At 39.1% G+C, this 144,179-nt stretch overlaps 2 protein-coding genes across 5 annotated transcripts; both read right to left on the reverse strand.

The window, feature by feature from the left end:
• Nucleotides 1-4,005: 4,005 nt before the first annotated feature.
• Nucleotides 4,006-80,429, reverse strand: arhgap46b (Rho GTPase activating protein 46b). Of its 3 annotated transcripts, none has more exons than XM_053482377.1 (10): nucleotides 80,270-80,429; nucleotides 44,229-44,648; nucleotides 24,478-25,543; nucleotides 20,286-20,922; nucleotides 19,631-19,729; nucleotides 11,348-11,421; nucleotides 10,283-10,482; nucleotides 7,666-7,757; nucleotides 7,382-7,551; nucleotides 4,006-6,431 (listed from the first exon to the last, which is right to left on the reverse strand). In XM_053482377.1, exons 1-10 carry the CDS (start codon nucleotides 80,281-80,283, stop codon nucleotides 6,237-6,239), a joined length of 2,967 nt encoding a protein of 988 aa, XP_053338352.1. In that variant the 5' UTR covers nucleotides 80,284-80,429; the 3' UTR covers nucleotides 4,006-6,236. The 3 variants fall into 3 exon arrangements, with proteins under 3 accessions (XP_053338352.1, XP_053338351.1, XP_053338353.1); XM_053482376.1 differs by having other exon boundaries at nucleotides 19,625-19,729; XM_053482378.1 differs by lacking the exons at nucleotides 44,229-44,648; nucleotides 80,270-80,429 and adding an exon at nucleotides 29,652-30,312 and having other exon boundaries at nucleotides 19,625-19,729.
• Nucleotides 80,430-87,271: 6,842 nt separating this feature from the next.
• Nucleotides 87,272-132,313, reverse strand: sulf2b (sulfatase 2b). Of its 2 annotated transcripts, XM_053482346.1 has the most exons (21): nucleotides 132,114-132,313; nucleotides 127,753-127,995; nucleotides 122,512-122,751; nucleotides 118,785-118,936; nucleotides 117,240-117,409; nucleotides 108,785-108,935; nucleotides 107,956-108,131; nucleotides 107,134-107,262; nucleotides 105,310-105,366; nucleotides 104,742-104,874; nucleotides 100,324-100,552; nucleotides 94,966-95,197; nucleotides 94,013-94,109; nucleotides 93,814-93,908; nucleotides 93,197-93,259; nucleotides 92,280-92,449; nucleotides 92,044-92,186; nucleotides 90,354-90,477; nucleotides 89,619-89,652; nucleotides 88,009-88,062; nucleotides 87,272-87,448 (listed from the first exon to the last, which is right to left on the reverse strand). In XM_053482346.1, exons 2-21 carry the CDS (start codon nucleotides 127,913-127,915, stop codon nucleotides 87,418-87,420), a joined length of 2,643 nt encoding a protein of 880 aa, XP_053338321.1. In that variant the 5' UTR covers nucleotides 127,916-127,995; nucleotides 132,114-132,313; the 3' UTR covers nucleotides 87,272-87,417. The 2 variants fall into 2 exon arrangements, with proteins under 2 accessions (XP_053338321.1, XP_053338322.1); XM_053482347.1 differs by lacking the exon at nucleotides 88,009-88,062.
• Between the last annotated feature and the right edge of the window lie 11,866 nt (nucleotides 132,314-144,179).

Raw genomic sequence — 144,179 nt, forward strand, 5'->3', positions numbered from 1 at the left:
TTAATAGCTCGTTTAGAGAACCTTTTCATGATATGCTAATTTTTTGAGATAGGAATTTTGGGTTTTCATGAGCTGTATGCCAAAATCATCAATATTAAAATAATTAAAAGGCTTGAACTACTTCAGTTGTGTGTAATAAATCTAAAATATATGAAAGTCTAATGTTTATCAGTACATTACAGAAAATAATGAACTTTATCACAATATGCTAATTTTTTGAGAAGGACCTGTACATTATAATGAGTGCAATCCCAAACAACCAAAAACATTGCTACCATATTTTTACAGTAGAATTCTGGCAACCACAGCTGCCGTTTTTTTACCGTAAAATGTACATTTAATTTCTTACAGTGTATGTCAGATGCACACATTACAGAAAAAGTTCTGAAAAAATAATATAAGTAGCATAAAAGTATGCTGTTCCACTGACTCTCTGCACTTGCATCACAATGCTATTTATCGAGCCTAGCTCTGCCAGCAAACTAACTACAGACTATTTAACATTAACCTTACACACCTGTGCAACTGCATTCTAGACTGGTCCACCAACAGACCACAAACAGTAAGGACACACACACCTCTTTCACCATATGACTAAACACTGGAGCACCACAGGGCTGCATGCTGACCACTTTTACACACTTTTACAACTGCCAATGCCTCTTCAAGTTCAACCTCATCATAATTTGATCTCTGTTTATGATCCCTGCAGCAGCAATGATGAAAAGGCTGCGGCAAGAGGCGTCAGTTCCTCAGGAACTTCACATCAGCTCAGCAATAAAAAAACAAGTTAAACCAAAGCTCAATTTCCAAAGAATGCTAAAAAAAAAAGCACAGTTTCTTTAACAACTTTTTATGACAGTTTTCAACACTGGAAGAAATTTGGTTCATGGTTCGAAAAACAGTTGTAATTACTGTAAACTCTCTTCTTGGATATTTAGTATTCACAAGTAATAAAAGTAACTGTATCCTTCAATATTCATGACTACAAATAGTTACCCATTCTTTTTGTCTGCATTTCTTTATAAACTAATAGTAAATTATAAACTCACTCTCACTCATCATCCATACCGCTTTATCCTGTATTCAGGGTCGCGGGTATCTGGAGCCTATCCCAGGAGGCTTAGGGCACGAGGCAGGGTATACCCTGAACAGGGTGCCAATCCATCGCAGGGCACACACACTCACACTCTCATTACGGGCAATTTGGGAATGTCATTTAACCTTACCTACATGTCTTTGGAATGTGGGAGGAAACTGGAGTACCCGGAGGAAACCCACCAAGCGCTGGGAGAACATGCAAACTCCATGCACACAGAGACGGGGATCGAGCCAGGCTGGGAATCGAACCCAGCCCTACACTTTTCCATTAATTATTAAATAAGGTTAGTAACTGAATAAAACGCTGGGACAAGTGAATAAATAAGGGCTAAAATTTTGGATAATCTGCCAAAAAAACAGAACAAAACTATTGTAGCTTAATCTCAAAACTGTATAACAACAGAATGTCTAAAGACTGCGGGAATGAGATCTGTCTCTTTTTTTCTTAAATCATTTAAGGGAAGAAATATCTGGAAATTAGTATCACCCAGTGCTTTAACTCTTAAAGTTCCCTGACAGTGTTCGGGCTCGGACACAGCTTCCCAGTTTAAAAGTAGATTAAAGTAGTTTCTTCAGCCTGGCACACACATAATACACCTCATAACCTCAAACTCGATGTGTATTTGGAAGTACGTCCAAATACACATCATCATCTAGTGCCGTTAATATCATGAACAGCAGCTACTCTTATTCCTTTCCACCTGGCACTGGTTTCACATTCTCTAATTAATCTCAAAATTCTTTATCATTTTATATTTATACTTTATTGTATAGAATTTATTTCATTTCAATGTCTCCTTAGTCTATTTTTATTTTGTACATACAGACTTTGTACAGTCTGGGGTTTGTTGCATTGCATTTCACTGCTGTTGTACTTCTCCAACCATGTATGTGACAAATAAAATTCTTGACTCTGAATCTGAAACCTGCTCCCTTTTCTACCCTTTCCGAGGCATCTGGAGATCCAGTAGACAGAGGCTAAATCTGTGAGACATCCAGACAGACCAGCTCCAGATGGATTCTGCTTTGTGATGATTTGGGTATATCAAAGCAGCGATGCCAACCCCATGTGGATTTTAAGGACGACAACAACCTACTAATTAATATATACACTAACATTTTACCTACGCTGTATCTGCATCACACTGGACGCTGTACATAACTGGAGAAAGGACATTGTTCATATAGCACCTCCCGGAGTTAAGAATAATTTACAATCACTCTCTCCAGTGTCACCCAAATGAGGCTGGGTTCCTTCATAGGTCTGGTTCCTCTTAAGGTTTCTTTCTCATACCATCTAAGGGAGATCTTCCTTGCCACAGTCGCCTCAGGCTTGCTCAATATGGATGATTTCTTTTATCTCTATGCACTTGTTTGTTGATGTTTTTTTGTGTCTTATGTTCTATAAAGCATGAACTTTGAGACAATGTTGATTGTTAAAACCATTATACGAATAAAATTGAATTGCATCGAAATGAATTCTGATCTCTGAGCAACTACAGGTCAGTCTCCCCCCATATATCATGTGGTAAATCCCCAGAGAATGCTTTTTTTTATTATTTTTTTTTTAGATAATCTCGTTTAGAAAAAGCAGGCAATAGCATATTCTATGACTTGTCCAGTGCTTTTAATAAAGGTTTGTAAAAAAAATATGCAGAACGTATGTAGATTAAAGAAATAAACTACCATAATTTCCTGGACCACTGACTACCTGATTTTCCCAAAGTACCCAGTGATAGACTCTAGCTGACTGCGACTCTGAATACAGTTTCAACAAGTATAAATGGTGAGTGTTTATGTTATGGCATGGTTAAAGTTCATTTAAAAAATCAGATGTTAATAACTATATGTATAAATATTTCATTAAGCTGTGTAAGTTTCAACTACAGAATTTTAATATCATACAAAGAGCAGCAATGGACTGAGTGTGGGTGTACAGTAGTGTACTTTATTGTGACCTGGGAGGCTTGTGCAGTGCAGTAGTTGACCAGCAGGGGGAGAGCTTGTTCACTTTTTCTTTTTGTATGCCTTTGGTAAAATTAAATCCTTTTTACTATTGTAGATTTGAACAGGTAATGTGGTCTTGTTAGAACTTTTCTCCATCCTCAGTAAAGCTGTGGTGATGATCAGATGTGGTGAACACTATTGATGATAGTGTTTTGCATGTTTTATATGATGCGTAATTGTGAAATCCTTTTTAACCCCTATATTGGTTATTGATGTGGGAAAATAAGACTAGAATTAAGGTTTAAAATGCAAAAAATGTACATAAATATGCAATGAAGGAAATGAGAAACTGTGATTAAGGTTGAGCTTAATGTTGCAATTAGCTAGAAATACCGCAGAGAGCGGTAGTCATTAGATCGCTAACTATTAGCATTGTTTGCCTGGCTGCCATTAACTGCAAAAACATGTTTATTATCTCATTCCTACCTTTTGCTTATGATTAGAGCCATTTATCTGAATTTAGTCCCGGCTTTTAGAGCAGTAGTCATCTGAATGCACGGCTGATTACAGTCTAATGGTGCTGGCTCACAGTGAAATTATTTAATGTCTGGAGTAGATGTGATTGAGATATCAGCGGGAAGATGTGGTACTTAATCTTTAACCCATCTAACTACCCTAGAATTGTACTAATTTGAGCCGCAGAGCAGGACGGATCGACACAATATGGGGAAAACACCAGACAGATGTAAATCAGTTACGCGGTCCTGTCTGGATCCTTCTGCGCTGTGCTGAAGATGGCTTGGTGGTTTGTAAGCAATAACACAGTACACCATGTTCAATTCTACAACATTTGCGTTTCAATGCAATATACATGTTTTCTGAAAAAAAAAGACAGAAAAAAAACTTTATAGATGAGAAAGGGATGTATTTCTACTGAGAAACAAAAAAAATCACAACTTGATTCAAATTTATAAATTTTATTCTTTCTTTCGAAACGATGGAAATTAAATGTTTGCCATCCATCTTTTTTTTCTAGCTGTCCCCATCAGAGGCCATGGAGAAAAATATATTTACAATGCGAGTCGGAGGTCATTAGTCCCTGCAAGGATCAGAGAGAGCCGTAAAGGCAGAGGACATGCGGGTAAGTGCAATACAGGAGCATAGTGGAGGTCAACAACACACACACATGCGAGTAATGTGGCTGTTTTCTGCTACAGTTCTGTTCACTATTCAACATAATCGTCAAAAATATTAGATTAAAAAAAACATGACAAATGACAGATCTCTGAATGGACGAGAGATGTAAGTATAGCTTCATGGATGTAGTAATGTTTGTTTGAAAAGGGAGAAGTTTGGTAAAAACATAATCGGAGACGTACAGTCATATTTACAGAAGAAGAGAGAGAAGTCAGTGGCGTGGGCATGCTGATTAGTCATGTGGGAAAATTCTTGGATCTGATGTCTAAACAAACAATGATATGGGACTACAAGAGGCATCAGCAGGATTACTGTGTTCTCCACCGGATCAGGTCTCGTGTTTTTGCGTGGATTGAAACAAACGACGAAAAGAAACAAACTAGAAAAAATGACTCCGGCTGTGTAAAGTGAGCTATCTGACAGTGTGGAGCAGCAGGACCCAGACAGATAGTTGCGGAAATGTCAGCATGGAGTTTTAACAAGCAGCTAATCGTGCCTGACTGTTTTCGTCTGATAGAACCGTCTTATTTTGGGGTGCACGTTTTAACAAAAACAGAAGTCAGGGTGTGCTGTGTGCAAAAACACATGCGGTCAAAAACCCTGAAGTCTCGCTCCAAAATCAGAAGCCAAAACGCTCCCATGCTGATGCTAAACCCTAAAGTCTGACCACAAGAGCTAAATATACTACAGCCTGGGTCCTGGCTACGTCCTTAACCGCACATCTGAGATATGAAATCGGCCCCGTCTTATGGAAAAATAACACAGTAAAAATTATGTCCGTGAAGCTTTGCAGTCATCCGTGTCGTCCGCGGATGGAGTCATGTTTTAGTCTTCAAGACGTGGGTTTGAGAACTGATGAAAGCTCATGCATGAGTGACAAAACGTTTTCAACACGAGCCCAGTCGCCTCCAATCACCACTACCAGACAACCCAACTCCCCGGAGTCAGGACTGTAAATGGTTGCCGAAGTTGCCGGAGCGAAAAACTGTATATCGTCTAAGCGTGCGATCTCGACTGCTCGGATGCGGTGAATAGACCCGCGTGCCTTTCTGCTGACACACGCCACGGAGAAAAAATAGAATGCGCTACATCAAACACATCGTTTCTTTGAAGGAGATGAGATAAAGGAGAGTTGGTTTCGAAGCACCTTCCATGCCTTGAGCTTTTGATTACACAAGGATGACCTTTCAGAAAGCCATCACACACACACACACACACACACACACACACACACAGTTGACTACAGGCACCAGGTTCAAAGTCAGCAGGCCGGGACGAAGCCAACAGATTTGTCTTCCAGACACACGTCAACATAAGCAGTTTACTCACACACACACTCACACACACACACACACACACACACACAGATCTTTTTTAGTTTGCAGACCATCTAAGACCAAAAGAGAGCCTCATACACTCCTTAGCACAAAGATTAGTATCTATTAAATATCCGACACACTCAAACCATATTAAATTAGAGAACTCCACTGGACAAAAAAGATAGCAGTTGTCCAAAAATAATGTCCGAACCCAACTTGTTGAAAAGAAAGAGTTATTAGTAATAACACAAAGAGTCACAGATCCCTGCACTTTTGGTTTCACATGTTAACAGTCTGATTGCTGCAGATATGCTGGAGTTTACTTCCGAATCCATTCATTCTTTCTGCTACAAGGCATCGGAGCATTTCCTCAAAATGTCTCGGGGGTCGATTCAGACAGAAACACCTCCAACGAATGCTGCTATTCAGTGAATCAGTGAGTCACTTGCTGGTGATTCATATCTGGAGCGTTTATCGAAGACGTTTAATAAGCGGACGAGATTCTCCATCACTTTCCTCAAGACACCAGAACGTCTTTTTTTATTCTTTTCTCAGAGTTATAAAGCACTGACATGTTAACACGCAACAATGCCGCAGGTCAAACCCTGTAAAGAAAGCGACACCCATGGACACGCGGATTTGCAGGGAGGCACGCTGATATAGGTGTAAAATTCACACAAGGTCCTTGATGAAGCTGGTGTCCAGATGCACGATGAGGATGCGGAGAAAGGACATTTCCTTGCGCGTGTTCTCGAATATGATGCGGGGGTCGTCCGACTGGCAGCGCAGGCAATTGGGCGCCATCACCATGGCCAGGTTGTTCACATCCATCTTGGTCTTACTTACATTCACTGGCTGTGCAAAAACCTGAGGGAAATATGGGAAAAACTTTTCAGAGATTTTTTTTTTCATTTAAGTCACTTGTGTAACTATTTTTACGTTAATAATCTGAAGATAAGGACTAACATAATACCTGACTCACTAAGAGATCTGATCAGTCTTTATTACAGCAACATTAGGAAAAGCCTCTATTATTGTTTATTGTTAGTTGCTTTTGTTGAAAAAGTGGACTGAAACCCTGTGAGATCTGAAGTGGCTGTGCACACCATTTAGAAAGAAATATGTGTAACTTTTTTTATTACCTGGAACTTTACAGCAATAATGCAGTGCGCTCGAGTAAAGACTACATTACATTACATTATTTTGTGTGAAAGTCTAATAAATAAGTCCACAGGGGATGAAGTGGCAAAGCACCAACTACGTTAATAGCTGGTTTGCACTTTTGCCCGTCCAGCTGAGAAAATGATCTACGATGCCACTACAATGCTGAAGGATAGGATTATCTGCCCTTAACGAGTTTTAATACGGCAGCGATCTACCGACAAATACAATCGGTAGTTTCACATTTTATAAATTATTCATTAAAAAATGAGCACTGTATCTTTTTTGTTTGTTTCTAGTCATGTTAAATGCTAGAGAATGTCTGCGATGTCTGTTAGCTCCTTTCATTTTAGTTCTTGCATTAGAGCAGCTTAATTAAGCAGCTTAAATCACTCCCTTAATAGACCCTTAAAGTAATGAGACAAAAAAATGTAGCTTTTCTTGTCACAGTGAAAGTGTTAAAAAAAAAAAAATCCTTTGTCCGGACAAATTGTGTTGGAAAATCCCTTTCCATGACGTTATAACTTTACAGCTATTGCAAAGCACTGACACTGGAGACTCCTCCAAAAGTGTACGCTGTCTCCTCAGAGAACAACGTATCATATTGATGAATAAGTGTGAATAAGTACATGTCTGAGAGTGTGTGTGTGGGATACCTGTAAGAAATGGATGAAGTAGCACAGAACCAGTCTGTTAAGCTCTGGTAAAGCCTGGACTACACTGATGGCCGCATCAGCGTCCTCATAGTGACTGATACACTGCGTATAGAAACTCTGTGGAATCACCGGCTCCTCCAACTCCCTGTACCAGAGCTTCAACAGTGATGCTGAGGGAGTGAGACAGAGATAGTTAATAACCACAGCCTTGTCCATCAGTCCCATGTAAATATTTGAAACAGGTTACATTAGATCACAGGAAACTTTAATGATGTTGCGATTACCGGGGACATTAGGGTCAGAGAGGTTTTCTGGAATTTTCCACTGGTCCACCTGTAATTTGAGGGCATTCACTTCATCTATATCTCCTGGGACTCTGCAACATTAACACACACAGCACCACTCATTACATTTAAAGCTCAGCTAGTGTGCAGCATTCACTTAGGTTATTTTTGGATATTTAGATCAGAGCAGGTCTCATAATGCACGCGCGCACACACACACACACACACTTTTTTAAGGACCTCCAAGACATCTTTAAAGTTTAAGACATGTAACCTTTAATCAAAGAAAACGGAGTGAGGTCATGTCTGTGACCCTGTTCTAGTAGTGGAGGAGAACACTACAGATGAAAAGGAATGGTATTTTATTTGGTTATTATATTTATTTGCCAAAATGACTGGTCTTTTATATGAAATTAATTTAATCTACTACTTAATAAGGTAAACTGAACTTTAGTGCAGCTGGTACACACAGGTAAATGCCCAATGTGTCTATTAGTTGTACAGTTGGATATACAGTATTGTGTGTCACAGTTCATTTCTTTGTATTACATTGAATTAAACAATATAGATTCAATTAAAGAAATTAACAAATACAACACATTTTTTACAGCGACAGGCTGCAAAGTGCTTAAAGGTACGATTTAAAAATTGGTTGTTTATGTAATAACCTCAGCAGCAACCTCATTTCCCCTCTCGTCTGTTCCATTCAGCATCACTAGTAGACTAATCCTGATCATCTGTCATCATCTACACCTCACATGGTTCATATCTTAAGTGAAATGCTTTTTTTATGCTTGAATGATTCATAGGTCACTATGTGGCTTAAAAAACACTAACATTCCTCTGAAACTGAATGAAAGCAAAAAACTTGCCAAAAATAAAAGCAAAAAAATTATAATAATAATAAAATCCTTTAGTACGCCTGGAGAACTATTACTCAAAACTACATTTAAAATACAAGTCTGGCTCTCTAAAAGCAAAACATGAAGCAATGAGGGGTGGTTTGCACAGTTATTTAGTCCATGCACTTTTCATATCATGGAACATTTTTCATTTAACAAAAGATCTCTGAGTACAAACAACGAAAGCTATATTTAGATGAATCTGAAGACAAACCCACATGAACATGCTTCAATTCCATTTCATAAAAGAAAAATCCTTGAATGTGCGTTTGTGCGTGTGTCCTGTGCACAGGAACAAGTGATGCATTAATAAAACACCCAGGCCCTGAAGCAAATAACCCTTTAAACCTGGGCATTAAAAATAGAAGACACCAGACAAACAAATGGTGAGAGACAGATTTCCTGACAGGACGCGCACAGGTGACGAGCATCATAAAAACGGTCATTAAAAAAGGGAAAGAGAGCGATGGAAAGAATGTGTTTGTCGTTTTTAGCTCCACATGTACACTGTAGCATGAGGTGGAACATATCCACAGTGCTGCACTTATTATTGGCATATGAAAGGAAAAACTGATCCCACACTACCACTCGCAGTGTGATAAACAGAGCATTAATATAATTCATGCGCTCATATATCTGTCACGACCCTGGATAAATCTGCCGTTACATCTGTTTAGCAGTTTGGTGTATCGAAGCGCTCTCTTTCCGAACACACATCAGCTGGCCTTCAATGAAAGGCTGTTCCGTGTTAGTGATTAATCCCTTTCATTTTGTTTGCCTTTTGGCCAAATGTCTAACAAATGGGGGTCAGTTTGGATAAACAGCTCCTGTAGGGACCACCCAATGACCAGGGATTTCTCAGAGCTTCGAAGCATCTGTGAAGATGACACTTAACAGAAAGCTAGTTTTCAAGGCTTGAGGAGGACACACACACACACACACACACTTGTTTGGCTGCTATAATTATCTAGATTTTTGAAAAGGAGGAATGATGAACTCTTATCCTCCCTCAAGGTTCAGTAGTGTTTTTGGAACCTTTTATTGTCATCATCGGTAACACAAAAGCAACTCTATATATCCCGTCACATGTTCGGCTCAGCCCTTCTGCAGAAAATAAACACTGCTATGTATGTATGCAACCTAGCAGCTTATTTAGCTGCAAGAAATAGTTGCAATCAAGGTCCGTAATTATGCATAATCAAAAATGCTTTTGGATAGAAAGGCCACACCTTAACTCCATGCATTTCTGTTTGCATTCCACTCCTCATAACAAAAATGATCCATCTCTGTCTCTTCAAACAGTCTTACACCATCATTAGTTAAAGGTGTGCTCTGCACTGAGAAAGGATTTGACTTTTTGACTTTAAGGAATGCCTAAATCAGAAAAGCACTGAGAGAATACCAGGGTGGGTCTCTATGATGCCACAGGCAGGGAGAATAATAGCATTCTTCTGTAAGAGAAAAGGACGGTATCACTTTCTTTTCCCTGTATTGTAACTACAATCACGTCTGTGAGCTCCAACGTCAGATACTGCTTTAATCCAAGCGTCCTCTGCTGCGGCAAGTATTAGAGAAAAAAGTGTGCTTCTCTGGCTTTGTGCGTCATGGAGGAAAAATGTGGTTGGTAATTGTTGTTTGATATGAACATGCCAGTTTATGTCTTCAGCATGTTCATGTCCCTATTAGCTTTCTTTCTATATATACACATCTCGTACCTGAAGATTCCCTCGGTCTGGGCTCCACCGAGTGCCAGAACGCACTGAGATAGCTGCACCTGCACCCAGGGCAGCCTCCTGTGAGGGAACAGCTGGCTCTGCCTCTCCATAATCTCCTCCAGAGCGCTCCCGAACAGCGAGGGCGTCACTATGGCGTTCCTCCCGTGATCAATCTCATCCAGGGTAGGTTTCCTTAGACCCTTTGGAGTGACAAGGAACAAGAGTGAGTCTCACACATTTTGAAAACCTGTTGAACGTCTTATACAAACTGGTCACATGAAGTTGACAGGAACACACTTTGCTTGTGTTTTTTTTTTTATCCTTGAATTAGTTTAATTTTTTTCTAAAAACGTTCTTGACTTTTTACATGTCGACATCATTTTACTTTCAAAGAGAAATATTTGCCAATGATGGAGCAGTGGAAAGGCCTTTGATGTGCTCGAGCAGCCGTTTACTAGCACCACAACTTCACACTAACATCCAGCGACCAGCTGTGTGGTGCGCTGCTAAATTTAACACCTTAGTGAGAGGCGGTGGAGACAGTGGTGGGACGGCTGATTACAGGGTGGAGACTGGGGAAAGGACAGCGAAGGAGGTGTGACCCAACTACTGCATCTCTCTCTGCTTTGTTTCTCTGTGTGTGTATTTGTGTGTGTGTGTGTGTGTTTGTGTGAGCAAGATGTAAAGCTCTGGGGTTACTGTAACCCTCTTTCCCCAGTCTGCGTGGCTCTCATGAAGCTTTCTTAAGGCTGATTGCTAACACATGTAGGCACTTAGACACTGTTACACTATGTTACACTTCAGCAGGCTCGGGGCCAGCCTGAACATATTACAGCTTCTTTTCTCTCAGCAGCACCATAAACCTGTGGTTGTTCTCTCCGGAAAACCCTGTTTAAACCACTGACCTTTCAGATAGCTCATCAAGCCCATTCTGTTTACCCCAAGTGTGTGGATAGCTTTCAATCATCAACTGCTCGGTTTGCCCGCAGGCCCTTCCAGCTTCATTATTGTTAAGGCAGAAGGATAAACTGAAATGAGATAAACAAATAGGCACGCCATTCCTACCTTTTTACCCCCGGTCACCGCAACTTTCTGCAGCTTGCGGTAGCAGTATTTGGCGTAAGTGCTGATTGGCAGACCTGTGGAGGACACAAATAACAGATAAATAATCAACAACAGAGTTGAATAAATACAGCATTATGCACGAAGCTAAGAATAGTTTAGATCGTGTTGAACTTTCCACAGGGTCAATGGGGAGTTCCTGTAAAAACGGAATGTATTGCAGTCCCTTGCTAATAAGATTTTTTTTGTTGGAATATGAGTTGTGTCAAGCTAAACTTGCCTGTGTATATTTTAGTTACACTAGCGCATGCTCAGGGTTTAGATGAAAAACAGCTTGAGTGTTACTTAGGACGTTTCACTCCAAATTTGTCGAAGCTAAGAAAAATATACTGTACATGGCGTAAACCAAAAAAGCAGATGTCAATACAAATACACGCAAGTTCAAACACGCAAAGTCAAACAGATGCAAATTCTTCGGTCATTACTGCAGTACTACTTGGGAATCGAGGGCAAGTGTGACGCCAGCGACTTTATGAACACATTGCAGTGAAGTGATGGTGTTTGGAAGTAAAATAACTCTCATGGCCACAACTGTAACATTTCGGGCAGGTTAGAAGATGATGATGATATAAAATACAGTAACTATATTTCACAAAATGTATTATGAACCCTGTTCTCACATACTCGGAGAACTGAACACAGCTTGTGGCATTCCTTAGGAAAAAGATCAAGTGCTAAATGCACACTGACTAAGACCACGGGACGGCAGATAAGAGTTCAAGCCGCTTTAATATGGTGTGTTTCCTCACATCCTGTGGGATGTTATTGCCTAGTGGACTAGAATCGAGAAATCTGAAGCATGGCACGATCTCTGGACCACAGAAACAAAAATAACGGAAAGAAAAGGGGAAAAGAAAAGGAGAAGCAGATAAAGAAAAAGAAGAAGATAACCCGAAACAGAGGATGAGGTTTTCTAAAGCTGACGGAGAAAGGGGATGGGATGACCTCATCTAAACAACCACATTTTACAAACAAATAATTCTCCTTGAAGTTAACAACTGTGTAAACTTTACATGAAGACTTGAAGCTTATAGAAACAGCTACCAAGAGGTACAAGAGCATTTTTTTTGCATGTGATAAACAGAATAAGAGCCTGTTAGAAACGATCTACAATGAAAACATCAGCAGTATCAGTGTCTACTGTCAAGAGATTAATAAGAAGGATAGATTATATAAAAGTTTTCTAGAAACAGAATGGGCAGAGAAAAGTTTTTTCCCATTGCCGGTAAGATGTCTGAGCATGGCTGACTTCACACCTCTGGCAAAGCACCTCGTCTGGCTGAGCTGAAGAAACAAATGGTCAGCTTTTTATAGTCTACAACACACACACACACCTACAGTGCACCCTGGATGATTCAAAGCCACTTAAGATATGTTACAGCCTGCAAAGGCAAGTTTGTAACCTGAGCCAGTTTAAACCCCCTTAGCAAGGTTAGAAGCCAAAATGGTGGAGGAAAAGAAAAAGAAAAAGAAAAAGCATGGTAATTTTCTAGCTGATGTTTTACATCGGAGAGTCTTCAGTTATCAGGACAGTGAAAACACGAGCAGCACACGGGTCAGACATTTCACAAGCACCTGCTTTTTTCTGATCCATCTCACACCCACTGACGTTTCTCTTTCCCACTTTCGTTTCCTCTCATCTTTTTAAATCTACTTCCTCTTTCTATTTCTTTTTAATTTGCCCATTTATAACCATCCTCTTGTTTACATAATTTAAAAAAATAAAATAAAACTTCCTTTATTCATCCCTGATTAAGTACTGGTCATGTTTTCCCACCAACACGTCTCCTTCTCTGCCTCCTTCCTTCTCTTTCTCTCTATTTTTATTGTCTTGTTTTGTTTCTCTTGATCCTCCTTTGCTTGTGTGAGTCGCCTGGGGAAAAAACAAAGAACAGCCGACTGACACCGGTACTTCAGGCCAGACCAAGTGGGAGGAGATGAGTGAGGAGATGAAGAGGGAGAAAAAAGAAAGGAGATATAGCAATGGGCTGCTTTGCATACCAATACTCAATGCTGTAATGGCTTTTCTTTAATCCTATAGAAGTGAAGAATCTCAGCTTTTCAATGAAGTGCTTAACATATTAAGGAAAGCATCCTTTTTTTTTCTCAGAACCCCCGTGACCCTGCCCCGTCCACCCGCTGCCACACAACAGCCCTCCGCGCTGGCACAGTGAGAGGCCCCTGCATGAACCCTCTCTCAATGATTCAAAACCCCTTGAAATCTGCTCCACTTTCACAGGACTTCAGTTCTGGCACACAGCTCACGACGAGAAACAATTCAGCCCTGCGGGTTTCCTGAAGCCCGCGCTGCCCGCTAGTACTTTTTGGCAACAAAAGACTTTCCCTTAGTAAAGGTCTTTATCTTTCCATCTTTCTATCCTGTCAAGCCAGTTATTAAAAAGATGAGTTGATACATTGAAGACAGATGTGTGCATGTGTGTACAGACCATGCGGAAAATATTTTTTACGCTCTTTCACTTCTTTATCATTTCATTATCTTAGAGACTTGACAACTCAATCCTGGTTTGGTCTACAGACAGGTTTTTGCTTTTCTTTCTTTTAAATGTCCAATAGTTATAAAATCAGCTGCTCCGCATTCAAAGAAGTTAAAATCCTCGTTATGTGCAAATCTCTCATCACATCATAATACACAAATGACATGTTACCGTGCCTCAAAAACAAACAAAAAAAAAAAGCCTTAATTACCTAATCCTTGAGTGTGATGGTGTGCTTAGCAACTTCATGTCAACAGTAAACTCTGAACAGGCTGAAGTATTTACTATTATATTACTATTTACTAGATATACAGTCATGTGAAAAAATTAGGACACCCTTTGAAAGCATGTGGTTTTTTGTAACATTTTTAATAAATGGTTATTTCATCTCCGTTTCAACAATACAGATAGATTAAAGTAATCCAACTAAACAAAGAAAACTGAAGAAAAGTCTTTTCAAGATCTTCTGTAAATGTCATTCTACAAAAATGCCTATTCTAACTGAGGAAAAAGATAGGACACCCTTGCCCCTAATAGCGAGTGTTACCTCCTTTGGCTGAAATAACTGCAGTGAGACGGTTCTTGTAGCCATCTACCAGTCTTCGACATCGGTCTGAGGAAATTTTACCCCACTCCTCAATGCAGAACTTTTTCAGCTGTGAGATGTTTGAGGGGTTTCTTGCGCGTACAGCCCTTTTCAAGTCACCCCACAGCATCTCAATGGGATTCAAATCTGGACTTTGACTTGGCCATTCCAGGACTCTCCATTTCTTCTTTTTCAGCCAATCTTTGGTTGATTTACTAGTATGTTTTGGGTCATTGTCATGTTGCATGGTCCAGTTCCGCTTCAGCTTTAATTTTCTAACTGATGGTCTCACATGTTCTTCAAGCACCTTCTGATACACAGTAGAATTCATCGTGGATTCTATGATGGTGAGCTGACCAGGTCCTGCTGCAGCAAAGCAGCCCCAAACCATGACACTTCCACCTTCATGCTTCACAGTTGGTATGAGGTTCTTTTCTTGGAATGCTGTGTTTGGTTTACGCCAAACATGTCCTCTGCTGTTGTGTCCAAATAATTCAATTTTGGACTCATCTGTCCAAAGAACATTATTCCAGAAGTCCTGGTCTTTGTCAACTTTATCTCTGGCAAATGTCAGTCTGGCCTCGATGTTTCTCTTGGAAAGCAAAGGTTTCCTCCTTGCACACCTCCCATGCAAGTTAAACTTGTACAGTCTCTTTCTGATTGTAGAGGCATGTACTTCTACATCAACAGTAGTCAGAGCCTGCTGTAGTTCTCGAGATGACACTTTAGGGTTTTTGGAGACCTCTTTTAGCATCTTGCGGTCTGCTCTTGGGGTGAACTTGCTGGGGCGACCAGTCCTGGGCATGTTGGCAGTTGTTTTGAAAGCCCTCCACTTGTAGACTATCTTCCGGACAGTGGAATGGCTGATTTCAAAATCTTTTGAGATCTTTTTAAATCCCTTCCCAGACTCATAGGCTGCTACAATCTTTTTTCTGAAGTCCTCTGACAGCTCTTTTGTTCTCACCATGGTGCTCACTCTCACTTCAACAGTCAGGAGCACACCAAACTAAATGTCTGAGGTTTAAATAGGGCAAGCCTCATTCAACATGCAGAGTAACGATCTACTAATTATGTGCACCTGGTGTGATATACCTGTGTGAGATCTGAGCCAATTTAAGAGGGAATACATGTGAGGGTGTCCTATCTTTTTCCTCAGTTAGAATAGGCATTTTTGTAGAATGACATTTACAGAAGATCTTGAAAAGACTTTTCTTCAGTTTAGTTGGATTACTTTAATCTCTCTGTATTGTTGAAACGGAGATGAAATAACCATTTATTAAAAATGTTACAAAAAACCACATGCTTTCAAAGGGTGTCCTAATTTTTTCACATGACTGTACTATTACTAATATAATGTTATATAAAATTTTCGCTTTTAATCTTTTTAACTTTGGTGGCATTTTAGACTTAAAATCGATCAGCCACCAGAGGGCGTGGCGTGTACTATCTCAGGTAAAGGGGTTAATTGTGTCTTATAGCTTTAAATTAAGAACCTTAAAGTCGCATGGAACGTCAGGAACTGGAATCTAAAAAAAAGCTCTGCTGAGGTTTAAGGGTTGTATAGTCTTGTAAAGTCTATATACCGAAACAGAATATATTTGTTTCGATATAGACTGATAAGATAACAAGATTGTGTCAAGGACTAAAGACACCACATTTTTTCCTTTAGGGCAAAATCGGCCTAAACATACATACAAAACATACATACGATTTACATACAAGTTATCTAGACTATGAACTTAAAAAACACATGTGCACAAGAATGAGCTTTGAGCAATAATTAATCATATGTAGAATGAATTATTCAATGGTCATTATGTATTATCTTCACATTCATGCATATTTGATCATTAATCCATGCTCAAACACTTCTAGTCTGACCGGGTAGCAACAAATCACCCGGCTCGTGTTAAGCCGTTTTCCAAATCCTGCAACTTTGACCAATAAACAAAACTAATCCGAGGGGAAAGGCAGACACTTTACAATTGAGACAATGTACTCGGAGAATGTCGCAGGGCTTAAAGAGACCAGAGAGGAGGTCTGAGTTAGCCAGAGCTCCTGTCACACACCACTATGACTAATCTAACCTTTGTGCTTTAAGAGAAGAGCGTTTAAAGGAGCAGATTGTAATTTTCAGAGGGTGAAAATGCCTGTGAGGCGAATCCCAATTACAATAACACACTGGTAAGCCTATGCCTTCTCCTTAGCTCACCCACTTCCTCTATTGTGTCTGCTGCGCTAATGAATTGACCTTTTGTGGAAAACCGTTGTATACAGGCTGGGGACTGAGTTAATTTATAATCGGGAAAACTAAAAACCCTAAATCCCGAAAAAACGAATATCACCATGCTTAAAAATCCACCATCCAATCATCCTCTTAGCTAATAAGCATAAGATAAGGCAATCTCATTAAAAAAAATACATATATATATATATATATATATATATATATATATATAGTATATAATTTTAATCAGCTATGAGTCTGTGCATTGATTTATAAGCTGTGGTTTACGACTCAACTCTGACGCATCCCTGGACGCAGCTGCATGCGGCTCTGTGGTTGTTCTTTACCTCGCGAAAGCCTCTGAATATAATGTTGTACGAGCAGGGTCGGGATGACTTACACACGCACACTCATCCTGACTCAGCTAATTATACTCAGCTGAGCTGCAGGCGAGTGTGTAGAAGTGGTGAGTAACATCTGCACGCCACCGAACTAAAGATTCTCTCACGTTTCTCGTCATGGGAAAGAAAGAAAGAAAGAGAGTGTGTGTGATCATTGCATCTTGAGACGTTCCTACTGTGAGATGATTTGTTTCTCTCTGTGCGGCCAAGTTATTATCTGCTTAACGGGAAGCTTTATTAGCGTCACAGTCTTTGAAACTGGGAAATGACATAGAAGAAGAAAAAAACTGGATGAAAGTGGGCTCAGGTGGAAAAACAAAGAGGGTACGGTCTGATTAAAATACCCTCTACCTTCTTTTATCTGTTTCCTACTCAGTTTTTATTGCGTATCTTGTTAAAGGTCTTCACTCAAACCAGCGGGGTCTTCCTTTTCTCTCTCTCTCTTTTCTTTGCTCTCCTTCTTAATCTCTCACTTTCTCTAAGCACTTTGGAGGAGGACCAAAAGAGCGTGGGACTTGGAGATTATCTCGCTGCACTGAGCTCTAATCGTGCGCGCAAATGTGTGTGTGTGTGTGTATAGATATTTAAACAAACTGACAGACAGCCAGGAAACATGGAAGGAAGCTTTTTTTTCTTCTCTAATGTGTGTGAACTGGCTCATCATTATTATCATCTGCAACCGGTCAAAACATCACTCTGCTGAAATCCTCATATGTATCTCTGGATCTTAAAAACTGGCAAATAGTTCCAACTTTTTTATTTCCTCATACACAGAACATGCTTTTATTTAATTTAGAATCGGAACGTCTATGACTTTTAAATTAGCTGCGTTTAACTAACAACCACTTATTGAGGAGTTTTCCATGGGTATCGGCACGGCCTCTGGCCAAAGTGAAAAGATTCCACGGTACTTTGATTTCTACTTTGATGAGTCACGCATGCGACAGGAGTTTGTTTAGTGCACGCTTATACAGGCGTGCTGGAAATGGTGAGCAGCAAAACATGAGCAAAATATGAGATCTAAAGGTCATCAAAGTAAAGGTCAAATTCCTTTTAAATGTTTTCAATTTCATTTTTGCAATCCTTTTTTTTTACATAATTATCACAGTCCCAGATTAAATAAATCAGGAACTGTGTCATTTTCGTCCATGAGAATAGCAGAACATTTTCGTTCTTACAGTTTCCACAAACTGGAAAAACAGATGTCAGTTGCCTGATTTCTGGGAAACAGCCAAAAAAAGTTGCTTTTGACCCAAATTGCAAACTTTTCTTTCTCTACTTTAAGAACGTATAAACATACTAAGCCAGAATAGTGTAGAAATGTGATTATTTCTTGCCTGCAAAGATGATGCGGGATAACAAGCGGAGTCAAGTTTGCTTCTTGCTGGTGAAGTGTGAGTTTCTCATTCAGTACATTGTACAAATTTCATCAAATTGTTTCTTGGACATAAGTCTGATGAATTCAGTTGGTAATCAGATCAAGGCACTGTGCCATCATACATGGTAAGCAGACACAGCAGTACATACATACTGTAAGCAGCTAATAGAAGTGATACCTCTTCTCCCACAGGAAAAAGTTCTTTATAGTTGAGCAGAAATGTTGAGATTCTTTAAGTACATTAGGTTTCAAATGTAGCAGAAGGCATAATGTCCATGAGAGTAATGATAATGTCAAATAAAAAAGGTAATTGGCTCTTTAGCTTTTCAGTTTAAGAAGCAAGCAGATTTAAAAAGTAAAACCTTCTGCTTGAGATATATGCAAAAAGAAATCAGGTCTTTCAGGTCACAAAAACCTAGTATTTATAACTACAAAATTCATAAAACGAATGGACATTTGCCCTCAAGCACAGTGCGGTGATAAGATATTTGAACATTTGAACATTCAGCGAGTGAAATGCCTGATTCTTGAAAATCAACAGATAACTTATCGCCAACTTGTAGAAAAAAAAGCATCTGTCTGTGGAAACTGTACACACAGTCATTCACGAACACCACTTGCACAGTACAGGAACTCGGCCGGGAGTTATTGCCTTCATCCCCGCACAGTCCTGACCTCACTCCAAGGCATTTCTACATATGTTTAGGGACATATTAAAGGATTTCCTGGGAGGCCAGTGTTTCAGATGTGAAGCATGCAGTCTAATCATGGCTCTGGTGTACTGAAAAAACTTTCTTCCTTGATAGTATTTAAGCACCAGTAAGACACTGGGATAAGTGCATTAGCATCAATAAAGGGAGTTTTTACTCCAATAACTGTTCTGTTATTTCACACGACTTGACTTGATTATAGGCAGAAAGTTAAAAGGAGGGAAATGTGAAAGATACACAGTCCCAGGTCTTGTATACAAATATTTGATCCTTTCATTTAATAGGTTACACCGCTATGCATTTGCTAAACTACACCTTGTACCGTAAACAGCACAGCAATCCACCTATAAAAGTGAATCATCTCTGCGCGTGTTTGTCGATGGTTGTGTGTGTGTGCTTGTGTGTGTGCCATGCTTCACTAACATGTACCCTGTTCTTCCTCTTCTTCATTGTTCTGCTTCCTCTTCTTCCTGGACTTCGAGTTCTTCTTGTTTTTTATGTCCTGTTGTTCCACAATCCTTTGCAATACTGATAACAAAAAGGAAAGAAAAAAAAACTTTTATGTTCATACATTTATCTGCAAAATATCCACACACCCTTTAACGTTCACTGTGAAAAACGCATCATGCTTTGTTCCTTTGAACTATGACCTCAAGTATTCCTGGTGTTTTATTTTTCTCCCGTTCCCCAGCATTGCATCCTGTTTGAACAGGCACCAGGCCATCTTAATTTTAGTACAGAATTCAACATTGACTCTCGATGCGTACGAGGCAGTGCCCTAAGCCAGACAAGCGCACCTGAAACGTCAACATTTGCTGCTGGTTTTACAAAATGGCAGTAAAACACTGGAAGCTGAAATATACAAATGCATCAGCTACATACTGCGTGTATGCGGGAAACAAAAAAACAAATGCATTAGCTACCTGTTGTGTGCACTTCAAAAGCAAATAGAGCTAATGACTTTATACAGTGTGTACATGTTAATGATTGCTCGCACTTCTCGAAAGGGTTTAAAACCCACATCCACATTTTCCTTCACACTGAGTTTATGTTTATAATAAATACTTTACTCTTCAATACTTACTCTTCTTGTCATTACTGGGCTCCAGGTATCTCTGAATGTAGCCCTCAAGATAGCGTCTGAACTTGGGTGATGGAGAGAAGAAGGCCAGGCTGATGGCCATGAGCTCCCAGCCAGCGCAGAGGCTGCTGAGGTTCAGGTTGTCCGTGGTCTGGCGGATCAGCTGGACATACAGCTCGTCCCTCAGGCCTTGCATGCTCCAGCACTTGGTCACTACATGAAGGGCGACATGGCGACGGTCTAGGCGTGTCACTTGACGATCACCCATGTAAGTTTGGACCAACTTGAACATTTCACAAGCTTCTTTTTTGATGGCACGGTCGCTCGTGATCAGCATGGGCTTCCTGATGGAGGCATTGCTCCATGACAGCATGTTGGCGATAGAGATGCGTCGGCGCAGCAGGCCTCGCGTGTGCTGGTTCAGGTTTTTGGTGGCCCATGCTTCTATATCTGTGTCAACTGGGGGTTTGCACAGGGTAGAGTATGGGTACTGGTAGGTGGAACTAGGGGCAGGGGCATGCGCCTGGAGCGCAGGCAGCGAGGAGACGGAAGTGGCGCCGTGACGTGGCCCGTCATCGTCGTGGTCTTTTCCGCTTTTGGAGCGGAACTCAGGCTGGCTCTTGGATTCCAGTGTTCCTGCCTAAGTGATGGAAGAACAAGAAGTCATTCTGAATGTCAGGGACACATGAGTTCTCAAAGATATTTAACAAACCAAACCAGCTGCGTCAACTAAACATCTGTGGCAGGAAATATAGATGATTGATATGTTGACTTCTCTTGCTGCTATTTGAACAAAATCTGCAGCTTTTCTTTGAACAATTTGGTTACTGAGGTTAAGGTAACGGCAAATACGGATGTCAGTGACAGGTCCTTGCAAGGATAGCAAGACAAATGTGTGTGTGTTTGCTGTGTGTGTGGCATGTGATACGCTTACTCATTTCTCCGTAACCAGAACAGGATCGAATGCCTGGAAACATCTGCACAAACTGCACTTGCTTCCCAAAATAGGGAACCCAAATTCGTTCTGATGGAAATTCGTTTAGAAGATGAAACTCTTTCAGCCTTCCTTTTCTTCTCAACCACTCTGTCTGCTCTCAGTCCCTCCAATCCCTCTGTTCGGTACTCACCTCATTACACGACGCCAATCATAATCTATTTACTACATACGGTTCTTGATATCATGTTCTTTGCTTTACAAATCAGAGCATATCTCTTTAAAACATATGTTATTAAGCCGAGTGTAAAAGAGTGGCTAAAAGAAGAAGGTACCGAATGTGACATCACTGAACCACCAGCCCACCCTTTCATCAGAGAGGCACACTGAGGTCTCATAAGGATCATTGCGGCTAAAGAATTACCATCAGATGACCACAGGCTTCATAGCCACATGTGACAGCGATCATAGCCACATGATAAATTATGCATATTATTATTAAAAATAATTGCTTAGATGAATTTGCCATGTAGTGCCATCTGTCAACTTCCCTTTTGAGGTGGGATTTTCCAAACTTCGCATATGTGATTTATGCTGCCTAGTTAAATGGTTAAGGTTTCATAAGACCGAGAGAAAGAGAGAGAGAAAGAGAGCGAGAGAGAGAGCGAGAGAGGGAGGGAGAGAGAGAGAGAGAGAGAGAGAGAGAGAGAGAGAGCATGCACTATGGTTGATTTAATGGTAAATGAAGCATGTGGAATTGTGGAGCAGTGAGCCATAAGAGCAGATCGCTAACACAGAGATTAAGTTCGAGATCCAGTCGTTCTGCCCACATTACAGTCACGTCTTTCCTGACCGCTCCACCCTCTGTCTTGACTGCTTTACCTCATTTTCTTCATCCGTGCTTAAAGATTTATATTACCACAGAAAAGTCAAGGTTGGTATCCTAGCCTGATTTGTGACCTTCTTCTAAATTACGCTAACAATACCAGCTTTTTTTCTTTTCCACGCTGTCCTGTTCAATCAGTCATGGGTCACTTTTCTGCTCGGACCCTTCAGCCTGTTGGCTAAAATCCCTCCAGGCATCTGTTTCACTCCCTACGACTCCAGACACCAAATGATGATTCCTTTTTGACACAGCCTGTGTGCACACAAATTGCTTATCATGTGTAGGGTTGTGGGGGTTGGGGGAGGAGACAATCTCAGGATGCTTAAGGCAAAGGTACACCTGAACTGGATTTCAGCCCATTGCAGGACGCACTCACACACCCACTCATACACTACGGGCAATTAAAAAAAAAAAACAACACACACACACTAACCAATCAACTTACATGTATGTCTTATAGACTGTAGGAGGAAATCCACCAAGCACGGGGAGAACATGCAAACTTCGTAACACACGGGCTGAGGCAGGTTAACTGTTCCAGTTATGAGGTCACTCGGAAAGCAATCTTTAAAAATACAAATTCATCTAACATATCTTGACACACACACACAAACCCCTATTGTCTGCAAAAACAAAGCACTGCAGTAGGTGAAGGTGGCGCTCACGTTTTTTCCCTACCGTTCCACAGGGATGTTCTACACGTTTCACATTTGCAATAAAAATACTTTTGGAAGCAGACCAAGGCACCTACTATGACAGAGGTAACAGAGAAAGACAAAGACACAGAGGAAGTTTATTTAGTCTGAGGTTAATCTGTGTTAATTATTTCTTTATATAACAGCAGCTCTAATAATAGTGCTGGCTGCACAACTTATGTTAACACGCTTATTGTAAGACGCTGTTGTTTCTATAGCAACGACTAAAAAAGTGTGCAGTTGTTGATATGTTGTTGAGTGCTTTACGAAACAGTCTACAGTTTGTAACAATTAATCACTACTCTTTAGGACTGATACAGGTAACAAGAGGAAGTAGCTTAACATCAAACACATCTACAAATGGATAAAATGTGCAACGTCTCATTCTTTATTAAACACAAATACATTAATAATTGAGATAGTCCTGTGGTACAAGATGAAACAAAATGCGTAAGATGTTGTGTTATTTAAAAAGTATCACCTCATTTCGTACGTATTTTATTATAATAAAAGGAATCTGCTTTCATTCTCATCTCTCTCTCTCTCTCTCTCCACCTGACTGAGTGATAAAATGTCCCAGGCTGACTCTATCCTTACCCCTCTCTTTATTACTCATCATCATCATCATCATTCATTTATACTCTCTGATTTCCGAAATAATTGACAACAACAGCTAAATAAAAAAATTGAACTGAAATAAGCACTTGCACTAAAAGCAATCCATGAAATTTTAACACACCTAGTTTGTCATGCGAATAAGGAAATCATATAATTAATAATAAAAATGACTCTTAATTACTACTAATACTCACTTACATTTCAGTAGCCAAAACGTCTTTATGTGTGTTTTTGTTTTTTTTATAAATGCTGTAATTTTTATCTAAAAATTATCTAAAAAAACAAACAAAAAAAAACAGTAACCAGCCCAAAGTCCCCTACAAACTGTTAGATATTCCTATCCTTGTGGACACACACACACACACACACACACGCACACACACACACGCTTGTTCTGGAATGGAACACTGGAACACTTGCTCCCTCTGAGACAGGAAGCTCTTAGTGCCTCACTACTGTATTGTTTCCACGGCGAGCGGATGTAGACCGATGTTTTGCTTTTCAATTCCAACAAAGCAACTGAGAAATGCTGTGACTACGGCCCAAACTGAGACAAAAGAAAAGGCAGGATAGACAGAAGGAGTGAAAGTAAGAGCATTAAAGGAATACTACTGAATGTATCTGGGAATCTCTATTCATCATAACTAGAGTGATTGTCAAGAACAAGACTTGTTTTTGCATGAAAAAATATAGCTTTTTTGAACCTTCCAGTAGCACACCTTAACTACCATGGTACCTCAGCATATAGACGCCCTGCCTTGCAAATTTTCATCTTAAGAACTTAAATTCTGCACTAGTAGAAAACGTAGTAGAAAACATGGATGCCAAGAATATTAGCAAGGAGTGCAGCAAGAAGAAAACCGAGCTAATGTTTATGAATTTTTTCGCCTAAAGAATTGGATCACTTTAGCATAACACTGTGATCTGTTACTAAGTGCAAGAGAAATTATTTCATCCCACTCTGATCTGTTATAGGGGATTGTGGAAACCATGTAAACTTACACACAATAAATAAACCAGAGTATAGGTTTCAGTATGAACTGAAACTCGTCAATATTCTACCTGTGAGGGTGATGCAGGCGGCTCTGGAGAAGACAGACTAGTATGAGATGCTTCACTCTTCTCCAACGAATCCACCTTCTCGTACGTCCTCTTCTGCCCTCCTGCTAACCCCTCCTGTGACATCATTGCCGCATCTCCGTGTCTGCTGTACAGTGAACGCTCGCTGCCCATCACGTCCTCCCCTGAGCCTGAATTTGGACCAGGCAGTGTTGTGCTCTTCAGCGAACCTTCGGAGCTCATTAACGCCACTTTCATCTCAGCCATGAGCTTGTCATTGAGATCACTGCCACTCCCCGCCCCGTGCCCTGGCACTACCCTTCTGCGGGTTCTCCTGCGCAGACTCGGCGAGGGCCCTGTCGAGTAGCCCGAGTCCTGGTAGGTGACAGCGGAGGGGGGTGGATACTCCTGAGATGCCAGGCTGCTCTGACGGCTGTGCCACGGCTGCTTTTTCTCCACTGAAGCCTCCTCTTTTGGGCTTTCTCCCGCCTGGAGGTCCACGTTCACCATGTGCTTGATGCATTCACGCCCAGCTGCACTGTACTCGCCTGCCGAGGGATGGCGCTTGTGCTTCACTTGCGGGAACGGGAGAAGTTTAGTGGGTGGAGCCAATCGAGGCATGCTGTGTGTAGGTCTATATGGGTCGTGGGTCGGGTAGTCAGCCCCTTCCACCTCCATGTCGGCTGGTGGTTCATCGTAAATCGGTGGATCCGAAGCTGGAGGCTCATCGTAGATTGGCACAGGGGGTGTGGCGGCATACTGAGGGGAAGATGGGCGGACCACCTTCGCAGATGAAGGGACGCCAGAGCTGGGCATCACCATGCTGAAGTTGCCACTGTCGGACTTCTTGAGGAGATGAAAGGACTGCTTGGGGTCCATCTTGCCAAAGGAGGCAGTTCTGTTGGGGAGTGTGGGGTTAGGGGAGGGGGTGCTGCTGGTGGACTGAGTGATATTAAAAACAGGGCGAGGACTAGCAGGGGTGATGTGCTGGTTCCTGCCGGTGCTGTTCACTTTGACCAACATTGCAGCCTTGGAGCCGGGAGCAGGCTGCCATCTTGGATTTGGCTCTCTAAAACACATGGAAAGACAGAAAACATAAAAACTAAGTACCACAGTTCAAAACCTGCAACAGTAAATCAGAAAGTATGACGTATTTTACACTGTAAGGTTATAATTGCTGCATGCACTTACAAGCGTATTCACAATTTCCTACTGAAGCACGCACTTAGTACTGTTTGACTTTAAGCTTCTACACCTATATACAGGACTGATTTATAATCATTCCAGTGTCATCCAGTTTCACCCAAAGGAGGAGAAGTTCCCTTTTGAGTCTGGTTCCCTTCAAGGTTACATGCTTTTGTTCCTGGTTTGCTTTTTGGGGATCCAAATCTACACATGGGTTTCTGTAAAGCTGTTTTATTACAATGGCTAGTGGTGAAAAATTACAGCGAAGTGAAATAACAACTGTATACTGATTTAGGTTTATTTGACAAAATGGACTACAGGAAAACTTCAGGACACACCTTTTAATTCAATGGTTACACTTACTCACTCTCACTCATCGTCTATACTGCTTTATCCTGTATACATGGTCACGGGGGGTCTGCATCCTATCCCAGGAGACTTGGGGCATGAGGTGGGGTACACCCTGGACAGGGTGCCAATCCATCGCAGAGCACACACATTTATTAACACACTATGGGCATTTTGGGAACACCAATTCGCCTAATCTGCATGTCTTTGGACTGTGGGAGGAAACAGGAATACCCGGAGGAAACCCACCAAGCATGGGGAGAACATGCAAACTCCATGCACACAGAGACGGGAATCGTCCTGGAGGTGCAAGGCGACAGCGCTAACCACTACACCACCGTGCCACAATAGTCAACAGTTATTTAAGATACGACGGTCAGCTGTTCTGAGATAGTTCTTAAAAGAACAGTACTGTTCGAGGGAGTGGATTTCCTAGTAAACATTAAGCACCATGATGCAACTGGCTCTCTTAAGACCATCGCAGGAAAGCAAGACCAAAACTTACCTCTGCTGCAGAGGAGAAGTTTATTTAGTGTTACTAGCGTTAAAAATCACCAATCAATAGAACCTCAGATTAGAGGCGTTATGAAGGCTTTACAGAGCATACGTGGCAGACAAATGTCAATATCAAATAATATTATTGCACGTTTTGTATGCCTTCAGCATTGTTTTACAATGTAGAAAGAAATAAAAATAGCACTATCAACTTTCTCATATTTTTAGATGCACAAAGCTCAGATCTTTCTACAGTTTCCTTATAAGTCATAACCACGCTTGGGCATGAGGGCATTAAACTATGTGACCCTTCATTCAAGATAAAAAATAAATAAATCGGCGTCCTGCAGTTGTGCTGTATCGTATCACGAAATATCTCTTATGCTTATTAAATAAATGTGCCTTAATCCCAACTTGTCCGTATCTAACACAGAGGAATGCTTGGCTGAAATGCCCGTTCTGGCACTGGGTCTACAAACACATTCCTCTCTCTCTCACTCTCTATTCACATCTATCACACCGCTTTTAGGACACACCAGTATGGCCTCTAACACATGGAAAAATGAAGCGAAGGGAGACAAAAATATAAATAAACATGTCAGGGTGTGATGATTCCCTGGTATGATGTCTACTCTGATAAGAAAATGTGTGTGAATTTGGCTGTCAAACGTTTGTTTTTAAAAGGTGGATTTACTTTGATAAAATTACATTGGAATAATGTTGACTGAGTGCAATTTAAACTTTTGTTTGCTGTGGTGGGAGTGTTACGTGCTTCCCGCTGAGCGACTAGGAGATCTGCTGCTAATGATAATAAATAACAATGAGCGCCACAAACACCATAGTACAGTAGAGTAATTTGGGAGCTCAGCTAAGAAATCTAGACAGAGAGGTGACATTACAACACTAGGAGATGAGACACAGGGCTACACAAGATACACGTGCTGTGTGCTGTAAGCTGTTGCGTCTGTCCCAAACTCCGATCAAAATTCCAAACCCTGTTAGACACTCCAAAAACCTTGGACGTGGTCAAACATTAGGTAAATGAATCTAAATCAGCATAAATGCTCCAAATAAAGGTAAAAATTTTGTCGTTTTGAGATTGTATTTGCAACGTTGCTTTTGCATCATTCATTTAACACTATCTCAATGTCATTGTAACAATGTTGCGATGATAAAAGAGTTCAGAATTATAAACATAATGACGGGAATTTAAGACATCAAGGAATTAGAAGATATTATTAGTGTCATTAGATGACTTTGAAAAAATCAACTGCAAACCATATTCAAGCCATATCACCAAGAGGTAGTGCTGTTGTAATGAATATCAGCACACACCAAACAGAGCCCTTGATACATATGGCGTTATGTTTACAATCCTGAGCCACCTGATTAGAGAAGAAACAGCCAATCAGAAGTAGTGTGTGTTGGCTAGTTTTGTAAAGCTGGAAAAACATGTAGAGCGCGTGGGGGAGACACAGCACGCGCAAAACTGAGTTGTTGAGCGCTAGATGTCAGGAGCTAATTAGCTTTGTAGCAGTGATTAAAAAAACAAGGAAACGATTTAGAATGACTTAGAAGCAATTATTAATTAAAGGGAGTGCTGTTGTGATGAATATCAGCACACACCAGGTAGTGCTCTTGATCAGAGGTTAAAGAGAATAACATTAGCTATAACATAACATTAGATATAACATAAGAATAACATGATCTTCTATGCCTGGTTTTTTAAATGTCTGTCTGGTCAGACGGTTGCTCTCTCCTCAGTACGACGGACCGTACAGACCTACTTTCATCCATGCTGTGACCGACAGTTAGTGTAATTCAAGGTTATTTAATCACCAGGGACTCGAAGTGATACCTATAGTTAACCGTCCCGAGTGCTGTTACCGTCCATTATCTTCACTCGTGGAAAGCCACTCGTCCAATCAGATTACTTAGTCAGAACTACCTGCTGTTCAATATGAGATGAAACAGTTTTTACACACAAACACATGAAAGCACTCTGACGACTCAAGCCTGTGCACACAGTGACGTCTGGGTTCTGTTCTCTTAGCGTCTGAAGTGAGGACGGAGACTGCTTTAGGAAATCCACAGCTGAAAACACGATACACGACAAGCAAACACGCGACGTCGCAAGAACAGACTGGGGTGTGCTCTCTCCCGCTCGCATGTTATCCTCTTGTTACAGTCTTCTATAGGCTACACAATGTGTCTCAATCATACTTCACCTCTCACTCTCTAACACACACACACACACACACACACACACACACACACACTTTATATAAGAGAAAGTTGTTCCAGTGTACGATGAGATTAAAGGGGAAAAACATGCTCTCTTATAGTACGGTTCCCTAAACAAAACACTGCATTATACCACAACACACACATATACACACACATAAAACATGAAAACATCACACACACATACATGTGTGGAAAATACACTGGTACAAGTCTTACATTTAACTCAACCACACACACGTTTGTGTATGTATGAGCACGTGTTTTGCATGTGTCCCATGCCTTCATAGTCATGTGCATTTTTGATGTGGAATTGTGTGTGTGTGTGTGTGTGTGTGTGTGTGTGTGTGTGCAACATGATGTCATATAGAGCTGTGTTTTAGTATATTGAGTTTTGGTTCAGTGTGTATTTTCTGCATGTGTGTGTGGTGTGTTCATGTTTTATATGTGCGTGCATGTGTGTGTGAGCATGTGTGTGTGTGTCTGAGCATGTAATAATCTCATCTACTTCAGTTCTAACGGTTTCCTTACACACACACGCACTTCTATAAACACGAGTCGATCACACACCCACCTACACACTTCACTCTGAACAGCTCTCCTCTCACACACACACACACTCACACACACACAGCATTTATTCACTTCAACCCTAAACAACAACAACAAAGCAACAGGTGAGAGAACATAATGTAGAACACACACACACACACACACACACACACACACACACACACACAACTGCACAAAGAAGCTGACTAAACTAGCTCATAACTTTTTACTGTTTGGAAAGGCGTTATCACACACACACACACACACACACACAGAAATGTTCTCAGAGTTGGTTGTGTGGAAGTACGTATCTGTACACACACACACACACACACACACACACACACACTTACCCACAGAAGCGAGCGCTACAGGGGTGCTCTGAGTCGGTGTAAAAGCCCTGTTGAACCTCGCTGTGTGTGACGGGATCGGTGGAAAGAATAACAAGAAAAAAGAAAAAAACCCGAAGTGGTCCTCGTCCGGCTATTTTGGACTGACAGAGCTCCTACTGTTGAAAGCGTGCAGTGTTAATTCCACTCTTTAATCACACACACACACACACACACACACACACACACACACATACACACTCACACAGAAGGAGGGAGGACATGGCAAGAGGAAGAGAAGGAGGGGAGACCAGGCTCCGGTTTAGGCCCTCCTCTGTTTTTTTTTGTTTTTTTTTACGGTAGGGCAAATGCAAATCTTAAATCTGCCCCCACCACCCCCCAAACACACAAACACACTCACATACATACATACATGCAAACTTGACCGTGGGTGCTACCCCCTCCTGTCTCTGTTCCATGTATGAGAAACATCTTCAGTCCTCAAGACGCTTTCGTCCAACCCGGCGCTCTTTTCCTCTTCATCACGAGCAGTTATCTCTCATCCTCTTTTCTTTTCACTTCAAGAAATACAACTTGCTTCATCACTTGGCCTCGGCTTTCATTCCTTTACACCTCTCCCTCTCAAACTCTCTTGAGTGTCTCTCCGTTTCTTGGACACAATGCCTAGTTTGTCCTAACAGCTTGTGAAGTCTCTCTCTCTCTCTCTCCAAATTGTGTTGGTCAGTCCCACCCTTTGTGCCTGCCGGCTCACGGCTCCGAAAGTCAGCAATCTTTTCATAGTGTGAAGTAAATACAGAGTATACAATCTGTAAACAAAAACTGGAAGAGGAGAAAACTCCGAAACATTCCCTTTCTCCCTCTCGCCAAAAATATCAAGGATGTCTTTTAATATGTAAGAGATTAAAAGTGGATACTGATGTCTCTCTCTCTCACACACACACACACACACACACACATTTAAACTGTTCCTTACTCCTACAGTATTTCTTTCCTCTTCTTTCCCACACTTTGTATTCGTCCCTCTCTCAGACTTTCCCGCCGCAGCCATGCATGTGCCTGTGAGACGTTGGCTAATTTGCACAAAGCTACTGTTGATTCCCAGGTGATAAGAATCGCACCTTAAAACACCCACCCACACTCCCCCAAACCCAATACACACAACACACAACACAAAGGAAACATGCACGGGATAAAAAAAAAGGGAAATAAATAAAGAATCTGCCTGAAAACAAGCTCCAGTGAGCATATGCTTCTCTGCCGGCAGTGTGTGCCGAGCATGTTGTTCGCATGGCTGGGGATCAGTGGGATTCTGGGGAAAATATGGCCTGATCGTGCTGCCCTGTGGGATCGCCTGCTGGAAAGTTCAAAGGGTGCTTTTCCCTGGCGTAAACAGGAAATAGCAGCAGCGCAGTCACACTGGAGAGACTCAGTCATCAGAGGGTTTATGACTGATGAGGAGTTATTGCTGAGAAAACAATACTAGCGCTAATACACGCGCACATACACACCCCCGCAGCTCCGATTGGTCGAATTTAGGGCCAGCGAGAGCATTATTGCGTTTACTGTCTCGCAGACACGCTTGTAAAGTTCCTAAGCCATATAAATTACGCAAAGCTGCACGATAATATAGAAGCTCACCTGAAGTAAATATACAGTATATTTAAACAATTTAACGGATCAATTGAATTTTAAAGGACGGAAGTAAATTCAAATTCAAATTTTATTAGTCATATACACAGTCATAAACAGTACGAAGGTGCAGTAAAATGCTTGAACGTCAGCCCGTGACCTTAAAATAAACAGGTTACAATAAAAAAATAAATTATGGAATAAAATACGAAATAGAATTTCGAGAAATTTAGCTATAGAAAGACTAAAAAATATATATATATATAAAAATATAAAATATAGTGAAACTTATAGTAAAAAAAATCTATTTCTATTTTCTATTTCTAAGCTTTGGTGATACGAATGTACATATTTGTCATGCCAATAAAGCACCTTTGAATCTTGAATCTTGAACTAGAGAAAAGACGAGGTAAATTAATTAGCGCAGACGTGTCACCAGAGGAGACGAGGCGTTTCTCAGCGTCTGGGTTTTATGGAGACGCTTAAGGAGATTAAGGGCATTTAACCATTAGTGAGAATTTAGTGACATTAGTGAGGAATCTGAATTTGATTCATTATTTGTGCTTCGTTCTCCGGAAGACTTGCCTATTTGATGTCATCCGTCGGCACCAACAGCGCGGAATTTTAATGGCAGTTCTAGCAATTGTGTGGAAAATAGCTATAACGAATCATCTGGCTTTCTTCCTTTTTTCTCAACAAATACGGCCGACGAACTGCTTGCCATCTTCCAGAGCAAAATCCCAAACATAAGTGATTTCTCCTAAAATAACATCTAGTGTTTGAAATTAATGAGTGGCCGCATAAATAGGACGTGTTTTACCCCAGATATGTGAGCGAAAACATACTGGTGTGCACATGTGTGCCGTTTCACTGGACAGGCGCGTCTACGTTCGAGTCAGATAAAAGTTACTTATGTTATGAATGTAAACCCTCATGAAATGCAAACCAGATTTGCCCCCCCAAAAAATGGAACTGAACAATACGGCATGTAATGTGAACGTAGCCAAACTAAAAAATATTAGAATGACAGCATATAGTAAGCGCCACAGTTTTTTATTGCTTATGCCTTTGGATGCCTGGATGGAAAGAGTCATATTCCACACTGCAGGGTGAGGCACACGGCAGCTGCAACAGGCTGGGATACAGGAGGAAAGAAAGAGAGAGAGAGAGAGAGGATCGCATAGGCCAGGAATTTTCACGCTTTAGGTTTGGGCAAAGAATATGAGGATTCCGAGATTCTGTGACAAGTGACCAAAGAAGCCTGATTTAACTCAGACACGCTGACTTTACTGCACATGAAGTCACTTAGCGTATAGCGCTGAAATGCAGCGGTCACTAGGATGATGGTGCAACTGTATTGTGAGCTGAAAACAAAACTGGCAAATAAGAGAGAGTCATGGCTAGTGCCATTAGGTAATGTGAAGCTATAGAACACTCACATTAAAAGTGATTGTATGCCTCATGGGTGGCACGGTGGTGTAGTAGTTAGCACTATCGCCTTGTACCTCCAGGGTCTGGGTTTGATTCCTGTCTCTGTGTGCATGGAGTTTGCATGTTCTCCCTGTGCTTGGTGGGTTTCCTTACACAGTCCAAAGACATGCAGATTAGGCTAACTGGTGTTCCCAAATTGCCCGTAGTGTGTGAGTGGGTGTGTGTGCCTTGCGATGGATTGGCACCCTATCCACTCATGGACCCTAAGCCTCCATAGGCTCCAGACCCCCGTGACCCTGAATACAGGATAAAGCGGTATAGAAGATGAGTGAGTAAGTGTATGCCCTATCCTTTCCAGACTCCTTATTTGGATTATGGACACTGCCATCTTCTGGTTATTTATTTGTTTTCAACACACACACACACACACAGGGAATGTACATGTACTTTGGCCGTCAGCTGTGGTCATTGGAATGTGTTCACAGAAGACGAAAGGCGATATTTCTTCAACGTGGGCTTAGTGAATCAGGTTCCTTAACATAAACCCAGTAGGGGTATGTGTGTGACATTCTGTACGTGTGTGTGTGTGTGTGCGAGTGGGCAAGCAGGAGTCACATGCTTCTTTGTTCTTATCTTCCCGTCTTCCTCTCTCATTGTCTTTCATTATCCTTTTTAGACCTGTAGATAACAGCACACGTAGCTCGACTGTATGGAGGGAGAAGTCTAATTAGTGTTTAAGTCAGACGCAGACTGGGTTGTAAGGAGCGTCCACTCATTTCTTTCCAGTCGACCACATCAACACTCCCAAAACCAAGAGAGTTTTGAAATGCTTTGCCAGGGCCAAAATATCAGCATTAAGATGTAAAAAGACGATAGAGACATATTCCAGTAGACCTGCAGTTATAACTGTAGTCAATATTAATTCTACAAAGCACTGACCCAAGGGCTAATGAAAAATATTTAACATTTTTTATATCTTCCATTTATTATTATTACCATGAGTTTAGTGACAGATCCTAATTAAATCTATTTTAGTTCCAGTAACGTTATCAAATGTGGAAAAGTTCAAGGTGAGGTGAACACTTACGAAATGCACTGTAGTGTGTGTGTCAATATTGCTTCTTTTCCTCTATTCCCAGGGTCAAACCGTTTAACCTTTGTCCCTTAAGCTGACCTTATTGACCTGATGTTGAAACATGAGCCGTAAATGTGCAGCACCGCATATGGCTGATTTCCCAGGACCTTATTCAGCCTGGACCACTTAGCTTCTCTTCAATCTGTCACGTTCACTCTATACAGGCGCATCTGCCAGGATCTAGGACACGCCGCCCTTAATGTGCTAATAAACAGAATTCTTAATCAGGCTGATTAACTGCGGTATTACGTTACACAGTTCTGCACGCCACTTAAAATGAGCAAAAGTTGAAAAAGTTGGAAAAAAACAAAGTTTTCACATTGCTCTAGTGTATGACCAAATCACACACGCCCAAACATGTGCACATACTGTAGCGTTCATGTCATCATCCTGAGTCGGTGTGTATTTAAAAATACAGTCACTCATGTGTTTATAAAGAAGAATTAAAAGATGCAAACTTTCTGAAAAAAATACAACAGAGATATTTAAATGCGATAATCGTTTAACTAAGCTGTAAAAATGGAGAAGCTTAAATAAATTTGAGGGCGTGGCAGTTACGGTGAATGTCACATGCTTGGCTTAAATTCTATATCACTTGGATTGTTTGTTTAAACCGACAGACTAAAGGCATTTTTCACTTCACCTGCTACAGGTTACACCTGGTTGGATTTCGTGCATGCTGTACATCATGGTGCTCTCACCACCTTAGATCATGAACTTCTCTAATAGGCACTTAGATCTACCTGAAATGAAACCTTGATTGACGAATACACTTGAAGGGAAATGAGTCACTTGTACTTATGTACAGACATGTGTTAGTGCAAGGAGAGGGGTGTTGCGTGTTCGCGTGTAGCACCAGTCAGATTGTTAACTATATAATGAATTGTGCATGGGTAGTCAAAATCAGAGACACTATGAGTTTTTTAGTGACACGCTCATTCACGACTAAGAGAAATTTATCGCAGGCTCTCGGCAAACCAGCGTTTTCTTTATGGATGGAAAAATACCCAGAGAGAGAACCCAACTGGACATGCAAACTGACTCAGAATCAGGATGGATCTAGAGCCCACGTTCTCAGTACTGATCCAGGATTACCTCCTGTCCATCCAGTGTTTACCTTGTTCTATCACACCAACTTCAATTCATAAAAAAAAACAACAATGGCAAATCTCTGCATCACATTCATATCCACTACAGTTATATAAGCAACGAGAAAAAAGAGACGAGAGCGATGGTGAGACTCGACCACATGCACCGTCTGTATCGCATCTCCTCTTCCACAATGCAAAAAGTCTAATATTTCCCTTTGACATTCCCACTCAGGTTTTCTTATATACAAATCTAAATCTCATAAACCTACTTCTCTGCATCTGAAAGAGGTTACAGTGGACAGCAGATGGGTCCGCGCCAGCAAGGCCTGGGCAATGCAGGAAAATATGGCAGGAATTCACGCTTTCATAAACACAGCTGCCTATATCAGAATCTAGAGACGTTTAGTGCGGATCCTTTTTTTTTTTTCTTCAAAAAACACAGAGCCTACTACGGCGAATCATGATGAAATGAGCGTATCCTACTATTTAGGCTATGTGTTTTCTCATCAGCGCATTTGGCTCAAACTTTATTAGCATGACTGTTTTACAATAATGCTGCATGCAATACCATTATACCACAACACCAGCAGCAATTACGCAGCATGGCTTCGACAACGGCGCCAATGTGTTCCTCTGTGGAAGATTAATTACACTCTCCTGCCTCGTGTAAACTGGAAGAAGCCTGGGATTTTCTCATTTCATTAAAAATCTTCTTTTTGTCTTGAAATCTTTTACAGTCCAGTTAAATGAAATATAGCTCTAATGAGCCAAGTTATAAAGTGTAATATAATACACCATAATGTGTTTGCAGGGTCACTCAATCTTTTGACATGAATGACAATGATCGAAATCATATGTTATCGGCTTCACATGTACCACATCTCAACCCGTATGATCACCTAATGAGGTAGTATGATCACCTAACACTCAGTAGTAACACATTACTAAGCCTTTTCTTTTTCTTAAGTAAACTGAACTGAAATGAGTTTATAGTAGAAATGGGGGAAAATTGATTCCATTTTATTTTTTTAATTGTATTATTTTGTGTGGACTCAGCAAAAAAAAAAAAAAAAACCAGCAAAAAAACATTTTACTCTTATAATAATAGAGATGCACCACGAGATCGGCCTGTGAACAAGACTGACTGGTCTTCAGTTTTATTGTACCATAATACTGCTGATTCCCATCCCTAGTTTATAGTATCCAACAACACAGACACACTATTTGGGTAAATCTCTAACATTAAGCAAATTAATACAGTAAACTCATAATCATTAAAGGTCCCATATTTTACTATTTCTTTAACTCGTTAAAACGGGTCTTAAATCTCCACTCAACTGAACAACCTTTTAAAAAATGCCTTTTCTTTTACCTTTAACTTGTTACTTTAAAAATGTATTTCACTCCTCTTTCAAATTTGCCATTTCAGTATCTATGTAAATGAGGTAATGCTGAGCCACACCCTCAGAGAACAGCGAGGCTAAGCAACTGCTACAAGGGGGGGTTTGGGGACTTATCTGAACCTTCTGGCTAGACTGCTAATAAAACCTGTGTTTTTCCGGAAGGAAAAAGGGTTTTGATCTAATTCCATATTTTGCACATGCTGATGATTAGATCAGTTTTGCAGCCCTGGTGTATATTAATACCGAGGCATAACTTTTGTAGCTATATATAAATCTGTGAGCTCAAGAATGCAACTGATGCATCATATTCGGAGTTCCTGTGCATTACCAATACTTTCTTATGATATGTTTGATTTATTGCATATACACAATCTTGCACAACCAGTACCTAAATTGCATACGATGTGTCGCATACGATCTGAATCGTTCTTCATTTAAAGCACATGCAGCCGTCACTTGACTTTAAACAGTGCAGTTAAGCAGAGAATAAATCTGTGCAAGTGGCCGATAAAGTACAGCAAAGTCTCAAAGGGGCTTCAGAGAATGAAACAGCACAGCTCAAACAATGGCGCAGATTCATGAGAGAGGGAAAGTGTCTGGTGCCAAACTGACTGCTCATTGTGCCTTTTGGCAAAAGAGTATGTGACGGACACACATGCACACACACACACACACACACACACACACACACAGTCGGCTTCCAGCCAGTTTTAGAATCAGTATGTTAAAGAAAAGGGGTAAAGGGTGACCAGACTGTCACAAGACAGAAGGCCAATTAATGGACATACGGACACACACACACACACACACACACACACACACACACACACACAATACTACACAAGTTAAGTCTCCACATCTACAAACAAATGCACACACACATACACACACACACACAGAAACCCTTTTAGAAATGAAAGGGCCTGCACTGGGGAAAATTAGATACTCAGCATCTACATCTGCTATAACTGTGTCAAATCAGGCACTCGGTCCTAACATGGAGAAACCTCCATATAAGTACAAAATTATTAAAATGTAAAAGGTATTTGACATGCTGATCACGCTAATGTTAACAAACAAAACAAACAAAAGTTTGGTTAACAATTACATTTTATTTAAGTTAATTTTAAGGCACAAAATATACAAACCTTCTTATCTTCTACAATGCCCTCCCAATCTGTTACAAACCCCTCCTACAAGCCCCTCCCAATCTGTTACAAACCCCTCCTACAAGCCCCTCCCAATCTGTTACAAACCCCTCCTACAAGCCCCTCCCAATCTGTTACAAACCCCTCCTACAAGCCCCTCCCAATCTGTTTCAAGACCCTTTTAATGTTTTAAGCCCCTCCCAATCTGCTACAAAGCCCTTTCAATCTGTTACAAACCTCTCCCAGTCTGGTACAAGCCCCTCCCAGTCTGTTAAAAGCCCCTCCCAATGTTACAAGCCCCTCCCAATGTTTCAAAGTCCTCCCAATGTGTTTCAAACCTTCCCAAACTGTTCCAACACCCTCCAAGTTACAGGCTTGGTACTTGTAAGGTACTATATGTCCCTGTCTGCTACAAGCTCCTCTTGTATTAGCTGGCATTAGCTGATTCGCATTTGCTATATGCCTCTCCCTACCTGCTACAAGTCTGTCCCCATCCTCTACTAGCTTCTCCTCACCCACTACGTGTCTTTCTATAACGTTTGTAATTCTTAGTGTAAACCCATTGTCGTTATGCACGCGGTCTTTAAAAAAATAAAGAAACAAAGATGTGATTGGCTGATGACACACACACTCGGTTACGACATGTTAGTTTATCACCACACACAAGGCCTAGCGAGAGGATTTGTCTCTGACTGTAGAGTAAAAACCCATCGGTCGTCATGCTGGAGGTCTGGACCTGCTCCAGCACCAAGAGTAAGGTTGCTGAGCGTCGTCACTAAGCAACATCAGACCCTCAGCTGAGTATTCAGTGACATCGAAGAGACCAAAAGTGACAAACTAATGGACTTTGTTCTAATAAATGAAGCCTGCATTAAAGAATTCCAGCACATTACACAATGAAAGACATTCATTAATTAAATTAAACAACACTATGAAAACACTGCTTCTAAAAACTAATACTGACCAAAACTTTACTGCACATACACACACCCACAATCTCAGCAGGTACTAGTTAAAGGATATTCATAGATGGAAATCTTTAAATTCTTCATAGCACACAAGCCGTGCCCAAAACTGTCACACCCTGCTTCATTCCACAAACAACATGCTCTGGACACTCTTTTACTAACCCAGCCCCTCACACACACACACACACACACACACACACACACACACACACACACACACACACACACCTCACTCATGCGTGACTATGAGAGAAAGAGAGAGAACGATGGAGAAAGGCTAAACGATGCACCCCATAACCTCAGTGAAACAGTACGTGGAGTACACTTTGTGTTTGTACACACAACATCCAACAAAAATGACATAGTTGGCAAACAAGCCTGGTACATGCTTCATCCGCCACTAACGTCCGAGCGACAGAGAATACGTTACGCTATGTTTATGTGTGGTGTGTATTGTGTTAACAACTGAGAGTGTGTGACCATTTAAGGCTGATTCCATTAGCCAGGACAGAAGCGCTCCCGCTGTCCTCTCAGTCCAATACAGTACTTTTGATTGTCTCCTCAATCCCTAAAATGGTTCTCGTTACTACCAGTAGTAGAGTTTGAAAGGCAGCTGGTTTCTCAATCGCTCGGCATGTTTGGAAAGCAAGCAAGATGACCGGCGTGCCGTTATTACTCTTATTATTCCTTACATGTGGAAAAACGTGTAAAATATTTACATGTTTAAAACAAACAAAAAAAAAATTTTAATATAATTATAATAACTAGAGAGGTACATTTTCTGAAAAAAATGTGAGTGATGCTTGTCATGGCAAAACTCGGGGTCCCCCATATCTCTATGACAATGGGATCCAAATGTGTTAAATTTTATAGTTCTACGAAATTCTTTCTCTGCTCTAGAATGTTAAAGTTGGTCTCCATGTCAAGTCTATGGGATTTCTTTTGAGGTGGTTATCCGCCCTCTGTTGGGGCAAATTACTGCACACCCCTTATAGCACCCCATTCCCGAATAAGCCGCACCTCATCTGACATCTCATTCAACAACAAACTGCACGGGACTAGTTACGCGCCAAACTTTTGTACGGAAGAAGAAGAATTAACAGAAAAAAAAGAATAATAATCCTGAGAGATAACAATAGTAGTGCTTCGCAAGCAACACTAATAATAATATTGTATAATAAATAATAAATGTTCCCTCCAAAGCCATGTCCCCAAAATTCTGCATGTATGTGTGCTGTCTAGGCAAAAGCACTAGCGTGTGTGAGACGTGGTGCTTTCTGACTTCACAAGTAACCTGGATGCATCTTGACCCAAAGGATTTGATGTTGAGGAGGTCATACTGGTGCAAATTCCAAGTTGAGAGAGTTACAGTGTTATGCAAAAGTTGTGAGCCACCTCTCATGTCTTTCATTCAATTTAATGGTCTTCTTTCAATTATTTTTCAAATTGAGTTAAATTATGTAGATTAAATGAAGAAATAGGGACAATATTTTACTTTAACAGGTTGCAACGTGTCTACTGTAAAGATATAATAAAAAAATCGGTTGTTAATGTAACAACCTCAGCAGCAACCTCACATTGTGTGACTGAACTAAAAACATTCCTCTGAAATAGGTGCAAAAAAAAAAAAGTCCTTCACGATGCCTGGAGACTTACTCCTCAAGACTACATTAAAAATACAAAGAAAGCCTGACTCTTTGGAAGCAAAATATGAAGAAATTATGGCGGTCTCAAGACTTTTCCACAGTACTGCACAGTCCCTGCTTTTTGCCCGGGTGGAGATCGGGAATTATGAGTTTCGGCAGCATTATTTCTGGTTATTTGTTTACAGTAGCAGTTAATGTTGTGAAACATCTGCAAGACAAATTAGTTCCTGTTAATATCAGTTACACTATAAGTGTAAAAACCTGTCTTGTTTCTTTCTGTTGACAAAAAAGGCATCTTGTCATTTCACTAAGAACCGAGAAAGTGTAACATCCTCAGAGATTCCTCTATAAATACTAAGTGAGCAACTCCTTTAGTTTCCTCAAATCTGTTTATTAGACTTTAATTAAAGAGAGTGTCAAGTGAGCTGTTACTATATAAACGATAACGCGGTTAGAAAAAAATCATCAACACATTTGGTCCAATGGAGAATTCTCCTATATCTCCTATCTCACATGACCTGTTATACAGTATATTCGTCCTACAGTATATAATAGGTCATGTGAGAAACTTTCTAAAGGTAATTTTTTTGAATCCTTTGGGGTATGTATGGACGTGCTGGTGTAGTTTATTCAGAGGTGCTGACAGACAGAGGAACAGAATATAAACCTCCTTCTGTTCTCTCACTCCATCTCTCCATCCTGAGGTGTTTCTCATTCCTTCAGACCAGTCTTTCTCTCTTACAGCTTGTCTTTCATTTTACTTTACATGCACACACACACTACAAAAACACACCCCAGGTCTTACTCACACTTCTACTGGCCATATATAGACAGAGATACTGACTAAGTGTAAATGTCAGTGTGTGTGAGTGTATAGGATAAGTATTTTCATTGTTTCTGTTATGCGCTCCCAGCCTAAACCCGCTCTTACACACTCCTGACAACAGGTGGGAGTCACCAACAAACTGAAATAAATTTAACCTGAAACCGGAAGACATTTATTTTTCTATCTATGAACTTCCTAATTCCTGTGGAGATTTCCTTAGCCGGGTCTGAATCAATGTAGAAATGAGGCTTGAACGCAACAGATTTCACTGCACCTATGAACGCGTATGTGTGTGAGCAAGGGCACGGCTGCATGACATGGAATATGTTATGTGAAAGAGCCAATCAGAATTCACTTTGTTCGATTGGTTGGGAGGGCTGTGTGTGAAGGCAAATGATTTTCTTTTGTAACTTTTATCGTAGCGAATTCTCACCTACCTCTCTCTTAGGACACTCTCCCATCAAGAAGGCTACTGTCAACCACGCAAGTCTATCAAGTACTTCCTCTGACACGCGTGAAGCTACTTGCACAACGTTAAGAATGACCTAACACACTCGTATCTTTCATGATCTCTTCATGATGTATTATAGATATGCCACTCAGGAGCATGCTTTGTTATCTTAATTGTAAAATGAAAGATGTAAGAGCTATATGTCATAACTTTTTTTTGTAGCATGGTATATCGAATTCCAATATATTCATTTTCATTTCACATGTAAGAAAGTTCTTCACTGATTGTAGCTCTGCTTTTAACACAATCCTGCCTAGCAAACTGCACGGGGTCTCAACTTCTCATTGCTCAACACCGTATTGGACTTTTTGAAGAAAATGTACACAGACAGTCCGGTTTGGCGAACTCTTTGTCCGTATGCACTGGTACCCCACAAGGTCATGTGCTTAATCCACTTCTCTCCACCCTTTTTACACACGGCTGCTTTCTCTCACATTCCTCAAATTCCATCTTCAAACATGCTGATGACATGACAGTGCGTTTCCTCATCTCTAACAGTCATGAGTCAGAACACAGGGGTGAGATGCAGGAGCTGGTGCATGATGCAACAATAAATAAAAACGGCCTCAAGTAAACAAGGGAGATGGTCGTGAACTTTTAAAAATCCTACAAACCAATCTACGAAAATGGTGACGCAGCGGAGAGGGTCACCTACTTGAAGTTTCTGGAACTGATGGTCACTGAGGAACTGTGCTAGGGCATCAACCAAGTTTTTTTAAGTTACCCTAGAAGCTTCTGGTAAATTTCTCATCGAGAGTCCTCATACACTGCTTGCCATTGTGGTTTAATAGCTGCATGAAGCCAGAACAGCACACCCTCCAGAAGGTGATGTAGGAAAGCTCATCAGAGGCCAGCTACGTGACATCTGCACAATCTTCGCCTCCTGCTGCCTTATCTGTTTCTCGATTCATGACCAGCTCAATCCCCTGTCCTCAGGCCGGACATACAGGCCAATAAAAGCACAGACTACATGCATAAAAACATTTTTTCTTTCTTTTAAGCAGTCAGACTGGTCAACAAAACATTAGATATCATTTCAAGTATGTGTGTAACATAGAGAGCATATTTGTATGTGGGAATTAGTGGGTGTGTGCGTGTATGTGCATGCAATGCCTACTCTGACTTTTCTAAACCTCTCTCTTTCTTTTCCTCTCCTCTGTGATTACGGAGCCGATCGCGAACCTCCACCCTCCTAAAATCCCCCTTTAAATCTTCATTCACTTTTAAGCACTAAACAAACTAAAACAAGGTCTGGAGTTAATTAAAGTTAACACTGCAACAATCTAAGATTTGCATCATCAATTTACACGTCATTTGTTTACCGCACAGTGATCAAAGTAATGACGAAGTCTGCTTTTCTTCCCCACTGGGTTATCATGTGGAGTTTTTAAATAAAGGTGCCGAAACCATTAAACTATTCTCAGAATCTGAGAATCAACTACTTTATCTGAGAAATGTTATTTCAGACTCCACCAATGCTTCAAGGCCAAGACCACTGCTAGCCTCAAGATACAACACAACTGCTTTGGCTAATACCATTTCACTTAAATTTCTTAGTCATTTTTAGACATTCAGATACGGCTACAGTGTGTGTGTACAAATTTTTGGGATTTCCTGGGGTTCGGAAGGCCCCAAGTTCAAATCTCACAACCACCAAGTTGTCCCTGTTGGGCCCTTATGCATTTGGCAGACACCCTTATCCAGAGAGACTTTATCTCATGAAAAGGACCCTTAGCCTCAACTGCTCAGATTTGTTGTGAAATCATATAAGGAAACTCCTCCTCGAAGTTGCTGCTCAGCACTGCTGTTCTCTCAAGTGTATGTTTTATACAACAGTTCCACAAACACCATTTAACCAGTTATTTTGCTCCGCCAACACAATATCATAACTAATCAACTGCGAATGGCGGAGCTGCCGACAAACAGATAGCGACTGACAGGTAGAGTAATTAACAGAGGTTAAAGTTATTTTAAATTCTTACTGGCATTATGTAGCCAAAAGCTAAAGAGAATGACCCAGTCCTGTAACTTTCTTTTTATACTCCTTATACTTCTTTTTATTCCTATTTAGAATAACAGCACTGTTAACTCCAGAAAAATTACATTAATTGGAAAGCTAGTGCAAATAGAATCTTCAGTTGATTGTCACACACACACACACACACACACACACACCAAGCAGTTGAAAGAGTTGAAGAGTGATCTGCAATTTAGCCTTGTATTAGGAGCTAGTTAGCTTTTTAGCCGTAAATAAAACAGCCTAAATGAGGCGATTCAGAAGTAAGACATAGTGTCGTGTAAGATGACAAACGTTATCAGATGCGTTTTCTTGCTGAAAGTGCTTCTTTGAATGGTTTTAAATGTGGGTTTTGGCAGACAGTTGCTCTCTCCTCGGTACGGTGGTGGACCAGACAGACCCACTATCACCCTTACTGCAACCGACAGTTAACAGAACATCTGAGCTGTAGAGTCGTCCATATAATTAAACTTCCCAGTGCTGTTACCGTCCATTAGCACCAGTCATGAATCGCCTCTCATCCAATCAGATTACTTGGTCGGAACTAACTGTTATATAAAAGAGGGTTATTAAGTTGTTAGAGATAAGATTTCACAACCTGCCTATATGGTTTATGAGCCACAAAATACATTTCTCAAATGAACACCTGTCAAAATACGATCTGGCATACATAGTTCAGTAGTATGCCTGTTAAGTACTGTTTGTTTTTATGGTCTTCATGAATTACCTTGCCTTATGACAGAAATAAGGTTGTTTACATCTCTCACACACTCACCTGCTGCCCTCGTTCTTCTTCTCCAAACTGCCCCCTCTACTCTTTAACGATGACGTCTCCCTGCTGCTCTCTCGTTCCTGAGACATGGTTGAGCTGGGTAAGCCCGCTGCAGGTACAGGAGTGTTCCTGCCGCTCTTCCCGTGCCCCTTGAGCTCGGCCTCGGAGCACTTCTTGATGGCTTGGAGTTGTGCCAGCGGCACGATGTCGCAGCCCTGCGGCCGGTGCCACACTGTCTGCTGGCTGGTGGAGTTGTAGTAGTAGAAACGGTTGTTGTTGTTGTCAAACAGCTCCCACCACTGGTTACCGTCGGACTGGCGAACGGTCACGCCAGGAGGTGCCTCCCAGCCGCACTCGCCCGACGCCAGGTTGACGTACATGCGCTCGCGTGAGCGCGGCTCCAAAATCTCCACCCAGTCAGACCTGCATGTGCGGAAACATTAGAAACATGGTCAGGAGCAATAATAATCTAATAATAGCGGATCCAGTCCCAGCTAAGGGCACTGTTTTTGGAACGTCCCCGCTTTGTAGTCACCTTCAAAAGCACAGCAGAGAATATCAGCTGCGTTCATGATGCAGTGCTATGATTTTGTCAAACTGATAGACCCTATCATTTACACAATGCCCATAATGCACTGCTTGTAGGGAACTCTGAGTATGGTACCATTGTGGACACAGGGCTTGCTAATCATTACAAATGACTCAAATACTGCACATACTATAATATTAAAAAAATGATTTCACATTTCATTTAAGAGGTAGCATTTAGGAAATGAATCCTGGTCCTTTTAGACATTTTAGCAGTTTTAGGTCTATAATGGACCTGGAGACATTTTCTATTATATCTGTGCCCACTGGGTAGTTAGGAAAAGACAAAAACACACACATTACAAACAACCCTTATTTTCAAACAACTCTCATTTATTTAACGACAAACTGTGACCTGTATACTGATGGGAACGTCTTCAGTGATGACATTATAAAACCTGCAGATAACACTTTCCCACAGTGCAACCCAGATGGTGCGATGAATCTGTTCTCTCTCTTACTCTGTGTGTGTGTCTGTGTGTGTGTGTGTGTGTGTGTGTGTGAGAGAGAGAGAGAGAGAGAGAGAGAGAGAGAGAGAGAGAGGCTGGAGTGTTCCTGCAGCTAAAGCGGGCAGGCAGGAGTGGCCGGGCATGGTGCCCAGGGAAGAGCCCCGTCAGCACATTGACATGCTGGCAAAAAGCCTCTGAGTTCTGTTCCTGTAATATCATCTCACTGAGAAGCACAACACTCAACCTGCAGCTTTACACTAACACACCTGTGTAACCCTCATACAGATGGTCACCAGTATGCAGAACGACAGGCTCTCTCTCTCTCTCTCTCTCTCCTTAGGTCAAATACTTAGATAGATACATAGATAGATAGATATACTGAGATATAGATAGATAGATAGATAGATAGATAGATAGATAGATAGAGTGAGAAATAGATAGATAGATAGATAGATAGATAGATAGAGTGAGAAATAGATAGATAGATAAATAGATAGATAGATAGATAGATAGATAGATAGATAGAGTGAGAAATAGATAGATAGATAGATAGATAGATAGATAGATAGATAGAGTGAGAAATAGATAGATAGATAGATAGATAGATAGATAGATAGATAGATAGATAGATAGATAGATAGAGTGAGAGATAGATAGATAGATAGATAGATAGATAGATAGATAGATAGAGTGAGGAATAGATAGATAGATAGATAGATAGATAGATAGATAGATAGATAGATAGAGTGAGAAATAGATATATAGATAGATAGATAGATAGAGTGAGAAATAGATAGATAGATAGATAGATAGATAGAGTGAGAAATAGATAGATAGATAGATAGATAGATAGATAGAGTGAGAAATAGATAGATAGATAGATAGAGTGAGAAATAGATAGATAGATAGATAGATAGATAGAGTGAGTGAGAAATATATATATATATATATATATATATATATATAGATAGATAGATAGATAGATAGATAGATAGATAGATAGATAGATAGATAGAGTGAGAAATAGATAGATAGATAGATAGATAGATAGATAGATAGATAGATAGATAGATAGATAGAGTGAGAAATAGATAGATAGATAGATAGATAGATAGATAGATAGAGTGAGAAATAGATAGATAGATATATAGATAGATAGATAGATAGATAGATAGATAGATAGATAGATAGACAGACAGATAGATAGATAGATAGATAGATAGAGTGAGAAATAGATAGATAGATAGATAGATAGAGAGATAGAGTGAGAAATAGATAGATAGATAGATAGATAGATAGATAGATAGATAGATAGATAGATAATTACAATCTGGGTTGTGTGATGTTTATTAACATGTTAAGCCACAATTCAAATTCCCAGCACCTGTTCAGGTCTTTCTTTGTGAATTATTGAGAAACACACACACACACACACACACACACACACACACACACACACACAAAGAAAGGCAGACTATAAAACAGTTGCTGTGGTCAGTCATGGATTCCAAGCTCCATCTCTCTGTTGCGGTCCTCTCTCTCTCCCTCACTGTCTCTGTCCAATATCAAACACACATGTGGATCAGCGCAGTGTGATGTAAGAGCATTGTGTCTATGAGGATATCTGACAAAAAACAGCAGATACAGCTGCTGAATATTTACTCAATTATCTAGCAGTAATTATTATATTCCAAGAGATTTTGTGGTGCGAAAGTATCAGACTGCCGTTTTTTTATTCTCGACATCGTGGCAACATGGCAGCTGCGTTGTCTTTATGACACCCAACGCCAGTCTCATAAATGCTGAGACCACTCTACCCCAGCTGCCCCACTCTTTTCTAAGTGTCAATTCCAGGCATCAAACACTCTAGGGCTGTACTTTCACTCTGCAGAAGTGTATCAGTTTCAGATTCTGAGTATTTGCTACACAACAAGTTGGCTGCAGTGATCTTGTGATCTAAAATCAAGTCTTTGGCAACCCTTATTAACGGTCCTGTCTTCATCAGAGCAGTGTGTTGCTGCAGTTCACAATACTGTCCACTAGGAGCAATAATAACTCCATTGCAGCAACAAGCGGCAAGAAAATCCGTTTAAACTGAAGAGAAAGCGAATGAGGATTTTATTAAGTTAAACATTTGCTGAAAGGTGGAATGTTGGAACTCGGCCACACCTGCCAGTCAGAACAGTCTATACAAAGTTCAATTGTAAATGTGAAACCAAACCAAAAATATTGATGATAAGGCTCTGAACAGATCAGTCGGTGTGAAAGGCATGCATCTCAGCTGGCTGGATGAGCCATAAGAGGCAATAAGGCTCACAGGGTGCTAACCTTATCAAACAGGAAACTGTGTGTCGTGTGTTGTGTTATCAAGCATGCAAAGTCTAATAAAGCCATTATTACATTCTAGTTGCAGGCACAGCTCACACCCCAACCTTCAAACTCCAGTGTGCCAATGCTAATCAGTGCATGTAGGCCAGGTCAGTGCATTAAAGAAGGAAAGATTTCTTCCTTCTCATAGAGGCTCGGACGCAGAGACTAAGTTATTTCAGCACTCGGCCCGTCCCTCCCCCTACAAGGAGAGCCATATGGTCAGAGATAATCCTGTGGCTCGCTTGGTCTGATCTCATCTCTGACCTCCAGCTGGTGATTCTTCCTTCACCCAAACCCTCACCCACCATCCTAACACGTGACCCACTGCATAGGTAAATTGTCCCCACCCAACACAAAAGCAGTCACGTAGACAAAAATTAAACAGGAATAGAGAGAAAGAGAGAGAGAGAGAGACAGAGAGAGAGAGACCATAATAAACTATAAAATTTTTGTTCCATTACAACACATTTTTTTCTTTTGCTTCATATTTGCCTCGTGTCTTAAATCTGTTTTTACTCTGCTTATTTTCTTAAACATTCTACAAGCAGTGTTCAAGTCAATCTGGGACTTTTGATTGTGCAGAATAACAGAACACAATTATAAGAATAAAAAAATACTTTTTTTCCTAAATGTAATCCCCTGCTACACTAATGCACTTGTCCCAGCGTCTCACTAGGGCTTGGATAGCATCAGGGTGGAGAGTTTCCCAGTACGGCAGAGCCATGATCAGACGGCTCATCAAGTTCACAGGTGAAACGCTGGCCTTCCAGGAACTTCTTTAAAGGCCCAAACATGGAGAAATGTTTGAGGCCTTGGTTTGAGGTCAGGAGTGTACGGGCGGACGTGACAATAACTCCCAGCCGATTTCCTGCAACGTGTTGGTGAATGATTGTGTGTACAGTGTACAGTCCCAGCTCACTGACGTTACGAGTGGGCTCTGTGCCACCTCGACCGTGATCTTCATTTACGGATGCACGGACTTCTTGGAAACCTTAGCGGCGTTCAGATATTTAACTCCAGCTATGAGTCACATCACAGTACTGTACTTAATGTCTTCTGTAAATGTCAATCAGTTTTATGCCATCATTCACGAGTGAGTTCATCACAAGTCCCCGTTTGTCTTGAACACCCCATGTATGTCCTGCCTCTTACTGGTGCACCAATTTTTTTTTGCTTTCCATTTGAAATACAAGTCAGAGTTTGGCAATTAAACAGTTACTAAAAAATAAATAAAATAAATCCCATCATAATCAAACTGATCATCTTAGACTTATAGCTGAATTATGAACAAACTCCGGGAGACGGCGCCCCTTGAGGCTCATCATTGAAAGTTCAGTTTGTACAAACTAAAGTTAAACAACAGAACAATGATAAAAAAGCCATAGAACTTGGGTGATTTTTTGACATTTAGCTCTGTGTGTGTGTCTGCCCACTGTGCTCTCCCCAACAAGCAGTTAGTGGCAAAAGAAAACTTCCCACGCTCTCTCTCATTCTCTTTCTCTCTCACACACACAGTGAGAGGCTTTTGCTGAGGCACAATAGCTGTGGGTTGCATTTCAGACAGCAGTGCCCCACCGACCTCATAACTCTCCCCGAGCCTCCAACAAAGCGCCCATCACCATGACCTCATCACCGGGTAATGCTCTGAACAACATTTTTCTGGCCTTGTGTCCTAGGAAAGACCGAACGCACTGCACATTGGCAGGGTTTATTTTGAAAAAACTTTGCGAGAGCAGTCTTAGGACCATAATGATGACATTTGGTATGAAGTTTTTAAGCCTTGCTCTGGATGGATGCTTTTTAAAGCTGTTTTTAACCATATGTTATAATAACAATGCTCCATCTGAGCTAAAGCAGAATAACAGACAGATGTACAATCTCATTAACAATTTGATTTATTCTCCAGCTTATTCTGTAGTATTACATCTGTAGCTATAAAGCTAAACTAGAGCTACGACAGTAATACTAATAAGGAAGTAATGTGTCCAATTCAAATAAATTAAATTTTATTTGTATAGAGCTTTTAACAATGGTCAACGTCTCAAAGCAGCTTTACAGAATCAAAAGAAGATTAAAGAAAATATTTATAAACCAAAAATGATCAGATTGTCCCTGATGAGCAGGCCAAGTGATGGTGGCAAAGAAGAAGTCCGTGAGAGGACAATAGGAAGAAACCCTAAATAGAACGAGACTCTCATTTAAGTGATAACGGATAGCAAGAATTGTCATATTGATGTATAGGTTGAATGGTATTTCTAATTTGCCCATGGTGCGTGACTGTGAGTGTTTATTCCCTACAGCGGTTTACACATTAACCAGGGTGTCCCCGGCCTTGTTCCCCTAGTTTCCCAGGATAGACTCCAGGCTCCCCGCAACCCTACACAGGATAAGCAGGATACAGAGTGGAGAGACAGATGTTTCTTTGCCCTGTTTTGTTCGTACTGTAAGGTTCATTGTTCGTATTACCACTGTACATCCTTTGTAAGATTGTGCTAAAACTCATTTTGAGCCGTTGTGTCAAATATGTTCCCAATTAAGATGCCTAACAATCTGCCTTCTCTACATGACTGACGATTTCGACAGTACTTCACAAATGTCTTAGACTTCCACATTTTGCAATACTATATTTTGTCTTTTTGGTCCCCAAACAAAGATTAAATTATTTAGAAAAGTGTTCAGCAAAGTCACTATTATATTTGAAATACTTAACATCCAATAATCAACAATCCCAAGAAACAGCATGATGTGAACCTGAGACAGGGTTGTAACGCTAAATACTGAACTAGGCATCTTCTAAAATGTTAAGCCTTTCTAAACAAAAAAAACCTCAGCACCAGATTTTACCCAGAATGCCTCACAAATCACCGTTCAGAAATTGGTAAGAAATGTAAGGTTTCCCAAACGAAGCTTGTTGCTGTGCTCATGTCCGTCTGGCTGAACAGCTAATCGGCAAAGCTTGTAATACAGATTAAAATCCATAGACGGATCCTGATAAAACACTACAATCAACAGAATTACACAATAAAAACATTAAAACATTAAAAATGTTTTAATTTATGTACATTTATTTATGTTTGCAATTTTCGATTAAAAAACACATTTAATAAAAAAAAAATCCTCACTATTAATAGGAAAGTAAATCGCTGCTTGGATGCTCCAAATAGTGGAATTTTGTTGAGGGAAGTTCCCCTAACCGGCATTTCCGTGCACATGGAGCAGGGAGTAAGGGGCGCCCTATAAAGTACACTGTGGAATGAAACGCAGTCGATGAGATTAGACTAGGCAACGATAAGGAAAGTGGGCGGGAAAGAGGTGGAGTAACAAGCGTGGTATTTCTCCTAAACATCTTTTGTTACATGGCCGCATATTGGTATGTGATATTCGCATATTTGATGGTGCTGATCTTTCCTAAACCTTGGTGCAAGCCTTAAAATAGTGTAGCGTATTCTGTGGGAGTTGGAGTTCATGCTAGGTGAGGAGTGAACGGAGAGCTGCCCGTATACTCACATTGCTTATTATATTATACCTCAGAGGCTATACTTTACATATGTTTGTAGTTAGAAGCAACTGACCTCAACCGAGTTACAACACAGCATAAAATCATTCCCAGGCTCTGACTCTCTCTCTCTCTCTCTCTCTCTCTGTTTTTTTTGTCTTCATAGCTTAGCACAAGCAGGAATCGTTAAATATTTTAGACGCATGATTCAATTTCGAATATGTTTCAACGACACTTTGAGATACACGTGTTCTCCAAGAAGAGGACCTTGTATGTGACTGAGAGAACATGATGAGACATGTCTACACATGCCAGACTCTCTTTCTCACACACACACACACACACACACACACACGTGCTGAGTGAAAGAAGCCATTTTCAAATTGGTTCTTAAAGAATGAATTTTTCCAGGAAACTTTCAGTGACTGCAGTTTCTGTTTTGATCCTAAAACTAAACGATATTCAAAAATGACACAAGTGCAATCATTACTTAATAATGACACAGTGTTCGGACGATCCGTTCGCACTCTTGTGCAATCGGGTAGATTGTGCGTGTTAACAGTAGATGTGTTGCAAATGATTTCAGAACAATTACATAAATTTTGTCGCATGCAAAGCAGAGGGAGTGAACAGTATGTAAATCATATTTCTGGCTGTGCTTTTGCTCTTGATAACTGCAACCAGATTTTCTAAGAGACTCCCCAGGAAGAGTCCAGCTGAGTTTGAAAAATGCATATAACTAAACATATAATTAAACACGCATATAATTGAACTTAATGTAAGCTCACATCTCAGACACCCAGGCTAGATTATTTGCATTATGGTAAACACAGCCTACCTGACCAAATAATTTGACGGTGATCAGTCACAAATCCAACTACAGACCCAACAGTTAGTTTAGTTAGAGTGATGCAACACAAAAGCGTTTAACGGATTGACAATGCCACCACCATGACCCTGAGTGACAGGATGATGTACTGTATATACTTTCTTCCCTGTCACTCACACTGTCCTATCTGTGCTCAGGTATGCGAAAGAGGGTGGATAGCGCTGGCGTGTTTCATTTACGGCATGACGGAGTGACTTGAATTTTATCTCATTATACCTCAGAGTAGTTAAGGGTTAATGGCCTTGTTCAGGGGCCCAAAAGTGGCAAACTGGGGTTGTTGATGTTTGCAATCAATAGTTGAACACCTTAACCACTGAGCTATACCTGCTCTGTTACCCTGCGACAGAACAGATGAGAGATGTATCATATGAGGATGGCTGGTGTACCTGTCTTTGAGGATGATGAATGTGGTTTCCCGAACCTACCGAGCGGGTAGCTGTAGAATGAATGTTGAGAGATGGCTGATGGGTGGAAAAAATTCCTTCACCATCACTCCCAAAATTACCTGAGAACTAAGGTTAAGAACTAGGCACAGCTGATTCATACCATGTCTGGGTACGTTTGTTCCGCCTCCCCGCTCCCCTGTTGGCCGAGTAAACCTGTACGTCTACACTCTCCCAATACACTAGGTCGCAGTATGCAGCTATTTGGTTTAAGAGCCTCCAATAAACACAAAGTAAAGAACAATAAAAGAAAGTCAAATTTCATGCCGAATATTATTGATATTTCAAAAAAATGTTGACCCTCTAGCGCTTGCCTTCCTACTTCATCAGCTATGTTTGTATGTTCAGGTTTGGCTGGCTTAATATTTGATTCAAGCTGTTTACAAATACACCTCTTTAAGCTGACTTGAGCACCCTTATTCATACCTAGGTATAACATGGAGTGGTTACATTTGTCAAATGTACTAAAGTTTGTGGTCAAAAGTACTGAGATCCATGCCTCATCCCAGAGAGTGAGAAAGCACCCAGGGGGCACCGGGATCGTTTCCGAGAACACATTGTTCCATGCTCTGGAACTATGCCTGGATCTGGTGGGAAAGGTGGTCTCAAGATACAGCATATTTAGGCACGGATTGAATCAGATATGGAAAAATAATAATGGGAACGCTGTCCAGTAGTGGAGGTGGGAGCAATCCTTCCTGGGCACAGTTCAAATCAAAGTTAATAAAAAGTAAAAAAACGTACAAAAACCTTGCAAAAAATAAAAAAAGTACAGTGTGATGCCTTTCACACAAATCTCCATGGCTACTCCACATCCTATTCAACTCAATAGGGGATGATTTAGAAAGTTGCCTAAGAGGTCAGTTGCCAGAAGGCAGGATGATACTCAGTTTATATTTTCCATTATTACTGTGTAACTGGAAACTAGTGTTAGGTGACAGGTTTGGTTCCAGTGAGAATCAAAGAATCAGAGAATTGGGCAATCATGAAGAACCCAAAACACTCGGTCTTAATTAGTAGAAAAATACGCAACATCTTCCTATTTAAACAAGTTCATGCTTTTAGTTTCACGCACCAAATATGAAAATCTGACCAAAAACTGACACTTGTGTGGCACTAAAAAAACCTGTATCACACAGTAGAACTGTTAGGAGCCTCTTATTAGTCACTTTAGTGTGGACTTTGTGCTTGTTTTAATGTTTTAGACTAGCAGGACTTATAAAATATAAATGTTTTATGTTTGTGATAAGTTTTTCAAAATAATTGAATGAACACACACACACACACACAGCTGGTGGTCTCGCAGACAGATTAAACTGTAATGGAAACAATATTTTTTTTTGCCCACCCACTCACTAAAAGACATGGCACAGGATCACATAAATTTGCATCTGTTTTGTTTTATTGTGTGGTCAGATGTTAAATGGTGCATGATTTGCACTGTGTGTGTGTGTATGCATCTGTCTGTCTGTCTATAATCTTAATGAATGCCTGATGTAATCACATTGAAAGTTATCTCCTGATATTCTCACAGTGTGCGAGAGAGAGAGACCCATTGGCTCAGCTGTGATCATGTGATGCTCGGCAGACAAAGCACATGCGTACTACTCATATATCAAGATCTCGCTCGTTTATCAAGTTAAAATTTATTTTAAAATATTAGCTCATATCTTTCCTATTCACTATTTATTAATTTATTATAGTTTTTTTTGTATACGTATGGTCAACATGTAAAATGAATTTATCCGACATGGAATGTTAAAGGCGTTAAAACATGAATCTATACTAACATGAAAATGACATGACTGAAGAAGCTGATGGAGTCGTAGTCACATTATGATACACACACCCACCCACACAATGTATTACTATTAATAAGTTAGAACTTCCAAGGGCATTAATATATAGTTTTTTATCTTTACGTATAATGTATGATATTTTTAAAGAGTCTAGAACGCTCGTCTAGTTTATTCCGGTGTGACTGGCTTTTACAGTTTCTTCTCTCTGTCAATGTGAGTTTTTCTTTTCTCTGTCAAGGCTGGAACAAGTCATAAATCATTATCATTATCTAGCCCCTGGGTAAGTAAAACCGCCAATGTGCAGCCATGTTCTGTTTGCTTGGAAAACTAACTGACTCTGAAAGTTGTGAATGAACGTGCAGAGAAGTAGTACTACAGCTTTTATTTCCTTCAGTGTCGTCATGCACACCTGTGTCTTCCTGACTCAGAATGACTGCCTTTTATCAGTGTAGATGAAGCCGCTCAGCAAGGTGAGCAACGTTTGTGAGGAAAAATAGAGATGTAAGATATGATAAAATACATATCATGATTTTTGTGGAGACATCTATGATACACAATGTGTATCAAGAGAGGCTGTATAGGTGTGCACACAAACTGAGTTTACTGATATGTATTGCTTACAAACATACATTTAACAGATATTTTAAAGTTAAAATTTTTTTTGTTTTAAAATCACCTTATCTGCTTCTGATGTATAAATACAAAAAGAAAAAAAGAAAGAAAATCATTGCAAACATAATATGAAGGAGGGCTGGGCGATAAAACGATAATGATATGTATTGCGATAGACACGTGTTCGATATCAATAAAAAATGTGTTAGATAAACCTCCTATAATTTTTATTCTTTGTCGGAAGAAAACAGAGATCGCAAAGCTAGTTTGGTTGCTGTCATGTGCACTCGCTCCACGACCAGCACTAGGACCCAGAAGTAGTACGGTCGCGATTCAGGAACGATTTAGAACGCGGTGTTAGCTTCTCCGCTTTATTTTGTCATTTCTCGCGGCAGCGCAACAGCCCGTTAATTCATGCCCATGCAGTGATGGGAAAGACAAACGAGTCGATGCATTTCCATTCTTTCATTTTCTGCGTTGTCAGGCGATATTACAAACTTCCGGGTGGATTCCGTACTTAAATCAAATAATAAACTACTAAAAGAAAACAGGTTCAGGCTCTATATTCCAGCTCATCTCACATTTCCGCGTTCACACACATTGGACTGCATTACCCACAAAGCATTCCCCGCACTGGACTACACTCCCGTAAACAGCTGCCGTAAAATCAACCTCTCTCCCGCAACAGCGGGTATAATTGTGTAAACTCTTGCTCTCATGTAACAGTATCACGTTTGGTTGCGCCATGTCGTTGTCTCATGCTGGTCTGCTAAGCTCCTCTTCAAAAGCAGAAAATGCACTTATTTTATTACACTTTATTAAGCATTTCTTAAATTTTCTTTCATTTTGCACTGTAAATGTTAAGAGATAATTGTTAAGTGTTCATTGTGGCTTTAGACTTATGTTTACATTTTAATTATTTGAGTTTTCCATGGTTATTGACATTTCTGTCTTAATAACTGAGGGGACTATGATCAGAGGAAAGTTAAGGTTTAAAATAAAAATGTTTAAATGTAATATATTTTTCTCCTGTGGGAAAAGTGTCTGTGGGAACTCTAGACACAATCATTCACATGAAACAACATCAGCATTTCTGGAAGGTGAGTGCATGTTGCGTACCGAGAGAGTTCTCAGCCCTGCTAGTATCTAAGCACTCATGAAACACTAGGATAAGTGCATTAGTGCAACAGGGGAGTATATAGAGTAATAAAGGGAGTTTTTACTCTCTTAAATGTGTTCTGTTATTCTGTACAATCCAAAGTCTCAGTTTAACTTGAACGCTCTTTGTGAATAGTTATAAATATAGGACGCGCCATGTTAAAATAATAAAAATGTTTGGTTTGTGTGTGCAGAAAAATCCGATCTCTTGAGACTGTTACATGTAAGATGTAGTACTTACCATGATCAAATCTGCAATATATGTACAAGTAAATATATATCTCTGTTAAATATTAAACGAGAAGAACCTTTAGTAAAAAATGTCTAATTTAAAAAAAGTGATTTTTAATTCCTGTTAAAGAGTATTGACAAAAGAAAAAAAACAAAAAGAACGAGAGATGTTCTGAGCAAAAACATGCAAAACATGTTTTTACAGAATGCCTTCAAGCTTTCATTCTTTAGTCAAAGCATGGGTTAATGAAGTTCTCAACTAGTAGCTTTTACACGCTTTTGTTAAAATATTCACGTCTGTCTTGTCCACTTCACGTCTGTCTTGTCCTGTCACTTCTGCGTTACTTCACGCGTTGCACGAGCCTCACTACTAACACTCTGAAGTCACTTAACCTTTCTACACATAGCAAACAGATGCTGAGTCACACACAGCACCCGGCAATCACACACCTGACTCATCTGGGTCTACATCCGCTCTCAGCACTAATGCAGCATGCCCACCCACACACACACACACACACACACACACACAGTCACACATGCATAAAGATAATACAAAGGGAACGGTAACAGAAAAATTACTGAATAGTCTTTTTAACACACTCTCTCACATACACACCCCAAATGTATAGCGGTCATGGCATACGCAGCACCTGTTTGAGACGCCTAAGAAAACACACCCACAACCTCACACCCTCACACACATTCCACTTTGTCTTTTACACATGACCACCTGTTACATTTTGGAATGAGAAACACAAGACCTCTCACCTAGCTGACTAAACAAACACACACACACACACACACATGGGTTCACCTAATGTTTGTTCTCTGTACTCGGGGAATGCTTACACATTTACACTCTCCAAAGCAGCAGGCGGCAGTATGCATCTACATTGTTTATGAGCCGCCATCAAACACAAGGAAAGAAGCGAACGAGGAAGTCAACTTTCACGCTATGCCTAATATAATTCATATTTTGGTAATTCTCCCACGTGCCTTCATACTTTATCGGGTACGGTGTCGGTCAGAGGATGAGGTTTCACTTGTACGTGCACACAGAGATTTCGCGTCTAAACCACTCTCACTTCTATTATTAAATCCACGTCACTGTTCCCAATCACGGAACGGTTGTGTTCTCACTGATCGAAATGAATCAGACTTGGGGGTCAAATGTTTTTAGAAACAATCTGAGAAAAAGTGAGAATTAACCAACAAAAGACTGATTAAATTGCATAATCGATTACAGGCTGAATGGCATTATTTAGAACTTTATTATATTTATGCAAAGTCACTTAAACTGCTGTTCTTACAGAGTTAGCTGAAACTGCAGCTTTAGTTTCTGCTTGAGGAACCAAACTAAACTCAAACCCTTGCAGTGATTTGAGTGACGTGTGCGAGATAAAACGTGTCGCTCCTTTAATCAGAGTTTAATCTGAGACCTGTTCTTAGTAAGGGACCAGCTTGGCAAGCATCGACTCTGTATGTAGGTTAACCTACATCAAGCCTAGTATCTGTGTGTATGTATGTGTGGTCTAAGGGCAGTAATTTACACACTTCCTGTCTGCCTTTCTGTATGTATGTTTGTGGACACCTGGGTGTAAAACTCCAAATCCAAGTGAGCTGATGTTCCCCAAATTCTGCTGAAATACATGTTACAAAGTTTTTGCGCAGAATGCCCCAGGGATACTACGTAAAAATGTTCTCATCTGCCAACGGAAACACGTAAAGGAAAAAAAAGCAGTGGGCCTAAAATTGAACCCTGTGGAACATCAAACTCCACTAGAGAACGTGCAGAATAATCACCATTTAAATCAATATACTGCATTCTGGACTAACTGGAATAATTACCATTTAAATATTACTTTAGCGATGAAGCTACTCCTTATCTAAAATGCGGCTCATCGACATGGGCCGAAGTGTAAACTGCAGGTGACGTTCAAGAACATTTCCCACATCAACAACTGACCGGATGACCTGACACTACTGAAACAATCCCTGGGCAAACAAAAGCCGAAACATTAAAGGAAAAAAGAGGCCTGGGGCTTTGTGTTTCAGTGAATAAAAAAAAGAGGAGTAAAGAATGAGAGCGCTGTTTATTCAAGTCAAGTGCAAGACTGTAACGGATGAGCTGCACGGTCAGAGCATGCCATGAGCGAATTTCCTGTGTAGTATGTCATCGTGCACAACTCGATTTGTAAAGTGTGTATATGTGCATCCTGGTGGTGGACATGGTGCAACACTGAAAGACAAAGAACCAGCAGGAGAGCAGGCTGTCAGTGCTCATCACATATCATAACTGCAATGGAGTGATCCCCCTGAAATGGGATTAGAGATGAGTTGGGGATTGATTTTAAAATTTAAAAGACACAAAGCCGGAGTAAAAAAATAAAAAAAGACTGTTCAACACTCGTTTACAATCGCTGAGCCAATAAATAAATAAATAAATAAATGCCTGAGTCACACATCTGTCATTTGGCTTCTGTGTGTGTGTGTGTGTGTGTGTGTGTGTATGTATGTTTGTGTTCTACAAGCTGTAACAAGTTTGAAAGCAGTATGTGAATAGGATGACTCTTTCTCTCTCTTGCTCTACTTCTTTTCTACTTGTGTAGATGTGTGTCCACATTCCTTCTATTGTTAATTTAATAGGTTTCATTCTGCTTACACTGCTGATAGGACACATCCTGATTTCTCTCCAGGCGCTGCAGTGCCGTCACTTACCTGCATGCATGTTCTAGAGTTTGTCAGCATAAAGGAGAGATTCACAGTTTGATGTGACAGAATTGTGTTTTTTGTTTTTTTTTACTCAATAAGTTTTATGTGAAGACAGCAAGATAGCAGGCAGTTTTCAGCTTGACTGTCCGTGATTGTGCGAATCATGTACACGTTTTCGAGTGACGCAACAAAATGCAATGTCAATTGTACTCGACAATCGTGGTCGTCTGTGCTTTATTACCGCACTTAACGATTTTTCTGGGCAGCAGTTAATGACAGCTCGTGCCTTGGAAGTAGCACATGATAGTCTTCCCGCCCACTTGTTGAATTTTTCTTTACTTTTATTTGATTTATTTCCCTGTATTAACCTGGTTTTGGAAACTTGTGAAGTTATATGATTAATTATATCCATATTTAAAAAAATCATTACAATGATTTCCTAGGGGAAAAAAAGAAAACTGATGCACCTCTATGACCCTGTAGTGATGTGAATTTCTTTTCTTTTCTTTGAGAAGAACTTTGCCCATCAAGAACAGAGTCGACTCCTAAAATCCTCCCTGTTCCTCGTTTTTATAAAGAAAAGAACATTTACTTACTACTGCATCTTGTAAGAACTATTAAAATTAGAATTAAATCAACAAATCATTACAAATGCACTTTAATTACTATCTCAGTCTAGCTGCTGTGTCTGCGCTTTGTAGGGAAGACTCATTTCCAGTTTTCATGATTCACACTGCTGCATCCAGACTGCTGAAAGTCAAACAAACAGCTCAGCGTTCATGCTAATGTACATCTGTTGCAGAAAAAAATTAATTACTTTGCAAGAGTAAAGATGCTGCTTACATCTTCAACACGAATGGCTCATATACTGTACACGAGTCAGCACACAGCGTTCACCTAAAATAACCGTTCGGTTTACAAGCGACTCATGAACATCTCTCTAGCAGTCTGGAAAGAAACACAACTTGGATAGGAAACAGAGAAATGAGGCTTCATGTGATTGTTACCACGGCATCAGAGTATAAAACAAAAAAAAACACACACACACACACAGAATGTGCTGAAAAGACATCTCAGAATCATCAAGCAAATGTTCCAACCTGACAAACCACTTCTCTCTCTCTCTCTCTCTCTCTCTCTCACCCACACACACACACACACACACACACACACAATAAGATACTCTCTCTGAGACCTTCTACATGGATCCAAAAATATCAGCGTCTATCTGGAAAACAGATCAGAGCAGTTGAGTGTTGTGTGTTTCCTAGAGATGACCAACAACACCATCAGTGGTGAAAACTAACACTGCTATCACTCGCTTTAACATTTTAACCTTCACACTGCAACACCTCCATATTCCTATTCAAGACCTGTGTATTTATCCACAACAAAGCAAGCTGATAATGAGCTCTAGTGCACACGCCGTGGAGGTGTTCTCCATAAGCACACGCTGTGGATGCTAAAAGTGATATAAAATATGATGGCTTATCACTGTCCAAGCCTTGTTTAAAGGTAATGTTTTATTCCTCCACAGCTCTTTTAAGGTTTCTATTACTTGCCTTTTCCCAAGTTACTTTGTCTATAATAACAAAGACTTGTATGGCAGCGTATTCCACTTTAATAGGTTAAACATTGATTTCATTCACTGGCTTTGGCAGAAGCCCTTATCCAGTTCTACTTTTACATTTATCTCATTATACATCTGAGCAGTTGAGGGTTACAGGGCCTTGCTAGGGGACCTTCTGAACTACAGTCCAGTGCCTTAACCACTGATCTACCCCTGACCCAAACATGTAGTGGTTGATGCCATGACATTTTCTATGAGATCTTTATTTTTCACAAATTTGGAAGGATTCTCCAGTGTCAATGCTTTATAAGGGTCAGGATCAAAACTGTAACAGTTTTAGTTTTAGTTTTAGTTTTAAAGGAGACATCCTTAATCTAATCCAATCATCTTTTCAAAGTGTGCAAGCTGTCTGTTCTGTGTGGACCATCAGGACTCAGTTCTGACTCGCACCACACAACACTAGCAACATAAGCAAGACATTCGATGGTCGTTACAGCGGGTTTACAGCGGGTATATCTTTACAATAACAGGAACTAATGTGATACATGAGCGGGTGCAACATTACATGTAATTATAAATGAATAATAAGCTTAATATGGCATTCTTTAGTTAATAAAAAAATCTTAATTGTTGAAAAAAGTTTTGGGGACGAAGGAAAAATAAAACACTCCAGGACATCATGTGTCATGTTTTGATGGAAACATGACACATGACACTAATACGTCAATGATTAGTTCCCGACAACAGCGCTGTGTCTTTGTTCCTTATGTAAGCAAGCGCTAACTATTATTAGAGTTTTTACCCGAAGACACATTCGACAGGTCTCTTCGCTCAAACATGATTTTGCTTACACAATACACCTGGAGATTATAAATATTAATTAGACAGACAGAGAGAAATTACAACAGCACAGTAAAACACACTACATTTATATCTCATTGCTCTGATCCTCTAGACTGAAAACCCACTTTCATGTAACTGATGAGAAGTAACCTGATCCCCTGCATTTCCCCCCTCTGTCTGTGATCATGCTGGGGAAAACGAGAGGAAGCACACCTGTTGTTAACATTAACCATGCATCTGTTGTATCCTGTGACCTTTGCATAGGGAATCAATTTACCTGGAAAGATCGCTCATGAGAAGGAAGGAGGGGGTGTGTGTGGGACAATGAGACACAGAGGGCTTGTGACTTTACAGGGCTGTGTAGCAGTTCTTTCTGCCTAGTTGTTCCCTACATACAGACACAATCCACACTGCTCATGGGCCAGGAAAGCTCTGAACACTCTGAAAACTGAGAACGTGTTTAAACTATGAGCGCTATTTAAGTGAAGATATTAAATATGGATAACTACAGTAGTAGGGGTTTTAATGGTACACAAATTCAATGTTCCTGTGAATCAATATTTTGAAACATTTTCATGATTTTTTTGGATTTAACATATAATCCTGTTTAAACTCCAACAAAACAAGACCTGAATCTACATATATACACAAGGTGATAAGTTCTCTAACAATAGTAACAGCACTGTATATAGCCAACAGAGCAAACAACGATTCTTTTAAATAAGGAATATTTAACAAAAACATTATTTGCTACTGATGTGCTGTTACTATTTTTGCACAACTCAGTAAACTCTTCTTTATTGACAGAATAAATGCGAAGCATGTCTTTCATCAAATACCACTGTAACAGAATTCACTTAAGGTTATTATTAACACTTCTTCAGATTCATCAACATACAAACATATTTATTTGTTAAATCTGAAACACAGAGTTTTCTAAAGGAAAATATACGTCACATCCAGTTTCCCAATTCTCCTGCCGAAGTCAGAAATTGCGTAATTTTAGTTGACAAGTTAGTGCTTAGGTTAGAATGCTGAATTATATTTTAAATAAACATCTTCATCTGACTTTTTAAACCTGTACTAACTACAAATTTTATCTCTGAAGTAATATTTGAATTTATTCGCTACAGGTCCTTGATGTGCTCTTCCATTAACCTGAATAAACCAGATTAATAGAAAAACCCAGGAAAAAACTCGTAACTCACACCAAACTAACCATTCTGTAACTAACGGACTTGTACCGTTACACACCTACTAACTAGTTAGAATGGCAGAAAGGTGTAGTAAACAGTCATGCTTTCAAACATCTCCCGCATAAGAAGAACAATGCAAAGAATTTTTTCGTGACATGGGCTGTGCTGAACAACATTCATTCGTTTCCTATACTGCTTATTATAGAGTTGCAAGGGTCTTTAGCCCATCCCAAGAGGCTCGACACTCTGTGTGTCTATGACCTGTGGGAGGAAACTGGAGTATCCGGAGGAAGACCACCAAGCACATGCAGGACATACAAACTCCACGTATACGGACCAGAGGCGAGATTCAAAACCCCTACCGCGATGGTTAGAGACAACAGTGTTCGCAAGAGAGTACAAGGTTGTGTCTCAAACAGACTTTAATATACAGTATACAACAATAACCAGCTGCCATTTTCTCTTATGATAAAACAATTTCACTGGGCAATGATGAAAACTACACAAAAGGCGTGAACCAGTTTACTCTCATCTATACTGTCTTACCAAAAAAAAAAAAAAAAAAACAGTCACACACACTAAGATTTAATTCAATCGCATTTAACTTTGGTTACAGCAATTTTTATTACAACTTTTGATTACAATAATGCTTTGGCAAATTCAAGCATGCTGACACAACCATTCTTTTAATATTTGAGTCCTAGAATAAGCCTGTGTCATCAGGGAAGAAAAACTCCACTGATGTAATAATTGGTCATTCTGGTCATCGGCTGACTTCATTTTATTGCCACATACCATTGCTGAGCCTAGACCTGACCAACACCAGACTATAACGCTGCTTCTGGAGGCATGTAAAGTAGTGACTATTGCTCTGGAATAGAGTCTGAACTCATTAAACAACATGATCTTTTTCCATTGATCCGAAGTCCAATCTTAATGCAGCAAACTGAAGCATTTTTTGTAATTCGTCTCGCTAACAAGTGGTTTTCTTATGACCACGCACCTGTTTTTTCCCAATTCTGTGAGTTTTCATTGCATTGCGTGTGTGTGAAAATGCTCTTACCTTCACTGATAAACACAGTTATGGTTATTACTGTTGATTTTTTATCATGCAACTTAAAAAAAGTTTAAATCTCCATTCATGATTTTTTTCCCGACCACATTTCTTCCACAAAGGTGACGGTTCAGCACTATCCTTTTAGGATAACGTTTTAAAGACGTTCTTAACCCAGAGCCAGTACAGTCATTTTAAATATCCTTAGCTGTTTTATTTTGCTTGATGCAGCCCAATAACTTGACCCTTCTGAAATGGTGACTTTTTTTTGGCCAGGCTGTGCATTATTCAGTAACTTTCCAGGAAAAGAGTGAAGAAAGATGCCTTAAATGGTCAAGAATAAAGCTAAAACATTATGAGTCATTTTTTACCCTGACTCAAAAATCTTGTTTTTTGAGGAAAAAAAATCCCTATACACTGTAGCTTTAAATAAGCTGACTTCACCCTGAGACACTGTCACTGCAGGGGCTAAACATTACCCAGAGATCCTAGCTCCCTAGCTTAGCAGCATAATTTGTATAGGGTTCTCAAGGGACCTTTTGTAAGGAAGGCGTCACGGAGCATCAGGGTCATCACACCGATTAAAGAGTGACCAAGTAAATGATAGAAAGAGAGAAGGAAAGAGAGAAGGAGAGAGACAGATGCTTTATCTTTTCTAATTTTCTTCACTGTAAGAGGCTGAATTAAACAGCAGAAAAGAAGCTACAGAGATAAAGAACAATGGATCATGTAATTGTGGGACAAAAAGTTTGTCTCTTCAAATCAGGCCATTTGTCTTCGTAATTACGATGCCGTGGCCTTGCGCAGGGGTCAGACAAGAGATGCTAAAGAAAAGAAAAAAAAAAACACCAGGATTTAGCGCCAGCCCTGAATCTGCCAAAGTGTTTAGTGATTCCTGGCTGCGGGGTTACGAGCGCCTTGTGCGCTGTTCTGTTTTAATTCCAGAGTTTCCTCTGGAGTTTGTCGTCCCCGGAATAACATGAGCGTGAGTGGAAAAAACAGAAGTAGCAAGAAACCAAGAAATCTACAAATCAGCTAGAAACCACAGCGGTGTGTACAGGCAGAGGAAAATAAGGAACGTTTCCAAATGCGGGTTATCCTGGAAGGCAATGTGCCTACGTTATGTTTAACGGTGGTGCTGTTTTTGAGTGTAGACCTGACGCTCTGGTCTGGCGCAGACTTTATTTAATGCAGGTTTAACTTAACAGAAATATACTCCATAGCGACACACGACCCTGAGGCGACTTCTGGTCTAGACTGGAGATGATTTACCTACGCAAACAAATAGTAAAACATTAGCGTAACCTCAAACACACATGCACAACTTATCTTTAAGAGGAGAGGAAAGTCAATTTAAGCCAACGTTTTTTCTTTTTTCTAAGTTAATTACAGTTTTCATTTTGATCATTGTTCTATATCCAGCTTATCTAACCCACCTCTGTCACGCAGCTCACATCCGCCAAAACATTCAGCTCTTCAGTTTTATACTTTTCTATAGTCTATTATTTTGATCTTAAAACTGCGTAATGTTTTGGTGCAACATTTTACCACATGTGGAACCAGAATAAATCAACACATCCTGTTTATTCACAATCGCATTGTATCTGCTTATTGTCAGTGTTGTAGTCACGGTGTAGCAGGTGTGGGTGTGTGGTGCATAGGGAACGTATTCCAGGTATAAGGACTATTGTGGCACACCTGAGACCTGTTCTCCCTCTATATTATTGTGATCTCTAGTTCGTTCTTGCTCTCCGTCTGCCCCAGGACGCCAGGATGGGTTTGAACAAACAGGTATTTCTTATTTTGCAGAAAAACTGTGACCTGTTGCTATGTTCCTGTTTTTAGCCCTGTCCAGACCGAGCCAACTGAACAGAAAGGTGCTTTGGTGTGTTTATCTATACACACATATGATGTTTTGTGTGAGCTTTGGTGAGAGCGTTCAGCAACAGGACATTTTCTACTGAGTGATCAGAGAACTCCTGTGAGCTCCAATCTCAGTTTTTTGTGTGTGCTGAGTGGATTTCTCATAAGCTTGTACACACACACACGCACACACACACACACACACACACACACAAACAAGATTTACAAATTATGTGGGAAACAAAATTGGAACAGAATAAGATACAATGGGGGAACAAAATGTTTTAGAAGAAACAAAATGTATTTCTTTGTTTCTCATTTCATTTCTAACACACTGACGTTACCATCTGACAACATTCTCACCAACATCATTCTCACTGACGTTCTCTTTGACATCACCAACATTTTCATCAACATTCTCACTGACATCATTTGCACTGATTGCTGGCCGACAACGATCTCATCAACAACATTCTGGCCCACAACATTTACCAACATTTACCCTGACAACATTCACTCTCACCGCAACATTCTCACCAGTGTTATCACAGACAACACTCTCTCCCTTATTTATGTTCTGTGTTATTAATAGCAAATACACTTAAAATTTAATAATACAATACAAACAATACTAACATTACAGATGCTACGTATAGGAGGAAACAAAAAAAAATCACTACTGTACTTGCAATATCTACAATACTATCAACGCTAAATACTAACATTAAACATTAACTTATTAAACAGTAACTACAATACTAACACTATTACCAATACCAAATACTAACACTGCTAATAGAGGTTACACTAACAATAAATACAATACTTGCAATAACTACAATACTAATAATGCTAACATTACTAACCCTATTAACACTACTAATAATAACTACAATATTAACACTTTAATTATACTAATAATACTAACATTACTAACACCGAACAATAACTAAAACTAGAATTTAATATCAATACTAACGTCTAATAATACAGTAACAAGACTAAAAATACAAACACTGTAAAAAAAAACTAGTACTTCTTTCTGTGCGCGGGCGCGCGTGTGTGTGTGTGTGTGTGTGTGTTTTAAAGAGATGAACAGTAATCTCATGCACAATGTAAGGCTTGTCTCCAGGACTCTGATGTGACTATAATCCAATCAGCAATGTCCATTTCATCTGCTTACCGCGCACACACACAGGCACACACATATGCACGCGCACACAGTGTCTCATCGTGAATGGCCTCACACTGGCTCCACTCTTAATACTTTGTGAGGAACCTTAAACCTGATGTGTAATTTACATGGACGTGACCTTTAGAAACAAACCCCGGTAGTCAGAGTTGAGCATTTCTAAAGAAGCCTGCCAAAAACAATAAACACATTACACAACCGTCCTCACAAACTGGTTTATGAAGTTTGACAGCAGTGTAAAGCCAAAAGCACATAATACCACATACAAATTCAGCTAATTTTATTTTTTTTTTATTTTAATGAAGAGCTTAAACAGCTTTAAGTACTAAATTGGTTCATACTGAAATGAAGGTGTGCGATCAACAGAAACTATACGACTGTTAGGTGTTTTGTATTATTAATCCACCTAAGCACATCATGCAATTACTGACAAATCATACACATACTGTATACAATTAACAGTGCAGAGACTTCAGCTCATCTACAACCACTGCATTTTTCCACAATGGTATTAATCACAAATCATAACGGCTGTTTGTTTTGTGTTTCCAGACAGTTTAACATGAACAAGCTAGTATTTCTGCAGTTAGATGAAAGACACGGTTAATCTTAGATCAACTGCGATGAAAGCCATGCCATGTGTTAGGATCTGTGCTAGCCACTCACCTGAGCACAGACAATGATGGGATTGTCATGCAGACCTGCACACTAAGGACTTGCTTGGGTTTCTCACAGGAAGCGATGTGCAGGGCCTTGTTCTAGAGGTTAAAGGTTAATACCGAGGGTGAAGGTTTCTCTTTTGTCAGCACGTTCTACTCGGCTTATTTCGGGCCTGACTTCGGATTGTGTCTGCTGCGGTGATATTTCGTGGTGATTAACTTGCGGTAATATTTTGCGCTGATTAACTTCTTGGAGCTTTCGAATAAAGAGCCTTTTACCCTTCAGTAAATACCTTCCCCACAAATTAAGCACTTTTCTTACTTTTTTACCACAGAATCAGGAAATTAGTGAAGAAAAAAAAAGAAAAACGTTGAACCTTGCTTTTATTGGGCTAGGGGACTTGGATACAGTTATTATTTAAAAAAGATCAAAAACTTTTTTTTTTTAAATTGATGACACACTTTTTTATTTACGGCTTCACCAAACTTTGAATCTAGGTTGGTTTAGATCTCTAATAAACAAGCCTAAGGCAACTGTGGCAAGGAGAAACTCAGCGAGACATCAGGAGGAAGAAACCTTGAGATGAACCAGACTCAAAAAAAAAAAAAAAAAAAAACGGTCCTCATCTAAATGACACCAGATTAGGGTCAATGGGATTATGGATCTTGAACGTATTCAGCTGTGGAAGAGTAAAAACAAACAATGCTTCATCTGTTGAAAGGATGTTCAGGATGGCATGGAATCAAAGCAGCAGGCTCCAGATGAGAAGATCCCCGGAAGCAAGAACGAGTTTTCCACATAAAATGTTTTTGGAAGTGCACGGCTTAAGGGTATCCATGTGGGACCGTGAACAGCAGCAGAAAATTTGACTGACACTGAGATGGAAAAATGCCTACGGAGGAAAATGAGGCACAGCACACAGTGTGAGCATGGTTTTAAATGAGGCGTGTTAAAGCAGGGGCTAAATGACACAACTTAGCGTGAAGGACGCTGGTTATAGAAATACTTCCAGACTTGCTACATGTACTGAGAGGAAAACACCCCTAATCACCACGTTGTAGCTCTGGAGGGACAGCCTCTCTCACATGCCCATAAAAAGCAGGAAGGATGAAGCCTGGTCAGGCAGCAGATATCAGGCTCCTGGTGCGCTACCTGAATCTAGAAACATGTATACCAGAGCAGCACACTCCACTAGGGACTTCCAACAGACACCCGACGAAACAAAGACCTACCCAGGGTCGAACACTGACAGCACAAGCGGCTGGAAAACACATAACAGGAAAGGGAAAGTGCTGGAAATAAATGGACAGGAATGTGTATGGGTCAGCACAACAACCCCAGCCTAGCGTAGAACTGACCTTGGCCTTTGGGCAGAGTCTTTGATTGTGCTTTTGTCCACACTGTAAAAAATCTATGATTCATGGAACATGACTGTGTCAGTAATGTGATCATCACCATCACACAGTCTTTCAAACTGCTGAGTAGATTTGTAGAAAAGGTCATCTGGTTTGAGCTGAATTTAAGGAAAACGGGCGCTTTTCTTAGAACCCACACATCTCATTTTCCCGACATGGGATGCTAAGATTAATCAGGATGGAAACAGCAGCCAAAGATCATGTCTAAATTGCTTAAAAGCAACTGACACCAGCACAGAGTGTCAATTTAAAATAAAAACCCTGTGCATCTGGGGCATGTGGAGTCTGGTTTTGTTACTGGCTGTGTGAGAAAAGTCAGTTGTTCAGAAGTATAAACAGCATGGTAAACAAGTATGCTACCAGTGATGAGATTGGAGCTGTGAGTAATGAGTAGACTGTCGATTTGATTCTATTAGATGTTTGGTCGTTGTTTTTTGCAATTTGATTTAAGTCAATAGTGATAATGTTTATTTTCTGATTTGTCTCAAGCAGCTATATATATATTTCCGGATAGGTTTTAACTCGTTACAAACTACTAAAACTATATAATAAGTAATGAAAAGCTCTTTTTTCCTGACATTCTACAATCTACACCCTACACTTTCGACACTTGGTGTCGTACCAACGGGCCATAAACTCAGGAGAAAAAGCAATACTTGCAAAACATGAGTATTTGTAGAGGATACAAATACAGGATACAGTATAAGTAGGTATACTTTCGCGGTGCAGTGATCAAGTTTAACACATTTAATTGTGCACTTAAAGAAACAAATCATAATGAGACTGTATTTTGATTAATACTGAATTAAACTGTGTGGGCTATGATGTATGCAATTTTTAAAAGTGCACAGCTAAGAATACAAGGTACAAACCAAGCATTCATGCCCTCAACTGCAGAAGAGACATGCACAAAAAGTGAGATTTAAACATATTATTGTTTTATAAAATGCTGACATGTGGGAGTGAACAGATGCAACAAAACTGGTATGGAACAAGAACAACTTGTTGGTGTGTTGGTAAAGCTTCTGACCTTGACTGAGACTAAGACTAAACATTTGATTGAGCGTTTGATTTAGTCCTACCCTCTGAAAATAGACAAGCAAGCCAGTAAACTAAATGTTCAATGTCCAGTTCTAGACTTTTTAAACTTTTTTCATTAATCATGATATGGGTGTGTCCTGGTGGATGCTTTAAAAAACATGTTTAATGTGTGGGGTGCTTATGCATGTGTGTATCTGAAATGGGGACAAAAAGGATGCTGCTCTGAGGGCACAGGTTTACAGTGGGGCACATCTCTGACTGTCCACAATCTCAAACAGTCACACTCCAAACTCAACTATGGCCACAGTATATCAAATAACTTTGGACCCACTGATCCTACCTCAGTGTTTGCTTGTAAGTTGCTTGCCAAGGTTGTGTATTCAGAAGAGGTATGGCAAGTAACACCACAGCATCTAGTATGAAGTGTAACAGTCAGTCAAACGAGTGCTGATGTGCTTTTGCTAGTCGTACGCACTAATATCACTGACCAAACACAACACTCTACCTGGAGGACAACGGGATCATATACCTCACTATCTACCCATGAACAGTCTGTTTGAAAGGGGCTTTTCAAAGACATAAAATGGATGACAAATAGCCTAATATGAGAGTGAAAGCAAAACCGTGGTTTATAACCAAAGAGATAAGATTAAAAAAAAGGATCAAAGGTTCAGTATAAAGGGGAAAAAGATGAAACACATTGTGCATTTCTGGGTTTATGAGTCTGGATCAATCGTTGCATCATTTCAAAACCACACACACACACACACATACACACACACCAGACACAGTATTTATGGTGTGGTCTCTCTATGTGGTCTCTGGCCTCTCAGATGTTGAGAAGAATGGAACATGTGGTCGCCGTCCTGAGAGTGAAGCAGGAGCACTGACTACAGCCTGGATTCTTCATTACTGGAACATATATAGCGAAAGGGAAAACAATAAAACCCACCAGGACCTGCTATTTTCTGCCGCTACCATGGGGAGCTGTTGGGAGACTCTAGACATAGGAGTCTTGGTTTTATAAGGAGAAACACTAACACTAATCCCGGTGACCCAAGCAATGGAAATTACCTGATTTGAAAGCTATTACTGCTTGATATTACCAAGCTCAAGCAGATGTAGTCACTAAAGCTGGGTAAAGCACAGCAGACTGATATATGCTTAGACTACTAGTCTTAATACTATTCTTATTTACACTGAAGAAAAACACTCTCGCATAGCAAACGGTTAAGGTTTTGGTTACTGATCAGGACACTGGGGGTTTCAAGCCTCAACACCAATAAGCTGCCACTGCTAGGCCATTGAGTTAAGGCCTTAACCCTCTGTGCTCCAGAGGTGCTGCATCCTGCCTGACCCTGTGCTCTGACCCCAGCTTCCTATGAAGCTGGGATATGTGAAGAAAAGTATTTCACTGTGCTGTCATCGATATGTGACAAAAAAGGCTTCTTCTTTTCAAAATTCTGCTCTAATTTTGTAAATGAATGAACAATTCAACGTTAACGTCTCTCTCTCTCTCTCTCTCTCTCTCTCTCTCTCTCGTGGACACAGAGCTCTTCTGCAGAACAGCTCAACACATCTCAGCAATAAATCTGCTTTCACAGAATGTGTGACCGGGGAAAGTAGGAGGAATTTCGGGTGCTGACTAAGCAGCTGGTGGAGAATCTCCACTAACATGGATGATTCTGTGTGTGACTGGGTTTGATCTGTTGATAGTCTGCACTATTAATGCTCACTCTACACCAAGGTACGATAGACATTTTCAGCATAGGACTGACATGATGAAGGAAACTGATACAACATATAGACAGGCCAAGTTTTACTGCATTGTCTGATCGAAAGGTTTGATCTGTATCTCATGGTTCCTAAATGCTCAAACTGTATTCGCTGGAATTTCAAAGGATGAAATTTGTCACACTTCCACACCGAACCTGGTGTTTTACTGAGCCTGGAAAACCTTGCATTAAATCAGTGACCCTTTCTACACCAGTCTTCTGTGTCTAGCTGATTTTCGCCAGCAAACAAAGCAGCACAGTGACCCTGCCCTTTCACACAGAAAGCTGAAACCTAGTGAAGCAGAAACACCTAAAGAGCCTTAATGGAGTGCACATCTGCCTGCCTTGTGAGAAGAAAGCTTGAGTAAGCTGGGAAAAGTGGATGAAGTTAAATGACAGCAGCGGATCAAGTGTTAAAAAGTTAATGACATTTCTGAGATATGGTTTCTAAACCCACTAGTAATGAGGATTGCTGTTACTCGTCATCAAAAGAGCGGGTCGTGCCGCGCTGATCGGGCGAAGAGACACAGCGTGGGAGAGAGAGTGAAAAGTGCAGAAGGAGCTCGGGGGCTCGCTCTTGTCTTAGGCAGTTCGTTTGAGACAGCCGCAGACGTGCCCCTACTGCGCCTCTAATGATCTAACGACAGACGCTTCAGGCTACGCCGCTTCGAGTGTGGAGTGTCTGGGAGGCACTAATACTCCCCGAGCCTGAAGAGCTTGAAGAGGCATGTTGAACACTTGTGATCTTTTCAGAACAAGCATTTTTGTTAAGGTAACTTTATTTTACTGAGAGCAGAACAATACTACACCAGCTGTTAACCTTATGTGCTCTGATAAATCATAATAATGGGATTATGTTTGGCTCACTTTGAGGTCACGGTGATAATAGCTTCTTTTTCATCGACCCTAATATTCCATTAATAATCGGATTAATAGCTTTAACTAATAAAAATGCACAATGTGACCACTTCTAGTTGGAATATACTGACCCACACTGGCACTGTCGGAATTCATTTTTCATTCGGATTTAATCTGCTCAGTAGGTATATATTAGCCATGTAAACACTTAATCTGATTCGTTGTCTCTTGTTAAAATAATTATACGCATTCTGTGCGTTTGCCCCACATGGAGGTAACATTACATGAATAGTTTTTGAGAAGGGAACTTTTGCTTCCATTCCTGATCAGTTAACTCCATGAGAAAAACTCTCTCCCTGGGTTTACTTTATCCACTGAGGAAGAGGCTCTAATTGGCTCACGTTTCATATGTAGTAAAGCGTTTAACCAATCATAAATGAGACTGAATTCTTGTAAACGATCAAAGCGGAAGGCAAGATTAATCAAAAAAAGATGTGACATCGGGAAAACATCTGTGTCTTTTTCTTCTGTTATTATATACCCAGCAGATTAAACACTTCACACCGATTAAACGCTAAATGCACATTTTATCGGACCAGCGTCCACGTAAACAGTAAAGCTGGAATCTCTAATCGGAATGATTTCACTCAGATTGATGAATTATATATAGCTACAGTACAATACGAGTTTGTCTGTTATTTACGCTTCTGCTTTGAAACACAAGAGTGTCCCCTGGACAATTGAGCGGGCTGAGTGTCTCTAAAACGTACTCAGTGTAGCTGATAATAAAAACACTGGAGGGTTTTATAACTTGTAACCTTGAAACCTGACCTCATGAAGTCAGCCCACTACTTTTTTTTTTTTTAATTCCCACCGAGTACCTTTCTGTAGTGTTTTATTGTCGTGTCTGGGGAGTCCACTGGTGTCGTGAAGGTCATGAGTTCAAACCCCAACCCCCTTGGGCCCTTGAGCAAGGCAGAGAGCTATAGAATAAAGCTAACATGCTATATGACATGCGAATAAAAGGTTCCCTGCACCGTACAGTACCTGTGTCCGTGTGTGTGAGACAATACATCCTGTCCTCACCCGGAGAAACACAGCCCACGTGCTGCTATTTTCCACATGCTCGGAAATACGTTTAAACTCACGCTCTTTTACGAGGTTATTACTGTCCTGCCCTTGAGCGTGTCTGTGTGATAGCGATATTCATTAAACTGACACGAGGAACTAGAATAAACACATAAACACACCGAGGCTGGTTACTCTCCCACCGTTTCCGGTCATTTTTAGCCTACACGTCTACACGTGAGAGGTAAAAGCTGAATTCCCATCTGGAAACCCAGGAGGAAGCAGAGCCGTTTCATGTCGCGATGCATCTTGTCGAGGCCAGAAGTAAGAAGTGTGATAATATACACAGATGTTTTTCAGCTCATGGAGCACAAAAAACACACGTGTGACCGCATTAAAAGACTACAAGCGTCCAACCCTAACAGGAAAGTGTTTTTGGGCTGAAGCTCGTCTGTAGTTCATCACCTTACTCAGTGACACTGTCAGACCCATGCACATGCTTTCTGACATACACACATACACAAAAGCAGCTGTTGTGGAGAGTGTATATCACACACTGCGTTCGTGGCTCACAATCTGCAGCCCAAATCCTGAGGCAGAGCTTGCAAATGCACGTGAACGGCGTGTGTGTGATTTGCATAGTGACAAAACTTTAGCTGCAGCCGAGGCCACAATGGAGCTTTCAGCTCGAGTCTACAGTCAGCATGATCTGCACCAGTGTGTGTGTGCGTGTGTGTGAATATGTAAATATGTGTGTCTGTATGTGTTTGTGGAATGTTTTTCTGTGCGTGTGTTTGTATGTTTGTCGGTGTCTGTGTAAGTGTGTCTATGTCTCTTTATGTGTGTCTGTGTGAGTGAGTGAGTTTGTATGTGTGTCTGAATGTGAGAGTGTGTGTTTTATATACAGTGGAACCTTGGATTCTGAGCATAATTCGTTTCGGAAGCGGGCTCGTGGTCCAAAACACTCGTAAACCAAATCGAATTTTCCCATGGGAAACTCAAATTATTTATTTCACAGCCCAAAAAAATAAATACATAAAAATATAAAGTAAAAATAAATCCTGACAGATAGGTGTTTCCGTTAATGCCGCTGTGTGTATGTGTGTGTGTGTGTGTGTGTGTGTGTGTGTGCGCCTGCTTGTCTGTATATGTGAATGAGTGTGTGTCTGTGTAAATGTTGTGTGTCTGTGTGTGTATCAGGGTCTTTGTGAGTGTGTGTGTCTATTTGAGTGTGTGTGTGTGTGTGTCTGTATCTGTGTGAGTGTCTTTCTTTTGTGAGTGTGTCAATGTGTCTGTGTAAGTGTGTGTGTGTGTGTGTGTGTGTGTGTGTATATGTGTGTTTTTGAGTGTGTGTGCTTCTACCCATGAACACATAGACTTTTGCACAGGTACCTCAAACCAGCAAACAAACAAACACACAGCACAGAACACTCCATTTAAAGGGCCACCATGCCAAGTTACACAGTGCAGTAATAAAAGCATTTGACTGTCATACGTCACTGTTTGCTCAGGTACATGAAAAAAGAGGGAGAGAGAGAGAGAGAGAGAGAGAGGGAGAGGGAGAGGGAGGGAGAGACTAGCCATATGCAGATAAAAGAGACACACCTTTCCACACAGTGGAGCATTCTAGAGTGGACAGACAGGAAAAGGCAGCGCAAAGAAGCTGCTGTGTGTGTGTGTGTGTGTGTGTGTGTGTGTGTGTGTGTGTGTGTGTGTGTGTGTGTGGACTTCCAAACTCTACTCGTCTCTGCTTTAACACTATAAATAAGAGGTCTATGTAATGCGTGCCCTTTCTCTTTCACTTATAGTTGGACTTATCCTGTAATCCTGTACATGTCAGAAACCAGCCTACATTAAGCTATTTTCATCACACACACACACACACACACACACACCACCTTTTTTTCCAGTCAGTAATCACTGGCCTAAATTTAACATTGAGTCTGAAGCGGTACAGTGGACATCTCTGTGTTCTGGTTTAGCAGCATGAAGAACTCTGGGTAAGTGATGGCGACTTGTCTGTCAGCTTGAGAAATTACAGCGAACCTTCATTGCGATGCAAACAGAGGCTTTCCGCAACAGACAGTCACTGTACCGCTCCATAGTTACTACAGACGGGAACAAGAAGGACTTATCGGTATAATCAGGACTCTTCCGGGCATCGAATCACAACTTCCACACAAGCTCATGTACAGTGCTTTAATATGAACTCATACGATATACACCGATGATCTCCGGGGTCCAAAAGGTGGGGAAAGAGCTTACTACAGACTCAAGGCTCTGTTTTCATATCACATGCTCGCATATGGTCTTGACTGGGGAATGTCTCATATTTTATGCTGTATTTTACATTTACATTTAGGCATTTGGCAGACGCTCTTATCCAGAGCGAGGTACAAAAAGTGCTTTAATGTTTACAACATTGGATACATACTTACACTGGGTTAACTAGGTTAATAACTAAGTGCCATTAGTCCAGAGGTTTTTTTTTTCCTTTGGAGAAACAGATGCGTCTTGAGTCGTCGTTTATTTTAGTCGTTTATTTTAGGCACAATTGATTTATAACATGGTTCTACTATTGCTCTGCCCTTCCCTCTTCTCCACTGGCCAGCTTTCACAATAGTAATATTATTCTGTACCCGAGTACCCTTGTGCATTGGGGTTATTGGTCCGTACACGAGTACACTCTCTGATACAGAACCAACAACAACAACAATAACAACACTCTCCAAACGAACAGTATCCAAATAACAGGATAAAATGTTCAGCTGCGTCAGCTGGTAATGTGACCGGCACAGTATCAGCCAAAAGATTAGACTTGTGAAAGTCAATTAAATACTTACACTTGCCCATTTTTTTCGGCTTCCAACACATCAACTTAAGAGACAAAATGCTCACTTGGTGCCTACTATATCCCACCCACTTCCAGGTGCCACTGCAAAGAGATATTGCAAGTAAACTATCATGACAAGGGCCAAGTCATGATGGCTCGCTTCAGAGCAAGTCAAAAGCTACAGCTCTGATGTTCCTGATCTGCACTTGTCAGGACTTTCCAAAAAAGGGATAACCGGTGAACCCTGCGACAGGGTCATGAGCGGCCAAGACTCACTCATGCATGTGGTAAGCGAAGGCTGACTCGTGTAGTCCAATCCAACAGAAGAGCTACTGGTACTCAAACTGGTGAAAAGGGTAATGCTCTTTCTTTCCTGTAGAAAGGTGTCAGAATACATCGCGCATCGCTGTTTTGGTGGCACAATGTTGGTGCTGTTTTTTATATAATGAATGAAAGCAATGTCAAAATTTGTGAAGTAGCCTCAATTCGTTAACCAAATTAAGATCCATTAAAATGAACTGCACTCTGATTCCTAGTATGCAAGCCTACAGCTAGCAGCATCTTAAACTTTTACACATGTACAGAACGCTGAAGTCTGAGCTGCACCTGAGTGAACCAAAACAGGATTTAGCTATTTTCTGTGTATCAATAATCAAATGCAGAAATTTACTAAACTAAACAATCTACTCCAAATCTTTCCCTGCGTCCTTCGAGACACACATTTTTATGAGGAATGACAACCTGGCAAACGTAACATTTGTTTTGGGGTTTTCCTCCCCACCCCCAGTAAAGCCAAAGCAATTTGTAATTTTGTCTGTGAAGCTCCAGAAGAGGAAACTTATAATTAAGGCCCCAACCACAAGCCAAGGAACTGAATCGAACATTTTCCAAGCCACTACAAAGTACGCCGTAAAACCCTCGAAGAAAGCATCGGCTTAAGACAGACGAATCGAGCGCAACGTGTAGAGTCTACAGCCTGGGAAAGCTCCATCTGTTCTCAGTGGCAGCTGCAGAGAAAATATTCACCCCCCTGTTAGTGGAAGAAAGATTCATGAAACTTCTTGTTTTTGTTTACATGGATCTTTAAGCAGACTGGAGATAAGAAGGGCGCTCAACAGGCAGCATCATCCACTCTAAACAGTGAAGACTCATGAGGCAGATTACAGAACAAACCTGACATGGTGTATAAGGAAATGAGCAACGTCAGGGCGGCGGGATGCAGTTAGCACCCAGAGATAATTACATCTATTTTCTGCATTCTCATGCCTTACTTGCTCATAACTTTAGGTTTTTACCTTAAAAACAGCATGACTGTTTAAACAAGCATGTTTCTGTTATCTACATTATAACAGCTTATAAGACTTAAGCTAGCCCTTTGTGTTAAAAAAAAAGTCATAGCCTTACTTATGGCGGTTACAAAATGCCGACACTGACTGCTTCCAAACTATAAAAAAGCAGCATCTCTTCAGAGAAAATGTAAAGTAGCTCCATCAGAAATGATTATATATTACAAAAGCGTAAAAGACCACAAACTTGGAGCTACTATTATGAAAAAATAACCAAGGACTTCCAACCAATCAGAACAATGAATTTGTCAGAGCTGTTGCATAAGCTATATTAATAAATGTATCATATGTGATCTTAGGTATCAAGTTTTAATTCAGTGGAAAGCCTGTGTATACGCATCTCTCATCCTTCTATTAAACTCCTCTGTATGGTCTAATCAATATTTTACAGGTTTAAATGGGACTCATTGTGCAACAGCAACGAGCTTTAAATGAATGAAAAGAAACATTCCGCTTATTAACATCTGGAAGATGAGGCACGAGTGACAGAGCAGTCGACTAGCAGAAAAAACCTGGAGTCAAAATGAGACTTGAGGATTCTCTCTTTCTAACTATATCATGGAGTTAAGATATTCTAAACGTAAGTTTTTATTACTCTGTATCAAACTGGAGCTTACTGAACAAGGAATCTGAAAATATTCCCAACTCAAATCACCTAAAGTACGACATTCGATGGGACAGGGCACATTTTGGCAAGGTGTGTGCAAAGCCTAAAATCATTCGCTCACAATATTACAACCTCAGCAAAACAATAATCTGCGTATATGATCAGGTAACACATCGCATTGCAACAACAACAAAAACAATAAGAACAAACATTGTCCAACATTTCGGCCAAGCATTCTGTCTTGGCATTGCTCATAAATAAATAATATATTATTTGCATCTCTATGACATTGTCAATTTCTCTAGTTGTGTAGTGCTGACACAGGTGAGTGCAGATGCTGCTAGCTTGAAAATTATATGAAAACAATTATATAAGTACACATCTATGTACACTGCTATTTATTGTGCATAATAAAAAAATAAAATAATTAAAAAAAAAAACTTCTATTTGCTGCACACATTGGCTGATGTGTGTAGTACAGCAGGGGGTGGAATCCAGATTGACACTCTATCATACTGCAATGAGTTGTTTTGTTGTTGTAGTTAATCAGCACTGCATTCCATTGAAAGCTTTTGTTAAGTTTTTCTTTTCTAATAAATAAATAAACAAACAAACTAACAAACAAACAAACATAGCTGGACATGACAGCTGCCTGTCCCAGGTGCCTCAGGGCTACAGATGTGTCTCTGAGTGAATCTGCACTAAATTATTTAAATGCAAAAATACAGAAGCAAAAATAATACACGTTATCTAGAGCAGGATTAATACCTACACACGGCAGGTCAAGCAAGCCAAGTGCCTGGAGGGACTTCAGGGAAAGAAAGAAAAACAGAGCTGGGAGAGAAAGAGCATGTCTGATCTTGAGTGGCATGTTTCTGAAACAGTATTTCTTCACCTAAATCACCAACCTGGGCTGCATTCTGTCCACACACACACACACACACACACCCCGAACATCTCTGTTAATGGGCCAGGGGCCAGGGGTAGCTCAGTGGTTAAGGCATTGAATTGTTGTTGTTGGTCTTTCGGCTGCTCCTGGCAACAGCAGTCGCCACAGCGGAATATCCAGTCCGCACTACAACTTGGCACAGGTTTTACGCCGGATGCCCTTCCTGACGCAACCCAGGGAACACGGGGAATCGAACCCGGGCCTTCCGCATGGCAGACGAAACACCTACCACTGAGCCACCAGTGCCTGAATTACGGTTCGGAAGATCCCAGGTTCAAACCCCACAACCACCAGGTTGCCACTGTTGGGCCCTTGAGCGCGGCCCTTAACCCTCAACTGCTCAGATGTGTAATGAGATAGAAATGTAAGTCGCTCTGGATAAGAGCTAAATGTTAATAAAACCGGTTTACATTTCCTTATTTAACCTCATAACACCTAGTTACTTAATAAATGGTAGTAATTAACGTGTAATATGGTTTTAATAAGAAGAAGCTTGTTCAGAGTTCAGAGCAGTCCAGAGGAACTCAATGAAACTGAATTCCACAGACTCGGAATGAACTGAACCGAATCAGTGAACCGAATCAGTTCACACAGCAGGTTTACGCTCGAGCGGAGCCGCCGCTTATTTAAAGGCATAAAACAAACCGCAAACTAAAATAAACAAACAGGAAATGTTTTCCTTGTGGTGTCCGAGCAGGTATCGGTGATGAAATGTAACTTTAACTGTGTAGTTTGTTTAAAACTCGCGTATAAACACTGTGGTGATGGTGTGTACCAGGTGTAAGAGTAATGTTCTAATCCCTGTTAGACTCACACACCGAGGGAGACTTTACCTAATCACACCTCGCTTAAGTTTATTTTATAACTATTAAACAAGCCAGAAACTAACACATAAAGTCACTCCAAAAAAAACAACAACAAAAAAAAAAAAACCACACACACACACAGCACGTTTTTAAACACATGAGAAACTCCTAAGTTTCCGCACGAATCCAGGGCGCCTAAGAGAAGGAAGTCCGCTCACCTTCGCTCGGCCATTTCCTCCTCACATTTTATGGAACAGTCGCAGTGAAAGAAGTGCTTTCTCCTTCTCAGAGTTGCCTCGACTCGGATATAGAGCTGAGTGAGTGTGTCCCAGTCCCAGTAGATCTGAGGCGCACAGTGTGTGTGTGTGTGTGTGTGTGAGTGAGTGAGTGGGGGATTCCTGTTTCCCCTCCCGCCCTCTCGGTTTCTCCCGGTCCGAAGCTCACAGACCGGTTTGTTATAGGATCTGTGCCCGTGCTGCGCTCCACAGCTCAACGCTACAATCTGGCGACACCTTCTGGTTGATGGCTGTAATAGCAGGAGGTCGATTCTCGAAACATCTTCAAGTTCAGCCTTTATTCGTAACATACTTTATACACTATTATTACCAGACGCTCGCCTGTCTTCACATGCATTATAAACTTAAGTAACATACAATTCTTAATATAATAATATTAATTTTAGGTTTATAAATGTATATATTAAACCTAATAATATTAGGTTTAATATAATCTTGGTCCATGCTATGTTTTATTGCTAAGCTATAACAGCTTTAGCTCTTCTGGGAAAGCTTTCCACAAGGTTTAGGAGAGCGTTTATGGAGATTTTTGACCGAATTCTTCCTGATAAAACACCTAATTAGAGTGGAGACTGCAACCCAGGGCTTTTTGTCCAACACCAGTATCTCACCTCACAAGTGCGCTTCTGAAAGAAGGCAGGCGAGTGAATAGTTTTAGCAATATAGATTATTTCGCTGTACAGTGAAATTCTTCATCCTTTGCATATCCCAGATTTGTTAGTAGGCTGGGGTCAGCGTGTGGAGTAACCCGTTCATGTGTCAAAATGATTCCTAGAACTAGTTTCACAATTTGAGTCCTGGAATATGCCAGAACTGGGGGTTGAATCGTCAACCTTCCAATCAGTAACTCAGAGCATTAACACACTGCACCCTCTCTTCACCTACTTCCTCTTTCACTCACATATGCACTGCCTGGCCCAAAAAGTCACACAGGCTAGAATTTCAAACCCTCACCTTAAGCTTTAAATACAGCACACAATGTGGTGGTCAGTTCATGTGAGGAAATGATTCCTCATGCTCTCAGAACCACTCTTACCATTTGAGTCCTGGAATATAGCTGTGTCATCAGGGAAGAACACTTATCTGTTGATGTGATAACCTGGTCATTCAGTACATTAAGCCCAGACCTGACCAACCAAAGCAATCCCAGATCATAACACTGCCTCCAGAGGCTTTTACAGTGGCCACTATGGATGATGGGTGCATTGCTTAATGCACTTCCCTTTTTACTCTGATGCACCCATTACTCTGGAATAAGATCAATCTGAACTCATCAGACCACATGACCATGTACATTTCCCCAAAGTCCAGGTTTTCTCCTCCCTTTTACTGTAAATTGAATGCTTTTTTTTTCTTCAGTTTTTCTTTTTTTTTAGTTTCAGTAGTTTCAAATTCTTACCAGTACTAACCAAGGAGGTAGTGGACAGTCTTGTAAATATCATAAGTTGAATAAATGTCTCTGTTTAGAATAACTTCAGCTAACTAACTGAGGTTTGTATCCCAAATGATATAAGATGGGAACTTTCATGCACTATGTAGGGTGTAGAATCACTTGTTCTAAACACCAAGTAGTGCTTTTGTTCAGGGGTTAACATCAGGAGACTAATGATCAAGCTTTAGATGTCAGACAGATGGCCTCATATTTGCCTCTAGGATACTCTGATATACAGAGAAGTTCATGTTCAATTCTTGTGGCTCCAAAACCAAGCCCAAACTAACACCTCTCCACTTGCTGTCTGAGTTTTGCCAAACAAGCTGCTGGGCATCCATATTTTTCCATATTTCTAATTTATTTAAAAAATAAATAAATAAAAATTAAAAAACTTGTTATTTAATACTTTATATTCTTGAAATGTCTCATTTTCATATAAAAAAAAAAATCTGGGCATCTGTGGTTGTATAAGCATTGCACTGCTTGTCATACAGTGTATGACTATGTATTTTAATTTAAATTTAAAGCCAAACAGCACCACTTTGGTTTTATTTGTCCATAGGACATTCTTCCAGAAGTATTGTGGTTTGTTCACAAGTTGTTCAACAGAAGAGGTTTCCTCCTGGCACTCGTCCAAATAAACAGTACTTGTTCAGTTTTCAAATTGTGCTGTCATGGACTTTAACATTCAACAGTCAGGCCTGTGGGGTCTGGGATATAAGTCTTGTTTTTCGTCATATTTTCTTAAAATTGAGACCCATTATGATCAGAAGATTTTTATGATATTATTACACACACACACACACACACACAAACCCCGAAACAGAACTAAAGTACTGACTTTTGAACATGACTGTATATTTTATCTATTAAAGTAAACCAACTATTAAAGTAGTAATAGAAATCACAACATGGGCATTCAACACTTTATTGACAACTAACAAGCGGTAATAAATGTCCACACGTTAACTGAAACAAAAATAGAGATATGATTAATCTATAGAACTGTACAAGGCATTGTTATGTTCAAACCATCTGTCATATGAAATTGTCTTTCCATTACAGTAGTCCCTTTAAAAAGTGCTGAGGGAACTCCATAGGCCAACTGGGGATCCTTTTTACTAAAGTAACAACACAAAATCTGGTGCAAAAAAGGCTTTTGGTTCAGTCTAAAGAGTCTGGGTGTATCAAATGCTAAAAAAAGAAAGTGAACAAGTTCAGATCAAGTGAACAAGGCATCAAAGCATGAACTAACAAGCTAGCAGATGCTAATGTCAGATATGGAGGCTTGTCAGGTTCTGACCCGCTCTCCGCAATACTTGCATGAATATAAGCCATGTTTCCAGCCAAATGAGAAATAAAATACTATGGAATGCTTTCAAAAATGGTGTACTTTAGATTTCAGTGGGAGTAAGACGCTTTGGGAAAGATTTTACTGCATGTCTGGTATCCACTTGTGCCTTCAAACTAGGTTTGTCCAATTCCAGTCAGAAATGATGTGTGTACCAGTGCTGGATATTGTTATCTTACACGTAGTTGTTCTTTTATTATTATTTTTATTTAAAATTACACAAAATTTGTGTTACTGTACTGTAGCTTTCCTTCTTAACATTAAGATATTTTCCACAGAGCCACTACTCACTCAAGGAGTTGTCAGTTGTGTCTGTGAAAATTCCTGGAAACCAACAGTTTCTGAAACGAGTTATTGTTCCTATGCTCATGAATTATTGATCTTAATGGTTCCTAAAAGTTTCTACATGTATACTGAATTTGCATTACAAGTTTTGCCACATAGCATAATTTTACCATTTTATTAGCAGATTGAACTATATTTGATCATTTTCTTTGATATTGCTATCTATTTTGGACATCTCTTCCACATTAAATGGCTTGGATGGAAACATAGCTTTTTTTCATATCTTTGAATGAGCTCTTCTGTTCTGAACTGTTTCAACAAATGACTAGGAACAGAAAGTCAACTGTTGTTAAGATGTGCAGATCAATAAAATATGAACATGATTAAAAGCCAAAAAATATGCCAGATGGCCTCGAACGTTGTGTGTCATATAAAATATACTTTAACATTTACAGCATATTAATTTGCAAACGTACATTCAAATACATACTGCCATTTTATATAGTTGCTCAGACTTTAGTAGCACCATGTATAGCACAAATACCTAAGAAGAATTAGGTTAAAAGGAAATTCACACTTGATAATCACATCAAACCGTTATCGGCATGTCATTAAAAAAAAAAAGAAAAGAAGCAAACAACCAAATACATTTGTGTCAGTAAGTAATATGTTTTTTTTTCTTTATCCTATTAATGGGACACAGTACAACATCTGAAATACTTTTCTTGTTGCACCCAGTTTAAGGAGAGGCAGTGCTTTTTTTTTCTTCCTTTTTTTTTAACTGATCAGGCCCACTCCTGAAACTGTTGTGACTCTAACCGCTAGTAGTAAGAATTTAAAGAAATGGTGAAGGGACCTTACTTGGTGAATACTAAGTTTTTCATAGACAGGTCCGAATTATTTGGCAAACCTAAAAGTAAGAGTGTCTATAAAGAGTAGAAGAAAAGAAAATTTTTCAACAGCTTAAGTAAAAATATATGATGTGCTTTAATTTACACCCACCTATAAACATTTTCCAAATAAAACCCTTGTTTAAAAGATTTTTTTTCTTGCCAAAAAGGAAAAATAAAACCTGGCGAGGAAAGGAGAGCGCATAAAAGCAGTGTGTAAAAGACCTGCATTCTTACCGTACTTCTTTGTACAAATGTTACAGCTGCTAATATGTCAACCCTCCTGTTCTGTTAATTTCTTTCAGTGTCTTACTGACTCACACCAAATGTTCACATTTTTATAGCAATGCATTATAATATAGATTATATAAACAGTTTGACAGCAAACACACTAGAAACATAATTTTTTTAAATTTTACTTATTTTGGCAAATATTATTCTCTGACAACAAGGTAGTTTTCACCTAAACATTTAATTTGAAAAAAAATGCCATATAACCTAATTTTAGATTATTTTGAAGCTCAACCTTTTTTGAGCTTTCACCTCAACTTTTCAGCAAAAGATGACAGACCTTGATAAGCTAATCACGTCACTTCTTTCTGTCAGTGAAGCAAGGATACACAGTGGCTTTCATGAGTGGTTTGAATGTGTTCAAGCGTTTTTTCTACACTGTTACTTCATTGCATCATTTCAGCACTAATAAATGACAGGTATGCATTGCGTAACATCCATGATACATTTTGTAGAATAGGATATTATGCAATTTGGATGTTGTTTAAACACCATATTATACACTTAAAAAAATTCCACGATGTTGGATAATTTAGTGCATTATGGTCAATCAGAGAGAAATGACATTACAAAACCTTAAATATCTACACATGATTTGCTGACCTATCCATTGTGAGAAGGAAATGTGGAAGATGGAGTTAAACGATCATACAAAATTTACACCTATAGTCCAAATAATTTATCATAACATTTTAGAATTTGTTACTTTTAATTCCCCTCATGACCTAAGCATGCATAAAATATTATGTACTAGTTGTACTAGTACTTCTTGCTTATTTAAAAACAAAATGAAACACATTCTCAAAACTTTTCATTTTACTGTCAAACGGGTCAAAATTTATATGAATTATTACCAATATAGCTAAATTATTGTAATCAACAAGATATTTAGATCAAAAAAGGCTTTTTTGTTTCTACAGTATATATTTGCACATATAAAATGGCAAATTTGAGTCTCAATGGTGTTAAAAGGCACAAATGCCAAAATTTGTGTTAAAACTCCTTTTGTCATATGAATGTGAATTTTGCATGATTTCACAAAACACCAACTCCATCTCTCACCGTTTTCCCAAAGGCCTGTAGTAATGTTTGTGGCAATATTACATATGCAAATTGTAATTTGTAACATTGATAGAATTGGTTAATGTAAAAATTTAGCAAACTTTTTAACTCAGTCACTGGCACTGGAACGAGTTTTGCCGAACACAAAAGCTTTTTAGTTGTAAAGTTTTTAAATGATCATAAGAAATGTAAAAAAATAAATAATAAATTTCAGTTTATGATGCGTCATGAGTCTCTTCCCCTAATAGTTTAGATCACCTGATCACACATTTCCTGAGGGTTGCAGCACTATCTTTCTTTAGACACATTCAATTTCTTACATAGGTATTACTTTCATAAAAAGTGCATCATGGCTCCCAAATGCATTTAAACCAGTGCTAGTGATAGTTTAAAGTGTCTAAACAAAGAAAACAGAATTTTTTTTTTTAAAAATGTTTTGCTATAAACAACTAGATGTGCCAAAATGAGTAAGAAAAAGTCATTTTTTAAAAATGAAATTTATTTCATTTTGCTGTCAAACTGTTCATATATATATCTCAAATAGATTGTGGGTCTATCATTTTTAAACGGGCCATTCTGTCGTAAACAGAACATAAGGGTTTAACACGTGTCTTAGTAGCATGGCCTCGAGGTTGGCCAGGATATCAGTTAAAGTGTTGTTGGACACTGAGGCAGTTATGGAAAGAAATAGAGAAAGAGGGAATGTGCCACATGGTCTGAAGCTGTGCAGTGAAGACAAACACACAGCCTTCAGCACTTACAGAAGTAAAAAACAAACAAACAAAAAAAAGAAAGTAACAAAAAAAAACACCTTTCCACAACACAAAACTCAGTCCAAATAAGTCAACTTTCTTTCACTTGTAACTTTCTCATCACTCCCACAACCTCACCTCCCAAATGTTTGATGAAGAAGCGTGCTCTTGAAGCCTTGCTGATCTCTGTAGTATTAGTTATGTAGCATGATGGACAGACTTAAAAGAGGGACAGACAGACAGACTGAAAAGAAACTGAGCCTGGAGGCTGTGGCTGATGCGGAAGACGGACGTGGACCAAAGAGGCAGAACGAGAGAACGAGAGGTAGGAGAGAAAGAGGTTGGTTGTAGGCTAGAGGTAAACTTCTGTACACTTCCTTTGAAAGTTAAGAGTCTTCTCTGAGGAATGAGGCATTGACAGCAGGCCCCTACAGAAAGTCAGACAGAGACCTGGAATTAGCTGCAGTCACAGTGGGCGGTGCCGATCCTCCGTTATTCTTAATAAAACCTCCTCTTCGTCATCGTTGTCCTCTTCCTCCTCCTCCTTCTCCTTCTCTCCTTCTCTCTTCTCCTCTTCTGTTCGTCCACTCCACATTGGCTTATTCACTGTGTCCTCTGAGGAGCCCAAACGTGCGGATGGAGGAGAAGAAGAAGTGGGAGGGGCTGAGGAAGAGAGCTGCGTCTTTGTTCTCAATCCCAAAGCCTCTCTCAGAAGTTCTGTCCCCGCCTCTCTCAGCAACAGTGCAGGAGTGGCCAGAGTAGTAAGGTAGACGACTGAAACCGATCCACTGGCAGAGGACAGGAGGCCACAGTCCCTTCCTCTGGCCACTCCCGCCAGGTCACGTGGGCAAGGCCGGTTATGGTTGCTAAGAAACGTGTATGTGTGGTCCACGGAGCGGCTGAAGTGGGCCCAGTCCTCCAGGCTCAAGGTGAAGTTGAGGTTAAGATCGTAGGCGTGCTCATCGAGTGTGTACAAGGGTTGAAATTGACTCTTTCCTGCCTCGTCCTTATCCTTCCCATCCTTCCCAAATCTGCCCTCTATGTAGGCAAATCACACACACACACACACAGATTCACATTTGCTGTTCGACATTAGAAACAGAAAGGTTCTCAGTATAAAACGTCAATGTAGAAAGATTACAGACATGCCCTAGATGGAATGGATTGATGTTCACAGTTTCAATATGGAGCAAATTAAGCAAACAGTGATGAGAGAAATAAACCAGGCACATGACCAGAGAGAGGAATAAAGGCATAGAAATGCTCCAGGCAGTCCCCTAAAGAACCAGAAAAATGTCATAAGTGATTTGTTGATGAGCTGAAATGAAGGAGGTACATCTACCCCTATAATGGTGCAAAAAAACAAACAAACAGAACAGCAGTCTGGGTAAAAAAAAAAGGAAAAAAGAAAAAAAGATATAAATATCCATGCAGACAGATAAAGCAAGAATCCTTCTCTGAAACAAGCAGGTAGGAAAGCAAGTCAAAGAAAACTTAGGTCAAATAGGAGGAAAGGGAAAAGATGGTTTAGACTTGGCGGTGGTTAAGTGGTCTCATATCCCAAAGGAAGGTGAAGAAGCAGAACAGTCCAAACTCACAGCAATTTGGAGGCAGACTTCCTCATTTTGGGCCATTTGCGACGCTGAAATTGCCTAATGCCACAAGCAATGATAAAACAGTGTTACTCTGCCACCCAAAGTCAAGCAGATGACCAAGGAGAGCCAATCAGAAGGCTTGCAAGCTTTAACATGTAACATCTCAGCGGCCAGAGAGAACATGCAAGGAGACGAGAGACAGAGCGAGAGAGAGAGAGAGAGAGAGAGAGAGAGAGAGAGCAGTGTAATGCCCTCTATGGAACTAAAACAAAGGAGAAGACAGTGTAGTAAATGCCAAAAAAGTCCCAACTAGACATAAAAAACTGAGAATATTCAGTCCAGTGGAAGACATTAATAACCATTAATAAAAAAAAAAAACGTCTTTATATCAGAAATCATATTAAAATTGCGTTGTATTTAATTCAATTCAATGGAACGGAATTTAAAACTCATTTTAAATAATAATATTGTTTTTCATAACAATTGTACCAATTCAAATTTAATTGCATCCTTTTTGTTAATACTCCATCTTTAATAGGCTTTTTATTTCAGTCCTCAATTAATTCATATTTAGGGAACCCTTTATGTTGGTCAGGTGGGTGGTGCACCTGGATCCTATCCCAGGAACGCTGTGGGTGAGCTGGGAAATACACCAGTCCCCCTTACGCAAAGAAAATATATTTCTCCATATATTGAATGATTTAGTGTTCTGATTTACTGGTAAAATAAAAAGATTTTATAATGTTAATATTCCTCATTTATAGACTAACTAATACTAATTATTAATTAACAGAAAAAAAGATATTCATATTCCAAAATATATTTAGAATATACAGAATAATATATTATATTGATATGTTACAACATATTGAAAACTATATAATGAAGTGCCGCTTTTTATACAGTATATTGAGAAATATATTAAAATATATTCAAATGCATATCTTAATTCAACTTTATACTTCATAATATATTGAATTTGACTGAATATATTATTATTATTATTATTATTATTATTATTTTTACAATATGTCATTCAGATGACTTTATAGACATTAATCAGAGCACACCGACCATGCAAAAGGGTGTGTATAATGCTTAAACATACATAAAGTTTCAATAATGTTTCAAAACAATTATAAGTAGAAATATAATGTTTTTTGTCTTCAATGCCATATATATACTAAAAATCTTGCATATGATGCATCATATATATATATATATATATATATATTGATATTTTTTTTTCTGTAAGGGGTTTGACAGGGCACCATTCACACCTTCTGTAGGGACAATTTACTGTCGCTAATCCACCTACTATCATAATGGTTGTAATGACACCAGACTACTCAGAGGATACCCACAGATCAATAAAATTAAAATTTAAAATTTGTCTTCTCCTTTATTTTACTACTAGCATATATCTAACATGTGTAGCCTGTTTTCAAACTGTTAAGGTGTGTGTTGTGTTCGTTAACCACTCTGCATTCATCAATGCAAGCAAACTGTTGGCTAAATCAATGCTGTTTCTAGCAGACACTCAGTCTGAATCATACCATTCTGTTAGTGTCATACTACTCTACTCAAGTCATGAATTCATTTAACGAAGATACCTGTATTCATCATAGCTGCTTCTCTCTTTGCCTCCTGAAGAAGAGACAATATCATTAGTTAGAGAGCGGAAAGACAGATAAAGTTAAAGTGACGCACACACTCCTTTGTAAAATAATGAGCTGACTGGCCTATTTACTGTACATGCTTCTTGTTGTATTCAGCTTGTACTACTATTGTAGATTACAGTATATTAGCTGCTGCTTGGATTAATACGTAATTAATAGTTATTTCTTTCAAACTAACATGTCAATGAAACTGACTTCTGCTGTGTCCAGTAGGCAATGAGAAAAAATACTGTATATATAAAGAAGATATAGCAACGTAAGCTGTATGACTTTTTTTCTTATTTAACAAATTATTATGGATTTTCATGAACCTCATTGCGTACTACAACAATCAGCAGTCATGAAGAAACACACGAGAACAGGTTCGTCTTCACAGGACGCTAATAATAGACACCTGACTTTAGCAGCAGAGCAGCTCGGGTACTTAACATGAGAAGGTCTGTTTGCATGAAAACAGAGAACAGAAAGCAAGGCAGGGCCGGGGTCATGTGAGGATGAGGATGACGAAGACGTGGGGATAGTACTCTCAGCACCACTGGTATGGAGAGCGAGCACTGGGTGTAGTCTGACAGCAATTTGATAATCCAGCACATATCTCAGCTTTAAGTAAGTGTAGTCATGTATCTGTGTGAGTGTGTGTGCATGCATTAGCATGTGTGTGTCACTCACCCAGGTCCATATTGCGTATGCGGGGGTTACACTGTTTGTGGCCCTTGCAGCCTTGCAGCTCCACGAGCTGAACGTGCATTTGGTTCAGAACGTGCCGATCCAGTGTGTTTACCGCGTTGATCAACTATAAACACACAAACGCAAGACTGTAGGACTGGCATTGCAGATTAGGACATATGCCTGACTTCGTGTTATGGAGTTCACAATTTTCATCTCATGAGTTATGGTTGACTAATAGAGTCCATCCGATTATATCTCTTTAGCTTCATCTTTCATTATTGTGAGTAAAACTTAGATTTTTTTCTTGAAAAGACATCTAGGGGTCAAGACAGAATTTTGTTGTTTATTGAGTGGAATAAATGGAGTTTATATGTGTTGGCTGTACTGTAATAATAATTAATATTGTATCTATGCTCAAATATATGTGTGTGTATAATAATGTAAACACGGCAGCGTTCCAGAACAAACAATGTCTCTTTCAGTGTAACAGTCTGCCACTGATGCATGATCAGAGAAGCATCTAGTCATGACCTTGAGTAATGCCCATCCTCCTGCACAAAATCCTCCTTCACTGGGCACATTTCCTCGATTCAGATCATGAAATTGAGCAAGCTGAGAAAGACCCATGCAAGCAAGTCACAGTTACTGTAATACCAGTCAAATTAGTAAACGCTGCACGATGGTAGAATGCAAGATAAGTTCCTTAGATTTAATATGGATGATTATTGTTGCTATTGTTGATACCATAAGTAATTCAAAACCTAACCTCTGTGACAGCCACAAGATTGGATGAAAAAAACTCTCTCACAACATTGTGGTTAGAGGCAGATTGGCTTAAATTTCTATAGACTCAAATGAGCAGCTGAGGATTTCAATTTTTTTTTTCACAATGTTCAATTGTCTAGTATTTGTGCCCATTTTAGCTTCAGATACCTGTTCTTAGCTAACAGGAGTGAGACAGTAGTGTACATGTACACTATTTAGTTTTACATGTTGGTAGAGTAACACTTCCTATATTTGACCCAATCGAAACCCACGACTTTCAGAAGGTTTTCACAGACTGGATCACATACTGTATAGTAACTCTTCTTCCTGTTCTTTTATTATTGAGTCCTTGAAGAAGGATGGGTGCCGGCTGTCCGACATCCACCAGCATTAAAGACAAACCACGCAGTGGGAGACCATAAAACTGTGTCTACTGACACAAAAGTGTGTACCACAGTGACACCTAATTTTATTTTTTTTTTCAAAGAGCATTTAAGAGTCGGGTTCAGTGATGGCGCAAACACATTTCTTGTGATGGAAGCTGTGTTGAGTAGACAGAGCAGCGGTTTATAACTCCGTCCCTGGAAAACCACCTGCCCTGCACATTTTCATGCTTTTCCTGGTGTGCTGGGAGCTGAGAAAGCATGAAAATGTACAGAGCAGTTGGTCTTCCAACACTGGGGTTGGGAACTCCCAGTGAGCTAAAGGAGAACTACCGTTACAGAGGAATTCATACTTTAACAACATGTGCAATTTTATTGACCATACCCACTTTTGCCTTTCTTTTGGTAAAACACGTATACTGTACATGGTATAAAAGCACAAAGCTAATCAATCTGTGTCTGTGCCAAAAATATTAATCCTTATCCTTTACTTTAGGAAAACTTATAAAACTTCCATTTTTATATTGTGCCAAAATTCTGACCTGGTATGGATCTGTGTTAAGGTCAAAGTATTCCAGGAAGCCTGTAGCAAACTCGCAGAACAGGAAGTTATGCGTCTCATTGATGGTCCTCATGCACCAGTACGTGTTGTTGTTGGCGCTGGTGCAAGCACAGAAAGACCCCACTGTAATCAAGAAAGCATGGCCATGAGTAAAATGTTCTAGCAGCCACTAATTAAAGACGCGTGTGTTTGTGCGTGTTTGCATGTCAGGCATACAGGTCCAGAAGGGGGCAGTCTGCCAGTGCTGGTTATCATGTGTGAAGCAGGTGAGGCCTGGCATGCTGCATGTGTCATTGTTACGCAGGCGCTTCAACATCTTCCTGAGCTTCTTCCTGCGCTTCTGCTCCATCATCAGCCAGGCCTTCTTATCCTTCTCCTGGGCTTTTCTGCAGGGACAACATGGTAAATCCACTGATAGACACTCAAATACACACAATCATACAATTATTATTATTATTATTATTATTATTATTATTTACTGATTATAAATTAGTGTGTCTTTCACAAAGGAACTAATAAACATGGGGAAAAATAAGCTACGACTAACAGAACTAACAGTTTTCTTTCTAATCTCACAAGCAAGTGTTTTGAATGCTAATAGCTAGTTGTACAAAATGCATTGTGCAAATGAGATCTTTTCCTCACTATGATATCTAATCCTTAATTGAATCTGATGCTCAAAACGTAAAAAAAAAAATCAAGTAAAAAAGTATCTAGAAGAGATAAGGTGAAAAAATCTTATTTGATTTATTTGAGACACATGACACCAGACGATTGCTGCTTTTCCTGCTGCATTTGTTCATAGATGACTATGATTGGCCAGTGTCGTCATGATTGATATGAGAGTTGGGAAATGCATCTGCCCCAAACACATTTCCATTATGCCTGTTATTATTATTATTATTATTATTATTATTATTATTAATAATTGGTTGAACATTTTGACTTTTTGTACATACAGAATTCACAAACTTCAACAAAAGTGTTTAAAATAATAAGGACCAAACATTAAAATGTGCAAGTAAATGTGGTTTGAGTTACAGTACTTGTCTATATACCTTACCTCATGCAGATGAAAAACACTCCCGCCCACACACACACACACACACACACACTTCACTTTTGTTGTTCACCTGAATGGATGCATGCTGTCTGTTTTATATTTTCTCAGCTTATTCTTGAACTTGGACTTGTAGCTGAAACATTTCAGAGAATATGCAATTTAAATTTTACACACACACACACACACACACACACACACACACACACATATATATATATATATATACACAGTACTGTGCAAAAGTCTTAAGCACCATTTTATATGCTGTACCAATTTTGTTATATATGTTTATCATGTCTGCATAATTATGTACAAAATCATTCAGTATTTCCATATATAACTTAAAAAGTACAATATATGCAAGGCTGTAAAGAAAGAAATATAGTACAAGACAGACCAGTTTTCAGATGGAAACGAAAACCCTAATGTACGCTTCTGGGATTTGCATAAAAATAGAGCGAGTGTGACAAAGGTACCAGAAGGACTTGTATTCTCCAGCAAGCTCAGTAAAACCTAACAACTGTTTTCTTATAAAACTGCACAAATCTTTATTTTATTACTATTTATTGCTCTTTATAGAAGTTTCTTTTATGCAGAAATGTTTCCAAAAGCATCTTTTGCTTATGCCATATTTCATATATATCAAAGAACATGTGTAAAACGATGCATTATGCTTGTCATTCTTACATGTACTTGCTGCAGTCACAGTCCCCGGGCCTCACCCTCTTCAGATGCCCTCTGACCTCTCTGAGATTCTTTATCTTCGTCTGTAGTGTCTCAATCTGAGGGGTAAGGATGGAATCTCCATTACAAATGTCTAAAAGTGTGTAATGTTTAGGAAGAGCGTGGGTATACAGTGTGTATTTATGCTCTATGTTTTGCTCACCTCATGATCGATGTGGAGTTTATGATCTTTCCAGGCCTGCAGGGATTTGTACAGTCCTACGTCGCACTTCACTGTATCGTTGGCCAGGATAGAACACCTGCGAACAAAACCGAGTCAGTCATTTAGATCTTAGATAATCTTTGTGCTAGAGTTCATTTGTGGGCTGAAAAATGTAGAGAGGAGCCTGAAGTGCTGTTCAGTACACAACTGCATGACAATATTACTGTACAAATCATAGCTTTATTGCAGGAGCTTTGGACTGATATGATTCAAAATGAACAGATTTTGGAAATGTTTAATAATTACACAGTAAATGAAGATTTGGCTATTACGAACTAAGTGCTAAAAAAGTACTAAATAAGAACGTTTCTGGCATTAAAGAACAAATACAGTAAATAACACTGAAATTCTAGTATCTTCATTTCTGCCAAATATCCAGTGTGAGTCTATACGCAGTAGATCTTTCTAGTGAAATAATTGTTAAATGTCTAGGATTAAATAAGCTATTGCACCTGGATGTGTACTTTCATCTTTACAATGTTTAATTTTCCTGATATTACACATATCCTGCCATTTTCACACTAACTCACAGAGAGACGTTCATGCTGTAATTCTGTAATGAAAAAAAAAAAAGCTGTGAAATCGCTTCATTTTAAATACAGCATTATTATTATTTGTAAAACTCGGTACTTCTTTGTTTCTTTGGACCATTTAGAGCCTGCTGTAAACACACACATACACACACACACACACACACACACACACACACACACACACACACACACACACACACACACACTCACACACACACACATACTCACACACACACACATACTCACACACACACATACTCACACACACACACATACTCACACACACACATACTCACACACACACATACTCACACACACACTCACACACACACGCACACATGCACACACCTTACATCTTACCTGTGCGTGACTTTAATAGATGAGGGCAATGTCAGGCTGTTGCTGGTTTGCGGCTCAGCAGTTGCACCCATCCCGCTGAACACCTCCTCCTCCTGTTGGGCGTGGCTCAGGTTTCTGATGTTGACTGGTGAGAATTCTCCATCCAGATCTACTGCATATAGATCTCCATCTATCTCCACAGACAGCGAGCGAGCGTAACGGTTCCTGGAGTAGCTTTTCAGGGTCTTCATTTCTGCCAAACACATACGTGCAAGTGTGTCAACCCGGGTCATTCTGTAATGTCTCATCCTAATTACAGTAGCTGTGGTTTATTCCTGTGGGAATTTCACTATGCCAATTTCACTAACGATGAAGCATCTCAGATGAGTGATGAAGAATGTTTAAGACTGTAACTTAAAACTTAAATGCTCAGTGAACACTGCTAGACATTCAGGAAGGAAGCCAACCTTCATCCACTAGAGGGCAGGGGAGCATCACGGAGAGATGAAGTAGGCGCGAGTGGACGCTACAGAAGGCCGCACATCTCTCTTTGTACAGCTGTAATGCTTTCTTGTAAATTTGTCGTTTTGCCTCTATAGTGCATAGCACATAACCAAAAACACTGTAACCACATTAACGGAGAGATCCTTCTTCTGACACTCAAATTTTTTTTCCTGTGTAGTCTGTCAAGGAAGAAAAAGGTATTCCATTTGTTTATTCATAAAAAGTCCATTATGAAATTATCACTTGAGAAACTGAAACATATACAAGTATACAAAAATAAATAGACATATATACTGTATATATATATAAATAGCAAATATATTTTGCTGACTTTTCTTTTTAACAGCTGTAAGAGTAACGTTTTGTCTAGGCTTGGCCAGGATTATCAGATCCTCACTATCTTGATGTTTTCCCCATTTTCTTATTTGAACTATAATTCTGTTAACAGTAGAAAAGGCTATTTCAAGATCACTAAAACAAGTCATAACAATGTAGGTGCATACAAATTGCCCCCAGTGTCAGACAGGCTCCAGGCCCCCCTGCGACTCTGCACACAGGATAAAGCGGTAGAGACGATGAGTGAGTGAGAGAGTGAGTGAGTGTATAACAGGGTATAAACCAACTGTGATGCATCATTAAATTTAATAAAAGTCTTCAAATTGATTTGAAACACAGTTTCTTCTGTTTTCATGTGTGTAGTCATTTTTATTTAATTACTGCATGCTTTGATTTCAAAATGTGTGTGTGTGTGTTTTTTTTTAATGAGGAGGAGATTTCCTTTCTGCCTCTTCACTCCGTTTGCTATTACACTGAAGGTTATTGTGTAAAATAAAAAATATTGCTCATCATAATAATTGTAAAAATTAAAATTTAATTTAAAATCTTTTTGGAACAATTTATTAACATATACTGTCTGGTTAAAAAAATGTAACACCTTTTTGACTTTAATTATAGTACGCGATATGCTGGCAAGTTCATGTGTGGAAATGATTCCTAAACTCCTAAATGTGATAACCTGCTCATTCAGTAGATTCGGGTCATCAGCTGAAAATCATTTTATTGCCACAGAACATCGCTGAGCCTCGACCTGACCAACTGAAGCAAAACATCATAAAGACTTTTACAGTGGCCACTATGTATGACAGATGCATTGCTTCCTGAGCTTCCTTTCTAAAATAGGGTCAATTTGGACTCATCAGACCACATGACCTTTTTCATTGGTCTTTTTCCTCCCCAGCAATCTGAAGCCGTTTCCTGATGAACCTCACTAACAAGTGTTTTACTTATAGTTACACAGCTGTTTAGTCCCAATCCTCTTACTTTCCCTGTTACACATGGCTGTAATTTCTGTTTTTTTTTTAATGATGCAGATTGTTTAGGAAATCTCAGATTCAGCCCATTTATGATTTTAATATCAATGTTAAATTTTTCCATACAACGATTTTTTTAATTGCTGACATTTCATTCACCTTTCAGTTTATCTTCAGCAAGCAGGTTGGGAATGCACCCAGAATGGGATGCCAGTCCATTGCAGAGCACCATGCACACACACACACACACACACACACACACGCACGCACACATTTACACACTCTTTCACACCTAGTGGCAATTTATCGTGGCATGATTTTGGGAGGTGGGAGGAAACCGGGGACTCCAGTTGAGTGCTCCAAACAACAGCAGCTTGCTATTTCATTCAAATGATAGCAGAAATAATTTCCTCTGGTTTGCCCTCACACTCTTATTATCTGTTGTTTATTTTTCTTCTCACAGTTGAATCCATGCTACTCACACTTGATATGTTGTGATATTTGAGGTTTTAAACCTAATTGAAAAATCCTCTGAACTGCTTACACTTTAACCCTCTGACTATATGATATAATTTTTAATAAATAGGTTTATTGTGGGAAAACTAGAAGTATCATTAGCAATAACTAAATCACTTTTAAGTACATTCTTGCATTTAGTTAGCCCACTCGCGCATTGTCTATACCGCTTTATCCTGTCTACAGGGTCGCTGGGCGTCTTGTGCCTATCCCAGGCCATGAGGTGGGGTACACCCAGGACAGGGTGCCAACCCATCACTGGGCACACACACAAAAACACACTTACTTTCAACCCTATGAGCAATTTGAGAACGCCAGTTAGTCTAATCTGCATGTCTTTGGAGTGTGGGAAAAAACCGGAGTACCTGGAGGAAACCCATCAAGCATGGGGAGCACATGGAAACTCCATGCACTCAACCCTAGCATGGTGGTGCAAGGCGACAGTGCTAACCCCTAAGCCACCATGCTGCCCTTGCCTAAACTATTATTATTTAAGAAAAGATTTCTACATAATTTTCCTACATTATTGTTCTGCTACTTATCCATGAAAAACCAACGACAGTATTTACTGCCTGTTCAGAACAGCATACAATTAGGTGTCATGATTGACAGTGGTGTCTCCCTAGGAAGTGAGAAAGCGCTAAAGCTAGAAAGGCATGTGGGAAAGACTGAGCTTAGCCATGCGACTACTTTATATTCCACTTTGTATAAACTAAATGTGGTTGTTTTTGTTTTGTAGATATTTTTAGCAGTACGGTGGCTGGGTAAGATTATACTTTGTGGGCATGACAGTGCTACTTTTCCTTCAGTCTAGTTTACAAAGCTACGCTAATCAATAGAGCATGACGGAGCAGAACATAACCAGCAAGTATAGCACACATGGTTTAATAAAACACATTAGAATAAACTCATTGAACTATCCACTATCATGCTGTGCTGAGCGTAACCATTTAAGGTAATGAGCTTTGCAGCAAAACTATGCTCTACCTTTATGTGAAGCAATTTATTAATACAAACATGAAAACACTGAAAATGTACTTGGGGCGTTCAAGTCAAATTAGGATTTTTGGTTCTGAAAAATAACGGTACTAAAAAAGTAAAAAAACTGTAAAAGGTAAAAAACTACCTTTATTACTCTTTATTATCCTCTGCTACACATTTATGCACTTAGTCTAAAGTTTTACTAGAGTTTGGATACCATTGAGGTGAAAAGTCTTCTTCTTAGCATGCTGAAGCCATGATTGGATTGCTTACTTTACATCTGAAACACTGGCCTCCCAGGAACTCCTTTAATGGCACAAAAATGTGGAAACACAGAGAGAAACTGTACTGGACTGTACAGAGGATGTGGCAATAAGTCCCAGCCAAGTTCCTGATATGTTCAAGTGGTTTTGGTGTGCACAATTCCCATAAGTATATGCATCTCTTCCGCAAGTTGGTGACAAGTTATCTGTCCATTTCCATGGTTTTCAGCCGTTCCACTTCAGGGCTTTTTAAAACGCCTTCACCATTTACATGTTTTACTGCAGCTAAGAGTCTCTTCATAATACTTCACTTGAAGTCTTTTGTAAATGTCACTCGGTTTTATACCTTTCATCAGGTCTCAGTTTGACTTGAACGCCCCTCATACTTTTCACGACATCCACAAAAATGTGTGAACTATATAAAAACACACCTTGCCTACCAGAACCACCAGAAGACCTTGTACTGAAAAAATATTGTTAATAAAGGAAATCATTATGGTAGGCTTAAATCTAAACCTAACCCTAATCCTAACCTCTGTAGCCAATCATATGGATGATGATTACCTCAATAGTAGCACAGTGACTCTGCTACAGTAATTCCCATGCCTTTCACCATTAACAAAATTACTAACATTCACTATTACCACACAGAACGGATTACCCTGAATATATTTGTACATCCATTATGGCATTCATCTTCCTTAACCACTTGATCCTGATCACTGTGGATCCACTGCTCGTCCCAGGGTACACCGGGCACAAGGTGATAATACACCCTAGACGGGATGCCAGTGTGATATGATGGGATACACATTCACACACTCATTCACACTTGATAGGAACTTACAGTACTCAGTCCTCCTGTGGGAAAGTGGAGAACCCACAGGAATGCCACACAGACATGTTGTGCCACCATACACCTCATGCTTAAAATAGTGGACACAAAATGGGTAAAAAAAAACAAAACTGGAGCTGAACTGGATTTTATTTAGCTTAAAATCAGGCAACCAGATGCTAAGCAAGCAGAAAAGAAGTCGTTAGGGGTAAACGAGAAGCTGACACAGTCAGCACACCTCTACTAAATATAATCCCTCTTGATTTAAACACAGCTGAACTGAATCGCTTAATTGAAAGAGAGTGCATCAATTATCTTTTTTTTTGGCAGTTGATGCTAAATTCTCCAGAGTCGCCGAAGATAACTATAAAGAGCTAATTATGAAAATGAGTTCAGAGTGGTTATAATATTACTACAAAAAAAGAGAAAAATCTCAGAAATCTGCCTACAGCTTGAACATCCTGCCATCTTGTTCTTAACTTTATAAAGTGTGTTAGGCAAAGAGGGTGTTTTTTCCCATGTGAAATTAGTTTCTCACAGCCATATGAAGGATAACTCGTATATATTTACACTAAAAGACAAACACTGTATGCATGTATGTATCAGTGTGTTCATGTGCATCAGCTTTCTAATCAAATTCTTCCCAAAGTAATAATAATTTTGACGTAAAATATGGATGCTGCATTAAAAAAAAACACAATCATGCAAATTGTTCATATGAATTTGGAAGTTATGCACCACATGCGTTATTCTAACAAAGTGCAAATGGTTATATTTGCTCAATGTGGGTTGCACGGCCTGATTTGTTAGTATGCATATCAAACCTCCTCGATCCTCTTTGTTTAATCAGTTGAAAAAGCTATTTAAATACATCTTGAATGCTGATTTCCTCATATGAAATGGAACACAACCGTCCAAAAAGTATGGATGTGATCTTTCTATTATGCACTGAATTCTGTTGATTGCTTACTTTTTTTGGACAGCAGAGTCTTTTTCTTCATTGTCTCGAGCCTGTAGTTGCTTAAGTCACAGTTGCATTCTTCAGGCTCTGTGTTAGGTTTAGTGTTGGCGCTGGGAGTGCGTTGGTAAAACTGGGGCTTTGTGTTGGACACCAATTTCCTTACTGCAGAGAGACTGGCCATGCCTTTGCACTTATATAGCCTCAGCTTCCCGGTGGAGTCCTCCACACACTGCCACTTCTACAGAGAGAGAGAGAGAGAGAGAGAGAGAGAGAGAGAGAGAAAGAGAAAAAAGGGTGGTTGGGAATTTATAATAGGACATTCAAGGAAAGCTGTGAGCACTTGGGACATATGAGTACTTAGCTTGCTTAAACAAGCACATATACAGTAAGTAGGCCTTTCTCACTCTCTCTGCCTCTGTCACACATACTGTACACATAGCACTATTTTAAGCAAACACAATGCACACACCTCGACTTTTTTTTGGTCGACAGTCTTTTTGTTGTCACAAATGATCCGTGTTTATATAACACCTCTGACACAGCACAGGTGAAACTCGGCACTCGTGTGCATCGCATCAGCCTGTGTTTGTGTGTTTCCCATGTTTGTGTGTGCTTATGTGTGTTCGGGTCGATTAAGTGGTGAGAATTGCCTCGCTGATCTCTGCCTGCTCGCTTTGTCATCTGTAATTACCATGCAATGCCAAGTCCTCCTTGTTAAAAGCCTCGTTAATGAAGAGCTCGAGTTGTGCTCTTTTCATCTTACACGCTGGTGCTCGGGCACTGTCAGGTCATTAAAAGCGAGACGATGCTATAAAAGCTGGAGTATGATGCTCTGCAGCAGCCAGCTGGAAAAAAAGACGTGGACTAAAAAATGGAGGATTTTGATACAGTGTCTTGTTTCGGGCTGTTTCCGAATGCCGAAGGGATTTAGTGACAGTCAGTTATGTACCAGCAGCTCTGTTACTTGATTTCTTGTGTCATATGTACGGCCTGTTAAAATTAATGAGCAAAGTTAAACAGAGGAGTGACATTTGGAGAATATGGGGATAATAAACAGCAATAGTTTTAACCATGATAATTTATTTATTTATGACCAGGTGGTGTAGTAGATAGCACTGTGGCCTCGTACCCCCCGGGGTCAAGGGGTTCGATTCCTGCCTCAGGTCTGGGAGTGTGAATACGTGCCCAGCGATAGATTGGCACCCTGCCTCATGCCCAAAGTCTCCTGAGATACCGTAGGCTCCAGGCCCCCATGACCCTGTACAGGATAAGCAGTATAGAAGATGAATGTAGATATTTATTATCAGTAAGCACTTTGTCTTAAATAGGCTTAAAGTAAATGCAGTGCTTATGCAGTTCCATGATACAGTGTTGGATCGTGAGCTCAGGTTACCATCTGTGGGGTGTTTTGTGCATTATCCTGGATCTATATGGGATTCCTCTCATAGTTTTCCTCCCAACCTCAATCAGTAGATGTGTGTGATGCCCTGCGATGATATCACATACAGTGTCTATCCAAAGATTTCAGCTTGCGTCTAGACATCCTGTGATAGACTGTGTAACCTCTAGAAGATAATGAGTCTAACTTTCTTGCATAATGGATTTTACTTTTTTCCCCAAAGTACTTATTAAAGTATATTTTGTTTGATTTATCCTTCATTTAAGATTCAAAGGGGACTTTTTATTCATTTTTAGACATTCTGATTAGTCTCCAATGTTTGTGAATGTACAAACAAACAAGCAAAAACATGAAAAACATTGTTCCTCGACTCTTCAGCTCTCTGGAAGGGTGTGGCTCAGCATAGCTCATTAATATAGGCAACGAAACATAATATGTAATACTATGCAATTAACAATATCCCAAAGCTGTTATGACTCACTTTCTTTTACTACTATTATTGGGAAATATTAAAAAAAAGCCTGAAAAAAATTTTTTAACACTCAAATTCATCTTTCATTACAGCACACAATGTGGAGGTCAGTTCATGTGTGAAAATCATGCCTCATGCCCCTAGAGCCACACTCACTATTAAGTCCTGGAATATGCTCGTGCCATTAGGGAAAAAAGACTCCATAGATGTGATAACCAGGACATTTAGTAAAGTCAGGTCATCATTTCATCGAGCCTGGACCTGACCATCTGAAGCAACCCAAGATCATAACACTGGCTACAAGAGGCTTATACAGTGAGCACTATGCATGATGATCTTACCCTGGCACTCCCATCGATCTGGAATAGGGTCAATCTAAACTCATCAGACCAGTTGATTCTCTTCCATTGCTCCAAAGTCCAACCGTAATGCTCTATGATCCCAGTTTTTTGATAAGTCTCATTAAGAAGTAGTTTTCTTACGGCTACACAGCAGTTTAGTCCCAATCCTGTAATTTCTCATCACATTGTGTGTGTGTGTGTGTGTGTGTGTGTAAGGAACTAATTACTGTACTTTCACTACTTTCACAGCTATGGTTTGTACTGAGTTTTTTTTTTTATCATGCACCTTCACCAGGTGTTTAAGAGATCTCCATTCATGATTTTATTTTAAAACCACATTTATTCCACAAAGTTGACACTTTAGCATTATACTTCCAGGTTTTGATTATGTGTTAAAGGGGTGGTGAGTGTACACCAGCAATTTCATATTTTTTTTTGTTTATTTGCTTGATGCAGCAATAATTTAAGCCGTCTGCTTTTTCTTTCGCCAGGCAGTGTATAGTTAAAAAATAATAATAAATTTAAAATGTATTTTTAAGACATTATAAAGAACAAATTGTAAATATGCATGCCTATAAGAAATGGGAATGTAGTGCTTTCTTATTATGATTTCTTAGTCTGACTTAGGGTTACAGGAATGTACAGCGTCATCAATACTATGTTGGTATCATCAGACAACTCTTCCCCTCCAGATCCCCAGATCCACTCTATTGATTTTGTTATTTGTAGACCTGCGTAACTTGGTACTGTTGTACTTTCCAAAAGAACTGCACATAAAACAAAACAAAACAAAAAAATGGTTTTTGGATTGGGTTTTGTACTAATTTGGCAGATTCCTTTCCAGTACAAAGAAAATGGTTAGAGATCTTTGGAAAAAAAAAAAGATATTTTTGATAAAATTTGATGGAGGACTAAAGACATTCACGCTCACTCACTACTCACAAGTTTGAGAAGGACATTTTGACATGAAATGGAAAGATAAAAAGCAGACAGGATGAGGGGAAGGCAGGATGAGGAAGAGAGAGTGATTTACTGTGTGGGAGACGGAATGCTGTGGAGAAGGAGAATGAGAGCGGTCAGCTCCCTCACAGAGAGAAAAGGAGAGCTGGATATGTCAGGTGTGTTTGATCTGACAGCTCAAAGCTCTCTACCACCATGCCTTCATTAGCCAGTGTGTGTGTGTGTGTGTGTGTGTGTGTGAAAAAGATCTCACTGCAGGACATTCTATGAATACCTCCTGTCTTTTCTGTTTTGTGTAGCTATAGTCTATAAATGAATTTATGCTGCAGTTTGTCTATTTATCTTATATGATTGTCACTTACTGCAGCTTTGTGAGTACATGTAGAGTGGAGTTGTTTTTTTTTTTTTAATTTAAAATATTTTAAAAGAAATTAAAAGATTTTTTAAAAATATTTAAGCCTTTATATGGCATTTATTGGAATACTTTGAAATTCCAAATTTGAGTTTTTTTTTTATTTGTAATTTTTGCATATTTTTATGTTTAAGAAAATGTGCCATTAACTTAATCTGTGTTTTTAAATATTGTTATATATATATAAAACACAGATAAAGTTAATGGCACATTTTGAAAAAAAAAAAAAGATTATCCTAGTCCCTGTTCCCAGGTGACCATACATGCTAACTTCACTGACCTTGATTTTCAACATAAAAAGGCAACAATTATCCATTTTGAAACGAAAATGACAAAAGTAAAAATCTTGGAAAAAGTCTTAAAATTAAAAATTTCCAAGTATTTTAAGAATGCCCCATGAGGGCCTCTGAGTGGCGCAGTGGTAAAGCGCTCGCCCTATCATCCGGAGATTGCGAGCTCGATCTCCGAGTGATGCTGTAACCTCTCGCAGCCGGAGGTCTAGAGGAAGTTCATTGGCTGTGCTCTCTCAGAGGGGAGGGATAAGAGGTACTTAGTGCTCTCGCATTAATCACAGCCAACCAGGGGCATTTTTTTTTCAAAACGTGTGGTGTAGGGCTCTATTGTAAGAAAAAAAAAACCCTGAAATGTAATTATGCAGATAGACTACAAACTTTCGATTTAATTCCCTGCCCCTGTCTCATGGGGCTGCATGACTGTTGTTCAGGGACCTCTGAAATGTTGCTGTTAGTTCTGCAAACTGGCAACGTTTACCACAAGACTTGAATGTTATCTCCGTATAAAAGTAGGCAGGTTTGTATGTGTAATTTACATGTACGTCTGTACCTGTCCAATCTGTTCACAGGGCGTCTGGTACTCAGCACGCTGGCACAGGTCTTTGACTCGCTGGTACTTGGGAAGGTAGTTCTCTTCCTGTGCCACATCCTTCCCATCATGCACTCCTTTATGAAGTAGTTTCCTGCCAAAAGGGAGAGGAAGAAAAAAAAAGAAGTTTCCAATTCAGGCAAACCATTTTGATGGTATCAGATAATATTTAATACGACCTTAATTACCCAGCTTTAAATAGTTCCCAGTAAGAGCTAAGCAGCTGAGAAGAAGTTTGCTCAGTAACACTGACAGTAATTTTCATGTGCACAGTAATTTCATTTTATTTGACTCATATTTTAACACTTTTGTGATTCTGAGCTATTCGAGATCATGGATAGTTGGTCCCAGTCTAAATCTTATCCTACTAAATTGTACAGTATGTCACTGCAAAAATACATCATTTAGATTGACAGAGCAAAAACAAGTTTCAGTGACAATCTGTGATCCGTAAAATGGGTCATTTTGACCCCAACAGGATAAAATCATTAATCATGTCCACACAGACACACACTGATTCTCATCTCACCCTCTCTCCACTAGGAAGGAGTCCCTCCATACTTTCCCCTTCTTGTTGACCTGGAACCTGAGAATAGAAGAGAAGAAAGAAAATCGATTTGCTCTTATGGAACCTGATCACTGCCATGTACGACCCGCTCTCATCCAGGGTGCATGCCTGAACCTTCTAAACAATAACAACAGGTTTGGCGAGAGAGAAAAAAAAAAAGAACACCTCCAGGCTAAAAGGGCTCGAGAATTGAAAAGACATTTTGAATGATGGGAGGAAAAAAAGAATGATGGAATTAAGGGGTGTAAGAAAAATAAACACTATCCTAGGCAGCTTTTGACCTTCGTTGCAGTTATGAGGTATCGATCATTGCTGAGCTGCTCTGATCTTTGCAACAGAGATGGATGAATGAATTGCTCGGGGGAGGGGAAAGAGAGTGCGCTAAAGGTGTGCAATCCTTATTATGTCCACTTTATCTTTCTGTCTTCAGGCTTGGAATTTGGACTCCATGTGCATGCTTTACCAGAGATGAGTTGTTGATTCTAGCACTCATAGCAGATGTCTACTATCTTATTCATTTATTTCTTCTACAGTTTAAGATATGCATAATTTAATCTTAGGTGGCATGGTGGCTTATGTTCCGGTTATGGTATGTTCTCCCTGTGCTTGATGGGTTTCCTCCAGTACTCCAGTTTAGACCCCCATTGTCTAAAGATATGCAGATTAGGCTAACTGGCACTTCCAAATTGCCTGTAGTGTGTGAATGAGCATCTAAGTGTGTATGCCTTGCAATCCAAGGTGTAACCCGCCTTGTGCCAAGAGTCTCCAGGGATAGACTCCATTAGACGTGTCCATTAGACAGATTTATTTCAGCTTTAATTCACTATATCACTCTAAAAAAAATTATCCATGAATTTAGAAGATTTTTTAATTGGCCATCATTATCATACATAATCAGAAGTGCATCTATAGCTATACTTAGAGCCTGTCTTTAATGCTACAAAAAAATAAAAAAAACCAAGTAACCTTTTAAAAAATATTCTCGTTTTTTTTTTTAGAGCAATTTCCAAAACGTACAAACACATGTACTACAAATTGGATGAAAATTAATGTAAAAACTTCACACCATACAGATACTGCATTATTCAGGAGGAAAAAACGGCACAAAAGAGGAACCAAAAAAAACAACAACTGGTGAAGCAGAACTACTGAAGCAGTTAGAGGCATTTGTTATGTATATCCACCATTATGACTAAGTCCCATTTTACCTCGGAAAGAAGCCCCTACTCTAAGACCCACATAAAAAAGCCAGGCTGAAAATTGGAGGTGATGGACAAAAAGGAACCTTTTGTCCACAATGATCAGTGTTATGGGTCATGCTTTTAATCTGATGAACACCATCTCAACTGTGAAAACTGTGAAGCATAGGAGTGGTAGCATCATGTGATGGGATACTGGTGCATTTCAGAAGATAAAAGCATTATGAGGCCGAAGGATTAGTTGGAAACACTGAAGCAAAACTAGAAGACATCAGCCATAAATGTAAAATTTGGTACCAGCTGGGTTTTCCAGCAGGACACTGGTCCAAAGTTTATAGAAAGGATCTAAAAGGCAACAAATCTCTTTTTAAATCCACTATTTTTAAATGCCCTTTTCTAGAAATAGCATGTCTAGTAGAAAAACTAGCAATTGCTCATCATGAGTGACATCATGTCAGCTACTGTTCCCATTTTTAATAAAATCTCAAAGGTCTGTTGAGAAAAAGGTCAATCTGATTGAATGACAGAAGAAGTCTGATTAAGAACTGTTACTTAACATTGAAGCCAGAATCATCATGTCCTGTACCTGTTAATGTGTCTGTCAGTATCAAGCAGTTTGAGAATGGACTTGCCGTCCATGTCTGCAGGAATGTCTTGTCCGGCGATGTCCAGGATGGTGGGGGCCAGGTCGATGTTCAACACGATGTGGGGGTTGCTGAGAAAATCCATACATGTTGTAAAAGGATTACGACTTGCAGTGTTGAAGCAGAGAAAAAGCAAATAATACTGAAATGAACTAGACTGATTTAGAGGAGAATGGACAAAACTATTCTGTTACTGCTCGAGGACACTCTAAATAAGAAAGCAGTACCAAATGGGATTTAGAAAAAAATTGACTTGCAAATTGATTGCACAGGGAAAATCTTATAAACAATATGCTTTTTATTCTATGTGCAAACCCTGGCCTTGTGTCCAGAGCGGAATCTGGTCCAGACAAATGGTCTCAGCTGGAAGATAAATCCCAACCTTTAAACTTTCTCCTTCTGCTTTAAACACACAATCATTTATCTCCATCTTTCTCTAATTCTCGGAACCTGGTGATACTCAAGTCGGAGGTTATAAAAGCTCACATAAAGATTCGCTCACTGTCCCATAGGTCTCTACAGTAGCACAGCACTACTGCTTCTAAACATTAAATAGAGACAGAAACTCCTATGATATCCTCCATTATCATAAAAAAAAATGTTTAGCTACTACCCTTGAAAGAGAAAGACGGACTTTTATATCATATTTCACAGACAGACCACCTTTTCCACACTGGTTGATTTCTAAAGTATGGCGTCTTGGATAAGCGAAAACGAATAAGGCGACACAAACGTTGTCATGGTTTGTGGATCCACACACTTACATGGCTCCTCCCTCCACACTGGGGCCTCGTATAAAGAAAGGAACTCGTATGTCAAACTCATAAGGCATGGATTTGCCCTTGACCAGTCCAAACTGCCCGATGTGGTAGCCGTGATCAGAGGTGTAGATAATATATGTGTTGTCCAACTCGCCAGTGTCCACAAGCATATTATAAATCTACAGAAAATAAAAGAAATGGCATTGTATAGTGACAATGACAAATGTAGTACAAACCACGCGGGCTTTACATAGCTCACACAGTGCTCCACAGGCGATTAATAAAGCCGTCAAATTTCGCCGCTGAATTCATAATCTATAGACGTGCTCTCAAGCCTTGCACACAGTAAGCCCTTTCAATGCAAAAAAAAATTTTTTTTTTACTGACTCACTCTAATTAATTTTATAACCATAACCCAATTATACAAATTTTAAGCTTGTTATTTAAATGTATAAAGTGATAATTTATTTGGAGCCATAGTGCTTTTTATTGCTGAACTTTCCACAGGAAAAAAAAAAAAAAACTAATTAGGCCCAATTTTGTCATGACTTAGTTTTTAGGTTTAGATAATTAGGCTAAAAAAAAAAAAAAAAAAAGTTATTCTCAGACTGCAGTGGGATTCTGAAAATTATTGCTTTATACAACTTTTAAAAATAATCCAGGTCATCTGATCCAACAACAAAAACCACAAAGTCTGCAGCAGCTTTTTAATAAACCTCACTCTCCTGACCCTTAATTTAGCTGCATGGTAAAACAAAGAATTAAAATAAGGACTTATCTCAGTGTGCATGTGTGTGTGTGTGTGCATGTGTGTGTGTGTTTTCTTTCCTACCTTTTCCACGCTGTCATCCACAGACAGTAGCGTCTGCAGCCTCTTTCTCTGCAGCATGTTGGTGAACTCCATGTGGATGGGTTTCATCGGACCAGTGTAGCGCATGATCCAGTGCTTGTCCGGGTTTGGAGCATAGTTATAACTTGGGGTGCTAAAATAGAACAGAGGAAAATCGTGACGTTAAATGAGCATGTGTGTTAAAATCAATGATTTTACTAAAGATGGAGATACCTGTCTACAGCACTTAACACAGAAAGCTTTATGTGATCTGCAAAGCATGAGAAATTACTTTTCAAATAATTTCTAATTTGTTCAAGTTAGTGTAAGAGTAATAAGAGCTGAGGAATTTAGTGAAAATGACTCTTTGCCATCGGCAATTCAGTTCCCCCTTTGTACAAACCGAACATGTAAAGAGGATCCAGGCGTCTAGATCATCTCAGTGATTGAGGTGAGGATAAGATCTATTAGGTGTCACTGTCTCGCTGCTATAATCTGTTCAATTTTTTTAGGCTTCTGCTACTTCAGAGCAAACTAAATTCCTTTATCTCTCGCTCTCTGTCTTTATCCATCTCGTTATTCCAATTTTTTTAAGGATTTCACACAAACTGAACCTTAGATTGTTAATCATGCAAACATCTACCTGCCAGTAATCTTGATGTTTCAGTCTGTACTGTGTGTGTCTCAATGGAAGGACCCATTAGGATAGTAAGACAAAAAAATGAAAGAGAGATTAACACCAACGCACATTAAAGTAAAGTATAACACCATGCATGCATGTGTACACACACACACACACACACACACACACAATAAATTCTTCTATGAGAAACTGAAATAGCAACCACCCATGTTTTTACAGTTCCTGACCTATGAAAATGAGAAGACTGAAAACCAAAATTCCTGCAAATTGCGTTCCTTGGGTTTTAGGGATTAGGCACATTGACAGATAAAAAAAAAAAAAAAAAAAAAACAGAGCATGCCTGTTTATGTTTTTGTTCAGCTTGACTACAATTCACATCTGCTCGTTTGACTGATGGTCTTATCCAAACATACCAGATGCAAATAAGCAGTTAAAGGCATTTGCTGAGGCACCTGGCAGAGGCAGGGTAGAATTTGAGCTCATAGCCCTGTGACCAGTAACTCAAAGCCTTGAACAATTAGTCACACTGCTACAAATTGTGACTCTCTGCTTGTCTGAGGTTTCATACTTTTTCTATTAACCCTTTAAATCTACAGAAGAGCCAGTTAATGTTAAAAAGAAAATTTTAAAGAATTTTTTTTTTAAAATAATTAGCTCATCTGTTTCCGTTGTCACATCTGTCAGAATACGGAAATTAGTGCTCATTTCACTGCCTGAAACGGACTGAAAAAACTAGCGCATAAAATATACCTCAATGAAGCAACCATCTGAGTATAAAGTACTGGAAAGTACCTCTCCAAATCCAGTCATAAAAGAGAAAGTAAGAGTAAACTTCAGATCTTCTCTAAATGCTGCTTAATGCAAGATTTTTAACCATGCGTCATGTGTGGTTACAGTGGTACAGAGGTCTCTTGGCATACAAATGCCCTGCCTTGTGAAAGTTCACAAAATTTTTGCAAGAAATGTGCCTCGGCATACAAAGCATTTTTGGCATATGAAGGACCGAGCCAGTCGAGCTTACATCTAGTGGAGCGTACATCCGGTCGCACGTACCTTGGGTAGTCGATCAAAACTTGTTTGCATCAGTGGACGAAAAAAAAAGCGAGTTTACATACTGTATTTATTGTGGATTTTTTGGCATTTTGTACAAGATTTAGTAAAAACATGTCACCATGGGTCCCAAAAATCCTATAAAGGAGAGCATCAAGAGGAAAACTTAACCACTTTCAGTTTTGTTTTTTTAAAGCAGCTGGTGCCAAAAGGAATCATATATTAAGGTTAAGTCAGGTTAAACGTTTATTTATTTAATATTTTACTTAATTTACCTGTATTTTCTAAATTTCAAAAGTATGATTATAGTGTTGGAAATGGTAATATTGGTATAATTTTGGGGTGGCTGAAATGAATTATCTGCATTTACATCATTTCCTATGAGAAAATGTGTTTCACAATACAAAATTCTGCCTTAAGAACTCGCCTCTGGAACAGAACAAAATTATATGCTGAGGTACCGCTGTAAAGTAATTCATACTTGGTACTATGCGTTATATAAAATAAACTCTTAGTGTTAATAGTTTGTCCTTTGAGACATAGTCTATTTATTTGTGATTCTAAAAGTATACAAAAAAATTTACTGGCAATTACTGAACATTATGCTGGTGCATGATTTCTCATGTGCAGAAGCAATAGTATGCCATCATTCACATATTCTCCTGCTGACTAGATACAGTAGATGTACATTTGGATTTTCAGGATTAGAAGCAACATAAACTAACTGGCAAACATTCCTGAATTTTTTGTGATGTTGTGCACAGCGACGTTAAAAACACACTAACAAGGCCCAGTAAAGCATTCAGTTTTTGTTATGATCATTGTCAAGAGTTGCTTCACAAATCAATTATCACGACCTTTCTTTTAAAAGTATTTGCTAATCTAGAAAAAGGTGTTTAAAATTCTAACAAAAGACAAACATCGCAAAAAAAGATTCATGTATCAACATTTTTAAATTACGAGCAGAATTTTCATTTAAGTAATTCATATGTAAATTGAACATGTATTATTAATTTCAACGTTATGTATAAAAAGGATTAAGCATACCTGCAAACATAATTTATTTAGTAAAATTGAGGCTGTAAGGGTGACTGTTAGTATTCCATAAAAGTCTAAAACAATGTATATGCACGTGATTCAACACGAGTTTAATTTGTTTATGCATTTGCAGACACGCTGTTGTACTGCTTGCACAATTTACAAGGACATTGCATCACACTGTTGCATAGCCTAATTAATTTTAACCACAGGATACGGGCATACAGCAGCCATATTGTGAATGCACAGTTTAAAGTATAACCCAGCATTTCAAACATCTTTTTTCTCACAAAAAAAATGCAAACTCTTTATTATTTTCTACAATATACATGTACATACATTGACATATTAAAACTTTAAATACATTTGAAACGTTATTGTCCTTGGTTACATCACAATTCTGTCCTGTAAGCCAAAGAAAATAACATAATCTCTCACTCTCATTTTTTCTCATTTCAATGCAGTTGAATATTATTTGTGTAGTGCTTTTAACAACAGATATAGTCACAAAGCAGCTTTACAATAAATCCATGTCGATTGCAGATTTACAGTAGATCCCCTACTTATTTTTTTCTTGCTTATGTAAAAGTTCAATTCGAGACATTTTTTCTTTGTAATCTCCCCCACACACTTTTTCTTTATCTCTCACTCTCTTCCTTGCACTTTCTATGGCCTTCATCTACTTTACTAGTCCATGCATAATCCCTTTAATCCTTCCAACCATACCCCCCCAACCCCCTCACCCCCTCTCGCTTGCTCGCCATCCTGTTTTCTCATTTGCTTTTCCTCCTGTAAACTCATCTCCCTGGTAAGAAAGTAAAATAAATCTGATTGTATGAAAATAACGATTCGTTCCAGTACTTCTTCCCTCACTGTGCTGAAGGAGGTGAAGGCCCCTGTTGTGAGAGGAGTGAGGGATCTGACCCAGCAAAAAAAGAGCGAGGAGAAAATAAGTGAAGGCTCGCAGGAAAACTGCAGGGATCCAAATAGCTTTTTTCTTTCCTGAGCACAGCTTCAGTCCGAGAGCAAAAAAAAAAAAAATTTAATCCACTACTGTTACAAAGCTGGGGGCAAAGTAGGCTCCCTACGTAGGGGCAAAGTGAAGGAGCAGAAGACCTCAGAAGGGAATTTCACGCTGGTGGGAGGTTGTTAGAGCAGACAGCGGAGCAGACACAAGAGGACCAGTGGGAGTTTCACATGAGATTCTTCATGGAGTATTAGAGCAAAATATAAAAAGTGGCTTGGCTTGTCCAGGGCTGAGGAAGTACTTTAGAGGGATGACTTGTTGAACAAGGGGTTTGAGAGTGACTGGAAAAAGATTACAGAATACAGCCCAAAGGATTCATACAGTGCATGTATATATATATATATATATATATATATATATATATATATATATATATATATATATATATATATTCTTTATGTTTTATACATTGTAAGACCCTAAACCAGTCCCAGTAAAAAAAAAAATATATATATATTTTATTTCTGTCTAGACAGATTTTGTTTCAGCATCACGCAAAAACTGGCTGGTCAGAATTTAATGAGACTTTGCCAGTCCTTCTGTATTTGCCTAAAGTTAAATGTAAGCCATAAATGCAAGTTATGTGCCAGATTATGTCACAGCGTCTGTAAAAAAAAAAAAAAGTTTTTAACTTTTTAACTCAACAGAGCCAATCAATGCGAAAGTCATGCAAAAGAAACCACTTTAATGCACCTATAAGCTGCCAAAATCCTTAATATACACACACGGCATTATGACTCATTATGGCTTACTCAAAAAAATGGTGCATACACTATGAAAAGCGAACGTTAAGCGGTAAATTAAATCAAAATTTTGATAAGCAGTTATGTGCCAGATTCTAATCAGCTTATTTTTAGCTTTATCCTTTAAGAATTTCTACAAACTCTTTAAACATTAATTATGGGTACTAATGGTAGTATTATATATTAAATTATTATAGGTTTATAAAATGTGCATTTATGAATGAAAAAAGATTATTCGACGTTATACAGCTGTATACTATATTGACTGATAATTCCACTATCTGATGTCACCGGAACAGGATGGGTCTCATTGTTCTAAAGAGCTTTGTCTGCGGGACGTTTTCCTGTCACCTCTGGCTTGCTCATTAGGGATCTAAATCTACAACCAGATTTCTGTAAAGCTGCATCGTGACATACTACACAAATCAAATTGAATCCAGTTGAATAGGGGATGAGGAAGCAGCTGGCATGTTGTCACTGTGGTGAAAAATGGGGAGTTGGAGAACAATTAGAAGAATTAAAAGTCCCACATGACAACCGCAAAGACCAAGAAACTGCAACTATAAAAGGCAAAAGAGATGTTTGGGTCAATGATGGTAGACGAAAAGCACATAAGATTATGTAATTAAAGCCGTCTGGCTGGTAAGTAAATGTTAACGTATGACCACACGTTTATTCTGCCACTTTGGGGCTGTTAATGGATGTTCTAAGGTTTGGTAAAGTGAGATAACAAATTGTAGTGACTTTTCTGTGACATGCAAAAGTGGTCAATTATACAACTACAGCATAAAGTCCGTGCACCTTCTTATACGCACACACAGAACTGCTTTGCTCTTTTGAAGCTACCATTAAAGCTCTTTAGCACCTATCCTTCAAACAGAAAAATGCACCACAGTATTGCAGCTCTTACTCATTCGTCCTTCAAGTAGAAAAATACTGTTTTTAACACGCTGTATTTATGTATTTTTTTCTACAGCGATTGAAAGAAAGCCATTTTTCTGTTGCTCTCTCCATCAGCCTCCATGCATTATGTTAGAGAGTTCATATCAGTATGGAATTATTATTTATAAGAAGAAAATAAAACACCCAGACTAAACAAGAAAGAGGGAGAAATGTCAGCTCTGTTATTCTGTGGGTGAATTTATGGAATGGTTTGGGTCACCTTAAGAAGATTAGTCACTGCAAACAAATACAAATTTATTCTGAATAATCACCATTATTCTGTTGTGAAACTTTTGTATTCTAATAAAAGTGGGCTATTCATCGATGACCTGACCACCCATCTCCAGAGCAGGTGGAGTTACTGAATGTTTTAGTGCATATTTAACATTACATTTATGGCATTTGGCATACGTCAAGGAAAAATCTTTGGGACTGTTGTGTTCATCCTTTTAGCACAGAAGCACGCCCCTTTCAAAATTGTGCAATCTGGATAACCACAAGTTTTTATAAAGCATTGTAATTTTACTATTAACAAATGACTCTGGTTTTCACAGCAGTAGATAGATCTTTTATCTAAATGGTCCAATTACAGGGAAGGGAGACTGAAATCCACAGATGCTTCAAGTACATGCAGTAGTGGGTGAAATTGAGTAGAAGTACAGATGCGGTAGGTAAAATACTACTCCTGTAAAAGTATAAGCACTCCAATTACATTTCTACTTAACTAGAAGTACAAAAGTACTTAATTATCAAACTAACTGTCATAGCAAAAAAACTTCTCTGTCTCTCAATTATGCACAATGTCCAGCAGACGGCTCTGGCTTTAAATATTATACACTACTCTAGTTATGTAACACAACAACATGCAGAAAGGTAGTGACGTATAAAGTACAGATATTTGCTGTAAGATGTCGTGGAGTGAAAGTCATCATCTAATACAACTACTTAAGGAATCTGTACTTAACAGTGACAAAGTAAATGTACTTAGTTATCTTCTGCCTCTGGTTATATATGCAAATGAATCTGTCAGTTAGATGCAAAATTGGACCATTTTCTCCAAATGATGTCATAATAATCAAAAGTTTTTTTTTTAAATGATGTATAAACAACTTGAAAGTTTCTTAAAAAGAAGCTCTATGCATTTTCACTTCTCATGTCATTAGGATATCTTCTGAATGGAAAACTCTCCTGTCTACAAACGTATGTTTTTCTCAAATTCTTATCACATTAAAGCTTATGTCCTGGCACGCCTCATCACATTCAGATTGTGTTATACTGTTATACATTTTCGTTCTTCTGTGAGGTGAACTTTCAATTAGATTTATATTTATTTAAATTTTTTATAAAAAATATTATTATTTTATTTAATATTATCTCGTTTGCACGAATGCATTCAATCCTATGCAAAAACAATATTTAGGGCCCTACTCAATCAGAGCCTTGGTAATTGTTTTTGTTTCATTTTCATTTGTCACAGGTCTATATGTGGCATTTAACAATATATTTAACAGATAATATTTTTAGTAGAATTAATAATAATACTAGTAGTAATTACTTATTACTACCATCATTACTTGAACAAGATTGCTTTTCCTTTTTACAAGGTTGAGCATCAATTCAGATTGAAGACAGTGAAGAACAAAGGAACAAAGGAAATATCACAAGGATTGCTGAGAAGGAGGTTTGTAATGCCGGTCCGAACAGAATAGCAAGAATGCTGGAGGTTTGGATCAGCTGGGTTACAGATGGGGCTGTTAATCCAGCCATGGCAAAAACAACGGCAGCACCCGCTGGCAGGATTTAAGCACAAACCGACCATCTCTGTGTGTGTGTATATGTGTGTGTGTGTGTGTGTGTGCAATGGTGAAAAAAGAGAAATGACATCTGACAGCAGCGAGGAGAAAACAAATGTGTATGTGGGCAGAAAACAAGTATACTTGGAGAGGGGGAGAGAGAGAGAGCTGTTTCTTTGTTAAAGTGGAAAATTAGCACATAGACAGGCAGAAAATGAGATAGTGACAGGCCAAACAGAGAGGAAAAGAGACAGGACCCAGAGAAATGTCAGCTCGAAACAGTCAGCTCTTCTGCGAATCTGAAGTGCTTCTTGTGTGGAAATAAAAAACACGGACAAAGGACAGTGAAGACGATGCATCACTCAACAGCTGTTTGATGTCACGACATGGATTCCTATCAATTATTGCTGTACGTGTGTGTGCGTAATCTTCTTATCTATGCACGCAACCACAAACCAAAGTCCATTGATATGGCAAAGAAGATCCAAACATGATGCATAACCCACACAAAAGTGCTTCTATCCTATGTGAATAGATAGAAGGGATGAAGGACACAATTCAAGCACAGAACTCTTAAAGGAGCACTGAGATGGTCTGCACAAAGACATGATAAGTCATAATTCTGTATATTCTACTCCAGTTGAAAACAGTAGTCTGGAGTGTGCTTCAAGTGAAAGTGATGCACTCCCAGAGCTGTGTATGAAATAATGAGGTTCAGTTTGTCATGTGGCTTCCTGTTTCGAATATTGTGCTAACAGGGAGAGGCATGTTGTAGACTCTGGATGAAACAGAATGCCTTCTAAATATGTAGCAGTCCTTCAAATATAAAGGACTCTCATGTAGAGGGATGCAGTTTCAACAAAAAAGATTTATTCGGCCTTCTGACTGATGTTATTAATGTATGGAAAAAACACCATTGGAAACAATAAATCAGTAATGAAATAACTATAATAAGAATGATCAATGGAGTCTCTCACTTTGAAAAAAAAAAAAAACATCATGTACATCATCAGAAATGCTACATATGATTAAAAATCATTACACAGTTCAGAAGCAGCCCCACGCCCATCCTCACCGCACAAGCAACTTACAGCTGACTAATGGAACATGGAACCTCAAACCACAAGAGGGATTTATCATGTTAACATGTAAGACTTTGACAAAAACTACAAATATAACCTTTTCTTTTTCATCCCTTCTAGGAGCAGCAGGGGGTACTCACATGTGTTGGGATGCATTGGGGAAGGCAGTGGAATACTGTGGTGCTGCATCCTCTGGGCCGTGGGGGGCGGCGTGACTGATCACCATCATAACTGGCCTGTGAGGATAAATTTTCTTGGACATGCGAAAGAAATTGACGCTGTCGTTGGTTATCAGGTCTGTCAGATAGTCCTAAAGATAAAACAACATGGTATATTTGGTTTCAAAATGGCATTATTGTGATAAAAAAATAGTATGTCATTATATATATATAATTACATAATACATATATATTTGTAAGAAGCACTGCATTTCAGTGGCTAGGTATTTTATATGGACAAATACTGTATGTGTTAATGTCCTTGCCCAAGAGCTCAACATTATTATTATTATTATTATTATTATGATCATTATGATGATGATGGTGATGATGATTCTTCTTATTATTATTAATATTACTACTGTAAAACAAAACAAAAATGTTCTATTCTTGAGCTTGTATGAAGAATTTCCAGCATCCAAGGTTTCTTTATAAGTTGTTGTAATACAAATAACAGCACATCTTAATGATTGCATTAATTTAAAGCTGTGTTTTGAATTGCAGAAGATTGAAATATTGTTGAAGATGAACTGTTGATTGTGCTACAGTTACACTTAACATTAACTGTAATGTTTCTGAAAAAAAATAAAGAATTGGCTTCAGCTTTTCTCAACTGAACCCTCCTTAGTTTAACTGCCTCTGATAATACATGGAGAAGGTTGTCTAACTGTATGTACATGTATAATCAAGAGCTTTTTATGTCTGAACATCTGGGTCGTGCATGAGTTAAGGGCTGAGACATCTGGCAACTCTCCACAGGAAAAGAAAAAGTAGGTTTGTGGGGAAAACAAGAGATCTGGGAGGCTAGACAACATGTTAATAGAGATGCATTGACAAATCTGACATACACAGATCAGCCATAACACGTTCACCAGCAGGAGGTGAATTGAATTATTGATTGTCAGTTATATACCAGTAAACTGATGACATTATCATGAGCTCCCAAGGTCCATTTAAACCTAGCCTGTCTGGTCCGATTCCAAAAAAAAGCCAATGTAAAACAAATTGCAGAAAAGCTAATGTTGGCCACCATAGAAAGGTATCAGAACTCTCAGTGCATCACAGCCTGCCGGTTGTTCACCGGGTCTGGAAATTCTCCTGACATCAATCCGTTCAAGCATCCATAGAATGCACTGGACAAAGAGGTCCAAGCCATGGAGGCCGTACCCTGCAACCCACAGCACCCAAAGGATTGGCTGCCAGACACCACAGCACACCCTGTGGAGTCATGCCCTAAAGGGGCCCGAGCTGCTCCAGCAGCACAAGTCAAACCTACACAATATTGGGCTTAATGTTTCGGGTTTAATGTTATGACTGAACAGCGTATATAAATATGAAAGATAAAAACACCAGAGAGAACAGTTTACAGACTAACCCAAAGCGCTATAAAACAGATTTGTTTCAATAGAGAAGCAATAACTGAATGATGAAAAAAAAATCTCATGTTTTATAAATGCTTTTACACACCTGGGAGTATTCGAATCCATGTTTCTCTCGGATGCCATTCCTGCAGATGGTGTAGTTGTAAAAGCGGGAGTTCTTTACCATTGCCACCCACTCTCTCCAACCAGGGGGGATGTAGCTGCCGTTGTACTCGTTCAGATATTTTCCAAAAAACGCTGCACACACACGCACGCACACACATAATTAACTTATTTTGTTTTTCCTGAGATGAGTAAAGAGCTGATTAAGGGGTCGAGTTGCATGACTGCCACTACTGTATCTTACACGTCAACAATTATATTAATTAACTTACCTGAAAAGTTAAACTATCATGCAAATTCCAAGGCTGTTGTTCAATACCAGATATTTGCTTGCAACAAATATTCTTATTTTTGATTTGTCTAGCTTACTAGTAGTTTCTCTATTAAATTTTCATCCTTTAATCCACTTGTTGCTTTTGAAACAATATTGTCACCCTTATCACTAGCTAAACTATTGTGGGTTGTGATTATTTCCTTTTTTTATTAATGAATAGATAAAATTACATTTAATTATCGCATTACATAGAATCCTTTAAATGAGGATTGATGTGTTTTTCATATTTATTAATAGTTTTATTAATATAACGTTTTTAACAATGGTCATTGATGCAATGCAGCTTTACAGAATCACAAGAAAATGACTTGAGTAAGTTATAAAAATGTAAGGAAATGTGTGTAAATCATAATGATCAGATTGCCTCTGATGGACAAGCCGAGTGAGACGGTGCCAAGAAAAAAACTTCCTGAGATGACAATAGGAAGAAACCTCGAGTGGAACCTGACTCAACAGAGAGCCCACCCTCATCTGGGTGATATCTGATAGGAGGGATTGATTGATTGTTCCTACTGTACATAAAAATATACACATATGAAACTAAACGGGTCTTTGAACCAAACCGATCAGCTGGAACATTTTAAAAATAGGGAAAAAATTCACATTACCAGCTATTCAATTTATTTTGTTCATTAAAAAAAAAATCATGTAACAGTTCCACTTGACTGATTTCCATTTACACTCTAATGCAATTGAATTTAAATTAAATTTGGTTTGCCTCAGCAGTCTTTCACCTGACGAGCAAAATTGAAGCAAATGTTTAAAATATAAATTGTACAGAAGAGGTTAACCCTTTAAAATCCTGGATGATTATACAGATATTCATCATAAATCATATTACTCAGGAACATCTATGAATTATTCAGCACTACAGTGAAAGTAATAGGAAAGGTTACAACAAAAGTGCTGACATTATTCTCAACATTTAAGGGGTTAAACAAAGGATAGATAGAACTCATGAGCACACACACACACACACACACACACACACACAATGAGGAACAGGCTCTATGCTTGGATTAGAGCGATGATTAGATGAATGTTGATATTGCAAGCATTACATTAGGTTGGATGTCAGTGCTTTCATTGGCTAAGCTTGTCTCTCCCTGAGAAAGTGTGTCCTAATGGATTACTCAGGCCACTATGAGCTGACTCACTGCCAGGTGTGTGTGTGTGTGTGTGTGTGTGTGAGTGTGTTTCTGATGCACATCATAGTGCAAACCTTTTTCCTGGAAGCAGTGATTAAACACACACACACACACACACACACACACACACACACACACACACACACACACACACACACACCAATGTCCTGTCAGCCTGCAGTGTTCCCAGGGCTTTTACTGTAATTTAAACTGTCTTTAGGAATAGAATCAGGCCATGTGAGTGTGTCAGCGCTGCGTACGTGAGTATGTGAAGGGGGTGTAAGACTATGACAAAGTGTGTGTCAGGCTACAGGGGCTGTCAAACAGAATGTCCATTACACGTGTTTGAAAAGGTCACATCATATCTGTATACTTTGACATAACGCTACTTGAGGGGCAGAAATCTATTTAGCTCGAATGATAAAAAGCAGATCCGCCAGGAAGGAATTTCAGAATGTTTTAGCCAGTTACAGATTTGTATGGACTTCAGGGAAAATCTGCAATTCTTGTGTAGTAATGAAATGCCCAAGATCCATGCTAATGCTCTGTGTTGGAATTCTGGGGGCAAATGTTTTAATGTCATGGTCACCGACCTTGGAGGCCCAACACAGTTCACTCGGTTTTTGATGTGTATTTGTGTGTAGGATAAGCTACCTTGGGTATGAGAAATGCGCTATTTAACTGAAACATATTATTATTATTATTATTATTATTATTATTATTATTATTATTGTTATTATTATGACATAGATGCTTCCATTCGGCTACTCACATCAGGGTACAAATATACGTTCCATTATGTGTATTTTATACGTTATATGTATGTGTGTGTTATAGCATGGGATATCTGGGATTTATATGTGGACATTTATTTATTTATTTATTTATTATTAATTTATGAAGTGATGAATAAATAAAAAGTATTAATAAAGTATTATTATTATTATTGTTAATATTGTTATTATTATTATTATTATTATTATTATTATTATTATTAGGAGAAGTAGTATTTTTAATGAATTGATTAATGAATGCCGTTTTTATTTATTTTATTTTATAAAGAATTTTCAAAGGCTTCAATTTTGTCATAATATTAAAAAAAATATAATTTTTTTGAAAATCTACTTTTTCACCAAGTGGCTTGCACTGCCTTTTCTTGCTTACCTTTAAATTATCATTATTATTTTTTATCAAACATGTCATTATACAAACTGTTCAGTCAGAAAACAAGCTTTATCACTTTTAATTTATCATTTATAGTTTATGGATGAGTCCTTTTCTTCTGTTCTCATTAAGTGTTGCTGCAGCAGTAACTCGTCTGCATATTTAAGCACAGGTTTTTATAATCTTCCCGCCACAACACTCCAGATTTATCCAATCTTGGGATCGGCACTAATGCTGCACCTCCTTTGCGACCCCCAGTGTCGATGGTTAGCCACAAGTCCACCAGGGAAGCAATTAGTCAATGTGCATAACTGTGTAGATGTGTAAATGTGTAAATATGTGAACCTCCTCATGCACAGACCTGTCTGGAGAACAGCAGCATCGCACTCCAGATACAGACAATGCTTTTGTCTTAATATAAAAAAATATATATATGAAACTCCTGAATTCATAGTTCATAGATATGTATCATTGTTTATGATCATAAATGATTAACATAGGGTGGGGTACATAGAATTTCCTATCGTTTCTTTTGGTTATTATCGGCTTTATTGGCAAAATAATACTTGTATTAGCAAAAAAGCTATTTGTCTGATAAAGGCTGACAGCTATAAAGTACTAGCTGCACAATAAAATGGAAATGAACCACTTGGTTTTATTCCATTTGGGAAAGCAGCTTTGTTTTCGCTACAGTCTTAAAATTGTTGCTTGCTGTGCCTCTGACTGGTTCAATGTCATTAGCTATAGGTATACAGTAGCACTTTGTAAATGCATGGAAATAATTAATTCTATTGTGAATTACTTTGCAGATGGTACTCACTTTAACATACAATTTATTACAGTCAAGAAAAACTAAATATATACCTTTTATAATATATATATATATCACTTAGGAAGGCCACTGATGAATGAAGAACATACTGTACAGGTCATTTTGTAGCAAAAATGGTTTAATAACTAACTACTTTCTAAAGCTACAGCTACAAGTTACTTTGCAAATTAAATTCTGATGTGTGTGTGTGTGTGTGTGTGTGTGTTTGTGTGTTTGTGTATGTGTCACACACCTGTCCTGTAGCCTGTGTTGTTAAGATAGACTCCAAAGGTACGTGGCTCATGCTGTGCCTGCCAGCTGGGAGACGAGCAGTTCTCGTTGTTCGTGTAGGTGTTGTGATTGTGTGCGTATTTGCCAGTGAGGAGGGACGAGCGCGATGGGCAGCACATGGGTGTTGTCACAAAAGCATTGGAAAAGTGAGTGCCACCCTGCTCCATGATCCGCCGTGTCTTATTCATCACCTGCATGGAGCCTGAGAGAGAGAGAGAGAGAGAGAGAGAGATACTGATTTACAGTATACTGAAGAACCACAAATAATGTTTCAGGCATACATATTCTGTACTGTATAAAAGTTTTATGTAGAGGTGAAAAAATGGATGCCCATTAATCCTGACCAAATCTCCTACTCTACTTGCAAAAATGCAGCCCCAAAAGTGCAAGGAACGTCCACCATCCTTCACTGTTGCCTGCAGACACTCATTATTGTACCGTTCTCCAGCCCTTTGGCAAACAACCTGCTTCCTGCTACAGCCAAATATTTCACATTTTGACTCATCAGTCCAGAGCACCTGCTGCCATTTTTCTGCACCACAGTTGCTATGTTTTCATACATAGTTGAGTTGCTTAGCCTTGTTTCCATGATAGCATATGGGTTTTGGGCCGCAGTTTTTCCATGAGGATCTTTTTGGCCAGACTTCTCCAGGCAGTAGATGCGTATACCTTGTTCCAACTGGTTTGCACTAGTTCTTTGCTGATAGCACTGATGGACATTCTCTGATGTTGAAGGGACGTAAGCATGATGTGTCTTTTATCTGCTGCATTAAGTTTCCCTGGCTGACAACTGCGTCTCCGGTCCTCAATATTGTTTTTTGTGCTTCTTCAAAATAGTTTGAAGAGCACATTTTAAAAGCCTGGTCTGCTTTAAAATCTCTGCCTGGGATAGACCTTGCTGATGCAATATAACTACCTTGTATGTTGTTGCTGTGCTCAGTCTTGCCATGGTGTGTGATCTGTGACATAAAACTGTCTTCCTGTCAGAGTTTGGCTAATCCTTACCCAGTTTTAAACCAATTGTTTCTTTTCGGTTATGACTAAGAGGTTTAACCTACATATAACCTTAATAATCATTAGCACCAGATTGGTATAACTGGTCAATCATATACATTAAGTCATTGCATTGGGGCAGTGGTGGCTCAGAGGGTTAAGGCACCGAGTTATTGATTGTAAGATGGGCGGTTCGATCCCCAGCTCCACCAGGTTGCCATTGTTGAGCCCTTTAGACCTAGAGAGTAAGGCCTTTAAACCTATCTGCTTCAGGGACGCTGTATCATGACTGACCCTGCACTCTGACCCCAGTTACGCTGGGATATGCAAAAAAGGAATTTTCCTGTGCTGTAATGTATGTGACAAATAAAAGCTTAACTTAAGTTCCCAACATACTCTCGGAACAGAACTCATTAGTATGTAGACGACTTCCTGTACCTGACTCTGATACTACAATATCAAGTGCAAATGTGCAAGTGTAAGATGTGATGCTGGTTTAAAGCCAAAGAGTAGTCCAAACCAAATATTGATTTGATTTCAATCAATAATCAATATATATGCAGCACATATATACTGTATGTATATAATTTAGCAGCACAAAAATGAGCTCCACTTTTCAGCTCTATAGTTTTTCAATACCAGAACATAGACATTTCATTTTTTTTTCTATCATTTTCATTACAGTTGTGTGTGTTTGTTCTGCAGACATAAAAATAGAAATTAAAAATAGAAATAAATATTTGCAGAATGGAATAAACTAACCATAACACACCATTACTGACGTGACATACTGTAGCCAGCATGACCCGTGAAAGTCCTCATCCTCACACAAAGAACCACAGACACTCGTCCTGAGATCATTACCAAACGTCACAAACTATTCAGCTAATTATCTGGGTGATGCGTTCTCTCTCTCTCTCTCTCTCTCTCGCTCTCTCTTTCGCACACCCTCTCTCTCTATGTCCATTACACCCCACAACCCCCCACTCATCAACAAAAGGAGATTGTTGAAGAGAGTGAGTTGGATAAATACATCCATTGATCGATTCATTTGGTTTGCATGAGAGCGTCTTCAGTCCTTTTGCTCAGAATGAGTTACTATCACACGCTGTCAAGTGACACCATATGCCTGAACAACTTTAATACTGGTTCACGTCATGAAGGCGGCTGTGCGTGCGTGCATGTGTGTGTCTATGTATATATGTGTAGGTGTCAGTCTCTGTGTAGAATGAAATGGAGAATATGAATTGGCAAGATGTCAGCTCGATAGCATCTGAAAAGAAATTTAGTTACAAGACAGATCAGCAAGTGGTTATTAGACCTCCCTCTGTGCCTTTGGTTCTGGCTCAGGCTTTTTCTCCCAGTCAGCCCTCACCCCTTCCCCCAAACACACACACACACACACACACACACACAAAATAGATGGGCTGGATTGATGCACACAGAGACAGAAAGCCTGGCTCCACTTGGCCTTTCCACAAACCTCTGCAAATCCATACTCAAAGGCCAACACACACACACACACACACACACACACACACACACACACACTGCTTACAATGGTTGGCAGTATGGATCCTTTAAAAAGTTTACCTTGACATTTCAGACCCAAACCCCCACCCACAAAACAAAACAAAACAAACAAAACAAAACAGAAAGGACGAGACGAAACGAGACGAAACGAGACGAGATGAAATGACATGAGATGGGAAGGGAAGAGAAACTTATACTATACAGTGTGAGTACAATCACAGTTTCAATAGACAGGCAGTGATGGTGTTGGTTATGGTATATGTGTGTGTGTGTGTGTGTGTGTGTGTGTGTGTGTATGTGTGTGTGTGTGTATGTGTGTGTGTGTGTGTGGGTGTGTGCATGACAGCACACTCCACTTCTTGTCGTCCAGCACTAAACACAGCAGGGACTTTTCTCTCTAATTGCAACGGTGTGTCAGAGATCTAGAAGATCCAAAGATATCTTTGTGTCACAGAAATGAACGAGTCTGTAGCCTGAATTAATCATTACACAGGCAGGCATTCTCTCTCTCTCTCTCTCTCTCACACACACGCACACACACGCACACACACTACTCACAGCCTTCCTCAGTCCCTTACAGCAATATTTAATCTTCAAAAGCACTCTTCTCTTCTTCCTGCTCAAATTATTTCAGAAAAATTCTTCTTCTTCTTCTTCTTTTTCACTTATTCATTCATTTATTTACTTACACACTAGGACATGTTTTGCCACAGGTCAGGGTCAGGTTCTGGAAATAATTCTTGGATTGGGCACATGCTCATCACGTGGCACCATGCACAAACACCTTTGCACTTTTGTTTACCTCCAGAGAGAATATCGCAATGCCAATCTGTCTTATAAAGACTAAATAGAGGACCTGGAGGAAAGCCACTAGGACGTGGCGAGAACATATACTAACCTGAGCTCAGGATCAAACCAGGGGCCCTGGTGCTGTGTGGAAACATCTACCATGCATCACCATTAGAATAATAATAATAATAATAATAATAATAATATTATTAGTAGTAGTAGTGTTAGCAGAGGTATTTATAATAGGAGTAAAAGTAGCATATTAGTACTAGTTTTAGTCATGTTAGTAGTAGGAGAAATAGTAGTCATGTTCTTAGTATTGTAGAAGTAGTGTAAATTGTAGCAGTGTTAGCAATAATTGTATTTAATAATTGTCATGCTAGCAGTAGTCGTAGTCAGAGAAGTAGTAGTACAAGTCGTACTAGTAGTGGTACTAATAGTTATGTTAGCAGAAGTTGTAGTTGCAGTAGTAGCCAAATTCAAATTAGAATTAGTTTTCTACACACACTGCCAGAAACAGTAGAACATGCAGTGAAATGCTTATTTTAAATTGATGTCTCAACCAACAACACCAAAAAATAATAAATAAACACACTCAAATACAATTCAACTCAAAAAGTTATAGTCATAATCAGTAGTAATAGTTGTCCTGGTCATAGTGTGAATAGAATAAATCATATGAATTATATGTTTTTGTGTCAGTGCTGAAACCTACTGAAAACACTGCAGTGCATCCTCGACTGCATTATTTTTGGTCGCATTATTCACCCATTAAATCAATAAAAGCCTTTATGTCGACCAAGTAGCTCTGTGTTAACATTTTAATGCTTGATGCAGCCCCATTCCTCAGTCATTATTTCTAATGAACATTTTCAGGACATTTTCAGCACCGGATTATTCTTGGCCAGATGTGCATTACATCAGGTCTTGAAAAAGGAAAGGTGCTGACCCCTCCAGCATAGCGGGAAACTAACATGTTCCCATTCGGCATATCCTTAACTGGACTATCTGCTGTAGATAACACAGGATAGAATGTCATACTTTGTATGTCATAATAATAATGTCAGCCCCTTAACATTGTTAAAAACCGTCAAACGCAGGAAATGAAACATTCAGAATAGATAGGAGCAGAAATAATGACTAAACCCACACTGCAAAAATGTTCACCATTCTACAGACCAACCTCTTCTATAGAATATGTCAATCATTAGTGTCAATCATTAGTCTAATTATTTTTATAGCCTTAACGTTGTAAATATTGTTATGAAGCTTGTTATATTTTTATAGCACTTTTAATTTGGGAAATGGTTTATATAGTTTGTGAATAGTGAGTGTGGCTCTCCTGAGCACTACAAATTACATGTATTTTTATTACCGTATTTGATTACATGGATCTTTAGCAATGCCGTTTATTGGACCTTAGACCTTAGGATGTTAATAACTAAACATAAATTTTTAAATCCAAACTTTGTTAAATTTAGTTTTGATCACCATTATAAAAAATATATATATTTTACCCTAAAAGACTGTAAACCAATTAAAAGACATGTATTTTTTTTAAAAGTAATTATGCATAATAATAATTTAACAAAAAAAAAATAAAGTTGTTTCTTGACTCTTCATAGCCTTAAGGCTTTGTCAGCAGCAACACCGTCTGATAAAATGGAGACAGATGATGTAGGATTTGATTTGGCTTCACCTTTTCTATGTACAGTATATTTTTGGTAACGGAGGTGGTGTACGCTCGCTTGGTTAGATACCGTCATTGTTCCTAAATGCATTCCTCACCCAAAGAACGTTAGGCAAACACCAACCTTTTTAACAGCTAGAGGCTTGAATTGTTTCCTTCCTCAGTGTAAAGGAAGGAATGTAAAAGTTGATGCCTTACCCAGCTCAATGTCCTGGTCATCAGTCAGGATGAGGATGATGTTGGGACGAATGTTACGTCTGTCTCGTTGAAATCGAGGCTTCAGTCTCTGTCCGGAGAGAAAAACCGAGGCATGGGCCACTGCCACCACAGCCAGCAGCACCACCAACTGGCTGGTTGCCATGGTCGTGACCTGTGACCTCTAGCCCCTGGTACCACTCCTGGTCTCCTGCTCAGACTACCTGCTGCCTCACTGAAAAGTGCCTGTAAAGACAAGATGTTAAGAGGTGGGTTGGGTTAGCAGTGCTTGAGTTGAGTTAAATTGAATTACAAATGTGTAAAAATGTTAAATTTTGTGCTTCTGGATTGAAATGACTTTTTGGCTCTTTTTGGTTAAACAAGAGAAATAATATGGGCAGACTTTTTTTATCTGCTGTATGTGTGACTGTGTTGATTTAATTAGCATCTATTTCAATATGTTACACATAAGTTATTCACATAATGTTAATGATTATGAAATCGACGTCAATCTGTATATCTGATTTACTAATAGCCTATACAATGATAACTATATTCAAAGTGTTACTGGCTGCCTGTCCAGCAGCCATTCCCCGATGATATTAGAAATGCTAATATGTATATAATGAAACCTTAGCTGAGCAGTAATAAAGAGGGTGTGCTGGTGGGGGCCCTATGGCTTGGCCTTGTTTGTTCAGCACATCCCATGGGTGCCAGATTGGATTGGGATCTGGGGAGTTTGGGGGTTGGGTCAGGCCCCAGAGACAAAAACTTAACCTTGGATGTCCTTGATCCTGTCACCAGTTTACTGGTATATAATTGATAAGCAATGTTAATATGTTAAAGTTGTGTTATCCGTTTATTAGTATAAGCTGAGTACTGCTTTATCGGCTAAACGTTCCATATTTTATTGGGTTATTTAAGCAATTTATAACTGTCATCTGTACAGAGGATGTAAGCGTTCTTGTCTCTTTTGATGATGGAGCTCACAGACAGTTCAACAGCCAGTATCTAATTAAAAACAAAATAGACCCCAGATGCTGTCAAAAATAAATAAATAATAATAATGTTGCCTGTTTTAGCACAGCGGTTGTCACACAATTGGCTCCTCACACAATGCACGCAGACAGCCAAGGTAAAGTTTCAAAGTAAATAAAAATTGTTCATGAATTCTTGATAAAAAACGTGTATTGGTTTGTATAAGACAGTCGTCGAGGAATGTTAAGTACATGAAAGCACAATTCGGTTGAAATTTACATCATGTTTGCTGTTCATTATCTAACACTACTGTGCAATTTTCTTTAAGCTCTCGGATTTTGACAACCACATTTAACACAAGAACTGTGCTCAAACATATAAGCACACACACACACACACACAAATTCACAGACATACACGTCTTTCCACGATGCGTTCATCATTTCGATCCGAATGCGACTCCATCATTGGAAATACGCAATACTGAGCAAAAGCAATCACAAGTCCATGAGATAACACAATCCTGAGACGCAATTAAAAAGCCATCTCAGTGAAATGAGGTTTGACAAACATGACTGTAATTAAATCATTAACTTCTGGTTCAGCATTTAAGAAACTCCATTTATTTTACAGGAGTAGACACAGTGTCAGGGCCGAGGGCAGATTTTTCGCTCACAATAACTCCCTAAATAGTCATTACACAATCAACTTAAGCACCAGAGCGACTGTGTTGTGTACATCTCTGCTTCGGATTCTCTGCCTCGTTGTTATTAAGCACAGTCAGTACACTGAAATATGATCATCTGGAGGGACACAGACACTCACGACGCAGTGTCCGGAGAATATACACAGCGCTGTTTCACACAAAGTTCTCATGTATTGCACATTAATTATTTACTTCGACAGGATCTCCCTCTATCTGCTATCTTCAAGACAAGCAAATGGATGCCGGATCTTAAGAAGCCACAAAAGTAGTCGTAGTTACTCCTCATATTTTGATGTTGTAAAGCTGCTTTGCAACAATAATGATTGTTAAAAGTGCTATAAAAATCACATTTTATCGAATTTAATTTAATATTTCCTTTTGCTCCAATTAAGCCATTTACCCTTTTTTGGGATAAAAAATTCAAATTGCTGTGCTGAGATAAAACTGTATTTACTTAGCTCTGTTTTATTCATTATGAATACGCACTATTTTTGAGCACGACCCCAATAGTTAACAAGCTGAAATAAAAGTGTAAATTTGAAATATTATTTCTGAGATTGTCACATTGCCTCCATCTGTTATGTGCTTTGCTTCATGTGCCATCAGGAGGACCCCAGTGCACATTAAGAATTGCAGTCAGTCTTTCACTATTTCATAGTTCCCATCTTCTCTTTATTTCAGTTATATAAAATTGTATTGCTTTTGCAAATAGACGTGACACTGTGTGCTAAGGACGGTTGTCCTGTGTTCATGCCAGGGCCGTTATTCCTCGCATGATATATTTGATTTAAAAATGATTAGAAATCATTCTAAGCTCATAACACATATAATATAAAAAATATTAACGAAGACAGAATTAAGGTTGTAGATTTTTCTTGATTAAAGCAATAGATTTAAATAAAAAGTTCTACATAAAATGTCCATCATGTATTTAATTACAGAGCAAGATTTTTTAAACAGTTTGAATGACAGGCTTTGACATTATTACTGGACTTTTTATTATAGTAGAAAAAAAAATACTCTTTCACTTTTAAATAATACAGCTGACCTTTAACACCTATTAAGCTGCAATATAACTAGTATGTGCATGAGTGTGTGTGTGTGTGTGTGTGTGTGCATGAGTGTGTGTGCATGAGTGTGTGTGGCATGTAGACAGAGACAACAGGAACCCCACTGACAGCGTTTGCAAAAGAAAGCTTGAGCAAAACGGCAAAATAGTGTTGGAGCGTTGTAAGCCTCTCAGGGAAGCCCCAAGTCACCCGATAAACCCGTAGAGACTCTCTAAGAGCCGTCCAGCTGCTCACTGTGTTAGAAAACACACACAGACCCTGCATGTGTGTTTATTGGTATATATATATATATATATATATATATTAGTATAAGTTCTACTCATATTTTCTCCCAAATGTTAGCAACAGATTAACAACCCAGAACAATGCATTTAAAGGATTGCCGAATTCTGAATTTGTCTCATTATTTAACATGAGAGATTTTCTTTAAAAAGGAGCCGACTCTGGGCAAATACAGATGGTTTCTCAGTGATGATTTGCTAAACAAATACATTTATTTGACTCAGTAGGAACCCATTACTTTCACACTGAACAAATACCAAATGAAAAATGAATATACGAACAAGGGCTTGTTCAAATGCAACATTAAATATAAATTTAATATCGCTACAATGGCAAATAATTTGTACAAATTATTTCCACTTTTCCTGTTTCCTGTTTTGTCTGGAACGATTCAATTCCAAAACTATATGCATGGAGCAGTACTGTTTTTGTGGCAGGATGTAATTATAATACTGATGTGAACCGGAATGGATTTGCTAGCTGAGACACATGATGGAGGTAACAGGTAGTGTACGCCTGGTCAGGAGACACTGATGAATAGCAGTGTGTTTGTTAGTTGATTAGACAAATTAAATTAGATTAGATCAGTAAGGGAAAAAAAAATCTGCCAGTCTCTGAGAAGTAAACTATTACTTAAAAGAAAAGGAAAGAAGCTCCAGTTCCTATCATGCGCCCTCCTGATAGATGTAGCTCTCTGTCTTCCTTTTCTCATAAAAAGATGATTACAGGAGAGTATGAAATGGGTATCTCTCTGAGCCATAACACCTACAAAACATCCCTGTCTTTCATCTGTTTTCATTTCCCCTGACCTTCGGCTACGTTCTGCTCTCCACTGGAGCAGCACTCGGAGATTTCACGCCAGGATGCCTTTATTTGAAAACATACCAATTTCTTCCATTGTAGGAAGAGTGCACTGCATCTGAGGTCCAACACTTTGTGACAAGCATCTGCTTGCAGCTTACCAAACCTTTTTATCCCCTCAGAAAGTATTGAACTTTGTAATGCAACTTTATCTAATATCTTCACAACTACCAAACAGACCAAAACCAACGTATGCACAAGAAAACACTGTTATGAAAAGCCTAAACACAGACTTGCAAAATAAGCTCGACTCGAGATCTGGGACTTCCTCTCATCTTTCTTTCACTTCTCACTTGCCTCTTCCTGTTTAAACCCTCTCCACTCTTTGTCACTTATCAGTTGTCTCTCGCCTTCCCGTACTCTCTCCTGCCGCGGCTCTCGTCCACAAGCTACCACTTTCATCTCTCTCTCCTTTGCACATTCTACTCTCCTCCTGCTCTTAATCATTCTCTCCAGCGTGGAAGTACCTCATGCTTTTGATGTCCAGGTTTTTGCAGTTAACACAGGCTCTCGTCCCACATGGAGGCAGTTAGATCCAGATCCAGTGTGTGCATGGACTACAGCTGCATCCCCACCTAATCCTTGATAACACGATACCGCAGCTGCGCTTGTCTCCTCTCTCTCTCTCTCTTTCTCTCTGCTCTCTTTCTCTCTCTCTCCCTCTCTCTTCGCTCTCTTGGTCTGTCTCTGCAGGTTGCTGTGCTCTCGCTATATCCCTCCCTCCCTCCCTCCCTCCCTCTCTCTCTTGCTCGCTCCGCACGAGTCTACTCACTGTCCTGTTTGCTCACTTGCTTCTCCCTCCTCCTTTCAGACCCATCCTTTTCCTCTTTCCTTTCTCACTCGTCTCTTCTCCCACAGCTGTGTTCTTTCTCTCACACTTTTTTCCAGTGCTTTAGAATTCTCTCTCCTCGCTTCCTAGTTATCTAATCTCAGAAAACTGATCTGTTCGAACCTTGAGATCTACTGGTTTTTAATTTATCGCACCCCCCCTCCCCTCCTGCCCCCATCCTAGCCACCTCTCCCCTCCTTCGCTCCCAGATGTCTCTCATAAAGTGTTAACAGAGCATCCCATCTGCGCCCTTCCTCCATGAAGAGCACTTGCTTATTCCCTTCAATCTAAACACATTAATGCGATGGCTGTTACATCTACATGAGCAAACAGCATTTGATCTGCACTGGAAGCCTTGTTTATTTTTTTGTTGCTTCAAATTACCATGTGAATACATGAAACATGCACACGATAGCTTCGCTCGGATTCAACACTGCAGATTTGACACGTTCGCCTAAGCTGGCATAAATCTCGGATTCAGCAGGAACCATAAATTACATCTCTTTCTTAGAGAAAAAATGGGGGCGCATAATGAATAGGGTGCTATTGAGGACTCCAGCAAATCATATTTTCCTTACGTTGAGCTGCATAATTCCAATAAAAGAAAAAAGAGCCCTCCCTCATAGATTTAGAGTGCTTAGGAATGTTATACCGACAAACAGGGTATTAACCATCTGAATAGGCAATTACGCTGCAACAACTTCTGTATAAGCCAACATCTAATAGCCAATGAAGAACCATAGAAATGTCAATTTCTATTTTTTTTATGTCTGTATAGACATTAATTATGGTAATTTTGACTTTCAATGTCAGCAAGATGCTTTTTATATTTGCATTTGGCTTTGTGGCTTGTTTTCGGATTTGCCGTTATGAATCTATCTTGTGTCTTTACTGTCTTTACATTCTGTTTTAAATTGTTTAAAAGGGTAAAAAAAAAAAAAGCTCTAATAAAGATAATAATGATGGCTTCTCATTATTACATGAGTAGTAAGTTTAATATGGACCCTAATTAAATAATGACAATGCTGAAAATCTTTACCCAGGTGATTGGGCACATAAAAGGTTGAGTGTGCTGACCAGATCCATGTTTTGGTTGCCTGGAGATGTAATTAATTAGGTTTAAAAGTGGTAGATGAAAAAATACACTGGCCAAATAGGGTTAGCTATTTCAGTAAGAAGCAAAGAAAGCATTAATATTACTGGAATTGATTTTAAGAACCACGCAAAATAATATTAAAACCTAAAGTAGAAATGTGGTTGGAAAAAAAAAACTAAACAAATTAGGATACATGATCGGAGACACTTAAACACTTTGGAAATGTTAAAGTTTTGAAAAGGCTTGAATTTGCTAGGAAGCATAAAGTTTGGACTTTGGAAATAAAATGGACTTGGACTGAAAAAAGGTCATGTAACCTGTTGAGTCCAGATTGAACCTTATCCAGAGTGATTATACGGTATCACGGTATAAGAAGGGAAGTACAGTACATGAAGCAATGAAGCATAAAATTAAGTCAGCTGATGACCTTAATGTATAGAGTGGGCAGATTATTACATCAGTGATCAATGCTTAATTAAAATCTTAGAGCATGTGACTCTCAAAAATGTAGTCACAGATTTGCATGACAATGGACTCAATAAATAAGTTTACAATTATTCACTCCGAACAAAATTGCACATCATATTTGCGCACTTATCAACAATGTTTCATGTCAGGTCATTGTCCTTACATCAAATGTAAAAACTTATTAACTTTTCTTAATACTGTATGTTTGACTGCAACATGACTGCGTATTGAACTAGCAGGAGAGTTAAGTTCACAGCTTTTTCTACACTCAGTCAGATATGTTTGACTTGTGATTATACTGATGTGTGTAGTTCAGCAGGTTCATAGGCATGCTGGTACAGTTACAGCCATAAAGCTGACTACTTCACCTGTGAAGTTTAACCAGGGCTATGTATTACAAATGATTTTTTTTTGTGTGTGTAAGTCATTAAAGCATAATTAAACAATAAATAGTAATGATACAGTAATAGCCTGGACATGACACCTGCTTGTCTGATGTCTGGGGTATTGATTTGTTTGCCTATTGGTATAGTAGAAAATAAAAAAGAAAAAATATAAGTGGACGCCATCCCTTTGCCTTTTTTTTTCTTCTGTTTTTAAACATGGTAAGACTTTGGTCTGAAAAATTAAGTACTTCAGTGGATACTTACTAGTACTTCCAGATGCAAAGAAACAATAGTGTCCTGTCTATGGACATCCGTGAGATATTCAGTGCACCAGACTTATAACTCTAAACTGTCTGGTCACACAGACTGCACTGACTTTGTTAGACGCATAAACACACTCTCTCTCACACGCACACACACACACACACACACACACACGCACACACACACACACACACACACACACACACACGCACACATATCTGCACACACAGAAAAGCACATTTAACATCAAAACATCCCAGTGTTCCAGACATACACACATAAAGAACAGGAACATAATGCATATTTCATCTGACTGGTCAAACCCCAAATTCTGTGCACATTCATGTGACCACATCCCACTAGTCACATGAATTTCTCAGAAATGATTATCATATTATAATAACAATGCATAAAGCTGAATGGGCCATCCTTTTGTTAAAATCAGGCCACACAATAGAAAATACTGAGGAAAATGGGAAAAAAAGGGAAGTGAGTCAAATTGACTGGCCTGTCTTTTTAATTAACTTTGTCCGTCTGCTTTCCTTATCGCACTACTTTAGAATCTGTCACTCAGATTGTGTGTGTGTGTGTGTGTGTGTGTGTGTGTGTGTGTGTTTATGAGTAGGTAAAGCTCATATGAGTATGCTGATTAAAAGATACCGAAGGTGAGTACAAGGGTGAAAGAGGTCTAAAGGGTTTCCAGCTACTATGCCTGTAGAAACATTGTACAGGAGACGTCAGGAAATGTAATGTATACAAACTGTGTGAAAAAAAAAAAAAAAAAAAAAAAATATATATATATATATATATATATATATATATATATATATATAATCAGTGAATATGACTGCATGAGCTGTGCTTCTGGGGGGCATTTACATATGAACAGACCACAATCACTGGCTTGTAGATGAGCAGATTTCAGAGTGAGAAAAACTGAAACTCCCTGACTGTCTTTCCTACCTGTGGATTTATTATTCGACAGCTACTTATAGCTGGAGTTATATAACTATAACGTCTGGGGTTCTGTGACATATTTGCTGTGAATATATTTAGAACACAGTTCTGTTTTATTCTCGATTCTGATTGGTCAGGAGTTGTTGATTAATTTACTGTAATAACATAGCACGGATAGTTGTTTAAATCATTCTGCTTGATCCATCAGGATAGAGACAACCTTGTGTCACAGTAAAAAAAAAAACATTGGCATAAAACTTTTTCATTACATTCTGTACTGTTAATATATCAGGTCTCTGGAACAGCCACGTATTAAAGATGCACGCTATGTTCTGCACCAATGTAATTTTTCAAGCCCACCTCTGCCATGATGCAATTTAAATAAGATTAATATGCAAGAAATGATTTAACCTCTTCGTGTGTAATGTGTGTGCTTTTTCTGACCTGCAGTATGTTTAGATTTTTCAAGTTAAACACAGTGTTGTCATTACAAAACAGGAGCTTATATTTTTCTGTTAATGTGAACTTTCGAAATTAGCAGATGTTAGTAATAAAAAGTCATGTCAGCCTGCAATGTGACCATGACAGCTATAGCATGCAGCACTAACATTGCAGAACAATTGCAGTTTGTATATATGAAAGAGAATTAAAAATATATATTTTATGATAAAAATAAAACAAAAACGGGAAAAAAGCCCACCAATAGCAGGCTGGAATGGTTGATACTAATGGGACAGCTACATGCATGGTATTAGAAATGGCACGGTACAGTTCTGACCTTCTCCAAGACATTTCCACATATTTGAGCCATTAATGGAGTTCCTGGGAGGCCAGCATTTTGCATGTGAAGCAGACAGTTCAATCGTGGATCCAGCGTATTGACAAAATATTCTACTGTGATGGTATCCAAGCACTAGTTTAGTGCAGTAGGGGATTATCTTCTGACTATGTTCTGTTATTCTAAACAATCAAAAGTCCCAGTTTGACTTGAACGTATTTTGTATTGTATCTGAATACAATTTTCAATAAGTGCTTATTAACATTTTAGCATTGAGAAATAGCTGTGTCTAAGAAAAATAAAGCACATTAGCATGTACGTACCCCAGATTATTTCCCAATAACAAAACACCATTGGTTTTTACTGATTACATTACATAATGAAATCAGACATTGGGCCACTCCTATTATTTCTATAATTATTTTTTCTTCATATAGTTTAAACAGTGTAAAAATAAATATTGTCATAAAGCAGCTTTACACAAATCCAAATCAAGACCTTTAATGAGCAAATTAAAGGCAACTGTGTGAAGAGAAATCCTTAGAGAGCATAAGCTAGAAACTCATAAGAGGTTCCCATCTTCCACTAGTCAACACTGGGTAGTGAGATTTTAATATCAAGCTTGTTATAAATCTTAGTATAACTTCGGTTATACGCTGGAAGCTCAACCAACAGTGTTAAAAATATACAGGACATGAGATTTTAGCATGCAGGAAGTTATAAAACTGCTTAAGTTTACCTTTACATAAAAGCGGTTTAGATGGTTTTCTGATAAATATCTTTTGAGGTAAGCTGTTACGCCGCTAAACTATTCAAGAATAGACTTTTGCTTGCGTGTTAAACTTAATTTACTTTCGGTTATGATTGTTCCCTTTTTGACTCGCGCATTTTCACATTCAGCATGTGTAAGTCAGTATGGGACATTAAGACGCTACTGATGAAAAACAAACCAGAGTTTTTAAAATGCATAATTTCTCGAAATCTAGTTCATGCTAAATTTGGTATCTATTGCACCCTGTATAATACAGTAGGTAGCGCAAAGCAAATAACAATGTGTACACTTTCTGGGAAAACTGCAAAAGCTGCACATTTGAAGCCTAAACATGTACCTGTATAGGCATACTGATATTGTCATGGGTTTTAAACATGAAAAGTTAAAGTAGGCTGAGTTTCTTTGAACCCAGATTAGAGTGTCCACTAGACTACATTCACAGAACAGTGCAGTGGAATAGCTGCCCTGGACTAAAAAGGTTCTGGGAAGTTGTGTGATCAGTCTTTAGATAACAAGAGAATATGAAGTCTCGGGCATGAAAGACTCGGGCATGAAAGCAGGGAAAGGAACACTGAGCTCAGTTCGGGAGCTACTTCATTTTGTCTGATGGAGAGCAAGAGGTGGAGGGGTTGGATGAAGTTGTGGCACAAGAGAGAGAGAGAGAAGGAGGGAGGGTGGCAGTGCGTAACGAATCATTCTGCAGATATCTCTCTGTCCTGCAGGTCATTAATGGGAGATGGATAACAGTAGGAGCTGAAGCTGGCAGCAGGCAGGCATGAGGATGTAAAAGAGAGAGAGAGAGAGAGAGAGAGAGAGAGAGAGAGAGAGAGAATGAATTAAGGCAACTATGATTGAATGGAGGAGTGATGAATGAGTTCTCGGTTCAGGAACCAGGCCCTGGAACCCCAAACTGAAATGTAGGTTTATAATGAAACTATAGACAGCCCTGCGGCTGGCACACACACACACACACACACACACACACACACACACACACACACACACACACACAGATTGATAAACTATAGATTTCTTTCCCTTCTCTTAAATATGATGTTCTTCCTTTAGCTGACAGAATTAATTTCCTCAAAGCACAAAGTATATATTTGTGCTGAAATGGCAGTAGGCCCTAATGTAAAAGAGACCTTCAAAAACTTTCAAGGCTAAAGGAAGGCTCATTCAATTGGGCGCTCTCCTGCTGTTTCAAGAATGCTTCAATGTTTGCCATATGGTTACATTTAATAAAAAGTCATGTATCTTTCATCTCTTCATACTACTTCAATAATTTACAGGACTCCACTTGTATTGAAAGTAATACATGTTAAAGATTTAAACGATGGGGGGGGGGGGGGGGGGAGGGGGGGGGGTGGGGGAGATGTGTTATTGGCATGGAGGGTGGTGGTTACACGGTGGAGTAGTGGCCTCACACCTCCAGTATCGAAGGTTCGATTCTTGCCTCCGGTCTGTGTTGCATGTTCTCCCCATGCTTGATGCGTTTCCTCTGGGTTCTCCAGTTTTCTCCCACAGTCCAAAGACAGTTTAGTTTAATTGGCTTATTGCACTGGATTTGCACTTTGCTTAAGTATCCTGGAGCAGGCTCCAGTACAGGATAAGTGGTATGGAAGCTAAATAAGTGAGGATTTAAAGTTGGGGTTTGTGTTCATACCTCTTTGTTAAGACAATTTGTGGGATATTGACCAGAACTCAACATCATCACCATCACTTGTTCTAATTTGGGCAATTTTCTCATGAGATCAGATTCCTCTAGCTGATCTGATTGCTTTGTTGCCACTCCTGTCGAGTAGCACTTAATCCAAGTGTGTGTTGAGTATCTGCTCACTCTGCTCCTGCTATAGTCATCATACACTTACTTTTGGTCAGTCAGCAATAAGTTCTAGGTTACTCTGTAAACTCCTTCTTACTTAAAACTGACATTTAAAAAAAGGTGTTTATTAAATGAATAAGTGCAAATTTAAGTGTAAATGTAAATGGTGTCTGAGTGCAGCCCTGTCAAAGCTCGCTGCATGATCGGGTTTTAACACATAAATGTGTGATATGAGTAAGTCACATCTTGGCTATGACATAGAATTTTATGCAAATATGTAAATAGATATTTAACAGTGTTAAACGTGAGCTAAAATATTTAGTCATATTAAAAATGATAATGTGTTATTAATGTGAGCTCCATTTTGTTAAATTCTTTTGCTGGATAACCGAGATGTACGAACCATTACTGGTGAAGATAAGTATTTACAATAGTAGAGCTTTTCTCAAAATTATTTCATGCCTGATCTAACCTGAAATAAAAATATACAAAAGACAATCTGTGATTTTACTGTTGCATTAAACATAGTCAGTATATATATGTCTATACTATAACATTGTATGACTTTGCTTTAAGAAAGAGAGAGAGAGAGCTCAGCAAAATCACTGACGGGATCTGCATGTCAATGCTGTGTATTAAGCAGGTGCATTAATAGAAAGTCCTTGATGATCCCAGCGATTAATCCTACTTCATTAGTGCTGAAGTCCTTGATCCTCTAATTATACATGCTAATTATAAACCCTTCTCTCTCTCACACCCACATGCATAACCTGAATAGAGTCTGAAAATCTGTATGTCTTACAGTATGTCAATGAACTAATTCAATCTTTAAGATTCAATTAAAATGATTAATCGAAATCAGTAAACATTGCTTTAATAAACTTACAACACCGATATGAATTTTGTGACGGGGCTGTAACTTCAGGCTCGGATAAGCCACCAAAAATTCATTTCACATTCATTGCAGTTATAGTATCAATAAATAAATATGCAAACTGGATGCTGGAAAAGGCACTGAAATGGATCAATTGAAAATGAGTAACAGAAGAGCCGTACACTCAGTGTGCTCAGCATTCCTGAAGCGTACACACTCCTATTTCTATCCCCAAGACTACAAGCCCTTTAATAGTGTCCCTGCTATCTTTTGCAATAACATCCTCCTTCATGTAAAGTTAAACATACAGTAATATATTCTTATTATATTGAAATTAATATGCATATCACTACCTCCAGCTCTATTTAAAGTAAATGTGATTTTAAAATAATTCATCATTGTGAGGTGGGAAAGGATTTCAACTTGCTGGTTCCTCTCTGCTTTTCTTTTCCTTAGTGACAATTTACACATGCGCTTAAACCTGTAGGCTCTGTTAGGCCACCTAAACCAGTGGGAGGCTTTTCCTGAGGAGTGTGAAAACTTCAGGTATATTATTCAGCCTCAACCCACTGCTCATGGAGTGTCTGATAAGGTAGGGCTAATTAGCTAACCTCCAGTTTTTCAAGTCTTGGAAGATGCTATCTAATTTGCAAACTGCAGTTCCAGGTATACCTCCTTCCATAGACTGGTTTTCAAACAAAAATGGAAAAAAAAAAAAAAAAAGATCAGTGTGACACAACAAGTTTTTCAGAGTAGGATATAGTCACTTGATTAAAAGTAAATACATTTACACATACAAGTTACTGGGGTGTTTATATAAAACAGGTAATGATAATAATGTACTGATTGCAGTGTGAGCCAAATGGCTTTTTCCTATAAAAACAAGCAGGGTATGTTAAACTTCCCAGAAGTTCCACTTCCCTAAATGCAGGAACCTCTTTTAAACCACTCACTGTCTGATTACATAAAGCCAGTTTAAAATCTCTTAAGAAGTACTCACAAATCACTAACAATGTACTCAGCTACAAATCAAATTCATGCTAAACTATTAAGAAGTTTCGGTGAATGTCGATGATTTACCTACAATCAACCCATAATTTGATATGATTGGTCAAGTCTTGGTAAACAACTACACTTTTTTTTTATCACAGTATATACTGTAAATGGGAAGCCATTTTGTATTCATGTCAACTCATCTGTTATTAACAACCTGGATAAGCTTTTATTATGGATGCCTTTTTATGAACATTCTTTTTTTTAATATTTCACTTCAAATGATGCAAGATTTCATATAGTTTTATACTAATTATGGCTGCTACACTCCATGTCAGTTCTAAATGCAGCCACCCAGACTAGTTAGCTAGAGTGGCATAGTTTGCGAATTGTACCCTCATCCACTATGGCTGGTGTTAGTATGTGATTGTGAGTTGAAATCAGTGTGACAGATCAGGAAGGTTAAACAGTAGCAAATTGCAGGATCTTGACATACAGACATTTCTAGACTTTACAAAGAGGAACAAACCACCTACGGTACAAGTCCCAAAATAACTGCTACAATCCACTTTCAAATAACTTAAACACTCCTACAATGTTTTTTTAAATCAATGACTATATTATAAATTGTCGAGAAATGTTCGAAAAATGTCAGTTTCTCCCAAACCACAGCCAGCCAAAATAACTTGACAATCTAGACAATTTCCGGAGATCTCAACATTGTAGTGGTTTGGGATCAAAAACGCAAAAGGTCTCTGCTGTAAGTAACTGCCAAGCCTTAACAACCTCTGTCTTTGTGTTTCTAGCCTTGTTTCTAATAGTACTATTCCCATGTTCTTGACCCTGGTCTTGTTCTAAGCCTTGTCTACATTGATGTTTGAACATCACCCATTCTACTGCCTATACAGTATCTCCTGAATCCTATTAAATATATTTATTAAAGGAAAGTGTGGGGTTCTACCCAGTGAGACGTGCTATCAGAAAAACACAGAGAAGTTTAGCAAAAAAAAAAAAAAAAACCACATCTTAAGCACGGTATAGACCAACAGAATGAAAAAAAAAAAACAACCCTTAGGCCGAGACTAAAGTCTGCATACTCCTGAAGGACAAAGCACACACCACCGTACTCAATCACTGACCTTTACTACTATAAGGTAAATTGTCAAAAATGAAACAAACACACAGTGCAACTCCAAAATGCCACCTTATGCAAGTTAGGATTTGGCGGAATGAGAAAGAATCCCTTTATATCGATTTTATACACAGTATTTAAAAGCAAGTTTGTAACTCAAACTTACAATAGTTGTAGTTGTTTAAGTTGTGCAAGTGTTACTGGGACAGGTACAGTCATGACACAGAAAGTGGCCATGTATTTTAATTTAAAGTACTTATAGACAATAATATGACAAACAAAATAATTGAAAGTTGTTTCAAAACGCTAAAACCGTCAAGCATCAAGTTGAAACACCACCATCACCATCAACACCGATCAATGTTTCTCATAGCAAATAATCGCACTACACTACATCAAGGCTAAAGTGAGTCAGGCTTACTGTATTAACCTTGCTGTTATTACAGTACAGTAGTGATTTATGAGGTGATCTCTCTGTTTAGCTGTAAGCAGGATAATGAAAGACTTCTATAATACTGGGAGGGCTTCCTTTCTATTGTAACACACTGAATCATGGAACAACCTAGTATACATTTTTTTCTATTCACTATTATATTCAATCAGCTATACATATATTTATATATATATATATATATATATATATTGTTTTAAGCTTCATTCTGGATCTGTAGTTCTCACCTTCTGAAGGAGAAGGAAAGCGTAGAAGAAATGGACGACCAGCTTTATTTTTAATTCAGGGATGGAAAAAAGGACACCTGCTGAATGTAGATGGGGCCTGCTGACTTAATGGATTCACAGCGCATGTGTAATTCACAAGACAGTGTTGTAAAAGGGAATGAGGGAAACGTAAGAGATGAAAGAAAAAAGCTGCGCAGACAGAGAATCGGGTTGAGAAAGGATAGAGAGTTAAAGAGAGAAAAAGAGAGAGAGAGAGGGCGAGAGATAGAGAGAGAGAGAATGTGAGAAAGAGAAAGAAAAAAACCAACTGCTTCAATATGAGTCCTAGGCGAAGGGAATAAACAGAATGTATTTTGACTGATTAACCTGACTGTCGATGCATTATAGATTGCATTGCATTGACCCTATGGCCGCTTTTATTAATACCGAGTAGGATCCCCCTTTGCTCTCAGAAGAGCCTCACATAGACTCCACATGGTATTGGATCCTTTCTTTGATATTTCTGGTCCATCTTGATATTACATAATCGCTGCAGTGTTGTCTGCTATGAATGTTCTATTTCCCCACATCCTTAAGGTGCTTTGTTAAAATGAAGAGGCCACTAAAGCATACTCATCTTATAGTCATATTTATGGAACAGGTTTGAGATCACTTTGTGAGAGGGTGCATTAACATGCTGGCAGTAACCATTACAAGATGGTCGGAAACAAAGAAGCTCGGATAGGCTGTATCTTTCAAATGTCACTCAGTTGGTATTAAGGAGCGCAGTGTGTGTCGAGAAAACATTCCCCACACTATAACACCAACCGTCCCCAGCTGAACTGTTAACATTAAACAGGCTGGGGCCATGGATTCAGTCAAGCCCTTCCTGTCTTGTGAATTCATTTATTTTTTCCTATTATATAATGTTCGATATGACTTTTTTCTGTATGATTTTCTGTATTGTGCTGCTGCCATAAGATTGATTAGATAACTGCATCAATGTGCAGGTGGCTAGTGAGGGTATGTTGCAATTATAGAATATATTTATAAATTACAAAAAGAAATTCGTAGCACTGTATATTTTATATATATATATATATAGAGATATAGATGTGAGTACATTATTATGACGTATCGATCCACAGGGTCCACTCTTGCCTCTCTTTTCCTTTGACTTTTCCTATGCAGCTTGAATGTGTATATCCTCCTGAGCTCCTTTTAATCCAGCCACTAAAAAGGCTTTCAAATTTAAATGGTAGAATGACAAGCTGTTTTGCCTAACAATTGGCAGAATATTCTCCCGGCCATTTAGTAGATGAATCATTAAAAAAAAGAGAGAAAGCAACCAGGGAGAGGGAGAGAAGGAGAAGGAGGGGGAAGGTGTAATGGGCCACTGTGTATTGTACAGTGCTCTTGTTCAGATTTTGACACCAAACTTCTCAGGCCAGTCTCTCTGGAGCAGAAAGTGTGTCCGGTCTTGTTAGGAAGCGTGCCATTGG

This window comes from Clarias gariepinus, chromosome 22 (assembly GCF_024256425.1).
Source record: "Clarias gariepinus isolate MV-2021 ecotype Netherlands chromosome 22, CGAR_prim_01v2, whole genome shotgun sequence".
NCBI lineage: Eukaryota > Metazoa > Chordata > Actinopteri > Siluriformes > Clariidae > Clarias > Clarias gariepinus.

What these genes read in the sequence shown, in the direction of transcription:
- arhgap46b (XM_053482376.1), bottom strand. An exon ending in AAGAAGAACGAGGGCAGCAG is followed by an intron (nt 25,544 to 44,228) that starts GTGAGTGTGTGA and finishes CATGTGTTTTAG; the next exon opens with AGAGCCAAATCCAAGATGGC. An exon ending in CGCCTGCATCACCCTCACAG is followed by an intron (nt 20,923 to 24,477) that starts GTAGAATATTGA and finishes TCCATCACTTAG; the next exon opens with GCAGGAACACTGGAATCCAA.
- sulf2b (XM_053482346.1), bottom strand. Translation starts at nt 127,915, where the DNA reads ATGGCAACCAGCCAGTTGGTGGTGCTGCTGGCTGTGGTGGCAGTGGCC. An exon ending in TGTGACTGCAGCAAGTACAT is followed by an intron (nt 93,260 to 93,813) that starts GTAAGAATGACA and finishes GAAATGTTTCAG; the next exon opens with CTACAAGTCCAAGTTCAAGA. An exon ending in GACAGCATGCATCCATTCAG is followed by an intron (nt 92,450 to 93,196) that starts GTGAACAACAAA and finishes TTGTCCCTGCAG; the next exon opens with AAAAGCCCAGGAGAAGGATA.